Source organism: Berghia stephanieae, chromosome 7 (genome assembly GCF_034508935.2).
Source record: "Berghia stephanieae isolate SIO BIC M18660-M18661 chromosome 7, UCSD_Bste_1.3, whole genome shotgun sequence".
Taxonomy (NCBI): domain Eukaryota; kingdom Metazoa; phylum Mollusca; class Gastropoda; order Nudibranchia; family Aeolidiidae; genus Berghia; species Berghia stephanieae.
Window position 1 is genome coordinate 36,161,029 of NC_088366.1, and position 112,500 is coordinate 36,273,528.

The 112,500-nt window shown below is 37.5% G+C and overlaps 2 protein-coding genes across 3 annotated transcripts in view; one reads left to right on the forward strand and one right to left on the reverse strand.

Moving 5' to 3' along the window:
* Positions 1-5,996: 5,996 nt before the first annotated feature.
* LOC144977165 (uncharacterized) lies at positions 5,997-84,119 on the forward strand. Of its 2 annotated transcripts, none has more exons than XM_078922040.1 (3): positions 5,997-6,156; positions 70,037-75,507; positions 82,736-84,119. In XM_078922040.1, exon 2 carries the CDS (start codon positions 70,052-70,054, stop codon positions 75,497-75,499), a length of 5,448 nt encoding a protein of 1,815 aa, XP_078778166.1. In that variant the 5' UTR covers positions 5,997-6,156; positions 70,037-70,051; the 3' UTR covers positions 75,500-75,507; positions 82,736-84,119. The 2 variants fall into 2 exon arrangements, with proteins under 2 accessions (XP_078778166.1, XP_078778167.1); XM_078922041.1 differs by having other exon boundaries at positions 82,740-84,119.
* A 17,958-nt stretch (positions 84,120-102,077) lies between these two features.
* LOC144977166 (acid phosphatase type 7-like) overlaps positions 102,078-112,500 on the reverse strand; it is a 35,154-nt gene continuing 24,731 nt past the window's right edge. Inside the window, exons 2-9 of the mRNA XM_078922042.1 lie at positions 109,556-109,767; positions 108,569-108,661; positions 107,886-108,038; positions 107,297-107,493; positions 106,850-107,047; positions 105,624-105,811; positions 104,281-104,511; positions 102,078-102,879 (exon numbers count right to left, since the gene is read on the reverse strand). Of these exons, the coding sequence (XP_078778168.1) occupies positions 102,539-102,879; positions 104,281-104,511; positions 105,624-105,811; positions 106,850-107,047; positions 107,297-107,493; positions 107,886-108,038; positions 108,569-108,661; positions 109,556-109,767 (1,613 nt within the window). The 3' untranslated portion in view covers positions 102,078-102,538. The remainder of the gene's footprint in view (positions 102,880-104,280; positions 104,512-105,623; positions 105,812-106,849; positions 107,048-107,296; positions 107,494-107,885; positions 108,039-108,568; positions 108,662-109,555; positions 109,768-112,500) is intronic.

Genomic DNA, 112,500 nt, shown 5'->3' on the forward strand with positions numbered 1-112,500 from the left:
GAAACTAATTAAAATGCTTAGGAATTAAATGATCCAAGCAATGAACAATTCGAATATAAACCCTTCGTCCGCATAGAAATTGTCTAAACATACAGAATGTCGCGTGTGCGCCTTGTTGGACGGAGTCGGAATGACACGAAAGCCGAGAGTTGTTCGTGTATTGGGAGAGAAACCGAGAGTGCTAGAATTTGCGAAGTTTGTTTTGTTTTTTTTGGTTGTTTTTTTTTTTAAATAGACAAAATTTGTAGAAAACAACAAACTAAGATTAAGACTCACTTTTCAGTGTGCCGAATTATCTGGTGATAATAAACACCCAAGTTTCAGGTGTCGAATTATCTGGTGACAAAATACACCCGAACTTAGGGTGTCGAATTACGCTCCCTAATTTTTATTCTGAGACAATACACTATAAATCAAATGGTGGAATTTTTGGCAGATTTTGGGCAAATGTCGCAGGTGAAGTAGGATAAAGTTAGCGGATTTCAGTAGTGTTGGGTTGTTCGATCGCTTTTACCCGATCGACGTTCGAGCGCCAAGCTAAGATTAAACGTCCGATCAAAATGCCTGAAGAGCGAGCGGGTAAGACGAGCTGTGACGAGACGAGCGAGCGGAGTCGAAACGAGTGTTTCGAATCAGTTCAAACGATCACAGTTTGCCGTCCGATACCAATCGCCAACGTTTACACACTGATTCGAGCAATGCTGTGTTCTTCACAGCCCTCACTCCTTGATTGTCAGATGTTAGTGTGTCTGGGTGGCAGGGAAATTCGTGTAGGCGTATCACGCGTGTGACTTAACATAATAAAAATAAAAATGTTTAAAAACAACAACATTAAAAATCACAACAGTACATGATACATAATAAGCATGCATACAAAAAACAAAATCAAAGCAACATCTATTTTATGAAAAATAAGCCTCGCGGAATAACTCAGTCTTCAGACATTTCCTGAAAAATGAGGACTAAGTGCGTTCCATCGTGGAGCTATGAATGAAAAGGCTTTTTCACCGAAAGTGGATTTTGAGGTGGTAACTTTTAGAAGTTGGGACTGAGACAGTGCCATCTATTATTATGAAGTCCTAGGACTGAGATGATCTTAAATTTCGAGTGGGTTCATATTTTTTAATCAGTTCCTGCAAATATTCAGGTGCCAATCCATCCAGACATCTAAAAACATAGCACAATATTTTAAATTCTATCCTATACTTCACAGGAAGCCAGCAGAATTCCTGGAGAACTGGTGTTATATGATCTCTTTTTTTTTGGGTTAATTTTATAAGTCTAGCCGCTTTATTTAGAATTTTTTGCAGTTGATGAATTAATCTTCTTTGACAGCCAATGAAAAGGGAATTGCAATAATCTAATCTGCTAGTAATAAACGAATTAACAAGCATCTTTGTACTTCACAGGAAGCCAGCAGAATTCCTGGAGAACTGGTGTTATATGATCTTTCTTTTTTTTTTGTTAATTTTATAAGTCTAGCCGCTTTATTTAGAATTTTTTGCAGTTGATGAATTAATCTTCTTTGACAGCCAATGAAAAGGGAATTGCAATAATCTAATCTGCTAGTAATAAACGAATTAACAAGCATCTTTGTAATATCTTCATCAATATAATGTCTTATTCTTCCAATGTTTCTAATGTGATAGTTACAACATTGGCATATTTTTTTAACATGATCTTCTATGGATAACCCTTGATCTAAATACACCCCAAGATTTCTCACACAAGAACCAGGTTTAATAGCATTTTCACCCACTAGTATCTCATTTGTAGATATTTTTGAGAGTTGATGCCTATTTCCAAAAATTATCATTTCCGTCTTGTCATCATTAAATTTAAGTTTGTTTAGTTTCATCCAATCCTTTATGTTAGCAATGCAATTTTCCATAACAGATACTGATGACAGCTCTGAATCATTATTGAGTTTTGTATACAGCTGAGTGTCATCAGCATAAAAATGAAAATCAATGGGAAAAGTGGATAACATATGAGAAAGGGGAGCAGTATGCATTGTAAAAAGGAGGGGGACGAGAATAGATCCCTGAGGCACTCGTTAATATGGATGGAGTTGATACATGGTTTTCTATAATTACTGACTGAGTTCTTTCAAACAAATATTCATTTAACCAGTCCAAAGCTGTGCCACTGATATAAAATTGATCACGTAGTCTAGTCAAAAGTAAATGTTGATCGATAATGTCGAATGCAGCACTTAAATCTAGTAAAACAAGTATCGCAGCACTTTTATTATCTATATCATTTACAATATCATTAAAAACTTTAAGTAATGCCGTTTCCGTGCTATGGGAGGCTTTGTAGGCAGATTGAAATTTAACATTTAAGGCATTCGTCTCTAGATGGTTAATAATACGAGCAACAACGACTCTTTCGATTAATTTTGAAATGAAATTTAAATTTGACACAGGTCGAAAATTATTTAACTCATTGCAGTCAAGATTTGCTTTTTTCTTCAGGGGTCTTCTTCAGAGGCATGTATCAGCATATTTGGAAAATCGGGCAACGTTAGACTTTCATTTACGATAGATGCAATTGCTGGAACAAGATACTTTGAACATGATTTTATGAGCCAAGTTGGTGTTTTATCTAGCGGGCATGATTTATTAGGCATATCTGAGAAAATATTTTTAACTTCCTCTATTGTTACGGGTTCAAACGACGTTAACATTTTATAACGGGTGTTCATAGATTTAGTTGGTCGTGTCGTGCAGGTAAGTGTTGTGTCCTTCTGTAGTGTCTCTTCCGTTGATGTTGATCTTCCAGGCGATGTCACGTGCCTTGTCATTGTTGTTGTGTTCATTGGTGAAGTCATGCTTGTTGTTTCAACTCGTGATGTCGTGCTGGGATGTAGATTTGTGGGGCTGTCGTTGTCTAGTTCCTGTCGGATGTTGGAAATTTTCTCAATGAAAAAGGTGTTGAATTTGTCACAGAGTTCTTTTGGAGATGTATTTGTAGGTAGATTGTTTGTATTCGATCGTGTGATCATTTCTTTGACAGTATTATAAAGCTTTTTCGAGTCAAGTTTGCTTTTTATCAGAGTGTCCTTCACATATTGCCGCTTGGTACTGACTGTTAGTTGATTGGTATAATTTTTGGCTTTTTAAAATAAATTTTCTTGTGAATTTCAAGTCCAGACTTAGGCCAAAAACCTTCCTTATGACGTCTGTCATGTTTGGCCTTTCAGATTTCAGCAGTAAACCATTTGGAATTTGGTCTTAGGACGATCGTTCTGGACTTGAGGGGCGCGTGATTTTCCAGACAATTATTTAGTGATGTGTAGAGGAGATCTAATTTCTCTGTGACGCCGTGTGTATTCATAACGTTATTATTTATGTCCAACTCCCGAATTTGGTCCAGTAATTTGGTATGGTTTATGTCTTTCGTTTTTCTATAGCGGACTGTACGCCGATTTGAAATTGGGACAGGGACATTGATCTTAAAAAATATTGGGTGGTGGTCTGAAATGTCTGGGCTTCCGATCCTGATCTCACGAGTGGAAGTATCAATGGACCGTGTGATAACGAGATCGGGGGTGTGTCCTTAGAACAGACCCTAGAGACAATGGGATGAATAAAGGGAATTATATATATATATATATATATATATATATATATATATATATATATATATATATATATATATATATATATATATATATAGTGTGTGTGTGTGTGTGTGTGCGTGTGTGTGTGTGTGTGTGTGACGAACGGTCATAATCAAGGCTGCCAGATTTCTTCTTCGCCAAGTAGTCAAATAGAATCTCACATAGTCAAACACCACAAGCATTCTGACTCCCTTGAAAAACTCATTGGTTTTGATTTACATAACAATCGACCACAGTTGGAGAAAACTTTGCTTTTCATTTTTTTTAAAATGAAGAATAATAGAAAAGCGTTTCTTAGTGACCAATTTTGAATATGGCCATCTGGCAGCCCCAATCATAACCTGCTGCAGTCTAGTCAGTCACAGAGGAGTCTGTGAAATTTCCTGTGGCAAACGAGATGCTCGTTTTGTTTTGTTTTGTTTTCAAACGAATCACTGCTTGGTAACGTCACCGACTCGAAACCCGCTCGATTTTAGAGGATTCGATCGAGCACTTGATCGATCAGCTCGTTTCGGGCTCGACCCAAGACTAGATTTCAGGCATAGGCTAAAGTTTGCGGAATTTTTCTAAAGATACCTGGCAACACTTCTATAACTCTTAGACTAAGGTTGCCATTTTGGCCCATTTTAGGGCCAAATCCGAGATTTTTGGCCCTTTTCAAACACAGTTGGTCCCCCATATATCATTTGGCCCTTTGGCCCTTTTTTTTTGGCCCCTTTTGGAGAGTGATTGCCCCAAACGAACCCAACTACATAGCCTTTAGTTCAATATGAATTTTGTTCAATTTATCCACATCAAGAAAACTGATATGTGCATGCACACATCGATATTCGTAGTATTACTGATTCGAGTGTTTGAGACATTGATCTGGCACCAAAACTCTCCTCGACCTGTCTCTGCAAGGAGCTTGCATGTGCTGAGTGCTGATTAATTACACGAGGCAAGGAATCTGACAACGGACGGCGATGACTTGGAGTTCGGAAATTGAGAGGGGGGTTGCGTCCGGTCGGCACTTAACACCGCGCCCTCCCACTACCCAAATGCCTGTATGATTGAAAAACAATGGAACTGCCTTGTTTGTGGAATTTGGGTACAAGTTCACAAATGAATGTAGTAAATATGTACTGGAATTTGTAGCCAATGAACAGCAACGCCAAAGTGTGGAGGAAAGGGTGCGTCACACCAAAGAAAGATGCCTGTCCATGTTAGAGGTTGCTTGTGAGCAAGTCAAACTAAGACTTCCATCGACAAAGGACATGTTCAAAGGACTCAGTCAGCTTAGTCCAACAAAAGTCCTTAACCAAGTGGACAAACCTGCATTCAGCAGCCTACCGTTCCTTCATTTGGTTAAATCAGATTTCGTAGAGGATCAATACAGACGTCTCACTTTTATTGACTGGTCAGATGTGGAAGCTTTCAAAACCACAGGACTCAAAAGTGACACCCATAAATTTTGGTTTGGAGTTATGAAAACACCTGGATTTGAAGAGCTAGGTCAATATGCGACGAATTGCCTCATTGTTCCGAGCAGCGCAGTCATCGAGCGTGTCTTCTCATTGGTAACATCCACAAAAACAAAGCCCCGCAACCGAATGGGAGTACTTTGTCTTGATGCAATAATCAGGATCAAATCTCATCTTCAGCAACGATCCAAATGCTGTAAAGATTTTGTGGCCACAAGCAAGATGATTGCACTCCATAACACAAAGGTGTTGTACACCAAATCAGATGAGAAGGATGAGGAACAGCAGGAAGTGTGCATTCAGCAATTCCTGTAGATTGGATAACGAATATGTAAGTTAAATGTAAATACTTTATTTCCTTTTCCACTTTGAATGCATTTAAACGTAAATAGAACTTTATTTCAGAATTATTCGTTCGTTCATATAAGTTGTGATTAATTGGAATGACATGCGGTGAAAATATACAAAATTAGTATCAGGAGCTACGGAAACCCACAATGTCGTCGAAAAGTACAGGATCACTCAGGTCTGTAATAAGGAAAATGTGTCCCAAGTTGAAACACTGGAAGAAATCACTTAAAAATTTTGTTGGAGTTAGGTGGGCAAAACTGTACACTTTGTGGACCAAGGCCACCCACCCACCAACCATCCTTCACCAAGAGCAGTTATGGCAACCCTTTGGATATGTACAATCTGAGTCTGACAACATGCATACGACCCCCCCCCCCCTCCCCTTTGCACGTAAGCTCACTCCTCTTTATTGTTCACACATGTTTGTATGATTATCTGTATTCGGATATACATTCTGTAACGTTTAGTGAACATTTTCCGTATTTTGGCCCCAAACCGTCTCATTTGGTCCTTTTCTTGTCAAAATCTGGCTCCACGACAAAAAATTACCTGGCATTCCTGCTCTTTAGTTGATGGCTGATGGCCGCCATATTTGTTATATATCAAAAAGACCCCGCAGGACTGAGTCTGAAACAGTATGTTTAATGCTTAACTTCATTTGATCGTTTTACTATCAAGAAATCAAGAATAGCGGACAGAACTTTCTAGTACATTCAGGTAGATGATTTAATAGTTGAAAATATTACTTTGTTTATACTGGGTGCGACACTGCTTTATTTTTATTGATGCATTGACATTGATAGAAATCAACAGTCAGTTTCCGTGTACGGCTCTGGCTCTGGCTCATTCTGAATTCTGTGAACTATCTGCAGTGCTTATAGTTTTATGTAAAGATAAATTATGACAATATGGCATATCATACAAATTAGAAAGAAACCGCATCACTTTTTGTACTTTTAGATTTTAGAGCCGGCGACACTTTTTTTTTCTTCTTCCTTTTGGATGTACTTTACTTTAACTTTAACTTTAATAATAAGAGAAAATCAAATTGGATTGGGCTCAATACTCAATAAAACCTATATCATTATAAAACCCCGTTCAACACGTTTCTCTAATGATACCAACATTTTAAAAATCTATCAGAAGGCAGCAGAAGAAAAGTTTGATCAGGCTAGAGATACTCCTATTCCTCTTGGCCTTTGTTCATTGTTATATTTATAGGATTACTGACGACCTGAAACTTATATTTCCAGTAGTGACCACTATTTGGATTTTTAAATGGCCGCTGACATTTGACGCATTTTTCTGGGATGATTTCAATTTCAAGTTAAAACGTTGCCCTGAATTAAATGGCTGGTGCTATTCGGACTCGAGTCTGAATATCCTAGTTTTCCGTGGCATTATAGGTGTTTTGGGTTTGTTTTTAAAGTTTCAATTTATTTGACAATTCCATATAAATTGCTGTAAATGAAAATAACAATGCTGTGATTAAGAGAATAAGAAAATTGATTTTGGCAGACGCTGCCAATAACGATGGATGGTTATAAACAGAAGCTTTTTTTAAACTCTGCTCTTTTAAACATTTATCCACATTCCAGAATATATGGAAAGTTTCGAAATGCACATAGAAATAAGTAAAGTTAATAAAATATCAATAAGAACATAAAATTAATTAACAATAAATCAGTCGATGGATAGTAGGTGACTGTCTATACACAATATGCATCGACATTCATGTGGGTGTCATGGCTGAACGGTTAAGTTGTCTGCCTTAGAAGGCTTGTCGGAATCAACGCTGTGTTCAGATCCTGGTGATTTCCCGTCAAGCACTCCTTTTTCTTTTTAACAAACGTTCACTTATAAATGTTCTCCATCCACTCCTCACCCCCTTCTTCTTTCTAAAAAAATGTTTTCTCTCTCTCTCTCTCTCTCTCTCTCTCTCTCTCTCTCCTCTCTCTCTCTCCTCTCTCTTCGCTCTTCTCTTCTCTTCTCTCTTTTGTTCCTATCAAAAGACCTGTAAATTCTCAGTCAATTAACTGAAATCAGTCAATTTGTCAAATTCAAATATTTTTTCAAAAGGAAAGAAAGAAAGAAGTGAAGAAAGAAGGAATTCACAAATCGTAGTCGAATGACCGTTAAGTAATTAGGAGTGTTCCATAACGCTACGCATAGCTCATGGGAGCCGTTTATATTAACGATGGATTTATTGCCAAAGCTAAGCGGTGCTTTTTAGAATTGGCATGACTGAACACATCCCAGTGTAATTTCACACAGCCTTCGTTAAAAAAAAATTTCACTTTCCAACCTGTCGTGATCCCAACGGTAGCCAAATTCTAGCAAATTGTCATATTTGTCCCCATTCCGATCTCAAGAATAAATAATTAAAAAGCAAACAGACAAAATATATTCAGAGAGGAAAATAAAGTTATTTAAAAACAAAGACAACTTCAAGAAAATCATACTCAGAAACGGAACAAGGCGAAACAAAAAAAGGAGAAAAGAATAGACTCGCTCAAAAAGAAACAAAATTGAGCGATCAGAATTGAACCTGTGCAGCTAAAAAGAACAAAATGAGGTAATAATGATAATGATTATAAAAACAACAGTAGGCTCCCAAAACTTTATCACTTAATTATATTCATTTCATAAAACCAAAAATAGGGGGTGAGAAAGATATAATATAAAATCGGTTTTAAAAAATTCAGATTATATTTTTATTAAACACCAAGATATTTTACAAACTTTTATTATTACTGAACCATTTCACATATCAAACTTTTATTCGGCTGTATTTATTTTAGAGAGTTAAACAATTATAAGCCTTTGTATGGAATACTACTACATGGCATTTTTTAAAGAACAAATATAGTCAAATCTACCCTATCACCACATCTACATGTTTTTTTCTTTATTTTACTTCTACATAGCGATCACCTGCCCAACGTGACCATTACCAAATATCTGTGACTAGCAACTTGACAAAAGAAAACCCCAAAATTTTGAGCTTTGATATAGGGCAATATCCACTATTTAGTGCGCAAAGCACTTACAAGGCTTCAACCGATGACCGTATGATTTCATAGCTGTGTCAATAACTATGATAATAATAGCAATAACAATGATTATGATTTACAATAATAATAATATGGTGGCGTTTTTATGCACCTCCGTTGGCGGTGATGGTATATTAATGAAAATCTTGCTGCATACGTCCATGGGGTTTGAATAGTTTTAGATTGTAGTTTAGCACGCTGCTTAGTGATTACCGATGTACGTTTATACAATGACAAGAAAATAAAGAATTATAACAATAATTTTAAAATTCAAAAGTAAAAAGAAACATGGCACACAAATACTGATCTCAATTTAAATTAAATAATTTTAGAAAATTAAAATCGAAGTTTTTTTTTAAAAAATGAAAAAAAATTTTTGAAAAAAAGTAAGAGAGAAAAAAAGAAAACAAAAATCCTTTCTTAAAAAAATATAGCATTGTGCTTATTTAAGTCAATTAAAAAAGTGATACGGCCAACAACTCTACTGAAAGATTTGAAAATAAGAAATGTATTTTTTATAGATAGATAAACAGATAACTTGATTTCCTTTTATAATTTAAAGTCAGTTTGAAAGTTCGTTGAGTCAAATAGATATCATAAAATTCGTACCGACGACACTAACACTCTCAGAAACAACCAATCTGGACACTGTAAAAGGTTGTCAGTTTGGCGTTTTTACGCAAATCGTTGCATTCGAAATAATGTATTCACTTGATTACTTACGGAATTAAGATCAACACTAAGTTTTCAACAGTTTTCATCTATTTATGACATCAAGTATTATTATTGCCCCTATGATGGTTTCGAGTGGATAATACCCAGGTTTAATTTTTTAACTTTGGTAATAAATTAAAAAATGATAATAATAATCTAAAAAATCGAAATTTAAAACCAGAAAATAGAAGTTGCATTAAAGGTAAAATATAAGGTTTTAGAAAGACCTTATCAAATATTATGAACAGTCAGGTGGCTCCGTAGCGCAGTGGATAAGCTGTCACACTCTAACCTTGAAAGTACTGGGTTCAATCCCATTATGGACATTTTTAAAAAAAAGTTTACTTTATTGAGAAAGACATTATTTTTTTTTTTTTGTTATAGTTACTGGACATATATTTAAAACCTTAAATTAATCTATTATTATTATTATTATTATTATCATTATTGTTATTATTATTATTATTATTATTATTATTATTTTTCTAAAAAAAAATTTTTTTAAACAACATCGGTACCATTCAATGTGTTATCGTCGTGCATTTATATTTATATGTAAAAGTCGATTGTTATCATTTTATAATATTTTATCATTATCATCAGTTTATTCGTTTACCGCGTCTTTGTCATTTTATTGGGTTCTTTTTCTTCTTCTTTTGTTGTTGTTTTTCAAAAACTTTCTGTCCCATCATTGTTTATAATAATAATAATACATGACATTTATAACGCGCATTTTCATCACTGGGTGATGCTCAATGCGCGAAACAATAATACAGTGACATTATTATGCAAATGAAACATTATACAAACTACATCAACATAATATTATCATTATACAACAATGTAATAACTAAACATAAAGTCATTAATACAAGATATGTTATAATACATCCACATGCTATGTCAAATACGGAAATAATATAAAATAATGATATAATACTTACTTACTTAATCCTCTTCGGGCCTTGAGGCACATAGGGCATCCACCAGACATCTCCATTTTTTGCAATCGGCTGCTTTTGCGGTGGCTGTATTCCAGGACAGGCCTGCTTCCTTTAATTCTTTCTCCATGGTCCTTCGCCAGGTTTCTTTAGGTCTTCCCCGCTTTCTCTTCCCATCTGCTGTCCAGTACAAGGCTGTCTTGGGTAGTGACCCTTTTTCCATTCTGGCCACATGACCCAGCCAACGCCATCTTCTTCTTTTTATTTGGCTATCAATGCTAGTGCAGTCAGCTTTCTTTAATAGATCCACTGTTCTTATTTTTGTAGGCCAAAATAAATTAAAAATTCTTTTTAAACACTTGTTCTGAAAGGCTTCTAGTTTCTGTATTAAGGAGGATGTCATTTTCCAGCTTTCACTTCCATAAAGCAGTACACTTAAAACATTGCTCTTGTATATTTTCAGCTTTGTCTTTCTCATTATTTGCTTTGATTTCCAAAAGTTTTTCAGCATGCCGAAAGCCTGGTTTGCCTTTTGAATTCTGTGCTTGATATCATGTTCTGCATTTCCGTCGTCTGTTATTTTGGATCCGAGGTAGGAGAACTCTGTTACCTCTTCAATTATATGTTCATCTATCCTAATTTCACTGTCATGTTTTGGATTCACCCTAATGTACACAGTCTTATCGAAATTTATTTTCAGTCCAATTTTCGAGGCGTTCTTGTGTAGTACATTTAGTTTCTCTGAGGCGTCTCTGTGTGTACTGGAAACTAACGCGATATCATCTGCGTAGTCTATATCTTCCAGAAAAGATGTCAGTGTCCAGCGAATGCCTCTCTTCTTACCATCAATTGTATTTTTCATGAGCCAGTCTAGAGCCAGGATAAACAGAAGCGGGGAGAGTATGCAGCCTTGTTTTACACCAGTTGTTACATTAAAGCTGTCTGTTAAATTGTTACCACAGATCACTTGGCATTGGTAGTTGCTGTACATTGCTTTGATTAGGTTGACTATCTTCATCGGTATACCATAATGGCGGAGTATTTTCCACAGGGACTCTCTGTGTAAGCTGTCAAAGGCTTTTTCAAAATCGACAAAAATGGTGTAGAGGGGGCTGTTCCATTCAATGCTTTGCTCCAGGATTTGTCTCAGGGTAAATATGTGGTCACTACATGACTTCCCTTTTCTGAACCCTGCCTGCTCTTTTCTAAGAATGTTTTCAATGTGAGGTGAGATTCTTTTCAGAAGGATTCTATTAAAAATTTTGCTCGTTACGGACAGGAGTGTGATTCCACGCCAGTTAGCACAATTTCCTAGGTCTCCTTTCTTGGCTATTTTATGGATGATGCCTTTCTGCCAATCCTCTGGTATTTCTTCCTTTTCCCAAATGTTGGTGAACAATTTACTGAGAATTTTGGACATTTCTTGCGAGTTCGCTTTAAGCATTTCCGCAGTGATTTTGTCAATACCTGGGGCCTTGCCATTTTTTGTTGTTGTATTGCCTCGTGCACCTCATGCTCAGTGATTGGACCAAGATTAACCTCTACGTCCATTTCTGCTTCTGGGATATCTGTGTAAGAAGATGGGTCTGGTCTGTTCAGAAGGTTTGCGAAATATTCTCTCCATCTTTCAATTTTCTCCTTTTCATCTGTGATGACACTACCATCTTGGGATTTTAATGGTTTCTCTTGACCATAACTTCTGTTTCCCGAGAGCTTTTTTGTGATTTTGTATAGTGTTTGTGTGTCTTGTCTTACAGCTGCATTTTCTGCTCCAGTTGCTAAATTTTCTGCAAAATCTCTTTTGTCTTTCCTTGTGGATTTTTTCACTTCTTTATCCTTCAATGAGTATTCACTGGATAGCCTTTCTTTCAGTCGGGGGGGATTTAGCGTTCAGGAGATTTAGTTTGATTGATTTTCTTTGGTTAATGAGCTCCCATGACCTTGCTGATATCCAATTCTCTGTATTGGATTTATTGTGTCCTAAGTGTTCAGTGGCACTTTCCTGCATGACGTGGTTGAAATCTTGGATTGTCATGTTTGTAATATCTTGTATTGCACTGAATTTGTTTCTTACTGAGATATTGAAATTGTTTTGGATATCTGGGATTTTCAATTTATCTGTGTTGAAACGTTTCTCCTTCTGTTTTGCTATTTTTGTTTTCATCAATTTAGTAGAGATTTTGGCTGTGACAAGATGGTGGTCACTTCCAATGTCTGCCAATCGTCTGACTCTGACATCGTTTAAGCTGCTCTTCCATTTTCTGTTGATAATTATATGGTCTATCTGACTTTCTGTTTTCCCATCTGGTGATTTCCATGTTAATTTGTGGATGTTTTTGTGTGGGAAGAAAGTTCCACCAATAATGAAGTTGTGTTCTTCACAAAATTCTGCCAGTCTGCTTCCATTGTTGTTCATTACCCCTATGCCCTCCTTTCCAACGGACTGATTTGTTTGTGTATTGCCAACTCTAGCATTAAGGTCTCCGATGATCATGAGCATATCGTGTCTTGGAATGTTTTCAACGGCCATTCTTAGAATATCGTAAAATTCTTCTTTGTTTTCTTCATCTGAATCCTCTGTAGGTGTGTAGCATGTGAGGATTGATAGCTTGGTGTATTTTGAGTTGTGTCTTGTGTATAAAAGTCTTTCACTTATCGGTTTCCATTCCAATAGTGACTTGTTGTTTTGCCTGGCTATCAAGAGGGCAACACCTTCTCTGTGTTGGTCATCCTTTCGTCCTGACCAAATGATCAGGTCGCCATTTGGGAGTTGGCGCTTCCAGCTCCTGTCCATCTTGCCTCTGATATGCCTAGCAAATCGATCTTGTAGTTCAACATCTCGCGCTGGGCTTGTGCCAGTTTTCCTGTTTGATATAGGGTCCTAACATTCCAGCACGAGACATTGAGCTTGCGTTTTGGTGACAACAGATCTGCAATCTGGTCGGGGGCGTCCTTTCGGCTTTGACCTCCTACCGTCATGAAGTCAGTATTCTGGTCCGCTTCTCTGCTGCCGCCGGTTGTGGATTTACGTCTGGTTTCTGTTTCTGTAACAGTTTGCTTTTTATGAGGTGGGTTGTTAACCCTACGCTCAACCCCCATTCCTGGAGGGCCGGTGGATTACTCTTCGTCTGATCTCTCTCCTTTTTTCTCTTATTAGAGGTCCGAGGTTCGAGATACGCAAGCCCTCCCACCACGACAAGGTGATAATCCGTCATATATAATGATATAATAACATAAACTAAATTAACATTCATATTATGTCTATTTACCTTATCTACCCCATTCACACTACTCTTATCCGTCCTGTTTTGTTGATAAAGGGGAAATCAGAAACGCCCACAGTATGTCTTCGTCTATTAAATTGAGGCTTACAATTCAATACGTATCGTTATTTTTTCCTTCGAGCTTGAAAGCAGCATTTTCATTAATCAACCAGCACCGCCAATGGAGGCGCATAAAAACGCCACCAAACATGATCACCAGAGTACTGTAATGTAAGGTAAGTTCTCGATCCCAGGATCTTCTTTCAACTGTGCTCACGTCTGCTACTCCAGGTTTATTTTAGCAGTTGATTTTCTTACCACAACCTGTTGTCACACACGGACAACTGTATGCTGTTGTGTCACGGGCCAGAGGCTATAGTGGCTTACACTTAATGTTGGGCCACACAGAAAAATCAACAGAGGATGTACCAAGTTACACATACAACGTTGTTTACCAATCTGCCCTCATTATATAATGGTGGGTACAATATCGAATGAAAATAGTTCTTTCCCCGCGAAATTGCGGGCTTCTTACTAGTAAAGTAAATTTTAAAATGAAAAAGTCTACAATGGGAATCGAACCCGGTACTTTCAATGTTAGAGTCTGACAGCTTGTCTGCTGCGCTACGGAGCCACCTGACTGTTCATAATATTTAATGTCTTTCTAAAACATTTTACCGTCAATGCCACTTCTTTTTTCTGGTTTTATTGTTCAATTTAAAAAATTATTATTGTTATTATATAAATTTATTAACTAAAACATCCTACAGATGTCACAATATAACTTTCGCCATGTCCAAATACAGAAACACAATATCGCTGATGAAATTGGGTGGGATGCGCATGCGTGACGGAGGTGTATAAAAACGATCCCTTAAGATACACCGTCATAATAACACTACGTAATAATATTAATAATAGTGATGATGAGAATGCTGATAATAATAATTATTATTATTATACAGATTGACCAAGAATGGCCATTCTCCCCTGTGCCCCGTAGATTAAGGTCACTTGTGTATTACAACCTCTTTGGCTGTTCATAGTCAATATAGACAGGTTGACTGTTCCTACTTTCCTCTGAACACAAACCAATACGAGTAGTTCAATTTTAGATTTGTCAAAATAGGAAGTGTCAAGGATGCCTAGCTCAAGATCATGTTGCACCATGCTAAATGGGTTGTGTTTTTATTGTGGCACAACCAACTATTGCTTTTGTATTGGATGTCGACTTAAATAACACAGATATGCCATAAATGAGAAAGGAGAGAATGGAACACTTCCAGCTTTTGGGAAAGGAAAAAGAAAGAAGCGACTATTTTCAAGATTTGAAAGTGTTGAATGTTTGTTTTTTTTTGTTGTTTAATTTATTTTTTTTTTACGTTGCGTTTTCTCATCAATTTGTCATGTGTATTTAACTTTTCATTTCATGGTCATGCAATTCATTGTTCCATCCCCTCCTTATCATTCATACTGTCAATTTTCATGAGAGACAAAATTCACATAGCAGCCAACTGTTTTGGCAATCTGAGAAAAATTTATAAACAAAAGATGGACTGTTTATAATGGAAATGGCCCTTGCATGTCCAGGGATTATGCTCTTTTGACTACCAAGTTATAACATGAAACAGGAAAAAACTCTAAATTAGATTTTTGTTTAATAATAGTCCAAACGTACTTTTTTTTGGGGGGAGGGGGGGGGGGGGGTTCATAAAAGTTCTGTTTGTTACGGTGTCCTGTTTTAGCTCTTTGTGCAGTTGTGCTGCTATGCATGGGACCTGGTTATAAGATGTTTTTAAATCCCCGTTTTTTTTTGTTTTTTTTTGGGGGGGGGGGGGGGGGGGGTTGTTCCCCATTTTGCCTTTAGTAAAATTTTCTGGTCATGGCGGGACTTTTATGAGCCTAATCGATTATAACAGGGGATGCGGTAACCCAATCATTATCTCCTCCAATTACAATGTATTAGCCTACATTATGCTCTGGTGAGCTTACAGCTCAAGGTAACCGGGAACTTGGCTAGGCCTAGTTTGTGAATCTCTCTCTCTCTCTCTCTCTCTCTCTCTCTCTCTCTCTCTCTCTCTCTCTCTCCTCTCTCTTCTCTCTCTCTCTCTCTCTCCTTCTCTCTCTCTCTCTCTCTCTCTCTTCTCTCTTCTCTCTCTTCTCTCTCTCTCTTCTCTCTCCTCTCTCTCTCTCTCCTCTCCTCTCTCTCTCTCTCTCTCTCTCTTCTCTCTCTCTCTCTCTCTCTCTCTCTCTCTCTCTCTCTCTCTCTCTCTCTCTCTCTCTCTCTCTCTCTCGTGTGTGTGGGAGAGAAAAAGAAATTATTATTTAGGTTGTTTTCTTGATATTGGGCTACAACAGGGCTCGATTTTATGCTGGTACCACCAACAGTTATACTGAGGTTCCATTGTACTTATATTTTGTAGTATATATATATTAAGTGATAACATTGCCAACACTTTTCTCTAACAGTTATTTTTTAAAAAGAACTTTAGCATTTGTACTGCGCAAAATCCACTAAATGTGCTCAAAGTGCTTGACAAAGTGTCTCTAACCGACAGCAACACTGAACGTATAGGACGAGACATGGTGATGTTACAATTTGTTTGACATAGACAATGCTGTTAATGGCCAGGTAGTCTTTGACCCCTGAATAAGGTGAGAGAATGCAAGTCATGAGCCTTTTCCAAGGACTCAACTTTGTGCTGCTCAAAGTGGGACTCAAACCCTGGACCTTCTGATATTTTTTTCCCTCGATTTGTTTATACATATTTATAACATGGGTATTAGTTGCATCTCAGTCACAGTTGTGAGTTGTAAATTAATCAATCAATTTGTACATAGAGTGGAGAAAATTGAAATTATAATAATAAGATCTTGTGTTGACACAATTAGTATACTTTAAACATCGATGGATTGAAAGGTTATTACTTTCACAATCACCACATTAAACTCATCATTGTCACCTCCACTGCGACGGCTGTACAATCTTTATTATTATTACGTTGATCATGTATGAAGTAGAACAGTAATGTAAATAATTGTTGTTTGTGAGTAACAACTTAAATTCCAAAATATGTCGAACTTTCATATAGGTCCTTCATCCAGCTGAGTAATACTTATACAAGGCATATGATAGAATTGGACGCATTATGACATTGAAATTCCGTTGTTTTGTTGTTGTCTCAAACCACTAAGTAGATAGAAACCAAATTTTTGAAGACATCTGTGTGTAGAAGAGTATGTTTAGGACCCATAATGTTCAATTTTACTAAATTTAACATTTGTTTTTTGTTTTTTACATATCTGTAAACTGTTGTTTTTTTTTTGGAAGGGGGGGGGGGGGGGGTGTTTTTTTTTTTTTTTTGTTTTTGGTATAAAGTATTCACACACTTCTTGAAATCAAATCATTGCATGGGAAAATTTCTTGTTATCAAGACAATCCTCTGTTAGGTATGGTTTTTTTTTTTTTCAATCAAGATTTACCTAACATTTCATGAACCAGTAAGATGGGTCATATCGTCTCACATCACGTAAACTTTAGATGCTACAGACTACTAGCCAAACGAGCTGGTTGATTATTGTTTGTTGTAATTCATATCGCGCAGACACCCTACTGGGTATCAGTTCATATTCCATGCCGTTTGGTTGATTTGATCGTTTGTTATGGAATCTTTCTCTACAAATTTGATAGGTCGTTCGTTGGGGTGTTTGTATGTTCAAGATGTCTGGTTTGATTACACGGGGACTTCAGTTATATATTTTCTTTTTGAAATCATACTTTAGATATGATTCCCACCTCGGAAGTCATATATCGAGTACCATTCATATGTCAAATGAGAATGTCATACATAATATGCAACAGAAAAGTTGGAACAGTGTAGCCCTTCCTAGATTGTCATAAAAGCATGGGGGAATGTTGGGTACTATCAATGGTGTAATGTTTTGCAATATGTTATATGATGCATACAAGAAAAAAATCATGTTGCTGAAATAGTTTTGATCTCCTTTATGGATCTATTGCCTACTTCATGATTAGATAACTTTTATAACAAAGACAATTTAAAGGCTACAGGTTACAGCAATATAGACTACGAACCACACTGGAAAACATCATAGACTCAACCCCTCCCTCTCCCGTTCTTTTCAGAACATCAGTAGAAAGCAGAGGAAGAAGCACACAATCTGAGGATGATGCGAAATTTAGATATAACTTTAAGCTAGTTTAAGACTGATATGAAGATGCAGGCAGAAGGCAATGTTCTTGATAGGTAAATATGGACGGGATAATGACTAGTTTAACTATACTCGGACTTACTTTTGTACTAAAAGGGCAATTGTATATTAGTTAGGTAATTCTCAACTCGATCATCTTAAGAATTTTACTGTATGTAGATACAAACCCAATTTCAATATTAAAATTTACCTAAATGTAGCGGCACATGTAATCTCTGATTGAAATATTTATAATTGGAGATTTGTTTGGAATGATAATTCCAAGGATAATATAATAATAGTATATAATGATAAAGAAGGTAATTATGATAATAACATGCAAATTTATGATGCGCATGGCAGTGATAGTATTTAAAATGTCAATGTTGAAAGTGATGATAACAGCACATAAAAATATTAATAATGATAAAAACAATTGATGATGATGCAGATGGCAGTAATAATGCTCTTGGGGTTGACTGCGAAACAAAGGATTTCCAAAGCAAGTCTTACAGGGCATGGGAATTTTCAGATAAGCTTTGGAAGTGTCAAATTGTTGAAAATGAAATATGATTTGCATGAGCATATTGGAATTTAATTTTTGTTTTATTTTCATTGAAAAAGCACTGATATTTAACAGTTGATAATTTTATGTCAATAAAAATACAAACTGGAAAACAAAGGCTGCACGACTTGACAGTGTGTGGCACTAAATAATAATGGATATAATAATAATAATAATAATAATAATAATAATAATAATGATTATAACAACAACATAGCTACTTCCAATCATCCCGATTTGACAGTCTTTAGGAAAAAGAGTGACAAAAAGTAAGTCATAGGGTAGAGAAGATCGTCACAAGGTCAAGGAGAGGCTTTGAGGTTGAATTCAAATTTTGAAAAATTTGTAGAATTCCTTCACTCTCCACCATTGATGGTTCGAGCGCTACCACTACCAAGCAAATCAGAATATATTTCCTGCCATTTGCAATATAGTCCGCTCCGTCCCATTGACTTTATTTCTAGTCAACTGGCAAAAATTTCTTAATTCCTTAGTTACCAATAATACATGCCAAACATCTTTATTATTATTACGTTGATCATGTATGAAGTAGAACAGTAATGTAAATAATTGTTGTTTGTGAGTAACAACTTAAATTCCAAAATATGTCGAAAATACAAGGCATATGATAGAATTGGACGCATTATGACATTGAAATTCCGTTTGGATAGGGTCTCAAACCACTAAATAGATAGAAACCATTTTTTTGAAGACATCTGTGTGTAGAAGAGTATGTTTAGGACCCATAATGTTTTGGCACTTTACTTCATTTAAAATAAGGAAACTTTGGGATTGTATTTGGCAATGTGTTTATGCATCATAGTATAATTCTAATCAGTTATCTATTTAGAGCTATACAATATGTAAACACAATGCCAAATACCATTCCAATTCCTTTATCTTTTGTGCGGAAATTCCTCTTTCGGCATTCCTACGAGTGGTGTCTGAAATTCCTGTGAGCCAAATTTAAGGTTTATAATTCAAAATTTTCGGGTACAAATATCAAACCACTGAAATATTTATTAGTATTAGGGGTTCCCACAAGGTCGGGGATTTGATCATTTTCGTCCCGTGACGCGTTGGGAAAAGGGTAAGGAATTCACTCATATTGATATATACGGGTCTGGAAATTGACAGGGATTTCTTCAGGTCTACATCATCACTGCCACCACCACCACATAATCACCACGGTCACTACTGCAACTACCACTACCAGCACATTATCACATTACTACCACTACTACAATCACCACCGCCACATCTTTATATCTCTTTCACCACTTCAGCTAAGCAACTTCTTATCTGAAATCCATTTTTGAATTTGATAGTCGTTCCTCCTTTTGTTCTGCTGAAGTTGTGGGGACCCTATGGTAGTTTTAATCAAATATAGTATACCATAACCGGCGTGATTTTTAATAGTGTAAGCAAAGTCACGTTGGCTGGATTGCCCGAAACTAGTACTGTAATATAATAGTTAGAAAGGCATACATGTCAATAGCTTGCATGCTTAGCAACGAGAGGTCACGGAGGGGGAACCGTCATCAATTAAGCAAAGGTTCTTACTAAACAAAAGCGTCGACTCTTGGTGTAGAGAAGTATGGGGGCCTTATTTTATGTTTGGGCTCCTTGTCATTCCAATTGTGAATCCGAAAAGGTTTGCAGTCAATTGAGAAATAAACGGACTGGTTTTGGGGGACCTGTGCACAGAAATTTAGGCAGGCTTGCTTATCAAGAAGCCGGATTTTACTTTCTGCTATGGAATAGCATCAAGAGGGCAAAAGTAGCAGTGAAACAGCAATAGAAGATGCAACAGTAGACAGTTTACTGTGTGTGGGAATGGTCATTGCAGTCACAGGGGCAGCGAATTTAAGCAAGGAACAGACAAGTAGAGAGAATATTAAAGTTTTGCAGTCTCAATCTATTTTATGGTAGTCGAAACATACCACAGTTCACTCAGCTTAATCGCACATCGGTTAATCGTACACTCCGCTTATACGCGATTTTTTTCTATGTAATTGCTCCGCAATCGCACATCTTCTCCGATTAATCGCTACATCTTGATTTGAGAAAAACATATTTTTAAATACAATTAAAAAGGTAATGAAAATGCTTTTCTCATTGAACCAGTTCGGCACGTTAATATCGTATCACGCGTGAAAAAAAAGCTTTCCCGTCAACGCAATTCCACTGTCCCTCTGACCCCGACTTGGTCAGACGCGCAATGCTTGTTTACTGACTCAAAGGATTACCAGACGACGGGCGAATTGAATTGACTCAGAACTCGCTGTCAGCATCACATGGTGTGAAACGTGATCGCAGTCCACCCAATGTCGTTTGTTTACATTGTCTGACCACTTGATTGCAATTCTCTCTACCTGTGCATTGTTTTTCTCTACTGAGCAGTGAACAATAAGAAAGGATTATAGGGAGGACTAACGTTTCATCTTTTGATCTATACGGTCCATGTCCACATCGATACACTCAAAAGACGACTGAACTGGCATAAACTTAAGACAAGTCTTTATCCCCATTAGAAAGCTGGCTCTCGAGGTGGAAAGGTCGACAGAATGTCTTGCTTGAAAAAGAACATGATGTCTCTCCTGCCAGCCAATGGAGTGATGAAGTTTTGAAACAACTTCTCCAGCAGTAGGTACGACTCTAATGACATTTACAATACAGACGAGACACGGCTTTACTACAATCAACGCTTCACGATTACCATTCTTCCAAACAATATTGTCACACTGTTGTCGATGAAACACGAATAAAAAGAGAAAGTTTTAAAGAAAAAATAGCCCCCCCCCCCCCCCCTACCAAAAAAGGTAAATAGATTTTTTTTTAAATTAAAAAAATAGCCCGCTTTTGCATTTAATGAAAAGTTGGCAGCAATGTTAATTAATGTTAATGTTATAAGGGTGCCATTATTCCAGGAAAAGCCGGAGTACTGCCTTTTTAAAATTTCCCGCCTAACTTTATCTGGTATTGGTGAGTCTTTTTTTTCTGAAAGAAAGTAAGCATTTTTAATTTAAAGGCAACTGTTACTGTTAGGGAAGCGAGATGGTGTATCCTTTTCTATGATGGGCGATACCATTATATGAAGGGAAGCTTTGCCCGAAATTTTTTCATGCTCTTTACTAGAAAAACTGTCTGGCTTTATTTTAATTTTAGTAAAGTGCATCCCTTGACTAATAATATGTAGTTATTAGTGATAATGATGATGATGATAATAATAATAATATTGATGATGTTGGTAATGACAATAGCAATAGTGATACCATAATAATAATACGACTAATATGTAATACTGTAATTATGATAATCAATTCTTTACAACAAAATCAGGGGGGGGGGGGGGGGGTATAATTGTTCCGTACAATGCCCAATTTTATGTAAGCGGACTAGATGTAGTCATTTATTTACCAGTCTAGTAAATGTCTTGCTAGTGCCGCCGAAACGGAGCGAGTAACTGTAGAAAATCGGATTTTATGAACGTTTCCTCTGACTAGCTCGGCTCTTGCCTGGCAGTGGGCGTTGTAATGACAGTGACTAATTCGGCTATTTTGTGTTGGTAACATCATCAAGCTCTCTTTTACTTGATGGCATGTTAGTTATCCGCCTTCATATTCATACATTCAACGCAAGGGGCCGTTTTCATGAACGTGGACTAGCGCTTAGTCTCTGACTTTAGTCAAGGACTTGAAATAATCGGATTTCATGTGATCAGACTAAGCAAGTCTCAGACTAATATTAAATCACGGCACTTTCGGACTAAGTTTGGCCAAGTTTTAGTCATTTGCTGAGGCAGGGCCCGTTTTCATGAACGAGGACTAGATTTAGTCTAGTAAATGACTAGCTAGTTTGAAGCCCAAGCGAAGCAAGTGTCTAAAGAAAATCGGATTTCATGGACTCCTTCTAGTCTCGGACAAGATTTTCACTTGCCTAGAAGTGGGCGTTGTAAGGTTGGTGACTAATTCGGCTGTTTTGTGCGGGTAGCATCACCTCTCTACTACACGAAGGCAGGACAGATACACACGCTTTCATACTTACAACGCAAAAGATCTCCAAAGAGGAAATTAGCAGCACACTTGATATTGACTGTCGACTGTTATAGACTGCAATGATGTCCATCGTCGGCTGTCAATTCTATATTTAGGCCAATGGCAGTTTCATTGAGCCAACGAACACCACACCGAGATTGAAACTCAAAGAATGTGACCCCCCCCCCCCCCCCCCCCCCACCAAAAAAAAAAAAACAAAAAACAAAAAAAAAATTAATTACACAAAAGAGAGAGAAGGTGTTCTGATTAATCGCATAATTTCAGTCAATTGCAATGTCAACAGAATAACCTTGGCTCCACTATAGGTACTTTCTAATCTTTTTTTTTTTCCTGGTTGACGCAAACCCTTCGTTTTCGGAGTCTCTCGTTCACTCAAACTCCACTCCAAGCCGATAGATTCAGTTGGGTTTTTTTTTGTTCTAGTTTGTTGGGGGTTTTTTTTTGGTTTTTTTTTTACTCACAATAACGTGTATTTTCAACGACCTGCACTTATCTTATAGTTTATTAAGGCCAACGTCAATGGCAACAGGACACTTTTTACCTCTGTCATTCATAGCCGACGTATTTTCTTTTCCGAATCGAAGTGCCCTCAATCTAAAAATAGCTGCTATCTTGTTGACGCTATGACGTTTCCTAGTAACTAGTCTCAGACTATATCATGAAGTCTTTCCTCAGCAAATGACTACAATTTGGCCAAACTTACGAAGGTGTCGTGATGTTAGGCCCAGACTAGCTTAGCTCAAATGAAATCCGATTTTTCAAGTCAGAGACTAAGCGCTAGTCCGCGTTCATGAAAACGGCCTCATAAGTTCACAAGCTAGGACTGAGACTAGTTATTAGGTTGCGTCATAGCGCCAACAAGATAGATATTTTTAGATGATAGAGATTTCATTCGGAAGGAAAATACGTCGGTTACGAATGGCAGTAATGACAGGCAAAAAAAGAGTCCTGTCGCTATTGACACTGGCTTTTTAACAAAATATGAGATAAGTGCAGATCGTTGAAAGTACACATTTTTGTGAGCAAAAACTATATTAAAAAAGACGGAATCAAGTGACTGAATCTAGTCGGCTCGTGAGTTGGGAGTGAGGGAAGGATTCGCGTCAAAGACACCCCCCCCCCCCCCACACACACACACACACACACACAAGATTAGAAAGTAGAGTGGAGACAAAAGTTATTCTGTTGGCTTTCTATTTCTAATTCTGACTGAGCTTGTGCTGGCCAACTAACTTCCCGGCGTTTGTGTGTGTTGAACCCGTGGCCTCAATAAGTCGGGGAGAGAAGGCTCTAGTTAGACTATGGTTTGAAGCGACTTTTTGGGGGGTCGTGGATAGCTCATACGGTAGAGTCAGGCTGAGTTGTACCACTAAGGTCGCGGGTTCGAGCCTCCATCACCGCCGCCAAGTTTTTATTCTCTGTTGTCTTCTGGCACTTTCCTACTCACTCCATTTCTTGTTATTAATAACGGTCCAAAGTCATTATCACGTGATTTGGTTCATCTTGACAAAAGTGGGTTAAAATATGAAAAAGAACGAAATATCTATACCGTTCATGACATCCGATTTTTTGTTAATCACTTGCTAGCAAGTCTTTTATTAGACTTGTGAGTAACTATACTACGGGCCCAGGTCATGTTATATTTTTGTCAACGAGCACAGAAATTATACTGCATACCTGCCGAATCTTACGATTTTAGACAAATTTCATGGCCAATTACGAAAGTACGAAATTGTTTGGAAAATTACGAATTTTAATTCTCGATAATACTTAAATGATCATAATAATAATAATAAATAATAATAACAACAATAATAATAATAATAATAATATAATAATAATAATAATAATAATATAATAAAATAATTAAATAATAAATAATAATAATAACAATAATAATAATAATAATAATGGTGAAAAGAAAAACTACTACTGTTACTACTACTACCATATGGGAGCGTTCACATATTACGTCATCAAAAATTTGCCCTTTTTAGACCCCCCCCCCCCCCCCTCCAAGTCATCACTTGTCATCATTGACCTGACCCCCCCCCCCCCCCAACAGATGATGACGTCATCTAATTTGATAAAAACTAAAGAAACTTTAATTTCACAATATTTATTATCGTTTTTCAAACCATAAACATTGATTATCAACGTTTGATAAAACACATTCAGACATTTTATTAATTTCAGAAACTGTTGATAATTTATGTTTTACGATACAATGGGGACATAAAATTTAAATTTGCAAAGATAAAATCTAACAAACATTATTTAAATTAGGCTACTTGGTGCAGGTGCTATTAAAAAATTTCAGAAAGTGTCATTTAAAATAGTATAGGAGGCAAATTATTTTATAGCATATTAGTCTTTTAGTGGAATGAATTTCTGTTCAATTTCCAAACATAAAATTAATAGATTCAAAAATGTTTCTGCCTTGGACCTCTGGCAATGTACTATAAATAGTATCATCAATTTCATCTTCATCGTCATCATTTTCTCCCATTTGCTGTTCTTCATGTATGCCGCATTTTCGTGAATGGTCTTTCATTGCTGTGATCGAGGAGTGATACAATGAACATTTAGGGCAAGTTCGCCTTTTGAGAAGTGATACCCCTTTCCCATTTTGTTTCTTGAGAGATGGGCAATACTCATCATAGCAATTTATCTTTAGCTGTTTTGAAAGGAACAAACTTTGAATAGGCTTAATTTGCCTATGTTTTGATGACATCATCTTGGGTCTGACCCCCCCCCCCCCCCATGTCAACACATGTCAACATTTGGTAGACCCCCCCTCCCCCCCTAGCTGATGACGTAATATGTGAACGCTCCCATATGTTGATGATAATAATGACTATGATTCTGATAATGATAATAATAACAATAATAATGCATTTTCACAGCGCATAAATAATCATGACGATGTAATGTTGAAGTGATCATCAATGTCAAAGTGTGGTTGTTCTTATCCGATTTTGGAAATTACTAATTCCCCAGTCCTTACTAAAAATTGACATATAAATTACTAAATTAAATTTGAAGTTTTCAATTTGGCAGGTCTCTTACCGGCAAATCACAATTAAAAATTTATTTTTAAGGATTGGTATTAATACGAGTAGGTAACTTGCAAACCTTTAAAAAGAAAACGGAATCGGGTAAGGTAATCCTGTCGCCAGTGGAATATTATTTTTCAAATGATGTTTTAGTTTTAGATGCCTGGGCATAATGATCGGTCTTGCATTTTGTTATTTTTACATTGACCTTAGGAATCGCCAGGTGGTCGCCCTGACGCTAGAATTATCTGCACGCACCTACAGACTTTATTACCGGACCGATTTTATCGTTGATGGATTAAAAAGATTCGTCTTCATCTATGTTAATTTCCACAATGCAGTTTATACGGTTGTAAAATAATTGTATTATACAGTGCCTATTTGTAAATATTAGCCTTTATTTCTCCGTAAATATTGCAGGTTATATAATAATAATAATAATACAGTGCACTCTGGATACGTCGATTTTTACCGAAGTCAAATTTTGTTTTCTTGGTCCCTCTCCTTCTTCCTATATATATAATATTATTAGTAAAAAAAAAACAAACCCGCTCCATATAAGTCGATGTTCTTGTCACTCATGACCACAATAAAATCACAATTAAGCAATTATTTTCATTGATTAAAAAAGCTACCACTACCAGGAAGAATTTCCATTGGTTGGGTTAATAATATCCGCGAACGATTGGCCCACATCGATGTATCGTAGTCGTAGGTGCTTTGCCTGGCATCCGCACTCAATGTAGGTAGGCCACATAAGCAGCATTGAATAGCTTTGATTTATCCAGATCACATTTTACATCGTCGCAACTTCAGTCATGATTTTTTATTTTAATTTATTTTATTTATTTTTTCTAATCCCTGGCCATCCTATCTTATGACCCTCTTAATTGGTATCAATTTTATCAAGAAGTAAGTCTACAAACAACTACAATTGCAAACAGACGGTTGACAACTTTATCGCTGAACAGAAAGATCGAGCTGATCGATGCAGTTAAAAATTCTGGCATGCGACAGAAAATCATCACAGAGGAAATTGTCACATCAGCCATTTCAGTTCCAGTTCCAGTCTAAACGATTTACAAGAAGCGTGACCACTACTTCTCTGGTCAATTCGATACGATCAAGTTACGTAGCGGAAACCGCGTCGTGAAGGGTCATACTTAATGAAATGTCGATTGGCTTGCTTTGTTCACACGCATTTTTGCTCATTTCAACTCCGGTTAAGTTGGTTTGCTGTACTGTTAAGTCATTCTATTTTCTCTTCCCCTGGGCATCGTCTAATCCGGAGTCTTCTGTAATAATAATAAATAATGAATAGTAACAATAAATAAATATATAATTAATAATACGTAATAATAATAAATAAATAATTCATAATAATAATAAATAAATAATTCATAACAATAATAAATAAATAATACCGTAATAATAAATAAATAAATAATACCGTAATAATAATAAATAAATAAATAATACCGTAATAATATAAATAAATAATACCGTAATAATATAAATAAATAATACCGTAATAATAATTTTAAAAAAATAAATAATACCGTTATTATAATAATAACAATAAATAAATGTGTAAATCAATAATACCGTAATTGTAATAATAATAATAAATAAATAAATAATACCGTAATAATTATAATAACAATAAATAATACCGTAATTATATTAATAATATAATAAATTAATTAGTTAATTAGTAAATAATAATACCGCAATGATAATAAATAAATAAATGAATAATACCGTAATAATAATAAATAATACCGTAATAATGATAAATAAGTAAATAATACCGTGATAATATTAATAAATAAATAAACAATACCGTGATGATAATAACAATAAATAAATAATACCGTGATAATAATATTAATATAAATAAATAATACCTTAATAATAATAATAGTAATAAATAAGTAATACCGTAATAATAATATTAATATAAATAAATAATAACTTAATGATAATAATCATAATAGTAATAAATAAGTAATACCGTAATAATAATAATAATAGAGTCGTCCTGTCCCCTACATTCCGCTTAGAATAAGAAGAGCCTTGTCACGCCTTACGAGAAAAAGGGAAATGCTCTGTCCAAAACAAGCACCATAAATAATACTAATACTAATACCCTTTTTAAAGAGCAATGTCGCAAAATCTTAAGACATGGTGATGGGTTTGGGTTGTCAACTCACTTTTCCCCGGCAAGAAATATCAATCCATGTTCTAGTGGTGTTAAAGTTAAATATAATATATGATATATTTTTACCCTACCGACCACATTCTTTTCCATCGTTCCCCCACCGCCCACCCGATTTACCACTAACATTGCAGACCATTTTTATGATGCACTACCATTTGATATAAATATAATATATCTCAAATGAATAACAAGAAAGGCTGTACTGTAAATATAATCGTGAGTATACAATACAGTAAGACTATCATGTACTGTAAATATAATCGTGAGTATACAATACAGTAAGACTATCATTTATTCATTTTAAAAAATAAGCTTAAAATTCTCACTCGAAACTCTTTACAGGGTCTACAACTACAACAAGGAAACATTACCTAATATTATATAGTAGGCCTACGATGATGAGGTCTAGGAAATTAAGAAAACAACACAAAACGTTTTAAGGTTTTTGGTATGGTTTTTTAAAGACCCATTTAAAGTGTTTGGTCGGTAGGGGACGGGACATGCGAAAATGCCCTTCCATCATCGACCAACCTGTTTGCAGGGCACTGGAAATTCAAATTCAACACCGATTTGACAATCGGAATGCCTAAATAAAAATATAGATCACAGGAGGCAGTTTTAAGCCACTCAATATATTTTTAGTTTTAGTTACATTCGACTTATTTATTGTCAGTCAGTCAGTAGGTACAGACGGTCAAGTGCAACCATAGACAGAAAATTTTCATCTTATCTGAACAAAATTTGTCAATTTGGGTGAGTTGTCGCTACAACTTGCTATTTTGACAGTACAGTTTGTAGTGGCGGAAGCAGTCTTCGTAAAGGATGTAATCGGGTTATTACTATTACAACTAAAGTCATTCAATTAAAGTCGTAACAAAACAAAAACACTGTTTGGTCGGTTAAGGGAAGGGACGACTCTAATGGTTATTATTTTTATTATTTTAATGACGATAATAAATTAATTAGTTAATAACATGTAATAATAAATTGATATATAATAATAGAAGGTCTAATGAATAATAATAATAGTAATAATATAGATGACGATGATTATAAAAAAAAATTAAAAAGTGATATTTATATATATATATAATTAATATAAATATATAATATATATATATATATATATATATATATGTGTGTGTGTGTGTGTGTGTGTTTTAATGTTAGTGTAAGGGCAATATCCAGTAACCGACGTGTACATATAATGAAGGTCTGACATCCGAACATCCTTATGGGTCTAGTTCAAAATTCTTGTAATGGGCAATAGGAATTGGGTTATCAGACCTGCAAATAAGTGCACGTCACCAGTAACCCTTAGAGTAAGAGTCTATGCTTTACAAGTGGCCCCTCGCCAACGGGAACACACAGCAAAACTAGTGACTAGTTATGAGACTGGTAGGTACGGGATTTATTTTTTATTTTTTTCGACATAATCATAGACTACGCTGTCTCTCCGGTCGGGTACTTATTTTAATTTTATGTCTGAGTCTGGAGTGTGGTGAGAGAATATGAGTAAAGAGCATTTCCCAAGTAATCACTTTTTGGTGTTGGGGGTGGACCAGTTAAATCATCAATCTTTATTTTAAGTAAAATTAACTACCACTACCATTGACAGTGACTCAGTGACATTTAATTTATTATAGCAGTAGCAGAGCCGAAGATCGACCCAAATGTCCCGCCATCGGATATCGTAACAGTACAAGCTGTTTGACATAGAAACTCCCGTACGGTAGGCTACTTGACGGCAGATTTCTTCGTCATCATCATCTTGTCCACGTCATCATCATCTTGTCCACTTTGACGAGAATCTGCAACTTACACTTACACTCATCAATGGTCAACGATTTTCTATACTTCAACTTGGTAGGGGTAGAAATTGACTGATTCACTTTGTATTCGGGAGCGTAGACAGAGAATGATGTCGGGAGCCAACCCCATCGGGGGGTCATGCTCTGTGTTGATCTTGTGTGTCAGTTTTTTAATATTCTGAACGGACCTAGGAGTAGGAGTCGACATCGAATATCGCAAGATGAGAAGAAAAAACCCCCCCGATTTTACAGAGGATTGATTTTGAGCTAGTGTTAGTGAGGTGTTCGGGTCATTTACACACACGAACGAGCTCGTGAACAAACTTGCATACGTACGCGTAAAGAGGGAGAGTGGGGTTGGGAGTGTCGGTACATTGAAACAAAACCGAAGTTACTTTAGCAGGACCCCTTTCTTATGGAGAATGACTAAATTTAGTCCTTTACTAACCTTTAGCCTATAGGTGGGGTTCCTGACCTCCCATAGTGGGCTAGGAGGTACTTACTTACTGTGTCTTCCATCTGTTTTTCAACATGCTTTCTGTCTATGTCTTGGAATGTGATTAACTTGGTTTTGTCCTGGCCCTGGCTGGGAGGGAAACAGTCTAATGTTTGGTTAGAGTTTTGGGAGATATTTTTTTCTTGTAAATTATCTCTCAGTTATGCGTTGTATTATTTTTGTTTTGCATAGTAGAAGGATGTGAACATTTGATTGTATTCCTCTTAGTAAGTCTTAGTGCTTGTGTTAGGATGAGACATTAAGGTGATCTCACTAAGTACACTGACTGGTAGTGTGCTCTTGGAATCTACATCTATTCCCTATTTTAATTTGTTGAACTAATTTCCCTTAGTCTTCCCTTTTCTAGGGCTACTACTACTATAATTGTAATTTTAGAACGGTTTACCATCTCATTTCTTCCTTTTACTGGCGCTGACATGGCCTTAATGAGTTGCAAGCGCCTTAAAACTGAAACCCTTAAAAACAAAACTATAGCGTTTCGCCTTAGCTAAGCCTGTCATCTGCATTTTTTGGGACCTAAAATTTGCCAAAGTTTGCCCAAAAAATTCCCAAAATTTGCGGAGCCTCCCGGTAAAAATTAACACGCTATATGGAAAACCAAATATAAAAGACATTCTATTGCAATTAAAGGAGGATGCATTATTATTTTCCTCACTGTAACGCAATTTATTCGCCAAACTTTCAGACAATCATACTCACACACAAAAGGCACACAGACACATACTGTGGAATAGAAAAGTTGCACTGGCGAACATTAAACTCAGTCACATAATATAGGGCCTACTCCATACCTGCCGAATCTTAAGAATTTTTCGTAATTTTACGAATTTTAGACAAATTTCATGGCCAATTACGAAAATACGAAATTTTATTGAAAATTACGAATTTTTAATTCTCAGTAATATTTAAATAATGATAATAATAATAAGCAGAAGAAGAATAATGATAAGAACTACCACTACTGCTATTACTACTACACTAATGATAATAATAATAATAATAACTACAACTACAATAATAATAATAATAACGCATTTCTACAGTGCTCCTACTCATAAGCAAGACGATGTAATGTTGAAGTGATGATCAATGTCAAATTGTGGTTGTTCGTTTTTAGAGTTTAGGTCCAGGCAAAGCTGCAACAGTTCTCAGTTTCGCATCTTTTTTTCGTAATTTTTTTATTTTTTTATTTTTTTACAAAAAATTGCCAAATTTGGTCAATTTTGGGAAAATTGCCAAATTTGCGGATCACCCTAATACAGTGGAACCTCCCGATTACGACACCTCCGAATAACGACAACCTCCTGATAACGACATTGACCCGTGGTCCCGATTTTTTTTCTATTTAAGATCAGTAAAAATAACCTCCAAATAACGACGCACTTTTTGATAAAACCTCCGAATAACGACATCATTTTGGCGATTTTCGGCAGTTTTCGTAGATATCTGATACTAAAAATACCGAGTATGAGTACTCAAAAGTTTATAAAAACGATTCCTGCTTGAACCAATGAGAACGCAGCTTTTTTTTTGACGAATCTTGGCTGATATGCATTAATAAAAACCAAGGTATATATGTAAGTGTAAGCAAGTAAATACAAAATCTTGGAAAATGTGATATTATGTGGTGATAGAAGTAGTAGTAGTAGTAGTAGTAGTAGTAGTAGTAGAAGTAGTAATAATAATGATAATAATAATAGTAATAGCAGTAGTAGTAGCAGTAGTAGTAGTAGTAGTAGTAGTAGTAGTAATAGCAGTAGTAGTAGTAGTGTTTTTGTGGGAGGAGGAGGAGGAATTTTGTTTGTTTTAAAGGGTTTTACAACGCCTGTGACACATCTATGTGCCAGTAAAAAAAGAAGAAAATTGGATAGTAAAAACATTCTAGATTTACAATTGAAATGACATAAGAAAAGGTAAGACAAAGGGGAATGGTTTAAATAGGGAAAAGATGTAGATTCCAGGAGCACACTATCAGTTTACTCAGTTCAGATCACCTAAAATACTCATCCAGACACACGCACAAGAACCCTCTAAGAGGAATACACTACAATGTTTTTGTTTTGTTTTGTCAATGTTAATAAAAACTGGTCCCGCGGGCCTTACCACGCCCACTTTGTCCGCCATCTTGGAAACCTCTAAATAACGACACCTCCGGATAACGACATAAAAACTCGGTCCCGTGGCATGTCGTTATCGGGAGGTTCCACTGTAATATTTGCGGCCGCAAAAAAATGAGGTTGACAGTATTGACAGCTAAGCTGGTGGCTAAAATTAAAATATCGCTTCTTTTGAATGTTTTCTATTTGGGCTCCAGAGGCATTAACCCAGAACTGGGCGGAAGGGACTTTAACTACTACGACTAATCCAGTTATTTTGTACAGTAAGTTGAGTAAGATATGTATCAGTCTTCAAACTTTTCCATCGCAAAAGGTTTCCAATACTCGCTTGATTCAAGCACTTAGCACCCGAATACCAGCACATTCAGCTCTTGGACGTTCTGGTTCCGGGTCACCGAATGTGTTGGTTGCCATCGATGAGCATCGGATATCGGCACGCTTTTCGGCTTCTCCCAACAATGTGCTTGAACTTGAATCCGACGAGTACTTTACTCAGCAGAAAATCCGGTTTAGATTTTGTTACGTTTCGTTTTCTATTTGACCTTTAAACCTTACTTATCCCGCCATAGTCGGTCGAACGATGAATCAAGTCACGTGACCACCTCCCTTTGATAGTTAACACATGCACGAATTAAATACCTACATAATAAAATCAACCCAAAATAGCGTGTTTTTACAATTTTCACATTATTTCAGTCATTTACAATGTCAGCAGAGTACCGTACCTTTCGTCTCCATAATACTTCTATCTAATTTTAAAAGGGAATCTGCTTTGACCTTGAGTCTCGGGCGAAATTCTTACTCGCAACTCCTGAGCCCGCTCTGATCTTTTAAATCATTTTTTAAAAGTTTCAACTCACAAGAATGTGTAGGGGAAGGCGTAGTACTACTAGTAGTACCTACTTTCGACGGTCTGTATTTTTCTAACATGTTTCTTTAAGCGGTGTTAAGAGATTTACTTTCTCGAGTGTTTTGGGGGAATTTCAACAGACTGGAGTTAGGAATAAAATTGTGTCTGGTTCAAACCTTGTTGACTTTTATTTATCTAGTCAAATATATTTCACAAGTATGATCAATCTTTTTGGTGCTTTTAGTTACATGATGTAATGTCAAAGTTAGAACATTTTATTTCATCAATACGCAAGCAAAAAAAATGCTGAGTTTTTGAAAAATGAATTGGCTCATATTTTCTTATTTATGTATGGATTTTTAAAAGTAAAAGCGTTTTCCATGACTATCAGCATGCTTTATGAATATAGATAGAATGCGCTTGGCCAAGGAGTTCACAAACATTGCCATCCGGAAGTATAACGAACCAACACACAAACTCTGTGTAACCATGAACTTTTATAGTCTGGTTAATACAGTTTAGTGAGAACAACTCACAAACGCGAATGGCAAAAACAATAACAAAGGCCTGAGTGACGTCATCTGCATACTATCTATAGTAAGAAAAATAAATTTTAAATATTCACAAATTATGGTCTCTTGTGGTACATATGTGTGCATCTATATTTGAGCCAAGGTCAAAAAGTGCCAATTTTTTTGGGTAAAAATAAATGTGATAGAATAGTCCATTCATGTGTCCAAATGTGTACGTAGCAAAAACCCTGTACTTCATTAACCAAATGCCCTTTAGATACCATTAAGGTCTAACGCATCACAATAACGTCAACAATACCTTCTCCTTCTATAGGTTTCTGGTGACACCAAAACGAGACAAAAAGCTCTAACTCTAAATGGTTTTGTCGAGCATCAAACTTTATTTATAGTATAGTGAGGTTTTAACGAAAAGACACAATCAACAACTTTTACAAAACAAGAACTTCAAATTCAATACATGAGCGATATATTTAAGAAATTTCACAGCATTCTAAATCATCTCCAAAGACTAAATACACGTCTTTAGATCATATTATTCATATTATTTTTGTAATCATAGTAGTAGTGCCTCATTGTTATTGTTAACAACCTGTTCAGATCTAGTTGGTCATCATCTTGTTTTTGTTGCAATATCTTGTACCCTGCATTTCAACCCCATTCTATTTCATCAGAAAAGAGTAATTTTAATTTTAGTTGCAATGAACGATATCCTTCATTTATCAGGTCAACACAAACTGATCGAGAGTCAGTCAGCAAACTGAGGATAGTGTGGACAGTGGGCGTTGACAATCTAAATGGTGCAGTGATATGAATTCACTGTCAAAATATTTTTAATGAATAGAAAAACGGAAACGCTTTCAAGCCATTTTCTTATTATTTGTTATTTTCTAGAAAAGTATGTCAAATATTGACTTTTTTCTTCTTTAGCTTCAAATTTTATGACTTTAAACAAGTCCTTAAATATTATGAACTATATTCATGTCACTGACAGTGATGCTTACGCCAACGCGAAGTTGGTCACATTATTCCCATTCACCGGTAATTATATAATCTATAATCCAAGATCTTTGAAAGAAGATATAGTCTAAATAAGACGGGGAAAAGAGGAAATCAAAACAAACAAAAACAATTTTTTTTAATAAAAAAAAAAATTAAAAATTAAAAATGAAACAACAATGTTTTGTTAAAACTAAAAACAAAATAGAGTGGAGTTGGAAATGTGGCCAAATTTAGTCACATTTTTGGCACATTTCGGCACCCCTAAATTCTAGTCATACTTGAGGTACTTAAGTTAACAGTAATAATAATAATTTTGTAAAAACAAACAATAATTCTGCATAAACCAATATAGTGAAAATCTCACAGCTGATTTTGCGCCAGTAGAAAAAAAGGATAGTTGAAGTCAAAATATTAAGTCGAAAAAAAAACAAACTACAGAGCAACCAGCGCTCACACTCACAACTGACCAATAGACGGCGGGGCTATTACTATTAGTATTAGTACCTACTGTCCAACAGGCGCAGCGCATGGGGGTCAGTACTGACCAATAGCCACTTTGGGGTTTATTTCCACAAACATAAATCAAGTACTGTCTTAGCCAGTCTAATTTTGATGTAATTAAATAGAATAACAGCTGAGAACATTATTTTTGGTGGCACTTGTAATATCTTGTAATATGTTGCTTGTGACAATGTAAAATAGCGATGACACCAAAGTTCAACTCACTTTTTCTGCCTGGAGCCACGCTGGAAAGGCAATTGAAAGTGAATGTGCTGCACTTCAAAGACTGGTAAGAAGGGTGGATTAAAATTGCGAATCACCATTTAACGAAACAAACTTCCGTGTGTTCACGCATGCTGTGTTGCTTGTGATAAGTGACACCAAAACAAACCTCAATATCAATATCAGCAAAAGGGTATCTATTTAATCCAAGATTTGAGTTCAGAAGGAAAATCTCTGCTTTTTTCTCATAACAAAACATTTTGTAGGAGCTTTAAAAAGTTTCGTGTCATGTCTTAGTATTGTGCTGTGTTTGGTGACACCAAAGGTCACAAACAACACCAACTTTTTAAGAACTGTATATATGAAACTTACTGGGTGGGGTTCCTGACCTCCCATAGTGGGCAGGGAGGTGCACACTGTGTCTTCTATCCCCCTATGCCTGTTTTCCAACATGCTTTCTGCCTTTGTCTTGGAATGAGATAACTTGGTTTTGTCCTGGCCCTGCCTGGGAGGGAAACGGTCAAATGTTAGTTTTGGGAGTTGATATTTTTTTCATTGTAAATTAAATCATCTTTCTGTTATGCACTGTATTATGTTTTGTTTATGTATTATATATGATTTGTAAACATTTGAGTGTATTCCTCTAAGTGGGGACCTGTGCTTGTGTCTGGATGAGAATTTAGGTGATCTCAAATTAAGTTGGCTGATACTGATAGTGTGCTCTTGGAATCTACATCTGTTCCCTATTTGAACCAATTCCCCTTTGTCTGCCTTATTCTTGGGTGATTTAATTGTTGTTATTCTAGAACTTTTTACTATCCCATTTTCTTCCTGTTTACTGGCGCTGACATACCTTAATGTGTTGCAAGCGCGTAAAACCCTTAAAAAGAAAAACAAAAACATATAACTTAATCGTAATAGGAATATACTGCAATTGCATTTAAAAGTAAATTTTGACTTTATACTATTAGTATTAGTCAAATTAAAATCACGCGTGCTGAAACATCACATTTAATTTCTACCACTTTCTAAAAAGGTGATGCGCTGACCTCGTTTTAAGCGCATGCCAAACTGCATTCAAATTTCATTATATTCTGTCCAACTTAACATTTTATCTCTTCTTCATATTATTAATAGTAATAGATTACAGCATTAGCCCAATTAAAACAGCCCATAATTAAGTAAAAATTAAATTAAATTTAACACTGGTATCAAGCGGGCACCTTTTGACCGTAGCTCATTTAGGCTGCATTTGTGTGTAAGCAGTTATTAATATTAATATAAACCCGATCATTGGAGCCAAGTCTAAATGTACAAGTAAAAGTTTAGTTTAATATTTCTAATTTGGTTTATCATCATAAACCTGGCCTTTTTTTCTATTTTCCGTCCACAAATCAAGGTTAATCGAGCTCAGTCAAAGACATTCATATAGAGATTAAATCGCACAGCGTCCCTGGTTTCATATAAAAGAAAATGGCGGCGCTCGACGTCGCACTAGCCACTTTTGATGCCGTTTTCCTACCTGTTGTCCCCTCTAGTCCTGTATTCTCTATGGGAGCGTTCACATATTACGTCATCAAAAATTTGCCCTTTTTAGACCCCCCCCCCCCCCCCCCAAGTCATCACTTGTCATCATTGACCTGACCCCCCCCCCCCCCTCCCCCAACAGATGATGACGTCATCTAATTTAATAAAAACTAAAAGATAACTTTAATTTCACAATATTTATTATTCATTTTTCAAACCATAAACATTGATTATCAACGTTTGATAAAACACATTCAGACATTTTATTAATTTCAGAAACTGTTGATAATTTATATTTTACGATACAATGGGGACATAAAATTTAAATTTGCAAAGATAAAATCTAACAAACATTATTTAAATTAGGCTACTTGGTGCAGGTGCTATCAAAAAAAATACAGAAAGTGTAATTTAAAATAGTATAGGAGGCAAATTATTTTATAGCATATTAGTCTTTTAGTGGAATGAATTTCTGTTTCAATTTCCAAACATGAAATTAATTGATTCAAAAATGTTTCTGCCTTGGACCTCTGGCAATGTACTATAAATAGTATCATCAATTTCATCTTCATCGTCATCACTTTCTCCCATTTGCTGTTCTTCTGGTATGCCGCATTTTGGTGAATGGTCTTTCATTGCTGTGATCGAGGAGTGATACAATGAACATTTAGGGCAAGTTCGCCTTTTGAGAAGTGATACCCCTTTCCCATCTTGTTTCTTGAGAGATGGGCAATACTCATCATAGTCATAGCAATTTATCTTTAGCTGTTTTGAAAGGAACAAACTTTGAAATAGGCTTCCAAATCTTCCATTATTGCCTATCTCCAAACCATCATCACATGAAGCAAGTGGTACAGGTGGTGGCAGAAAACGCTCTGGAAAAAAAAGATGAATAGTTAGTACGCCAAGGTTTGCAGCATGAGTTGTCACTGCATTTCACTATTTGCAGCAGATATTGGGATTGACGAATGTGTTTTATCTTCCAATCATCTGTTTCTTGAAATTGAAGTTTGGGTCTTGGATTTTCAGGTGGAGGGATGAATTTTCCAACTACTGGGTATCCATCTATTACTATTATCGACTCGGACCAAATATTGGCTAATATTTTTCCAGCAGCTTCAAAGTTCCTTTTTTCCAGATCAACATAATTTTTCACCTTTTTGCTAATTTATTTGGAATGCCATTTTTGAAGCTCTTGCATTTAATAAAATAGGCCTAATTTGCCTATGTTTTGATGACATCATCTTGGGTCTGACCCCCCCCCCCCCCCTCCCCCATGTCAACACATGTCAACATTTGGTAGACCCCTCCCCCTCCCCCCCTAGCTGATGACGTAATATGTGAACGCTCCCTATGGTGTTGACAGCCACAAAGCACGGTGGACCATACTGCTGAGCCCAATGCCTCCTCCCATCTGACGTCATGGCATTGTACGGTTTCCTTGAATATTGGACTTTTAACGAAATCGTCCCCATCGAGGCACCGAACGAATGAACGAGAAAAAAGATACCCGGATGTAGCCTTCTTACATCACATTTCGACGCCATGAACGAGATCTCGGTAGTAGTAGTAGTAGTAGTAGTAGCCTACCGATGCTGCATATCTTTGAGAGCATTCATAAATGCGGCATACCTTCAAAGGATACGGTTGACGGAAAGTGACGAGTGGTTGTGTAACACCAGAGCCATGTGGCTTGGACCACGTGGTTTTGTATGTCATGTTTACGTCACTGTCTCAACGCTCATGAATTAATTAGTAAGACTGGACTCTCAATCTAAAAACGAAACTTGTGTTTAACTCTTTTGAATCATACGTACGAGTACATCAACGTGTTCGTCTCATTGAGATGTGAACAATGATATAAAAATCAAGAAAATCGGCCGATAAATAAAGTTGTTTAAAAAAGCTAATTTAAAGAAAAACAATTTTTAAAATCAAATTTATTCGTAAAACAGTTGGTTTTCAACCGATTTTTCAGAAATAAAAACCAATGTTCTTCTAGTTTCAAGCTGATTTCAGCAATATGACTTTCGAATTCCTCAGAACTATATTTTTTACTTTTAGATTTTAGCTTAAGCTTACTCAAAAAGGTGTTACTTTTTGCATAACAATAAACAATAACGTAATACATGGAAGGCGAGTAGATTATTTGTTTCAGCCGGCCGGTTATAGAGGACGCTCTACCAGCGGCGTGGCGTATTGACGGCGTATGGTGGTGCCATGATTAGAAGAAGAAAAAAAATTCTAAAACAGTGAACACGGTTAAGAGAAGAGAGCACATGTTAAAAACTCTCTTTTTTGGAAGGGTGGGGGGAGGGTCGATGGTTTCTACGAGTGGACAAAACTCACAAAAACAAATAATTCATGAAAACAACAAGCCACAACACTGAGATACAAGTCCCGTATGAAAAGGTCTTTTTAATTATTCTTTGTCCACCATTAAAAGGATTCGTTTTGGTCGATAATGCAATCAATATGTGATAAATGTAAATCAAAAGAGAAAAAAAAAACCTATGACAGAAATTAATTACTTTTAGTACTTGTAATTGTAAAGAAAATCTGCACGGCGATGTTTCATCTCTGCAAATCTTTTTATAATGTGTTTATTGAAATTTGGAATGGCATCTATTTCAGCTTTGTGAATTGACAGAATCATTAACGAATTTAACCGCTCTGTGTTTCATTGAATTTCGCAAGAAATTTTTCACTCTTTTAAGTAAGGGTGCTAAAACAACGTTCAGGAGGTTAAGAAATACGATGGAAGTGGTTAAGGTCACTATAACCTATAGATGTCCATGATCTGTCAGTGTTTGTTGTATCTGTAAAAAGTAGACAATAAAAACAAAAGAAACGGTTTTTTTTCTAAACTATCTAACTGTGAGCCATTCATGCATGTCATTGTCATACCATGTCACTGTCACTGAAAAAGAGCGTTTTCGAGATTTCCACACCTGTGTTAATTCAAAATCAGTTGGTTGGTGAGGAACTAGTCTTTTCATTTCTAATTTGTCATCTAGTGTCAATCTCCCAAACGGTCGGTGAAGTAAAGAGTCAACTTGATTCATTGCAATTCATTGTTTAAAAAAACAAAACTTCAAAGTATATCTCAAATAATGGAAATCAGTGGACTACGATTAATGATTGCACAAATAAAAGGTAGATTCAGATCTTAAAGCATCACAAAGAAAAAATCACTCCTCTTAAGTACTTAAAAAATCTAAAAACACACCAAAAGTATAACTGTTAACAATCTTCGCTTTCTTTCTCTGACTCACACAAATACACACGCACAAACAAACACACACATACACACACACACACACACACACAAATAAACACTCATACACACGTAACCATCAACTCGGCACTACAAGCAAAAAAAATTGTTGTTATATTCGTCCACAATGCTTCGTTGCAAAGAATTACTTTATTCAATAATCGTGAAAAAGAGTTGGGGGGGGGGGGGGGGGGGATTTTGATATGTCATATTTTTAAGTTTTATGTTGTCTTTCTTTGCTGCTTACAAATAAAAACTTGACAATGATCAGCAGTGTTTTTGGCAGTTAATGTAAAATTTTGGATGGCCGAAGTTACCCTAATTTGGCGCATCCCCCCGTCCAACGGTGGAGCTCTCAGATCCTGGCACAAGTCGAGGGTTTTCCGCTATTTGAAGATAGTATAATTCGACCCAGTTTCTCGCTCAATCAGCTGTAGCGATACTAATGGATAAGAGCATTAACTGGAGCTTGGATTGCTTTGCACCACGGTGTTGATTCTCTCACTACTTCGCGCAATGATGTCACCAACACACGAGTCGGCACAGTGCGTGATTCGGAATCTTGAATAGAGTGGAGACTAAAAAGGCAGTATGTTATTGGCGAGTTGGCGAAAGACAGTGGAGTTAAAATTTCTCAGTTTTATTTTTAATTAAATTATGCTGTTAATGATTTTTAAAAGATTGGTACGGTGCCTGGCACCATTCGATCCAATGACCCCACGCCACTGCCGCTCTACTCACACTCATAATTCTAACTACAAGGATAAAGACGATGGCGGTAGACCAAAGAAGGTAGCATTTTTGTTTACCAACCATTATTCTTGGTAGGTACTAAATTATACAAAGTAATAATTTCGCATCAGAAAAAATAAATCGAAAGTTCCTATCTCTCTATTACAATTAAATTGATACAAAAAATGACAAAATCGGCCCACAAATAAGGGAGTTATAAATTATTCATAAGTTACAATAATTGTCATCAAAGTCATTTTTTATCACCAAAGTCGTAATTTTTGTCCGATTTTTACCAAAGTGCAATGTCAACGATTTACACCCGCGAATAAAAAATGATCAAATCACAATTTCTACATAGCTATATATTTTATTGTCGCAAAATGCACAAAAGCACAATTGTTATTCCTAACCGTTTCCATCTTCTAACTTCTGACGTGAATGTAAGTGGTGAAAATTCAAAATCAGATAAGACTGGTGTTGATGGTTGATGGCATGAACACAATGGCCCACATGTTTTCATCAAAACGGAAGTAAACAAAATGATGGCCGAGGGTCTTTTACCAACATCATTGATGTCAAGATGCACTACAGCATTCATTGTTTTTAGTAACCACTTCATCTTAGAAATTGAGTGGAAATAATGCAAGATCTGACATCTTTATGTTGCATTGCGCCTGGCTAAAATCAGCTTATGGGGCGTACCAGTACCACCATTCCTATTCCAACTTTTTCCCATTTCAGTTTCAACAGAAACTTCTGGGAGCTTCAAAGTTTCCCTTAGCCATTGGTGGAAATCTTTGGGTAATGTCTATTCGTACACGGGCACGCTTTGGTTTTAAATTTAAACACGCCTAAACCACCTCCGGATGGCCGTGCTCAAAAGCGGCATGGACTGTAATACAGTTGACTCCGGATAAGACGATGCCCAGGGGAACCGAGAAAAAAATCGACTTATCCGAAAATCAACTTAACCGGAGTGTAACCAAATGAGCAAAAAACGCACGTGAACAAAGCAAACCAATCTAGTTCTAGAATAAGTATGTCCCTTCATGTGGCGCGGTCTCTGTAGTGGTCATCAATAGCCCCATAGAGGAATCGGAATACATCAAAATCGGAATTTGAGATAAAAAGCGGAATCAACTTACTGTTATTGACTATGACATGCTTTGCAGCAGAAAATGTAATAGACAATCCAAAAGTACTCAAATGATAAAATTTAAAATGTGTAAAAATGTACAGATTGTGTAAAGACTAAGAATGGGGTCAAATAATAAAGAACACACAGGTCCTGGCCGTCTGAGAGCAAAGCATTGAATGGATGGATATAACCTTGTCAGGACCCTCCTCCCCCCCCCCCCACACACACACACACACAAACACACACACACACCTCATCAAACAAACGCGCGTGCCGCTACACACACACACACACACACAGGGCTAAAATTAAATAGGGAAAGAAGCTGACCGTACTCAATAATATTATTACCGATTGAAGCCAACATATATTACCAAGGTCATTGACCTCAAAAATTGGAGTCGACATAATAATAATAATAATAATAATACTTTGGTCAACCCCCCTCCCAAACGTATAATATTATCCGACATCATCAGAACACAATTTGAAGGGACTAATCAGACACACAAAATGTGTGTTGATTGACCATAGGAGATGCTGACGAAATAAGCCATAGCTCACTTTTTTTTCCACTAGAGATTTTTTTTTTTTAATTGTCCTGGATTGGAAAGATGAAAAGCGGAATTTTTGCCTTGAATGTGGAATGTATACCAATTAAGCGAAATTATTCCGCGAAAAGCGGAAGGGTAGGAGCCTCTAGGTCAAGGCCATGCTTCTTGTAAATCGAGACAGAAATAGCTGGTATGCCAATTTCCTATGCGATGATTTTCTGTCGCATGCCAGACTTTCCAAATGCATCGAATCTTCCTTTTCCGCGATAGGTTTGCCATTGTAGTTGTAGACTTGACTTGAATTCTTGATAAAATTGATACTAATTAAGAGGGCCATTACATAGGACTATCATCTGCATTTTTGCGGCCGCAAATATCAGGGTGATCCGCAAATTTCGGCAAATTTCCCAAAATTGGCAAATCGTGGCGAATTTTGGGGAAAAAAAAAGAAGCGAAAACAAAATAACGAAAAAAAAGTGCGGAACTTGAGAAATGTTGTAGCTTTGCCTGGGCCCAAACCAAGGGAAGCTACAGTAGAACTCGGAAATAGCGAGTTCGACGGGTCCACTCCTGATTACTCGCTATTTCCGAGTTCTCGCTATTCCCGAGTTGCCAGGAAAGGTTATAATATTGCTGGTTATTCCACTCAGTGTGTAATTCGAGTAAAAGCCGTCGCCCCTATTTCAATTTCTTCACAGAAGTGGCTTGGTTTTTTTTTTTTATTTTTTTTTTTTTTTGTGTTTTTTTTTTTTTTTTCAAGTAAAATCATGACTAGAAAAAAAACAAGAACATAGATGTGTGTGTGTGTGTGTGTGTGTGTGTGTGTGTGTGTGTGTGTGTGCGCGCGAGTGTTTGTTTGCACTCGGCATGTTTGATGAGGTAGGCAAGAGCATCACTCAATCACTGACCCATTGAAATAATGGTTCCACACTCCCCTCTCTCGCTGATCGTGTCGTTCGTTAACGATGCTACTCGCTGACCGATGCTGCGAAGTGAGGCATGTTGACATGTGCTTACCTCGCGCGTCGCGTGGCACCACATTGGGTTAATAATTGACCCCCACCCCCAATACACACACGCACACAAACCAGCGACATCTATAGAAGTCCTAGACACAAACCCAACCCCCACCCAAATTTGTTTCTCCTATGTACTACTACAGACAAGGCTACTATGTAATATTACTCGTAACGAAAAATAAGAAAAGAAAAGAGGCTAGGCTAAAAATATTTAAATTGCCATTGTCTCTTGTTTTGCTTTACTTCGTTCGCAGTCCTAGGCTGGGGCAGGAAATGCTCGTTATTTCCGAGTTGACCTCTTTTTCATACTCGCTACTTTCATGCTAATTTTATTGACTCAAATAAGGGAAAAAAACGGGGATTTCGATTTTACTCGCTATTTCCGAGTTCTCGCTATTTCCGAGTACGTTACTTTCATGTTCTACTGTACTATTGCTCGTAACAAAAATAAGAAAAGGAAAGAAGCTAGGCTAAAATATTTAAATCGCCCTTGTCTGTTGTTTTGTTTTACTTCGTTCAAAGTCCTAGGCTGGGGCAGGAAATGCTCGTTATTTCCGAGTTGACCCCTTTTTCCTACTCGCTACTTTCATGCTAATTTTATTGACTCAAATAAGAGGAAAAAACGGGGATTTAGATTTTACTCGCTATTTCCGAGTTCTCGCTATTTCCGAGTACGTTACTTTCATGTTCTACTGTACTCTCTACGGATAATGATCCTTTAAAATCTTTGTAACAACCATAGAATTAAACGAATGAGAATACCTACGAGGCCTAAAAAGTGTCCACCAATGAAAGCATTCAGCGCCATTTTATTGTTGGCTGAGAATGTAGTCATTACCATTCATTCGGTCTCTATGTCAACATAACGACGCAAGAAAAACAACAAACAATATCTAAATCCACAATAAAATGTTTCAGAACTGTTGCGTATATTTATGGCACAATGAAGCTGTCAAAAAATGAAGTTAGAGAATGTGTGTAATCATGTATTATAATAAACTGTATTGTGTTTTCCAACCACCACATCATCTACTACTACAACCACCACCACAATATCATCACTAACACTACTACTACAACCACCAGCCCCACATCATTATCACTACCACTACTACTACACCACCACCAGCACATCATCATCACTACCACTACTACTACAATCACCACAACCACATCGTCATCACTACCACCACCACCATATCATCATCATTACCACTACTACCACAACCACCACCACCACTACTACTACAACCACCACCACATCATCACTACCTCAACTACTACAACCACCACCACAATAGCATCACTACCACTACTACCACAACCACCAGCACCACATCATTATCACTACCACTACTGCACCACCACCAGCACATAATCATCACTACCACTACTACTACAACCACCACAACCACATCGTCATCACGACCACTACTACTACAACCACCACCATATCATTACCATTACCACCCTACTACAACCACCACTACCACCATATCATTACCATTACCACTACAACCACCACAACCACATCGTCATCACTACCACTACTACTGCAACCACCACTACCACCATATCATCACCATTACAACTACTACTACAACCACATCATTATCACTACCACTACTACTACAACCACCACCACATCATCATCACTATCACTCCTACTACAACTACAACCACCACCACATTATCGTCAATACCACTACTACTACTGCAACCACCACCACCATATCATCATCATTGAAATATTTTTTTTTTAATTGAGCTTTATATAGTGCAATATCTACTAAATGTGCTCAAAGCGCTTTACAAGGGTCCCTGGTCAACATTTAACATGTAGGACGGGACATGACGCCTGTTAGGCGATATTACAATTTTTCGGACAAAGACAACTCTGTTAACGGCCAGGTACTCATTTTACACCTGAGTACGGTGAGAGAATGTGAGTAAAGAGCCTTTTCCAAGGACTCAACTATGCGCTGAGCGCGAGGCTCGAACCCAGGACCTTCCGATCCGAAAGCGAATGTCATACTACTAGACCACATAGCCGCATCATTACCACTACTACTACAAACACCACCACCACATCATCATCACGACCACTACTACTACAACCACCACCACCACCACCATATCATTACCACTACTACTACAACTACAACCACCACCACATCATCATCACTACCACTACTACTACAACTACACTCATCACCACCACCACATCATCATCACTATTACTACTACAACTACAACCACCACCAACACCACATCACCTCACTAACACCAGTACTATAATCACTACCATTAGGTTTTGGAGCTTTACTTCATTTGAAATAAGGAAACTTCGGAATTGTATTTGGCATTGTGTTTATATATCATAATATAATTCTAATCAGTTATCTATTTAGAACTAGATACTATACAATATGTATGCCAAATACCACCCCAATTCCCCTTTCTTGTGTGCGGGAATTCCTCTTTCGGCATTGAAATTGAGTGTGAGAGAGTCATCACTACACACATAAACAACAGAAACAATTTAAAAACATGACTATGACACCCAACCGCTCACACACGAGGCTATACTATTTATCCCTTTCTTTATATAGAATAGGACCAGACAAACAATAGCTTGACTCTCGCTACACTTCGCATTGATGTTTGTCGTCTCACGAGTTCAACTCTCGGTCGACCTGTCAATATTCCTTTTTGCCTCGGACGTAATCATTAATAGAATGTTGTGTGGTTTTGACCGTGAAGAAAACCTTAAGAAGTCACATTTATATCATTTTAGAGAGATCGTTTTGAATAATTTTGAGTTAAACGAGCGAGCAGCAACTTGTTTTCATGAACGGCCGATCAGCGCTTGTTTACTCGATTCCCAGCCAACGTCTCAATGGCGGATATTTTTCTCATCGAGGCCCAGGGTTGCCAGATTATTTTTCAACAAAATGCCAGGGGAAGACTCAAAAAATGCCAAAACACTCAAAAAAATGCCAAAGTCTGTTGACTCCCACCCCCACTAAGAAAACTACTCACTTTTGATAGACAATTTACTATCATATCCTGTGGCTTGCGTGTTTTCTTTTCTTTCTTTCTTTTTTTTTTTTTTTTTTTTTTTTTTTTTTTTTTTTTTTTTTTTTTGAATTATACTAAATTTCCTGTTGGGGTAATTTTTTACCTACTGACTACTAAGTGGAGTGCTAAACCACTACACCACGGTTGGATTTTAAGAATGAAAAAGAAATACATTAACATGAAAGGTAAATACGTAAACAGTTAAATAATTATTGACAATTAAGAAAACTTACTGTTTCGTGTTTCTTATTATGTTTTTTATTGAATCTGGTTCAAGTGCAGAGTCCAAAGTTTAGAAATAATTAAGAAAAGGTGTCATTTGAAGTATAATATACAAGAAAAGAAAATGCCAGATGAAAATGCCAAATGCCAAATGATTTTTCTAATGCCAAACGGTTTTCAAAAATGCCAGATTTTTGGAATCTGGCATTTAAAATGCCAAACTGGCAACCCTGTCGAGGCCGCTGGTTGGTTAGCCAATAAGAGCACCGTACGGTTTCCATTGGGTAAATTCCTTGGTAACAACGCTATTGTGTAAATTAATAAACGTAGCCTCCTTAAATGTAATAAATTGTCTTTTATATGTATATCTTTGTTTCTGTATCGCGTGTTAATTTTTTACTGAAACGCTTAGTTCTCCTCGGCAAATTTTGGTCTTTTTGGCAAATTTCTTGGCAAATTTTGGGGGTTTGTTGGGCAAATTTTAGGTCCCAGTTTGGCAAAAAATGCAGATGACAGATAGGATGGCCTGGGATAGAACCAAAAAAAAAAAATCTTGAACTTGCGACAATGTAAAATTTGAGATGGAGAAATTAAAGTTATTCAATACTGCCCGTGTACATTGAACACGGACGTCAGGCAAAGCACCTACATCTACATCACATCGATGTGCGCCAATCGTTCGCGGATATACTTAACCACTGGAAATTCTAACTGGTAGCTTTTTTAACCAATGGAAATACTTGTTTATTTGTGATTTTATTGTAGTAACTCTAAAAACAAATTTCCGATTAACTGAAACGTAGCGTGAATTGTGTGATTGTTGGATTTAAAAAAATTAATGCATTTTAAATCAACCCTCCCCCCACCCACCCCCACATGCAATTGCAATGCAGGGTCTCGATGGCTCAGTTACTCAGTTGGCAGAGCGCTTGCTTCACCCCCAAAGGGATTGAGATTGATCCCGGGTTAAGTTGGGGTTTTTCGGTACCCCTGCCCATCAGTAGTGATTGGGTAGTTGGATCGGTTAGATCTGATGGAAAGCACTTTAGGATAGACTATCGTCCCGTACAATGGGTAGCAAACAATTGCTATTCCCCGTTGCAGTTTCACGCTGTCGAAACACGGATAAACTCCGGCCTCATGGGTCTAATGTTTCTGAAATCTGGCATGGCGGGGGTTTTTTTTTTTTTTTTTTCATCGCTTGCGGCCGCAATATAACAAAAAATAACGCAAAGAAAAAAATCCATGATTTGCATTGCGACCGCAGAATCTGCATCTTTTCCCAAATGTTTGCAAATTTTCGTAATTTTATGTGTATGGGAGTACTTCCGTCAGTTGTGAAGGCCTGATTGATTTTGGAAGGGATTTATTTTCACTGTAACTGTAACGAGAGAAATAATTGCACAGCAATTCTTTCGCAGAACCATCATTAGGTAGGTACCAAAAAAGAGCTCCACGAACACCATATATATAATAATAATATATATAGCCTATATGCGGTTTCCAACAGCTCTGCACTGTCTTAATGGATTGCTTATTTTCTAATCAGCCGATAAAGAGGCAGAGCCCTCGTGTTATTTCAATAATTAATAATAAAACAAATCGAAGTTAAGTACCTACGAATTGACCCAGGGCTCTGGTGAGCACCAGTGGGGATTGAACCAGGGACCAATTGAGATGGTGATCCGTGGATATAAAACCCAGGATAATGGGTGAGCAATATTAGAGTTAGAGGGAAGGAAACCTTGTGACTCTGGGTTGTAGTGGGTTATGAGTATGAACTCGAGAACAAGATGGCGTGTAGACAAGTGAGAAGTGAACCTGGGTACACTCTGGACCATGGATATATACATAACTGAACTGGGCCCATTTTCATGAGCGCGGACTAGCGCTCAGTCTCTACTACTACTACTTTAGTCAAGGGCTTGAAATATTCGGATTTCGTGTGAGCTAAGCAAGTCCCAGACTCCTGGGTGGGGCTCCTTGCCTTCCATTGTGGGCAGGGAGGCACTTACCGTGTCTTCCATCCCCCTAAATATATCTGTTTTCCAACATGCTTTCTGCCTTTGTCTTGGAATCTGGAATGGGATTACTTGGTTCTGTCCAGGCCCTGGCCGGATACCTACCCTAGCTGGGGGGTAAACAGTCAAAATTATACAGTTTTGGGAGATATTGTTTCTTCTTTGTAAATCATCTCTATTACTATTGTGCACTGTATTATGTTTTGTTTACGTATTATATATGATTAGTAAACATTTGAGTGTATTCCTCTCAGCGGCGACCTGTGCTTGTGTCTGGATGAGGCTTTTACTTTTAAGTGATCTCAAACTAAGTACAAGTACAATGCAACCTCTGGATAACGACATCGGAAAACTAACTACATGGCGTTATTCTGGGGTTTTCAAGATGGCGGAAAAGTAGGCGTGGTGAGACACTTGAATAAATAAAAGTGCGATGCGCGGACCAGTGTATTAAAATATAGTCACACACACACAAAAAACAAAAACAACACACAACTGGTTATTAATATTAACCACAATAATAAGATCGAATTTGGACTGATGTTTAGAGGAGCAACTGATTTTTCAAATGAAATTAATAACGTGAAAGAGGCTGTTATTGTTTCCCCCGCTATTCCAACATATCCATAATTGCCCCCTGATTTGATATCATTTAACCTCCTCTGACCTTAGACATGTAGCTAAGATGGAAGGATCCTTGAGAGTTCTATCCACTACATATGTGTACTCAACTTCCGTATGAACAAGCGCTAATTCCACGCAGTGTATTAAAGATATGTTCTGATTGGTCGGTAAAAAGGCGTTTTTTTATTGGTAAGAGTACGAGATGACGATGGTCGGGTATCAAGCATCAACTGCCAATTATACTTATACATATATATAACTTATAACGATTTCACTATTTCACTAAACAGGGGTATGTCGCTATTTGTTTTGTTGGGGTTTTTTGGGCCACCTGTGATTTTCTCTATTCGATGTAGTAGTAGTAGTAGTAGTAGTAGTAGTAGTAGTAGTAGTAGTAGTAGTAGATGACGCTTGCTGAGAATTGTGTGATTCAGTCATGGTCGATGAGTATAGATGCTCCTCTCCATCCATGCTGTGTTTCCATTGGTCACGATGTTGCGAATAGTGATTTCCTATTCGCAGAAGTACTGCAACCAGTAGATATCAATATCATTCATTTTTGTTATTTGCAGTAGTAGTAGCCTTCGAGTTCGAGGCTAGAGCTTTATTGTATAGAGGATTGGGCGCAAAATATAGATAAGGTTATTATTTTACTATTATTATTATTTATTTAACAATTATTATTATTTTGCGTTTCGTTGACGATGACGATGTGTCTGTTGTTGTGCGATGATGGTGGTGTTGATGTTATGGTTGTGATTGTAGTGGTGGTGTTGATGATGTAGTAATGGTAGTGTTGAATGATGATGATGTAGTGGCGGTTGCTGTAGTTTTGATAACGATGTGGCAGTGGTAGTAATGATGTGATGGTTGTGGTTGTAGTTGTAGTGTCGGTTTAGGGATGATAACGAGGAGGAGGATGGTGATATTATTAAGGTGGTGGTGGTTGCTATAGTTTTGATAACGATGTGGGGGTTGCTGTGGTAGTAGTAGTAATGATGATGCAGTGGTGGCTGTAGCAGTAGAGAATTAGTTTATTGATGGTAATGGTAACTTCTATTATGTATTTGCATGAGCACAGATACGAGTCGAGCAACGAAGAGAGAAAGAGAGAGAGAGAGAGAGAGAGAGAGAGAGAGAGAGAGAGAGAGAGAGAGAGAGAGAGAGAGAGAGATTCCTGGAACTTTATAAAATATATTTAACTATTAACTAACTGTAAATAATGCAATAAACGGGGACGGACTATTCTCATAAAGTAATCTGACAGATAAGCTGCTACTGCTAGATTTCAAGATATGAACGAATGATCAAGTTGAAGTAGGGACGGGGAAATTTTCATGGATTGGATTGGGGTAACAAAGTTTCAGAAGGAAAAGTTGAAACGTTCAAAATCTCAATTCTAAGTCACACATCACAAAATGTTTCAATCATCCCTCTTCTTTCCTTCTCAAACTAACACACTCTCATTCAACTTCAAGACATTCAACAACACGCCATTTTGAACAGAAAATATAGTGTTGTGTTCAGTGAGGGGACAATGACTAATTTTCAGAAACGGGAGCGCGCTTCTACTTCTACTACTACTACCTACTGCGAATAGTGATTCCGCCGTGGACTCACCTTTCGGAGTGCTACTGTGGAATAAGCACTTCGTTTTTTTAAAAATTACTCCTATTAATAATATATGTAGCAAAACAATTTTTTTTTTGTAATCGGGACCAAAGATCAATGTTCTCCAGGGAATGTCGTTATTTCAGGGGCGTCGTTATCCAGATGTTGCCTGTACGTCGGTTACGAATGACAGAGGCAAAAGTAAAAGTTTTCTATTGATACTGGCTTTAAGAAAGTATAAGTATATATAAGATAAGTGCAGATCGTCGAAAGTACACATTTTTTGTGAGTATAGACTATTTTTTAAAAACCCAAACAATCTAATCGGCTCGCGAGTTGCGAGTGTGCGGAGACTCGAAGCGAAGTCCAATACGATTTTAAAAATACGATTAGAAAGTATAGATAGTTCGAAGATGACGTCACTCAAGCCTTTGTTATTGTATTTTGCCATCCGCGTTTGTGAGTGATACTCACTAAACTGTGTTATCCCGACTATAAAAGTTCATGGATACACACAGTTATGTGTGTTGGTCAGTTATACTTCCGGATGGCAATGTTATGAGCTTCTTAGCCAAGCGCATACTATCTATAGTGGAGACAACAGCTATTTTGCTGGCATTGTAACTGACTGGAATAATGTGATTCATCAGAACACACTTTCTGTGTTTTTAAACTCTTATTTTATTGGGGTTTTTTTTTTTTTCAATTTCTTTGAGTTTCATGAAATATTTATAAATGACAGTCGACCATGGACATCTTTGTAGTCTATCAGTATCAGTCGACAGTCAATATCATGTGATTTGATTCATCATGGCAAAAGTAAGTTCAAATATAAAACGGAGCTAAATATTACAGTGCAACCCCTGGATATCGACATTGCCAGGGACCGGAAATCCGGGTTTTTCAAGATGGCGTATAAAGGTGGCGTGGTGAGACCCATGAATACATACAGTGCAATGCGCGGACCAGTGCCTGAGAGGCTGAGAGTGGACACGTCCTAACGTCTCAAGATTGTTATTTTCTCAATTTCTCCTGTTTACAAAGGGCATACCAGTTACTACGCTTTCATTCTCCAATGAGTATTGACATTGTTTTCATAGTAAACAGTGCTCCAACGCAATTTAACAAGACGGGATAAACCAAGTGCCAATATGATAATATCGCACAAGAACACAGATGCTCACATCTACTTTTAATACGTATTAATTAAAATCTATGCGATGCTGGTGATGAGATTTGAATACCGATTTTTTAAAGTGCACCAACATTTACAATTACAATTTACAACTGGGTATTAACCACAATATCACATTTGGACTAATGTTAAGAAAAATAATTGATTTTAAAAAAATGAAAACAATAAAGTGAAAGAGGCAGTCATTGTTTTCCCGGCTATTCCAACGTGTATTAGTATTATAATATAAAACAATAAATATATTTTTTTAAATGTCCCCATTGGACACAACATTGCTTGATGTCAGTTAACCTCCATCACTGACAAGGGGCGGGGGATATTGGTTAAGATTACGAGTACGAGGTGACGAAGGTAGGGGTTTTACACTGAAATGTAGGTCGCTATGGGGGGGGGGGGGGGGGGGGGTTACGTAACTTATAGAGCAAAAAATTCGGAACCAGAGGTCAATGACAATGCCACAATCCTAGAGTTGTCGTTAATCAAGGGTTTCGTTATCCAGAGGTTCAACTATCTATATCGGATATGTTGCTAATTTCCTCTTTGGAAATCTTATACGTTGGAAGTATGAAGGCTGGTATCTTTCCTGCCATCGTGTACTAGAGAGCGTGATGTTACCAGCATGACAAAATAGCCGAATTAGTCACCGTCCTTGCAACGCCCACTACTTCTACTTCTAGGCAAGAGACGAGAAGACGTTCATGATTTTTTTAGTCGCTTAGGATTAGGCTTAAGACTAGCAAGTCATTTACTAGACTAGTAAATAACTATGTAAATATAGGGCGAGTTCATGAAAACGGTCTCGGGATTTCGGTGAAATAAATAACGGTTTTCAACGTTGATTCCAGATTCAGTTAGAGCCTTGTCAAGGTGGAGTAAATTGAAAGCACTGACGTTATATATCCACAACACAATATAGTTCATTACACCACAATAAAAATCTTCCTGTTTCATCCGTGACCACATACATTTTGAGTCCATTTTGTGCAATCTTGCCCCCTTGTGCAAAGTATCCCCATTCTAATAGTACGGTGGTTACTAACTAAAAGTAAAGAAACCATAATTTGTCTGTGTGCTGTGGTTGTGGCCATATGATTAAGTGAGGTGACATATCTCTGCGCACTGCGAGTGGCTGGTGAGATTGTGTCATCATATGTGCTGGTACTGGGAGAAAAAGGGGAGGTCGTTTCGTGTATAAAAATTGCTCCCTATAAAACATAGTCCCTAGTTTAAATTAAATCAGGTTAAGTACCCGAGTCCCTATGGGGCCATTTACACGTTACAGCAGCTTCTAATGGTGCTCACACTACTATGTTATTCGGATCGACCCAATCAGCAAATTCATTACCGCACTCATGCACCGTCGCAATCCCACCTGGAAGGGAAGCGTCGTCACAACACACCGTTCAACTAGATGCTTTTCGGTTTCGGGTTTGTTACCACAACGGGTACATGTTGGATAGGTGGAAAGCCCCTATGATGAAGCGACGGCAAAATCGTATGCTCAACGGGCCGTACGCCTATGTCGAGGGAGAATCGCGCGGGACAGCCGATGTACCACGCAATAATGTCTCTACCAAAAAAAATAAAAAAAGACTCGAGTAATTGGCGGCCGCTAAAAACATTCTAGAGTCTTCTCGCGGCCTCCAGATCGGCTCTGTCAACGCGAAAATGACTCTAGTCCAAGGGCGGATAACTGCAAACAGAATAAAAGTAATTTTTAGAGTTATTGTTCTGAGGGAACAGTGGGGGTACACGGTACAGACCAGAGAGAGGGGCTGTGTATGTATGTTTGTGCGCGTGTGTGTTCTCAGTTCATGGTTAGTTAATCTGGCCTTTGAGGTTGATCGTGCAGCCGTATGTGACCCCTACCAATAATAGTAAAGTGTAGTAGTAACCCTCTGTCGCTCCGGGCCGATCCCGGCTATGGAGCATTGCTTGATTTCTTGCGGGCTAACTCTTTTCACCTGCTATCATCGAGGTCGGATGATTGACATTTCCGGTATTCGTGGCTCAGGAGAAATTCCTTAACATAAATAAAATGTTGCGACTATTAATATTTCTGACATGGCGGTTTTTTGCCCAAAAAAAATCCCAAATTTTGCAAGCTAAATACAGCAAAACTTGCAAAACTTTTGCAAAAAGTTGCGATTAATTTTCCTAAAAACCCATAATTATTTCATGAAAGAGAAAGGTATTTGTTTGTTTTTAAGGCTTTCACTTTCAGGGTGCTTGCAACAAATGTAAGCTTATATCAGCGCCAGTAAAAAGGAAGAGAATGGGATCTAGTAAAAAGTTCTAGAATTACAATTAAAGTACCCAAGAAAAAGGAAGAACACGCTATCAGTGTACTTATTTTGAGAGTATCTGTCTCATCCTGACACAAGCACAGGTCCCCCAGTGATGATAATGACAATTTGTCAAAAAGGAGGAAAATCTACCGGCCCGTCAGCCAAACCCAAATCTAATGCAAATATACCGATATAACATAGCTATTCATAGTTATTTAATAAATTATTAGATTAAAGCACTTCTGATCATTAGACACATCCTGACCTTTTGCAAATATAATTTAATGAATTGTCATTTCCAATTAAAACATTTTAGAGGCCTATAATGTCGCCCACTATAACACGTGATTATGATAAACTTTTGGCCAAAAGACCAGGAGGTATTTGTTTTTACATAACAAACCCGGTTAGTGTCTGTATTATTGCAACCTTGTGATGATGCAGCTTATAAATAAGAATCTTTAATTAATTGCAAAACATATTCCGTCAACAAATCAAATTTAAATGAGCCTTTACTTTAAACAATCATTTCTTAAATCGATCAGCCTAACTTATCTCTCTATTACCAAATGATATATATAAACATAATATGAAGATAGAAGGGTGGCTGAGAGAGAGAGAGAGAGAGAGAGAGAGAGAGAGAGAGAGAGAGAGAGAGAGAGAGAGAGAGAGAGAGAGAGAGAGAGAGAGAGAGAGAGAGAGGAGAGGAGAATTGATGAATTTTTAAAAAATTAGACACAAGTTGCATTGAATACTATTAACAAATTCAGAACAATCAAACAAAAAAGTAAAAAGAAAGAAAAAGAAGACAGGCTTATAAAACTTATAAAATCGCCAAATGTACTATCATGCTACTGCTAAAAGGTACATAAATATTTACACCCATTTGCTCCATCCCCTTCCCTTTCGATCTTCTAATCCATGGTCACCATGTGTCTTGTGCTACTTTTGACATTTGGCGCCAGTGTGTCTAGACTAACGCCATAAATAAAGGAGTGTCACCAAAATTCATGCAACTGAGCAGAGGTGTCAAAAAATGATAGAAGGCATAATTTTTTTTTTCATGAACTACCACTTAGCATAAAATGTTTGACATGACAAAAACAACGGAACATTGATGAAAAAATCCGCGGAAGATTATCATTACTGGTCCCCACTAAAAATTTTTATACATTTTTTTGTTGTTGGCAAAATCTCGAAATTTTGCAAAAAATTGCAAATTTTGCGCCGCAATGCAAATCAGCGATTTTTTGCCATTTTTTGCGGCCGCAAGCGATGAAAAAAAAAAAACAAACTGCCATTTAATTTTTAAGATCTTTACTCGTGGACTTCCGGTATGACATAGTATTAACAGCTGATCGACCCAGGGGAATTTCCTCTTCTTTGACTTTGACTATCTAGTTATTCTATGATAGTGACTCAAATAACAATCAAATCATCTCTCTACACCTTAACAATACAACTTTTTAAGAAGAATAAGATAACAAAGAAAATAAAAGATATATGAAAACAAAATGGGTAGCCCTATTCGTCCGGAAGGACAAATATCATCAGCCGTAGTTGTAAGAAAATAAAAGATATGAAAACAAAATGAGTAGCCCTATTCATCCGGAAGGACGAATATCATCAGCCGTCGTTGCCGTCCGTAAGGACAAATAGTATAGTGTCACTTTCACTATTCGTACTTCAAACTAAAGCTGGGCGTTATTCAAGATTGTTTTCACTGTGCAAGATACGATTCTGCATAGGTATATTGATATAGATATCCGTGAGATAGGTTATAACTTATAGTTTATATGACCCCCCCCCCCCCCCCACACACACACACACACACACACACACGAACTTCTGTCTGTGCGTGAATTAATTGGTCGCGCGCGCGTGTTCGTGTGTGCGGGTTTTATTTGCTTGTTTTGGGAGTGTTTTAGTTTTTGTAAGCGATATACAATTAATCATCTCTCTGGGTGATCGGTTTCGTATCATGAATCACCTGGGTGTTTTCCAATTGGAAGTACCCCATACCATTGCATGTTTGAGAAACAAAATATGTATCAGATGTGAAAGGAAATATTTTACAATATTTTGTAATACATAAGGACGGATAGTGTCATATTAACAATCTGTACTTCACACGAAAGCTGGTCAATATACCGTGTATTGTTTAGCTTTACAAGATTCGATTCTCCAAGAGTGACATGCACTTGTGATTTTATCATATGATAAAGCTGCGTTAACAGGCATATATATTTGTATCATAAAGTTTTGCCTTGGAACAATGCATTATTACTGTATCTGAATGAATGGGTTTTAACTCTACACAGAACAAATTCCAAAAGTCGTGTATTTCATAACAATTCGAAATACGAGGCTTTATAAAAACGTTAAGAGGGGCATTTTAAGATTTTTCAATTTCCAAGCGTGATAATAATAATAATAATAATAATAATAATAATAATAATAATAATAATAATAATAATAATAATAATAATAATAATAATAATAATAAAAATAATAATAATAATAGATCTTTATTGTCCATAAATATGGCAATTTATCATTTTTTAGTTCCACTTGTTATAACGTTAAATGATAACTGTAGCATTGAACAGATATTTCACTCCTCCTACTAATCTCTCTCTCTCTCTCTCTCTCTCTCTCTCTCTCTCTCTCTCTCTCTCTCTCTCTCTCTCTCTCTCTCTCTCTCTCTCTCTCTCTTCCTCTCTTTCTTTCACACGTGTGATATGCACAACATAAACATATTCATTTCGTTTTCAATTTGTTACAATTGTGGCAATTCGACACCAAAAATTATCATCATTATCAATTGGTCAGTTAATCTAACATTAAATAAATTAATCAGTTAATAAGTCAACTTATCAATCCTTGGTTTTTCTGTACCATATGAAATATTCAAAATCTTTATTGCTGATGGAACGAACGTTGATTTATACTTGTTAGTTCTACTTTTAATCTGACAAAACCTTCTCCCAGATGGTAATAGACTAAATTCATGGTATAAAATATGTTTTTTATTGTTGGTAATTGAGAATGCTTTCCTTTCTATTGCTTTTCCATGAATTCTTTCTACTCCCTGAAGAGGATGGTTTATTATTTTTGATGCCTCTTTGATAGATTTTGAAATTTTTGATTTATCTTTAAGTCGGCATCCCCCAAACCATATGGTGCAGCCAAACGCAATTACAATGTTAATCAATGAGTCATAAACTCTTAACATAGTTTTCTTCCTTACTTGAAATGTTCTCTATTTCCTTAGGATGTATAATCTTTGGGCAACTTTCTTAGATATTATAATAATATGTTGAGAGAAATTGAGGGAACTATCAATGGTTATTCCTAAATATTTAAAATAGTCAACTATCTCAACATCATCTTTCCCGATCGTCACACATTTTAAGTCGTCTTTATTTTTACACCAAACACCTGTTCTTTCGTTTCTTCAACATTTAATCCAAGCTGATTTTGTTTACACCAATCGGTGAATATATTTATTTGTTTGAAATAATTATTTTCGGTAACTTTATCTTTTAATAAGCCAAGAATAGCAGTATGATCTGCATATTTCACTATAAAACAATTTTCAAAGGATGGTCTGCAGTCGTTGGTGTATAAGATGTACAGGATTGGGGAACTCACGCAGCCTTGGGGACATCCGTTCGACAACGTTCTTTTGTTGGAGATATGTTCACTCAATTTTACACATTGCGGTCTATGGGTCAGAAACTCTTTATACCATTTAATAAGGTAGTTTGGAATATCCATGTTGCACAACTTTTGAAGCAAAATATCTGTGTTCATGGCATTAAAAGCTGACGAAAAGTCGACAAACAGGATTCTGGCGTAATTCGAGGGCGTTTGGTCAAGGTGTTTTGAGATCGAATTTGTGGCGGTTAATAGTGCGTCTTCTACACTGAGATGTTGCTGGTATGCAAATTGGTACGGATCTAGCAATTTCAGGTCATAACATTTTTGTAGGAGCTCAGATTTTAAAATTTTTTCTAAACATTTCATTACAAGCGATGTAAGCGCCACTGGAGGGAAGTCGTTCAATACGATCGGACAACGATTTTTTGGAACTGGAACGACAATCGGTGTTTTCCAAAGTACTGGCACTGATTGTTCATCGATTGACCTTTGAAATAGTTTTGTATAAGGTATAGCCAGTTGTTGGTGACAGTTTTTCAAAATAGTTCCGGTAATGTTGTCTGGTTCTGGTGCTTTATGTTCTTTACATCGCCGGAAGAGGGAGCTTACAGTTTCTTCTTCAACATCTGGAGGTGGCTCATTGTTATTTGACAAACCGTTGTGCACAGATGGGAGCCTGTCAAAACGACAGTAAAAATCATTTAATTTGTTGACATCAGTTTTCATTTTTCCTTGTGGGAATGTTCGTTTCTTTTGGTCTACGCCTCCCATTTGCTTTTTCATCTCCCATGCTTTCCTTGCGCAGCCCGATCTCAGTTGTCGCTCCATTTTGTTTTTGTATTCAACCTTTTCTTCTTTTATTGTATTTCTGATCTCCTTTCCCTTTTCAAATTCTAGTTTAATGTCACCACTCATATAGGCAATTTTCTTTTCATTGAGTAAATATTTAAGTCGCTTTGTAACCCATGGCTTATTGTTAGGAAATATCTTAATTAATTTTTTATCCACGCATAAATCCACACAAAATGCAATATAACATGTCACAGTTTCGGTCCATTCATCAAGACAACAATTTTTATAAACACCCTTAAATAACTGGTATGCAAACGTTTTGAGTGCATGTTGATTCATTTACATAAAGTATTGATGTGGCCGATTGGTTAAAGCATTGCACCGGGACCTGGAAGTGGAAGGTCCCGGGTTCGAGCCCCGTTTCAGGCACTTTTCCATGGGCAAGATTATTAGCTCCCAATTTGCTCACGTGGACAAGATGGGTGATTCCTGTTGATATCAGACATCTTGTTTGATGACTTACGTAGGATGTCGTGGAGGAAGGGCAACATAAAAAAATATATATATTGATTGGCACTTGTATTTATCTTCTAAATTATTGATTACTTAATCCGTTAAGTACTAGATTCATTGAATCCATTGTTACCCCTCTGAGAAGTTAGAATGTCGTCGGGCCTTAAGACCCAATGAGGCCTACGACAAGGACTCTTTTTTTTAAATTAAAAGAAGCCGAGGTAGGTAGCCAGTTAGGCTTTATAATTCCATCTTTTTAAAAATGAGAAGCCTTTGGGTATCCTATTAAGTCGACCATTATACATTTTTGTTTGGATGTTTGAAAAAAAAGTATATTATATGTTGCAGCTTTTACAATGTCAACATATTACTCTATAAAGAAAACAGAAGATTTTTTTTTAAAAAAACATCTTTTGTGTACATGTTTGTATTGTGCAAAAGAAAATTTAGCATTTTATCACATTTGGCATTTTCTTAGACTTATTTGGCATTCTTTGCAATAAACGGTCTTGGCAACCATACTTTTAACCCCACAATGGCGAGACGGACTGTCTTTTAAATCATGGATTGAGCTTTGAGCGTTTTTTTGTTTTGTTTTTTGTTTGTTTTTTTTTTTTTTTTGTGTGTGTATTCTTGAGTTGTTTGTTTGTTGGGTTTTTGTTTTGTTTTTTTGTTTTTTTGTTTTTTGCTGGACATATAGGACATATAATTTATTCGGACAGAGCTGTTAAAGGCCAGGTACTCATTTTACACCTGAGTAGTGTGAGAATGTGAGTAAAGAGCCTTCCCCAAGGACTCAACTATGCGCCGAACGAGGCTCGAACCCAGGACATTCCGATCCGAAAGCGTGTTTCATACCATTTGACCACATAGCCGCACTATGGATCTCTTATGTATATCGTGTAATATATTATATCGCTGCTTATTATAGGAGACCTGACCGTTTCGTGTGATATATAGCCATGCGAATCGGTATTCAATAAATCCCAAATCGCATTGTTGACTTTGCTCTGCTAGTCCTAGTAAAAAATTTAAATTCTATAGGAGGTTGGATTCCAATCGAACTCCGAAGAGATATGGTTAATCTTTTGTGAACTATTCAGGACATAGTTATCGTCGTTGACTTCAGTGATTTCGTTCCACAGCATCCCGTATAAATTATAAAATGTATGTTAAATCTCGTTTAACCGAGCCTTCATTAAGACATGTTCATGAATACATTATACAGACGCGGAATACGTACACAGTTTATCTTCTTCCATGAATCGGGCTATAATTTTGAGCAAGAAAATTTTGTATGTTATTGAAGTGATAAGACTAAGGTTATTTTCCTGTTAATGAATTCAGCTCGAGCATATTGCGAATTATCCTATGAAACCTGATATTTTCAAAGGTTCCCTTTATTATCATGACTGATGCACCAATTGCATCTGTCACTGTCAGTATGTTGGCGATTCCTCTAATTATGCAAGGTGTTCATCACTTTCTCGCCAATATTCTCCAATATTATCCCAATGTCCGATCCTGTAGGCTAAAATACTAAATAAAAGGAGAAAATGGAAGGGCTTCGAATGAAAACAGCACAGTACTGTTTCCATCCGAAGACTTTCCGTTTTCACCTTTTTATTAGTATTTTTACGGTCCTATGGTTCAGGCAACCCCCATCACTCTATACTTATCCTGTAGGTTCCGAAGGCTGAGAGTCTCTATAGAATAGATCAAATTTACTAGTTACCCTCTGTTGTGAACCAGAAATAGAAAATTGAATTTTAACTCAAAACGATGACATATTTTTAAACAAGATGAATACAGATAATTTATCGAATTAAGAACACGCAGATTTTGTAATTCTCATTATGTATTTAAAGTTGACTTTCTACGTCTCGTTTGGTGGGACACGAGGCCATACTGACGTGATGAGCTAAAAATCTACACTAGATAGAATTTCCGTGTTTAAAAATAAAAAATTGAATTTTATTGCCGTGATTTGATCAATGTCTCAATTATCCGATGACCAGTTAATCGTTTTTGTAAGGGTATCGTATCAGTGGTCGTTGTTCTTATGGGGATGTTGGTGATTGTTATTGTTATGGCGGTGTGAGGTCGTAGAAATTTAGTTGTAACATGACACTTGACACCGGAAATATCCGAGGATAGACATATTAACTCATCAACAGGGGGAGGGTGGGGGTAAAGAAATAAAATTGATTGCACCAAGCAGAAAAGAGGAATATAAAGAGTTGATTGAGGTTATTGACGAAGAAGAAAAAGGAGGAGGCGGAGGAGGAGAAGAATGACGAATACACTCGGGTGAAGGACGAATATCATCAGTTGTCGTTGCCGTCCGTAAGGACAAATAGTGTCAATTTCACTATTCGTACTTCAAACATTATTCAAGGCTGGGCATTATTCAAGATTGTTTTCACTGTGCAAGATACGATTCTGCATAGGTACATTGCTATAGGTATCCGTGAGATAGGTTATAACTTATAGTTTATATGAACCCCCCCCCCCCCCCCCCACCACCACCACCACACACACACACACACACAGAGAGAGAGGGAGGAAGAGAGAGAGAGAGAGAGAGAGAGAGAGAGAGAGAGAGAGAGAGAGAGAGAGAGAGAGAGAGAGAGAGAGAGAGAGATTGGATTCGACCTGCTTCAGTGAATTTATACTGCAGTGATGCCAAAACTCCGATTTCACCGGGGGAAAAACTGGAGCAAAAAATTCCGGGTTACAGTTACAGTTACAGGCAACTTCCGTCAAATTCCTGTGAGGTCAATTTGTTCCAAGGATACCCTCCCCCCTTTCCAACCATCACATCATCACTACTACAACCACTACCGCTACTTCATCATCACTACCACTACTACTACAACCACCAACACCACATCATTATCACTACCACTCCAGCACCACCACATCCTCCCTCATCACTACCTACCACCACCACTCCATCATTATCAATTCCACTTCTAATTCAACCATCACTACGGACTACCACCACTATTACAACCACCATCACCACATCATCATCACTACCTCTACTACTTCAACCACTACCACCACATCATCACTACCACTACTACTACGACCAGCTGCACCACATCAATATCACTTCCACTACTACTACATCACCACCACATCACTACCACTACTACTATAACCACCACTACCACATTATCACTAACAACCACCACCACATAATCATCACAACCACTACTACTACTACTACTACTACTACTACTACTACTACTACTACTACTACTACTACTACTACTACTACTACTATTACTACTCCTACTATACTACACTCCTACTACTACTACTACTACTACTACTACTATACTACTACACTAACTACTACTACTACTACTACTTACTACTACTACTAATAATAATAATAATAATAATAATAATAATAAATAATAATAATAATCATAATAATAATAATTATTATTATTATTATAATAATGATAATAATAATAATAGTAATAATAATATAATAATAATAATAATAATAATAATAATAATAATAATAATAATAATAATAATAACAATAAATAATAATAATAATAATAATAATAATAATAATAATAATAATAATAATAATAATAATGATAATATTAATAATAATAATAAATAATAATAAAATATATAATAAATAATAATAATAATAATAATAATAATAATAATATAATATATAATAATAATAAATAATAATAATGTACTTCATTCATCCAAAAAGGAAATTTTTGCCTGCCTTTATTTTCTGCATCCTACTACTACTACTACTACTACTACTACTACTACTACTTACTACTACTACTACTACTACTACTACTACTACTACTACTACTACTACTACTACTACACTACTACACACTAACTACTACTACTACTACTACTACTACTACTACTACTACTACTACTACTACTACTACTACTTCTACTACTACTACTACTACATCTAATACTACCAAATCATCTGAACTAACACTACTACAAGCACAACCACCACCAGCACATCATCATCACTACCGCTACTACTACAAGCACCACAATCACATCGTCATCACTACCACTTCTGCAACCTCATCACCACATCATCATCATCACTCTGTCCCCGAAGTTTTTCGCGGCCGCAAATTTTTATTTGGCCACAAAAAGCCGCATTTTTCGCCGTTTTTAGGCTAAATTGACGATTTTTTGTTTTAAGAAAAGCAACAAAAGCTATGAAAAATTGTGAAAAGACGGCGACTTTCAATGGTAGCATCCAAAATTGGCGCTAAATATCGGACAAACATGTCTAGGCATAGCCTCCCACCTCTATGGCCTAGCCTAGGCTATTGGAGATCTCAAGACTTGTTTTTTCGCCTTTTCCCCCCATGTTTTTCATTCAAAAACCCATTAGGCCTATATTGAAATATAAAGCAATAATAATAATGCACAAAATTGGATTTAGTAAATAGAGAATACAAATTTAATGTGCTCCCATTGGAAAATGGATTTTGCTTCTCTTTCCTTGTGAATAGTTATTTTTTTTCTCTCCTTAATTAGTTTTTCAAATTATGAATTTTTTATGCGATTATTCACTTTGATTTCCCAAATTTTAACAAGCTAAACAGTTAATAAAATATTTTGATTACTTCCTTCTTTTTTTTTTTTACTGACTTCTATTATTATTTTATTATTATTATTATTATTATTATTAATTATTATTATTATTATTATTATTATTATTATTATTATTATTATTATTATTATTATTATTATTATTATATTATTATTATATTATTATTTATTATTATTATTATTATATTATATATTATTATTATTATTTTTATTATTATTATTATTAATATTATTATATTATTTCAAACCATTCAAAATATAAATAAATTCATGTTGACATGTTGTGACATCAATATTCTACAAAATGCCCTATTTGTGTCAATTTTTTACCGTAATTGTTTGATTTTTGTAAAACTGGCGGGAAATTTTGGGCAAATTTTGCGATTTTGATGGCAAATTTTACCATTTTTATGGCAAATTTTGGCGTTTGAAATGGCAAAAAACCGCGGGGACAGATCACTACTACTACTACCACCACTACTACTACAACCACCACTGCTACATCATCACTACCACTACTACTACAACCACCACCACCACATCCTCACAACCACTACTACTCTACTACAGCCACCACATCATCACCTCCACCACTACATTCATCATCATCACTACAACCACCACCACCACATTATCATTACCACCACTACTACTATTACAACCACCACCACATCATCATCATTACCATTTCTACTACAACCACCACCACTACATCATCATCACTACCATTTCTACTACAATCACCACATCATCACTACCACCACTACTACAACACATCATCATCATCATCATCATCATCATCATCATCATCATCATCACTACCACTACTTGTACTACAAGCACCATCACCACCTCATCATTACTACCACAACGACTACTACAATCACCACCATCATTAAAACTACTACTACAACCACCACCGCCACATCATCATCACGACCACTACTACAACCACCACCACCATATCATCATCACTACCACTACTACTACAACAACCACTATCACATCATTATCATCACTACTACTACAACCACCAACGCCACACCATCGTCACTACCACCAGTACTACAATCACTACCATTGATTAGGTTTTGGAGCTTTACTTCATTTGAAATAAGGAAACTTTGGGATTGTATTTGGCATTGTGTTTATATATCATAATATAGTTCTAATCAGTATCTATTTAGAACTATATAATATATAAACACAATGCCAAATACCATCCTAATACTAATTCCCTTTTCTTGTGTGCGGAAATTCCTTTTTCGGCCTTAAAATTCCTACGAGTGGTGTCTGAAATTCCTGTGAGTCAAATTTAATGTTGGCGTCTCTGTATTCTATTAGTCCCAAAGTAAAAAAGGGTCATATAATATGTTAAGATGTTCAAATCTCGAATATAATCATGTGTTAGTATGACTAAGTGGTGGTTGTAGGAATATTAGTGAAATTGATACGTAGTTGTCATGGCCATACAGTTGAATATTTGTGTCCTTAAACTTAAACACATCATTCCAGTGATACTATTTATACTTTGGAATGTCACAGCCATATTAGATAAATGGAATTGAGAGGGAATATCTCTACTATTTAAGTTTAGCTTGAGTGTCATTTTTATTTGGAATAATATATTGCCTATGGATGATTGTCATTGGTCTGTCTAATTGACTAATTGCTTCACTTTTGGGGTTTGCGGAAAAACCTCCCTCCAAAATGTTGGATCTCCCTATATTTTTTCCCACTCAAATCTGCCAACGGTTTTGATTTTTGAATGGTGACAAGTCAGCCATAAAGATTCAAGACTTTATTACTGTAACTTCAATTGAACACTAATTTTACTTTATGTCATTTTAAATGTTGGTCAACATGCTTCAGAATATCACCATGTTAAGTGTTCCTTACTAATGTCTAGTGCCGCGCTGAGGACCGGTCCCAAGAACCGGTCCCACGGTTCCTTAGCTGGGACCGGAGGACCGGTCCCAAGGTGAAGAACCGTTGGCGGTCCTCACGTTGGCGGTCCTCACTTCTTATCTTTCTGTTTGAACGGTCCCAGCGATTCTAGTTTCTTTACTGCCTTTTCTCGGTTCTTTTGCCTAGGTCGTTCGCCTAACCACCCAGCCCACTTAATTAATCGCACCAACCCCCTCTTGCACATACGCCCTCTTGTGTGTGTGGTGGGGTAAGAGGGGCCGAGGTAAAAATAACTCGACTCCGGATCGGACATACTGCCCTCACTCACCGTTTCCTTCTCGAGAGGGATGAAAAACCCCTCTGCAGAACATGTAACTGTGACCTCACAGTTCAACACATTTTAATTGAATGTACAGAATTAGAACAGATAAGGTCACGACATTATGATAACAGAGACTTGAAGTCTTGAAGTCTCTGTTCCAGTCGGTCGATCCGCTTACAATTTTAAAGTATCTGCAGGAATGTGAACTCCTGCAGAAATTGTAAATAGATATTTTTACTTAACAAACATGTAACTATTATGATTTTATATAGATTTTATTACAACAGTACACGTTTTGATCAGCTATGGCCCCTCAGGGCCGATAAAAGATTGATAAAAGACAGAAACAGGCGCTTAAATGACCTAAATAGTGTCGAAAGCGCCGTTAAACACCTAAAAACAAACAAACATAAGAGGGGCCGTGAGACGCCTTGGACGATTCCATTACTCGGGGTAAATTTCCTAATTTACTACACACTAATGATCGCAATGACAATGGTCTATTTTGACGACATCACCCCTCTTCTCTAATGGGTTATTCTTTGAAATGAATGTGACTACTATAGATAGTATGCAGATGACGTCACTCAGGCCTTTGTTATTGTTTTTGCCATCCGCGTTTGTGAGTTGTTCTCACTAAACTATGTTAACCAGACTATAAAAGTTCATGGTTACACAGAGTTTGTGTGTTGGTCCATTATACTTCCGGATGGCAATGTTGTGAACTCCTTGGCCAAGCGCATTCTATCTATAAGATGTGTGTTTGTGTGTATGTGTGTGTTTCGAACCTAGCTGGTCCGATTTTTTTCTTTAGGCTATCTGTTGTCACCACTCCTTTCTATCGCATTGTTGTCATTTGATGATATAATAATATTTTTATTTCGTTTGGTGTTTTAACTAATCAAATGATACAAGTTTCACATACTATAGCTTTCTTCAAAAATAACAATTATAACGTCTGTATTTTTAAAAACCACCATTAGATTATTTGGGGGGCCCGATAGCTCAGTTGATAGAGTACTCTCTTTACACGCAAGGGGCCAGAGATTGATCCCGGGTGCAGTCGAGCTATTTTTTCTTCTGATCTCTGTCTATTCAGCAGTGAATGGGTAGCTGGGTTTGTTAGATCTGGCGAAAAGTACTTTGGGATAGACAGCGTCCTATCCAAAGATAGAATTATTTTTTTATTAAAAAAGAAACAAAAAACGTGAGCTTTTATATAGCGCAATATCCACTAAATGTGCTCAAAGCGCTTTACAACGGGTCCCTGACTAATAGCAACACGTAACATGTAGAACGAGACATGACGCCTGTTAGGCGATGTTACAATTTTTTCCGACAGAGACAACAATGTTGACGACCAGGTACTCATTTTACACCTGAGTACGGTGATAGGATGTGAGTAAAGAGTCTTTTAAGGACTAAACTATGCGCCGAGCGAGGCTCGAACCCAAGACCTTCCGATCCGAAAGCGAGTGTCATACCACAAGACCACATAGCCGCACGAAAAGAGAAAAAAGGAATGGTGACAACAACCCCCCCCCCCCCCCAAATAATTTAAAAAATCAAAACAAACTCTTCCCACTTCCCATAATTTTGGTCCAGCATGTCACAGACACAAAATATTAACAATCCCTTTTCCTTTCACTCCCTAACATTGACCTGACCCGCTCCATCAATCTTCGCAGACACACACACGCACACGCACAAACACATGCTTAATGGATAGTGTTATAGCACTATTTTCATGTTTTGAGGCAACACGCCTTCTCCGCTCTCACTTACACTTAGCGGTTCGACAGCCATCTACTGCAGGACCGGTTCCTATCGTTTGACGGTCCCAAGGACGCCTTGTGATTGGCCAATGTCGAAAAAGAGCCGGTTCATTGACGGTCCCACGAGCCTTGTGAATGGCCAATGTCGAAAAAGAACCGGTACGAACCGGTCCTTGCGGTTCTCATTTCCCAGGGACCATAGAACCGGCGGTCCTAAACATGCTTGGGACCGCTCCGCACTACTAATGTCCACCTGACATAGTTCGGGTTCACTCCCTGCTGCAATCCACCTCACGCTGTTCTGAGTGTCTTATCTCAAAAAGTGGGTACATTTTTCTCTTGTTCATACTCCACTTGTGTCTACAGTTTACAGTCCTCAATTCACTCCTCACCGGTGTCCCAGCCCATAGTCCCAGGTTTACTCCCCACTGATATTCACATCCCAAAGTCCTGAGTTTACTCTCTATTGGCTATTATATCCCATAGTCCAGGGTGCACCCAGGTTCACTCCCAACTTGTCTACACCCGTCTTGTCCTCGAGGTCTTCCTCACTACTATTTACTAACACAGGATTACAAGGTTTACTTCCCTCTAATATAGACTACCCATTATCCTGTGTTTTATCTCCACGGATGTCTATCTCAAATGGTCCCTGGTTCAATCCTTATTTAACTTCGATTTGTTTTATTGAAATTCACGAGGGCCCCACCTCTGTATCGCCTGATCAGAAAATAAGCAATCCATTAGCCCTATAGTACATCAGTTGGATACAGCCTATGGTGATTATGGAGCTCTTTTTGGTAATGATGTTCCTGTAGAAAAATGGATGTGCAATTATTTCCCTTCTTACTCTGAAAAAAAATCCCGTCCAAAACCAAATAAACAAACGAGAAACCGCACAGCTGACGGAAGCTACTCCTAATTAATAATATTTTCTGTTCAAGTCTGGAAAAGACAATTTTTTATGGTGCACGCACATACAAAATCCCGAAAATTTGCAGATTTTGAAGCCGGAATGCAAATCGAGGATTTTTTGCGGCCGCAAGCTCTGCAAAAAAAAAAAAAAAAAAGAACCCCGCCATGCCAAGGGCCCGTAAACGCTGTTATTCGCTTGATCTAGGATCTTGTATACATTGATTGTGAATGAATTAGAGTCTCATTTTTGAGGCCTTTTTATACCCATGGTGAACATTACTAAACAACAAATCTTTGTTCAGTTCACAGCAACCGATCAATTTGCATTGGCTACATGCCATGTTTGAGCTTTTGCACCTCGAACGCCCACTTTCCATCAGAGTCTCTATTCGTACTTACTTACAGTGCCAGTTTATTAGACCGAAGCCATCAATATCTCCAACCCCGTTTAAGGTCAACTTACTAACTGTATTACTGTATATAATGAAATTATTTGCTATACTGCCAAATTTGCCAGCTCCCCAAAAGGGTATTATAATAGTATAGCAAAATTTACTGTGTAGACCTTCTTCTTCTTCTTCTTCTTCTTCTTCTTCTTCTTCTTCTTCTTCTTCTTCTTCTTCTTCTTCTTCTTCTTCTTCTTCTTCTTCTTCTTCTTCTTCTTCTTCTTCTTCTTCTTCTTCTTCTTCTTCCTCCTCCTCCTCCTCCTCCTCCTCCTTCTTCTTCTTCTACTACTACTACTACTACTACTACTACTACTACTACTACTACTACTACTACTACTACTACTACTACTACTACTACTACTACTACTACTACTACTACTACTACTACTACTACTACTACTACTACTACTACTACTACTACTACTACTACTACTACTACTACTACTACTACTGCTACTACTACTACTTCTTCTTCTTCCTCCTCTCCTCCTCTTCTTTTGTTTATTACTTTAATATTCATAGTGTGTAATAACAGACAGACACACACTATGGCAGATGCTGTTGCTATTTCTATTGATGGCCAAGGAAATCATCAAACTTGTAATAAGTAAGGTTTGATTGGGTGTGGTATGAGGGTGGGTTGTTTGTACAGATGTGTACTTTCATGACTTTTAAAAAGTTTCTTGTTTTATATATTTTACAGATCCTGCAGTAAAGGATGTCGGTGATCATTAGACTGCAGGGGTTGCCATGGACGGCTAGTGCGATGAACATCAGACATTTCTTCACAGGTCTCAACATTCCTGCTGGAGGTGTCCACATTATAGGAGGAGAAGGCGGAGATGCTTTCATTGCTTTTAGCTCAGATGAAGATGCTCGGATGGCTATGAAAATGAATATGTCTCCTTTGAACGGCGTACCAGTGCAATTATTCCTTAGCAGCAAGTCAGAAATGCAGAGTGTCATTGAGGCAGCAAGATCAGGTCCCAGCACCACAGTTGCTGTTCCAACAGCTCAGCAAAATAATATGGGTTCTGTAGCAACTAACACGCCAGGTATTGGCCAGGCTGCAGGTATGAATATGGGAGTGAGCCAGATGGGGATGCAGCAACAACAGATGGCTGTAAACCCAGGCATGCCTAATCAGAACCAGCAACAGAATAACATGTCAGGCTACCCTGGAATGGTACAAGATCAAGGACAGGTAGGGCAACCGTCAAATTCCATGATGGGTCAAAAAGGAGGCAACTTCCAGATGATGCAGCCCCACCAACAGCAGCAGTATCCTCAAGCACAGGGCGATGCTAGTAACTCTGCAATGGGGAACAATTACCCTGGAGGCATGAATAATATGGGAAACCAATGGCAAGGGTACCCTGGTATTGGAGGCCAGGGAGAAAATCAAAATCCAAACATGAACATGTCTCAATTTCAATATCAAAATCAAAGCATGATGGGAGGATATGAAAACGATCAATACTCTAGATTCCAAAACCTGCACCAGCAACAGCAACAGCAGCAGCAACTATCCCAAGGTAGGGATAGGCCTTACTCTGGAGGACAAGGTGCTGCAATTGGTAAGCCTGGACATGTTGGACAGGAAATGATGATGGGTGAAGGGAAGATGAATTTGTCTCAAGGTCCAACAGAAAGCATGATGGGAATGGGGCACAATCAGAATAGATATGGTGATGGTGCAGGTGGAGTGGGTAATAGTGGTCAGGTTCAATACCCTGGATCAAAAGATACTTCTATGAATCAAGCATTTGTGCCAGGTAGTCAAAGAGCTGGATCGATGGGCAAGGATAAAGATGGCATGGCAACAATGCCCGGACAGTCAACAAGCCTTGGTGTATTTTCAGATAGCAATATTGGTGGGACTGGATTTTCCAAAGACAATTATGATGCAGATCAGCTTGGGAATCCTCCAGCAAGAATGAGTCGTTGGGGAGCAGAGAAAAAAACAGAAGATAGTTTTCCTGAACAAAATCAATATTACCGAAATATGCACAGAGATCCAATGTTTCGTCAAGGCATGGGGAAAGATGAAGGGAGGAAATGGCCAAATCAATTTCCAGAAGATAATCAAGAGCCTAATGATCTTTTTAGTAGAAGAGGGCTGAACCACCCTGAACCTGTGTCAGTATTTGGAGAAAGGGATTCTAGAATGCAAGGACAATATCATGGAAATTTCAGAAACAGACAAGAAAATTTTCCTGGACGATTTCCACCCGACAGAGCACAAGGACTTATGGGTATAGGAGGAAGTGACAGAGGAAGCCTGAAAGATGAAAATGGTGGTGATGGAATGCCAAGCACCAGATACCCACCAGATGATGATGAACCAATGGGAGAAAGTGGAAGAGTAATGGGTACTGGTGCTGGTGGTCCATTGAATGAACCTAGAAATGTGCCAGAGGGAAGACCCATGCCCCCAGGAAATTTGAAAGAAGATGTTGAAAATAAAAGTCAGATACCCTTACCAGATATAAGTAGAGATGGCCCTATTCCTTCAGAACGGAGGCCTAGACAAAGAGTGAGCAGGTTTGATAGAGATGAAAAGGGGATGCCAGTAGACCAAAGCAAACCTGTTCCACCTACGGATGAAAAACGTATTCCTCCTGAAGACAGAGTGTTTCCTCCTGGCAATCAACCTAGATTTCCTCAAGATGATCGTTATGGTGAATTCTCTGGTGGTGGCAGATTTCCAGGAAGATCTTTTCCAGATCAGGATGCAAGAGGAATGGGCGATGATGACCGAAAATTTTCTGGAATTGGAAGACCAGAAGGCAGGCCATTGCCTGAAGACAGATTTGGAAGAACTGCTGGAGAAGATAGGGATAAAATGGGTCGGCCATATCCAGAAGACGGAATGGGGAGACCAGGGCCTGATGGTAGAATTGGTGGACCTATTCCTGAGGATAGAGATCGAATGGGTCGACCAACATCTGAAGATAGAATGGGTAGAAATAATCCTGAGGACAGATTTGGAAGATTTGCTCAAGAGGAAAGAGCAGGTAGAGTTTTACCAGATGACAGAGATAGAATGGGCAGAACTATGCCCGCTGATCGCATGTGGCCTGGTGATAGAATGAGATCTGAGGAAATGATGAGAAGGAGACCTGGCGATAACATGATTGCCCCAGATGATCCAAGATACACAGAAAGGGAGGAAGAATTTCGTAGAGAAGGTTTTGATTTTGAAGACAGATTCAGGCGTGGACCGGGCCCAATGAGAGGAATGGGAAGGCAAAGTGGTGATCATCACGGAATGAGGCATCCACCTGAGTGGAGAGAGAGAGAAGGTGACTTCCCCCGGGAGAGATATGGGGGATTCAGAGGTGAAGAAGAGAGAAGTTATCCTTATGGACCTGATGATAGATACTCTGATGGCCAAGATAGATGGAACCGATTGAACAGGAACACTGACAGTGATCAGAGACCAGGTCTTTTAGAAACACCTAATAGCAATATGGGATCAAAGAAACAAGAAAGAGGTTTTGACAATACTGAGAATGTAGATGGCAGTGGTCCCTTTGATATGGATCAGAGATTTGACAGGGAGAGGAGACCAGTGCCTGGAAGGTGGCCAGGTGGAATGCATCGAGAAGATGAAGGATTTGATCATGGACATGGTGGGCCAGCCATGGAGCATGGATATGGCAGAGGTGGGGGCCCCAGAGACTTTGACAGCAGAGCTGGTAGAGGAAGAGGAGCCATGATGGACAGAGGTACTAGAGGAAGAGGTGAACCATTTGGTAGAGGGAGAGGGGGAGGTATGCCACCATTTGGAAGAGGTAGAGGAGATCAAACTTTTGATGAACATGGGTCTATGGGACAAGATGTGGATAACAGAAAAATAGATGATCAGTTTTCACATCATTCAAATCAACCAGCTGCTCAAGAGAGACCACATCTTGGTGGGCGTGGACTCCTAGGGGATGCTCCAACTCTGCCTCCTAAGCCCCCAACTGCTGCGCCTGCTGATCATGGCAATGCCAGTATTAAGAAAGAAGATCCTAAAGGAGATACGGGTGATAAAAGAGATATTGATAATCGTCCCTCCCCTCGTAGAAGTGATGATCGTGACCGGGGAAGAGACCGTGATCGTGACCGTGATCGTGAACGAGACAGACGGAGTTATGATGACAGGAGAGGAGGCAGGGACAGGGATGACAGGGATCGCTCCTCTTATCGTGACCGGTTTGGCAGGGACAGAGACCTACGTGAACGTGATAGGAGGCGATCTCGCTCTCGGTCCAGAGAACGAGTTGACAGGGACAGGGACAATAGCCGTTACAGACTTGACAATAGAGATAGATTAAGTAGAGATAAGTCATCCAAATCTGATTCAGAAAATTCTAAAACTAATACCAGCACACGTCCAACAAGGTTTCTCCTCATTAAAGATATGCCAAAGAGTCTGAGCTTTAGAGATGTTCGACGTTTCTTTCATCCAATGGAGATTCCATTTGATGGCATTAAACTTATTAATGACAATGAAGGAAATAGAATTGGAGAAGCCTATGTTTATTTTCACAGACTGGATGATGCTGTGAAATCTCAGAAGCGGCACGGTGAACGAGTGGAAGGACGCTCCATCTCTATCCAGTTTACAACAGAGGATGACTTCCAAAAGGCTGTTGATTCATTTGTACCAAAGAAGCTTGATAAAACTAGTGCTCCTGTTAAAGCCCCTGCTCCCACATCTTCCTCTGCAAGCAAACCAGAATCAACCACAAAGCCACAATCTGACAAACGCTTCATAGTACATCTGAAGAATCTTCCCCTTAGTATCACACGACAAGACATCAGTAATTTTTTCAAAAACTTGAACATTGACAATAATGGCGAGGCTGCATACATTGAATATGACCAAAGTGGTGTTGCTACTGGCATTGGCTTTGTGGAGTTCAAATCAGAGAGTGATTACAAAAAGGCATTGACTCAGGATGGCGGCATGGTTAACAACAAAAAGATCAGCATTTCCATAGGAAATTCAGTTGATTGTGACAAGCTGAAATCAGTACAAGGAGAAATGTTCCAGAGGGCAGCTTTGAGGAGCATTGCCAACAAAGTGGGATTAAATAATACTGGTCCAAATGTTGGGCAACAACCTCCTAATCAACAACAACCATCCAAAACAGCCCTGGAAGTTGTTAAACCTCCGTCTTCAGACAACAGTAATAATGATAATTGCATCTGTGTTCATATCCAGGGTTTGCCTTTGTTAGCCACACATCACGATATTCGGGATTTCTTTTCAGACTGTAATATTGCCCCAAGAGGTATCAATATTGCCCATGATGGAAATGGGAAGCCACTGGGAGAAGGATTTGTTGAGTTTATGTTGAAATCTGACATGGAAAAGGCTTTGAAGAAGGATAAAACATCTTTAGGCAGACATATTGTTGCTGTCAAACCCATTGGAAAGAAAGAGATGACAGATCGCTTGGGAAATGCAAAACAGCGGGGTATTGTTCCACCAAAACTGCCAATTTCATCTCCTACTTCTTTGGCCCAGGGTCCGACTCTCAATGCCCCACAAATACCAAACATCCCTAGCATACCTTTTCCTAAGCCACCGTTACCTATGAATCAACAAAAAATGCTGCCTCAAAACCAATGTGAACCAACCCCTCTGAAACAAGAACATCAGCAGCCGTCACAACCATCAAGTCAAATTCTTCAAAATCAACCACCACCTGATACTCAGGATTCAAAATGCAGCTTGGGACCAGGTTCACGTCCTCAACATCCTCAACCGCCTTCACAAGACATGGCCAACAAAGGCCCAATGCATAACCAACATCTACCAACGCCACATCAACCATCAGCTCCATTACTTCAAATTCCAGGCCAAGGTCCTCCTCTCGTTGTCGCTCCAGGGGGTGGCAAATCCTTCCCGCCAGGAGTTCTCAACGCCAACTGGTTCTATGTGCGGTGCCAGAACTTTCCCCCAGACATTTCAATCGGAGAAATCATGCAATTCTTTCATGGATTCCGCCCAATTGGTGAGTCGATCCGTCTACACTACTCCAGTGAAGGGCAACCCACTGGAAATGCTGTTGTTGGTTTCGGTGCATCTGAAGATGCGAACAGAGCCTTGCAAAGACTTCATATGACGTTTTGTCGTCATAACCCAGTTAGTCTCCATCCTGCTTAAGTCTCATGGTAAGTTTCATTATCATTTACATCATCATCATCATCATCATAAGTACACTACTACTACCTGGGTGGGGTTCCTGACCCCCCATAGTGGGCAGGGAGGTACATACTGTGTCTTCTATCCCCTTATATCTGTTTTCCAACATGCTTTCTGTCTTTGTCTTGGAATGAGATTACTTGGTTTTGTCCTGGCCCTTGCCGGAGTCCTAGCTGGGAGGGAAACAGTCAAATGCATAGTTATTGTTTTGGGAGATGATATTTTTTTTCCTTGTAAATCATCTCTCTGTAATGTATTCAGGGTGTCCAGGGAAGTCGGAAAGTTGGAAATTGGTCGGAAATTTCATACTTGGTCGGAAATGTTGGAAATAATGGGATTGAGTGTGAAATTTCCTCTAAAATTAAAAAAATCAGGAATTTCTTGCTTAAAATGTGATATAAAAAATGTACAAAGGACAACTGCTGTGCACACAATATTATTAGTTTACTACAACTTTCACCACATCATCATCCGTGTCACCATCACTATTACAAACTACTACATCATCATCCCTACCACCAACACCACTCACAAAAGCAACCACCACCACATCATCATCCCCATCACCACCACTACCACATCCCATACAATCACTACAACTACTACCACATCATCATACCCACCACCACAAGTACTCCAACCACCACTACATCATCATCCTTATCACCACTGTTACTGCAACTGCTACCACATCATCATCACTACCACCACTACTGCAACCACTACCACCACATCATCATCACCATCACCACCACTACCACATCCCATACAATCACTACAACTACTACCACATCATCATACCCACCACCACAAGTACTCCAACCACCACTACATCATCATCCTTATCACCACTGTTACTGCAACTGCTACCACATCATCATCACTACCACCACTACTGCAACCACTACCACATCATCATCACTACTGCAACCACTACCACATCATCATCACTACCACCACTATCACATCATCATCACTACCACCACTACTGCAACCACTACATCATCATCACTACTGCAACCACTACATCATCATCACTACCACCACTACTGCAACCACTATCACATCATCATCACTACCACCACTACTGCAACCACTACATCATCATTACTACCACCACTACTGCAACCACTACCACCACATCATCATCCCCATCACCACCACTACCACATCCCATACAATCACTACAACTACTACCACATCATCATACCCACCACCACAAGTACTCCAACCACCACTACATCATCATCCTTATCACCACTGCTACTGCAACTGCTACCACATCATCATCACTACCACCACTACTGCAACCACTACCACAACATCATCATCACCATCACCACCACTACCACATCCCATACAATCACTACAACTACTACCACATCATCATACCCACCACCACAAGTACTCCAACCACCACTACATCATCATCCTTATCACCACTGCTACTGCAACTACTACCACATCATCATCACTTCCACCACTACTGCAACCACTACCACATCATCATCACTACCACCACTACTGCAACCACTATCACATCATCATCACTACCACCACTACTGCAACCACTACATCATCATTACTACCACCACTACTGCAACCACTACCACCACATCATCATCCCCATCACCACCACTACCACATCCCATACAATCACTACAACTACTACCACATCATCATACCCACCACCACAAGTACACTAACCACCACTACATCATCATCCTTATCACCACTGCTACTGCAACTGCTACCACATCATCATCACTACCACCACTACTGCAACCACTACCACAACATCATCATCACCATCACCACCACTACCACATCCCATACAATCACTACAACTACTACCACATCATCATACCCACCACCACAAGTACTCCAACCACCACTACATCATCATCCTTATCACCACTGCTACTGCAACTACTACCACATCATCATCACTACCACCACTACTGCAACCACTACCACATCATCATCACTACCACCACTACTGCAACCACTACCACATCATCATCACTACCACCACTATCACATCATCATCACTACCACCACTACTGCAACCACTACCACATCATCATCACTACCACCACTACTGCAACCACTATCACATCATCATCACTACCACCACTACTGCAACCACTACATCATCATTACTACCACCACTACTGCAACCACTACCGCATCATCACTACCACCACTACTGCAACCACTACCGCATCATCACTACCACCACTACTGCAACCACTACATCATCATCACTACCACCACTACTGCAACCACTACCACATCATCATCACTACCACCACTACTGCAACCACTACCACATCATCATCACTACCACCACTACTGCAACCACTACCACATCATCACTACCACCACTACTGCAACCACTACATCATCATCACTACCATCACTACTGCAACCACTACCACATCATCATCACTACCACCACTACTGCAACCACTACCACATCATCATCACTACCACCACTACTGCAACCACTACCACATCATCATCACTACCACCACTACTGCAACCACTACCACATCATCATCACTACCACCACTACTGCAACCACTACCACATCACCATCACTACCACCACTACTGCATCCACTACATCATCATCACTACCACCACTACTGCAACCACTACCACATCATCATTACCACCACTACTGCAACCACTACATCATAATCATCACTACCACCACTACTGCAACCACTACCACATCATCATCACTACCACCACTATTGCAACCACTACATCATCATCACTACCACCACTACTGCAACCACTACCGCTGCATTATCATCATCCCTACCACCACCACACCGCCATTGCTACAACTACTACTACATCACCATCTATACCACCCTCATCATTACTACAACCACCACTATATCATCATCCCTATCACCTCCACGACTATAACCACCACCACATTCATCACCATGCCTACCACTACTACAACCACCACATCACTATCCCTAACACCGCCACTATTACTACAACCAACATATCATCATCACGACTACAATCGCTGCCATATCATTATCCCTACCATCATTACTACAACCATTATAAACAACTACCACTGCACTATCATCTCTACCACTAGTACCAGTACTTACTGCCACATCATACCTGCAAACAAATCATATGAGTATTTTTAAAAGTGAAAATGGGGATGGGTGGTGGCTTTTGACATTGTATAATCACATGGTACCATTCTCTAAGTAGATAAGATTTTATACGTTGCTATCAGTTTTAAACTTTTGAAATTCCTCCGAATGTTGTCAAAAATTGCTGCGAGACACATTTTGGGTTGCATCTCAGTAAATTTTAATGAAATTCAAATTTATAGATTATAGTCGCATGGATGGGTCTGTGCTCTGAGAAATTTCCTCCTTTTTTGACCAGTCATTTTCACCTTTGCTCTTACTTTAAAATATGGATTGTGTTGAGTTAAAACCTATTTTAAGTAGGATTGTCTTTTTTAAGCATATAGAACACTGTGGGGATGGCAAGAATTGGTAAAATACCTGGTAGGAAATTTCACTTCCAGGTAGGAAATTTTAAGGTTGAATTTCCCTGGACACCCTGGTATTATTAATTATGTTTGTTATTTTGAATGTATAATGTAAGCATTTGAGTGTATTAGTATTCCTCTTTGTTGGATTTTGTTCTTGTGTCCGGATGAGACTTATAGTTATAGTTTATATCAAACTAAGTTCATTGGTGGTATGCTCTTGGAATCTACATCTGATCTCTATTTGTTCCCAGTTCCCCTATGTCTTACTTTTTCTTGGGTGCTCTAATTGTAATTCTAGAACTTTTTACTATCCCATTTTCTTCCTTTTTACTGGCGCTGATATAACTATAACCTAATTGTGTTGCAAGCGCCGTAAACCCCTAAAAAAACAAAAACAAACTACATGTACTATTACTACTACTACTACTACTACTACTACTACTACTACTACTACTACTACTACTACTACTACTACTACTACTACTACTACTACTACTACTATTACTACTTCTGCTGCTACTACTTATACTACTCCTTATATTAAGTACTACTTACTACTACATATTATTATTATTATTATATTATTATTATTATTATTATTATTATTATTATTATTATTATTATTATTATTATTATTATTATTATTATTATTATTATTATTATTATTATTATTATTATTATTATTATTATTATTATTATTAACCGTATTATGGAAAGATGCGCTTTGAAAAAAAATGGCTAGATAACTCGTCTTTCAATATCGATCGATTTAAATTACCCTCATCTTGGCAAAAACTCTCAAATCTGGGACTTTGGGAGGTGAGAATTTTACTAAATTTGAGGATCACTTATCGGTATTTGAAGGATCATTTTTATGATCAGATTTTTCAATACGCACCTTTCCATCTTATGGCAGTTAACTGGTTGTTGTCTTTGCTGTTATGTATTTACATATATGTTGTTATTTTTATCACCTACTGCTGCTGCTACTACTACCGCTTTATTATTATTATTATTATTATTATTATTATTATTATTATTATTATTATTATTATTATTATTATTATTATTATTATTATTACACTCCAGCACGGTTTCCTTGGTCTAGTGGTATGACACTCGCTTTCGGATCCCAAGGTCCTGGGTTCGAGCCTCGCTCAGCGCATAGTTGAGTCCTTGGAGAAGGCTTTTTACTCACATTCTCTCACCGTACTCAGGTGTAAAATGAGTACCTGGCCGTAAACAGCGTTGTCTCTGTCCCAAAAAAAAATTGTAATATCGCCTGACAGGCGTCATATCTCGTCCTACATATTATGTGTTGCTGTTGGCCAGGGACCCCTTGTAAAGCGCTTTGAGCACGTTTAGTGGATATTGCTCTATATAAAAGCTCAATTTTTTTTTTTTTAATTTTAATTTTTTATTTTTTTTATTTATTTTTTTTACTGCTACAGGGTTCCCACTCGGTCGGGAAGTCGGGAAATGATCTTGAATTTTTAAATTTCCTCAAGATCGGGAAAAAACGGTCTTGATTTTTCTTGTCTGCGTCGAGAACTTTCAAATCGGGTGTGGTCATAAACGTGAAGTTCGGTGTCTTATTATTTACTTATTAAAGCAGTGATGGTAATCTTCCGCGGAATTCCGGGATTTTGGAAATATCTCAGAAATTTTCTGCTGAATTTGCCGTGTCAAACATTTGCCTCAAGGCCACAAAATCACCATTTTGTCTTATGTCATATTTTGACAAATGTGCTCAGTCTCGTGAAATTTGGTGACGGTTAGCCCTATGTTTTTATGACGTCGGGCCAGACAGAATGGCGCCAGATGTCACAGTTGATACAGAAGACCAGTGGTGTTCTTTGATTAGTTGATGGTTGAAGGGGAGGGATAAATTAATGGGTCTTGATTTTTTTTTCTCTGATGTTGGTGTCTCTTGCCTTTTTAATTTCTCTCTCTCTCTCTCTCTCTCTCTCTCTCTCTCTCTCTCTCTCTCTCTCTCTCTCTCCTCTCTCTCTGACTCTGTAATCTCTCTCTCTCTCTCTCTCTCTCTCTCTCTCTCTCTCTCTCTCTCTCTCTCTCTCTCTCTCTCTCTCTCTCTCTGAGCTTTTTTGAGCCTTTTTTTATATAGCACTAAAATGTGCTCAAAGCGCTTTACAAGGGGTCCCTGGTCAACAGCAACATTTAACATGTAGGACGGGACATGACGCCTGTCAGGCGATATTACAATTTTTCGGACAAAGACAACGCTGTTAACGGCCAGGTACTCATTTTACACCTGAGTATGGTGAGAGAATGTGAGTAAAGAGCCTTTTCCAAGGACTCAACTATGCGCCGAGCGAGGCTCGAACCCAGGACCTTCCGATCCGAAAGCGAGTGTCATACCACTAGACCACATAGCCGCTCTCTCTCTCTCTCTCTCTATTTCTTAGCAAACCATCCATTTAATAACCTGGTTATACAGATATACAATAAAGCAACGGTGATTGGCTTAGTATACTCCTCTTTTTTTTCCTTTGGACTATGGTTTGAAATTTGAGAGATTCTTTGGTTGTTGTATTGATAAGCTGCATAACCACTAGGTTTCCGCAACAAAGATATTATGGCCTGATTTATAAAGTAAAAATCAAAAGAAAACACTTTCTGGCCTTCTATTTGAATATTATTGTAGGCCTTTAAAATGTTATGTGAAAAGGACAATTCATAAAATGTTTACAAAAAGTAAATTTATGTCTAATGATAAGAATGGATTTACACGAGTAGTAATATATTACATAATACAAAACGTATTTTTACATTTTTTCTTGGTGTTTGAGAGACCGAGAAATTTTCCTCTTTTTTGATAAATTGCTATTATCATCACTGATTAAGCTATGTTAAGTTAACTGCTAATCATCATGCCTGGTGGAACATTCCAGGAGTTCTGGTGACTGTAAAACCTCTTTTTGCCATCTGATTTACCACGGCATAAACCGTTTTGAGGCGATGGGTGGTGCATATCAAAATTGATTAGAATTAAGAATTTGTCCATGTGCATTGTGACGTAAGATTTTGGGTAGTGTTAGGCTATAAGTATACGTTTACAAAGGCAACACTAATAACCAGGGAATGTTGTCATACCAGAGGCAGTTTAGTTAAAGTTGACCATTGTTTAATGTATTATATATTTTGAAATACTCGTAATTTGACATGTATTAATTGCTCTTAGCAGTTTAGTTTTCACATTACATGTAGTTTGCTTACTTGCACCAAAAACAAACAAAAAACCAAAACGATCCGATGTTAAGTTCCTTTCTTTGGTAGACTTAGGGTGAAAAAAAAAAAGAATGGCACATTAACTTTTATTAAAACACCCCCGTTCGTCTTTGTTCCTATTCCTATTAAAACACAGGTCAGATACATAGTGATAAGCTGATTAATTAATGATGTGGTGCGTAAACAATTTATGGTGTTATAATCCATTCATTTTGACCGTTTTGTATTTCCTAAAATTTATTAATCAGATATAATGAGACTAAGATATGAATGAGACTAATTTAATGTTTACCTCAGAAAACATTTGGTTTCATTTGTTTTGTCTTTTTTTATCCGATGATATTTTTGTATAATTTTAACTTTAATTAATTTTTTTTTTCTGTTTATTTTTTTCTCTCCGTTCAGATAGGATCCTATATGAAGACTAATTAAGGAAGAACAGATATGGATGCTTTATTAAAGTTGATTAAAGATAAGAGGAACAGAAAAATCCGTGATGAAGATTGATTGAAGAGGAAGGAAGATCATCAAACATAAAAAAAGTCTACTTAAGGCCATGATATTATGAATTGGACATTGATGTTGATGTTGACGTTTTTACTGAATCGGCGTCAATTTTGAATTTATCAAAGAAGTGCTTATTATCAACGTGTTAGTACTGTGTTAAACTGGTTTTCCTAAGATGTTCCGTTTTGCAAGTTGATATTTTATATTAGGCAAGGTTAAGTTTATGTGTGCATAAGATTGCAAATGTTTTCTTTGTTGGATGTTTTCCATTCCTTTATATTTAAAGTTAATCATGTGTGGCAAGAAAAATGTTTGTCTATTTTATTACTACGTATCATCATCATCATCATCATCATCATCATCATCATCATCATCATCATTATCATCATCCTTATCATCATCCTTATCATTATCATCATCATCACCATCATTATCATTATCATCATCATTATCATCAATTTGCTAATGTTTCCTCTTCGGATTTTATAAATGAAAGTGAAGAGATAATGTAAATATGTTTATCATGTTTTAAGAAATCAGAAATGAGCCAATTTTTAGCATTATGTTATAATTACATGTTTATTAAGGTTGTTTTATGCTAGAATTATTGTGGTTAATTATTTAACGCGTTCTAATCTTTTACCCTTCTCTTTGTAAATGTACAATACTATTGTTTTATTCTATTTTAAAATTTCTCAAAAATCCATTTCTTCAGGATAAGGACAAATTTGTCATAATAATATTATGATATGGGCACATGATAAAAAAAAAAGACATTCTTTTCTAATACAAAACACGTTGAGAGAAGCATAAGAATAAATTTACATAAGTTACACGAGTATACGCCGGACAATAGTGTGGGTACTGTTGTTGCCACTTGTATTTACTTGTATGTAAAGTCTCTGCATTCTGCTGTCCTGGACTTGGGCATTTTTCATCATTTAATTATCTTTATATTTTATATTCAAGCCCCTAAATTCGGTATTAATGATACTGCATAGGACGTCTGTATGGTGTTATTTTATAATATATTTTGTTTGTTTTTCTCATGAGTCAACAATTGAGCACTGTAGAATTATATAAATTAATTTGGACAGTTAGTTCATCATAATGTATGTTATGTTATTGATTGTAATCTATTGAATTCGTAAAATGCATAAGGCATATTGCCCAAGCCCTAAGGTGTACTCTTTTATGTTGTTATTTTGTGTGTGTAAGTACGGCATCATGTCATTTTTGTTGTTTTTTTTTTTTTAATTAAAAAAAATGTTTCTGTATGTTAGATATAAGTTCTTGTTTCATATTAATATTATATACAATGATATCTATGATATCTCTGGGGGTTACAGATGCATTCAAATTAATCTCTGCACATGTGTAATGCTAATTACAAGATATGAAGTGAGTAGAAAAGTGCCAGAAGACAATAGAGAATAAAAATTTTTCGCGGCGGTGGTGGGGTTTGAACCTGCGACCTTATTGGTACGACAACTCCGCCTGGCAGGTGAGAGCGTGGCTCTACCGTGTGAGCTATCCACGAACACAAAAATATTCGTTTCAAACCCAAGTCATTTTTGATCCCTGTCTCACCCACTTCTGGGACCGCCGATTCGTTCGCCCACCACCATCGCGAAGTGTTTTGACCAGCAGTTAAGCTTAATAGCCAATATTCTCAACACAAACATATAACATAGAAACGATTGAGACATTGAGTATGCTCCGGTGTATGGGGTGAATTTTTAATTCAGAAAAGTGAGTGGAGCAGGCACTTATGTTGGTAACAACAAGATATGAAGTGAGTAGAAAAGTGCCAGAAGACAATAGAGAATAAAAATTTTTCGCGGCGGTGGTGGGGTTTGAACCTGCGACCTTATTGGTACGACAACTCCGCCTGGCAGGTGAGAGCGTGGCTCTACCGTGTGAGCTATCCACGAACACAAAAATATTCGTTTCAAACCCAAGTCATTTTTGATCCCTCTCTCACCCACTTCTGGGACCGCCGATTCGTTCGCCCACCACCATCGCGAAGTGTTTTGACCAGCAGTTAAGCTTAATAGCCAATATTCTCAACACAAACATATAACATAGAAACGATTGAGACATTGAGTATGCTCCGGTGTATGGGGTGAATTTTTAATTCAGAAAAGTGAGTGGAGCAGGCACTTATGTTGGTAACAACAAGATATGAAGTGAGTAGAAAAGTGCCAGAAGACAATAGAGAATAAAAATTTTTATTCTCTATTGTCTTCTGGCACTTTTCTACTCACTTCATATCTTGTTGTTACCAACATAAGTGCCTACTCCACTCACTTTTCTGAATTAAAAATTCACCCCATACACCGGAGCATACTCAATGTCTCAATCGTTTCTATGTTATATGTTTGTGTTGAGAATATTGGCTATTAAGCTTAACTGCTGGTCAAAACACTTCGCGATGGTGGTGGGCGAACGAATCGGCGGTCCCAGAAGTGGGTGAGAGAGGGATCAAAAATGACTTGGGTTTGAAACGAATATTTTTGTGTTCGTGGATAGCTCACACGGTAGAGCCACGCTCTCACCTGCCAGGCGGAGTTGTCGTACCAATAAGGTCGCAGGTTCAAACCCCACAACCGCCGCGAAAAAAAAAAAAAAAATTATTCTCTATTGTCTTCTGGCACTTTTCTACTCACTTCATATCTTGTTGTTACCAACATAAGTGCCTGCTCCACTCACTTTTCTGAATGTGTAATGCTAATTGTAGCTTTTCGTTTCCCTTCTTTCCTTTCCTTTTTTTTTTCCAAATAAACTTTGCACTCCTTGTTTGTGGATGTAGCATGGATAATAAATTGTTCTTTTCTCTTTTTGTGTGTGTGTGTGTGTTTTTTTTTTTGTTTGTTTGTTTGTTTGTTTGTTTGTAATTGATACTTACTTACTTAGGCCGCCCCATGGGGCGTCCAACATGAGCCACAAGTCTTCGCCATTCTGTCCTGTCCTCCATAAGCGTGCGCAGCTCCCGGGTGTTGTCCATTCCTGTGTCGTCTAGCAGACAGTCAATGTAGGTTTTATTCTGCCTGCCTCTGCTTCTGGTTCGCTCAGGTGGTTCCCATAGAACAAGACTGCTTGCAATTTCCTCCTTGTGTCTCCAGCAGTGCCCCGCAAGTCTCAGTCTTCTATTTTGAATCTTCGAGGTCACTGGGGGGGAGGTCACTGTAGAGCTCTTCATTTGATATGTGCTCTTTCCAGCTTACATCGAGGGCCTTCCACAGCATACGGGTGTAGCAGCCGTCCGGTAGCTTCTCAAGGGCTTTAGTAAGAGTCCATGTCGCTGCTCCATATAGAAGCACCGACTCTACCGTTGCCAGGAACAGTCTCTTCTTTATTTCCCTCTGTAGGTTTGAAATCCAGATTTTCCTGAGTTTGTGACAGGCACTCCAAGCCAATGCTTTTCTGACAGATATATCCGAGGAACTGCTTTGGGTCCAACCTCCTAGGTCAACGTCCTTCAGCCATTCTCCATTCTTTGCCTGTATTGCTAATTGGCCTTTCTTGGTTGTGGTTGTAGGTTTGGAAAACTGTCTTCTTAGCATTACAGCACAGTCCTACTCGTTCAGCCTCAGTTTCAAGTAATTGATAACATCCTGTATTTATCCAATCAATTCGATTTTAATCTTATTAGGATAGTTGTAGTCCTTCAGAGGCTCGTGAGACAGAGTTTATCCCGATTTCTATAGTGTGAAATGAACAACAGCAATTGCTCGCTACCCTTTGTATAGGACGCTTTCCACCAGATCTATCAGACCCTGCTACCCAATCACTGCTGGATGGAAGGGGGAGTAAGGAGCGGACATGATCCCTTCCCATGTGAAGCGAATGCTCCACCAACTGAACTATGGGGGGGGGGGGGGGGCGGGCGCCAACCCCCCCCCCCCCCTTACCATAAGATTAAGACAGGTCCCTTTATTTATCCACAATGGGGATTTTGTCGTTTGCTTCTATTCCAAGAGAAGAATGGAATAACCCAGGCGTCCGCCGCAGGAGAGTCGAATTCGGTATCTTCTGGGTAGACGCAAAGACAACAGTGCCCCTGTATTTTGTTTTCTATTCTTAACGAAAGTAATTTTGCTTGAAATGACAAAAATGGAAGGTGTCAAAACCAGTAAAATGTACTGTTTAACCACCAACCCTGCATACCAACCAATACCACCATATTTGCTCAGAATCAGTGTGGTGTAATCTGAGTATACCCAAATGGTTTTGATAACTAGCCTCCTCTTGATGGGGTAAAAGAATACACAATTAATTACCTCTGACAGAGACCACAGCAAGTCATTCAACACTTGGCGTTTGAAGTTTGAAGACGATTAGGAGTAAGACGAAAGCAGTTAGGACCACGATTCGGATTGTTTGTTTAGAAGCTTCAACTTTAACAACTCTGCTCACTTGTCACTGTGACATCCGAAAAGCTATCGTCGTCTTGACATAACACTTTATAATTTATAGAGATCTAATACCATAATAAAAGTTATGTCCAATGAGGGGTGGTGGATATCGCCTCTCCAAAACGAATGTCCTTATCTGAGATTGAGATTCTTGACCAATCAACGATAGTTCGTTCTGAGTGGGACCCCCCCCCCCCCCCCCCCCCCCAATGTGGACAGGAGATCACTTGCTGCTGCATCTTCTATCCTCGTATATCCTTTTCAATTTGCCTTCTGTCTTTGTCTTAGAATGGAATTACTTGGTTTTGTCTTGGCCCCTGCAGGAGTCATTAGCTGAGGGAGAAAAAATACAGTTTTTAGTATTAGTTTAGGGAGATGATTTTTTTCCCTTGTAAACCATATCTCTGTTACTGTTATAAATTGTTTGTTCCATTTTGGATATCATGTTGATGTTTGAGTGTATTCATCTTGGTGGGATCCTGTGCGGGGGTCTGAATGAGAACTAAGTACACTGGTGGTATGCTCTTGGAATCTGCACATGTTCCCTATTTAAACAATTCCCCTTTGTCGTACTTTTTCTTTTGTATGCTTTCAACTGTAATTCTATAATTTTTGACTATCCTATTTTCTTCCTTTTTACTGGCGCTGAAATGACCTAAATGTATTGCAAGCGCCATAAAACTCTTAAAAACGTCACTTGTCAACAACAGTTATCAGATCATCCCTTGATCTTGATTTATGAACAGGCAGACCTTGCACATAGGCGCTGGTGCTTGGAACATCACGTAACATCAAAGAGCACAATTGACCGGTTAAAACTAGAGCTGTAACTGTAACGGAACACTGGAACAGCTCGGTATCCGCGATACCTTTGCTGCAAAACGATACATGGAGTATTGAATCGAAACGTATCGCTTTCAAACCAATTCACATGACTTGGTGGGGTTCTTAACCTCCTTCTTCCAACTACTACTACCACCACCACCACAACTACTACTACTACTACTAGCACCACAACTACTACTACTACCTCCCATAGTGGGCAGGGAGGTACTTACTGTGTCTTCTATCCCCCGATATGTTTTCCAACTGTCTTACTGTTTTTGCCTTGGAATGATATTAATTTGGTGTTGTCCTGGCCCTGGCCGGATACCATGACTAAGAGGGAAACAGTCAAATGTATAGTTAGTTTTAGGAGATGATATTTTTTTACTTGTAAATCATCTCTCTGTTATGCGCTGTATTATGTTTTGTTTATGTATTATAGATTTGTAAACATTTGAGTGTATTCCTCTTCGTGGAGACCTGTGCTTGTGTCTGAATGAGACTTTTAGGTGATCTCAAACTAAGTGCTTTGATAGTGTGCTCTTGGAATCTGCATCTTTTTCCTATTTGAACTAATTCCCCTTTGTCTTCCCTTTTTTGGGTGCTTTAATTGTAATTCTACAACTTTTAACTATCCCATTTTCTTCCTTTTTACTGGCGTTGATATGACCCAGATGTGTTGTAAACGCCGTAAAACCCTTAAAAATAAAACAAACAACAATAAATACTACTACTACTACTACTACTACTACTACTACTACTACTACTACTACTACTACTACTACTACTACTACTACTACTACCACTGCTGCTGCTGCTACTACTACTACTCCTACTACTACTACTACTACAATCTTCAGCCTGAAGCGTTGGCCATAATGGAAGAAGAAGAAGAGTTTGCCTTCCGCGCACACACACACACATACACACACACACACACACACACACACACACACACAAAACCCCAACAAACTGGTCGTTCATTGGTTGTTTCCGTGGCGGTGATCGCGGCCTTACAGGTGCTTGCTGCGCAAGTGTTCTAATCCCATAACAGCGACGCTGATTTTTTTTTCTTTTTCTGTCCTTTTACCACACAGTTCATGCGACCTTTAAGCATAGTCATCGAGAGGAGGCTTAGGGCTAACCCACACCGGAGACTGACTCCGACGACCCGGCACTGAGGATGTTGTTTTCTTTCAGGTGCATATAATGTTCTCTAAAGTTTTCTGGCATCGTTTTGTCTCATTTCTTGAATATTGGGACGATGTCAGCCTGCTTTCAATCATTTGGCACAACTCCTTGGTATAGTGAGGATTGGAATATAAGGGATAGTACCGGGGAAATCTCATCGCACAGGTTTTGAGAAGTCGTGATGGAATTCCATCTGGTCCAGTTGCTTTTTAGGTATTTAAGCCTTTGAGTAATTTTGTTACGCCTTTTACGTTCATGTGGATGTCAGCCTTTTTTTTTTTCATGTCATTTGTTGTTTATTGTAGTTAGGTAAGTCGTCATGTGAATCTCGCTAAAAAAAAGTTCCGTGCGTGTGTGTTGGTACGTTATATCCGTCTGATGGATGTTGTGAGTATTTTATCTAAATGCATAGCATCAATTCAGTGCTTATTTAATTCTATTTAAAGGATACAAAGTAACCATGCAGGGAGAGTGGACTTCATCCTTGTGTTGATTTTGGATAGAACAATAATACGTTTTGCTTTGTTTTGAGGGTGACAATGTATTTTCCTGATTCACAATATAAAACTCAATTTCCATAGTGTTTAGGTGGTCTATCATTTTATACGCCAAATGTGCAGTAATCGCGTTGGTCAACATAACTGAATATGCTGTGAGATGTTCAACTTCTTTGTAACGATTATAATTTTTTTACAGCAACCTGGAACAGAGTTTCTCCTCTTATTTATTGTCAAAGACACTTTCTAAGTGCGACGTCAAAACTGAGACACCCGCACATTGATCCACATTCTTGAAATCCATATAAGGATTGGAGAAAGAAGGAGTGGTTTGTTTTGTATGATTGTTTAGCGGTGTTTTCGACACTTTTAGAACATTTCAGCGGAGTCAATTGAAGAAGATTAGATGGTTAAAATAATGATAGATATTTGATTAAAAGAACCAAGAAAAATGAAGGTAGAAGAGGCGGGTTGATATATAGGGAACAAGAGCTAACCATCAATGTACTTCGTTTGAGATGGTTATTAAGACTTGCCGAAACTGAGCTGAGGAAATACCGAAATCTACCAAGGAAATAGTGAAACCGGTTTTGTTACTTGATGAAGTCCCTTTCTTTGTCATCGAAACCCGAAGTGTTAATTTTGAGTTTTCTCTTTGGCCTTTTTTATGGTAAGCCATGTATTTTATTTTCGAAGAGTTGATTCGTTACATCAACATAATATCTGTATTTTGTCAGTAAATTGTCAACGCAATCGGCAATCACCAGCAAGTTGTTTAATGTAATTTTTTAAATTTGTTGGTGAGTTTGTTGATGGCAGACATTTCATTTTCATGAAGCATTGGAATTGGTATAATAACTTCTTCAGTTGGGTGGTTGGACGGTCTGGTTGTTTGGACTTACGTTTGAGACGTATGATACAGACTTTCTCACAATTTTGTATTTTCAGGTGGAGTTGTTAGAGGGTTACATTCAAACTCAAACGGTTACGAAACATTGAATCAAAACAATTGGATACAACTATATAATAGAGAGATGAATCATAAAGAAAAACAATAATAACATCTCACAAAACTAATACTACACATAATATGACCGGCAGCAACTCTTCCACCATGGGAGGTCAACTGCTCCACCTTAGGAAAGGGGGAAGGGGAAAAGAGCTTCTCTATGATATGTCTAATCAATCTTAGAATACACGCAAACCTTCTTGCCAATTTTAAACCCCATGCAAATTTTTGTTGAAGATTGGTCTACAACGTTGTTATCGAGCGTTGCTCTCACCAGGAAGTGGAAGTGAAAGTGTAGATTGTTGTGTTTTCGTATTTTTATAGATTCGTTTTTATGGAGGTTCGTAATTACATAAAAGGTGTTTGTTTCTATGTCTGCATGAGGAAGTTAGTTCGTATCTTCTGTTGAGTGTTGCTATATTCGGTTTAGTGATGATGAAGAATTTTATGATGAAGAATACATATTATCCTGCACTCGAAGAATACATCACTTTACAATAATGGAATAGCATGGACAAAAAAATCAACAAACTTTGATGTCACCATGGGAAGCTACGATGGAGCAGAAACATGCGAGCTCGTCGGACTATATCTACTTTCTCAAATGCAAAATCTTGATATAAACATTGGACTATACAGGGACGACGGACTCGCATTGTGCAATAAAACACCGAGACAGACAGAATTAATAAAGAAAAAAATATGCAAAATCTTCCAGGACAACAATCTGAAAATTACAATCGAAGCCAACAAAAAAAAACTTCGACTTCCTGGACATAACCATCAACCTAAACGACGGAACCTATCAACCATTTTCAAAACCCAACAACATCCCATTGTACGTTCATAGACACAGCAATCATCCGCCATCTATAATAAAAAACATTCCCGAGAGCATTAACAAACGACTATCTAAAAACTCTACAAACAACAACATATTCAACGATGCAATCCCACCGTACACAAACGCACTACAAAAAAGTGGATATAACTACAAACTAAAATATAAGGAAGAGACCATTACCACCCCAACAAAAGAAAACGACACATAACATGGTTCAACCCACCCTAGAGCAAGAATGTGACAACTTCTATCGGTAACAAATTCTTCAATCTACTACAAAAATGCTTCCCTTCCGGTCACGTTCTACACCTGTAGTATGATGGTTTCATACTTCTTGTATTTTTTTAAATAGCACTTTCTGTTATGGTCTCCTTCTATTCGTCTTGCGGTATGCTGCGCGCCGTCGCACTTAAGTGGGGAGAAAGGATAAAACCATGGCGCACCTCGCTTCAACGTCATTCGCCTCCCGACTCACGTCGGGGCAATCCTAATTGAAATAAAACTATAGATAGTAAGATTAATAGTGTGTTATTTCTGTTTCTTTATTTGACAGGTATGTTGAACTTTTATTATTAACATTGTCATAAGCATTATTAATTATTATTATTATTATTATTATTATATATTATTATATTATTATTATTATTATATTATTATATTATTAATTATTATTAATTATTGCTGTTGCATTTATTGTTTTAATTATTGACATCGTGATTTCTTATTTATTCATATCATTTCCATGGATTGTTAATGCCTTTGTTAATGACAGTAATCGAATACGTGCCAGTATAACTTGTATCTGTCATGAGGAAAATACTTAGTCTAATTAATTGATTACATGATGCTAGCAATAATCTGTTTATCACGATTACAAAATTACCACGATCTTTATTACTGGTGATTTGTAAATAATATCGCCTACTCTAATGTTGTTGGTATAGTTATCCTGTCACTGTCACATCCCTTCCATCTATCCATCTATATCTCTCTGTATCTATCTATCTATCTACTATCTATCTATCTATCTATCTATCTATCCATCCATCCATCTACCGACCGACCTACGGACCTATCTATCTGTATACTTACTAATCTGTCTGCCTATGCACATATGTACCCATCTTTATATATTACCTTTCAATTACTTAGTATGAATTACAGTTGGCTACAAAATCAATCTACCTAAATAATCTATTCAACTATCTATATGCCTGTCACCTGATACACATATAGCATAAGTACCTATTGTCTGACTAGCTGTATGCTCAGTTATCGGTCTGTCTGTCAAGCTTTCTTGGTCATTAATCGTTATAGCTGTATAATGTCCTGATGATGTCCTGCATCATAGAATTATACCAAACTTCTGAATTGTTGGTATGATTTAAATCTATGCTTTTATGCTTAATGATGTTGGCATATTCGATGCCATTATCTTACTTGGTAAATATTCATGTTTTATTGATACATTCGATTATCATTATATTACTAATTTTGGCCGTATCGCCACTCGACTTACGTTGAGGGCTGAGTGCCAATCTTCATTTCTATTCCATTATAAACATGCATTGCCGTATCGCCACTCGACTTACGTTGAGGGCTGAGTGCCAATCTTCATTTTCTATTCCATTATATAACATGCATTGGCCGTATCGCCACTCGACTTACGTTGAGGGCTGAGTGCCAATCTCATTTTCTATTCATTATATAACATGCATTGGTCATTCGCCTCCCGACTCACGTTGAGGGCAATCCTAATTGAAATAAAACTATTAGATAGTAAGATTTAATAGTGTGTTATTTCTATTCTTTATTTGACAGTGTCGCCCCTTCCTTAGAACCAATCACGACCCTGAGCATTGCGCGAGAGAAAAAACTCAGCATATCTCTTGCGCAAAATAAGATCTTGTTTTGTTCTATCACTCCCTCTTCATTCATCCCAAGCCTCAAGAACCCTGCCTCGCTGCCTGCCAAAATAGCGGCACTGGCAACTACATCTCATTCTCAACAACAAAAACTACACCTCATTATCAAGAAATATCTCGCCACCAAACCTCTCAGAACAACTCCATACATCCTCCCTATCAAATCTCTCTCATTTACTCCATCGACTATATTACACCTTCCTCATTAAAAACTACACGTAACTTGAAGAAAACTACAAAGAGGCTTCATTATTGTACCCCCTGCAACCCAAATAACAAGATACCACAATAACAATATTATTACACACCCAATCATGAACAAAAACACCATCAAAATAGGATACATCTGCATGCCAAACATACAAAACATTATTTCCTCCAACAATAACCGAAAACTATCACAGCCAGATCAGCCCAGCAACAACCTAGAGAAAAAATGCAACTGTAGGACCCAGACAACATGCCCACTAAACGGCAATTGCCTGACTCAAAACGTAATTTATCAAGCCACAGTAACACGACCAGACACACCAAAACAAGAAACATACATTGGCCTCACCGAGTGTTCATTCAAAACCAGATACAACCTGCATACATCTTCCTTCAGAAACATACACAAACGACATTCTACTACACTAAGCGAACACATTTGGAACCTCAAAGAAAGAAACATACAACACAGCATCACATGGAAAATCATCTCCAGGGCACAGTCGTACTCCCACTCTTCTAAGATTTGCAACCTCTGCTTGGAAGAAAAATTCTTCATCATCACTAAACCGAATATATAGCAACACTCAACAGAAGAAACGAACTAACTTCCTCATGCAGACATAGAAACAAACACCTTCTATGTAATTACGAACCTCCATAAACACGAATCTATAAAAATACGAAAACACAACAATCTACACTTTCACTTCCACTTCCTGATAGTGGCGGGCATCCGAGTCACCAAAAGGTCACCGATGCTTTAGGTTTTGAGAAGTCAGGTCATCGAGTATTGAGAAGGTACCGACCTCGACTTAGGTCTCGATGCTTTTCTCGTCTCGAGAATCTTGGTCATCGATGCTTCACGAGTCCCGAGTCTCGAGACTATACTGCGCGAGCGACGCACACGTTACTATTACAATGTGTACTGTCTGCATTGTTCACCCCTCTCTCGCACACAATCCATCCATTGCCTTCGTCGGCGATGAGTGGCGATGACTTGAAAAGACTCAAAAAAGTCTCGAGCATCGCTCAAGTCATCGGTGCTTTCATTCAATACCTAGTCATTGGTATTGGGTATTGACGTTATATCATATTTTAAACAGCTAACAAAACACAAACGTCGTAAATAGATCAAAATGGTTATAGGTATCAATGTTTTATTATTATACAAAGTGAATTTATTTAATCTATTTAAAGTTTTAATACAAAAAAGCCACCCAAAGCTCAGTTGAAGTGCTTTTTCTCGGGAATTCCCGACTTTTCCTTGGTCATCAAGTTCGGGAAGTTTTTAGTGTTGGTGGCCGATGACTTGAGGTATCATCGAGACTTCCGCTCGACACTACTTCCTGATGAGAGCAACGCTCGATAACAACGTTGTAGAAGTCAAACAATCTTAATATCTTTCAAATGTTTATAAATAGCTCCTTATAGACTAAAGTTGAGCACTATTATTTCATGGTTTTGTTTTTATAATTTATACATTTGCTCCAGTTCTACTGTCCTGTTGAGCACTTTATTTTAACCAGAAACGAACCTCGTAAGTACTAATTTTGATTATTCGACAAAGAACATCCCGATCCCGACAAGCAAACAATACCTAAAATCTCTAATCAACAAAACCGAAAAAATTATAAGAAACACCAGATGGCGAGCTTTTTTCTACATAAACCCTGACCAAACGGTTAAAAATAAAGAAACTTTTGGATTAAGATCTACCAGACCAGCCCCATCCATACCTGAACTACGAGAATTCGAGGATGGAATGACAGACATCATCCGAAACATAAAATTCAGACAAATCAACGACACCTTCCAAAACAAACTACAACAAGACATACGATTAATACATCAAGACTCCAATGTTTACGCGCCGCTGACAAAACCACAAATTTCTACAAGCTCACCCCTAAAGAATACATATATTTACTTGACAAAAATAAACAAGCAGAGTACAAGAAACAAACACCATCTACAACACCTGACATTACAGCAGAAGACAAAAGCATCACCGAAAACCTACAGCTAAATGACAGAATAGACACCACAGCAAAATCTAACGCCTTCATCACTATCAAAGACCATAAACCAAACTTTCGTAACAACGTACAATGCCGTCTCATAAACCCATGTAAATCACAAATCGGAAAAATAAGTAAACAGATTTTAGACAGAATCAACACCAAAATCGTCAAGGAAACCGAATTCAACCAATGGAGAAACACCGCTGAAGTTATCAACTGGTACAGAAACACAGAAAACAAACAACGACAAAACGCAATCATCTTTGACACCTGTAATTTCTACCCTTCAATCACCAAAACCCTACTCCTCAAAGCACTACAGTTCGTGAAAACCTTCGACAACACCACCGAAGAAGAAATACATATTATCCTGCACTCGAAGAATACATCACTTTACAATAATGGAATAGCATGGCAAAAAAATCAACAAACTTTGATGTCACCATGGGAAGCTACGATGGAGCAGAAACATGCGAGCTCGTCGGACTATATCTACTTTCTCAAATGCAAAATCTTGATATAAACATTGGACTTATACAGGGACGACGGACTCGCATTGTGCAATAAAACACCGAGACAGACAGAATTAATAAAGAAAAAAATATGCAAAATCTTCCAGGACAACAATCTGAAAATTACAATCGAAGCCAACAAAAAAACATTCGACTTCCTGGACATAACCATCAACCTAAACGACGGCACCTATCAACCATTTTCAAAACCCAACAACATCCCATTGTACGTTCATAGACACAGCAATCATCCGCCATCTATAATAAAAACATTCCCGAGAACATTAACAAACGACTATCTAAAAACTCTACAAACAACAACATATTCAACGATGCAATCCCACCGTACACAAACGCACTACAAAAAAGTGGATATAACTACAAACTAAAATATGAGGAAGAGACCATTACCACCCCAACAAAAAAAAACGACAAAGAAAACGACACATAACATGGTTCAACCCACCCTACAGCAAGAATGTGACAACTTCTATCGGTAACAAATTCTTCAATCTACTACAAAAATGCTTCCCTCCCGGTCACGTTCTACACCCAATCATGAACAAAAACACCATCAAAATAAGATACATCTGCATGCCAAATATACAAAACATTATTTCCTCCAACAATAACCGAAAACTATCACAGCCAAATCAGCCCAGCAACAACCTAGAGAAAAAATGTAACTGTAGGACTCAGACAACATGCCCACTAAACGGCAATTGCCTGACTCAAAACGTAATTTATCAAGCCACAGTAACACGACCAGACACATCAAAACAAGAAACATACATTGGCCTCACCGAGTGTTCATTCAAAACCAGATACAACCTGCATACATCTTCCTTCAGAAACATACACAAACGACATTCTACTACACTAAGCGAACACATTTGGAACCTCAAAGAAAAAAATATACAACACAGCATCACATGGAAAATCATCTCCAGAGCACAGTCGTACTCCCCCTCTTCTAAGATTTGCAACCTCTGCTTGGAAGAGAAATTCTTCATCATCACTAAACTGAATATTGCAACACTCAACAGAAGAAACGAACTAACTTCCTCATGTAGACATAGAAACAAACACCTTTTATGTAATTACGAACCTGCATAAAAACGAATCTATAAAAATACGAAAACACAACAATCTACACTTTCACTTCCACTTCCTGATGAGAGCAACGCTCGATAACAACGTTGTAGAAGTCAAACAATCTTAATATCTTTCAAATGTTTATATATATGATGGCTCTCAACTTGTCGAGGTATTAAACCTTAGACTTCTCTATCGATATACATGTATTAGGAATGGGAGATGTCATGGCCACTTTTCTTTAAAAGGTGGCATGTCACTGTGCATCAGAGTTATTTGTTTGTTTTTGGAGATTTTTGGCGCTTGCGACACATTTAGGTCATTTCAGCGTCAGTAAAAAGGAAGATGATGAGGGAAAGGTTTTAGATCTGACGTTAAAAGCGTCAAAGTAAAGTAAGAAAAAAAAACAAAAAAAAAAACAGCAGATTCATCCTTCAAATATCGATCAATTTAAATGACCCTCGTCTCGGCAAAAACTCTCAAACCTGGGACTTCGTGAAGTGTTTTTTCAGAGTACGCAATTAACTGGTTAAGAATACACTCAACTGTTTACAAGGTACAATATATTCACAACTAGATACAATAGTATACACAGAGAGATGATTTACAAGGAATGAATTACCATCTCTCAAAACAAAAAGGAACTATACACTCAAATACCACCATCCCAGTTAAGGATCCCTGCCAATACCAGGAAGAACCAAACAATATAAATCTAGAACCTTTGGAAAACAGATAAGGAGGGAGAGAAGACACAGCGATAGTGGCCTCTCCGTCCACCTTGTGAGGTCAATAGGCTCCACTCCATGTGTGTGCAGAAAAATGGCAAAGAAGATAAACATAATCAACTCCGGAAAAATTAGTAAAAATCAAGTTTTTATTATATAAAAAGGAAACATGATTTATCTCTCTTTTAATGCGCCTATCTCTCTCTCTCTCTCTCTCTCTCTCTCTCTCTCTCTCCTCTCCTCTCTCTCCTTCTCTCTCTCTCTCCTCTCTCTCTCTCCTCTCCCCTCTCCCCCCCCCCCCCCCCCCCCCCCTCTCTCTCTCTCTCTCTCTCTCTCTTCTCTCTCTCTCTCTCATCCTCATCTCTTTGCATTTCTATCCTTTCACCACTCCCCCCCCCCCCAGTCTCTTTCTCTCCTTCTACCTCTACATCTCTCTTGTACATACAAAACACCAATCCACTTCACCCCCACCACACTCCCACATACGCACACACGCACAACCTGACCATCAATATTTTCTTTCTCTTTCCAATACACCACCATATCAGTTTTCTTTTACATCTGTATTTCATAGAAGGGTCTTAGTTGTGATAAATCCATTTTTCAAAATGAATGAATTGGTATGGTTATATTTTAATTATTCTTTACATGACTAGTATATAACTTATAATTCAATCGTCATCAATTTGATAAAAGGAATAATTGAACAAATGAATAAATAAATATATATAGCTAAAGAAATAACAGACAAATAAAGAAATAAATGGATAAATAAATTGATAGATTTAACAAATAATTAAATTTTAAAAATATTAATAAATAAGCATGTAAGGAATATTGCTGAATAATAATTATACATTATCTAATTGAATTTTAAAATGTGAAATGAAATCAAATTACATCTTTTTTTTTTTAAACCGTATTAGTTACCACGTTCCTTGGGACCGGAAAATCAAATAGGAATGAATGTGACATTCCGTGACAAATACATTTTGTATCTTCATACTTTGTTACAAACAAGTTTGTACCTTTTAAAAGTAATCCATAAAAGTCACACTCCACTGCGAGACCAAAGAAAACTCAATTTAAAAAAAAAAAATTTAATTACGACAAACATTTTGAATTTTGAAGGTATTTTTTTTTCTTGATGTTCAAGCGCTGTTGCATGCTAGTTGATCTACATGGGAAAAGGTGTCCATATTCATGTACTTTTCATAGGAGTAAAATATTTTGGGCAACATAGCTCTTTATTACTCATAGTTTAAAAAGTTACAATAAAGGCCTACTTTATATTGCGTTAATATATACCGACGTGCACTTATGTACAGGTCTGATAACCCGGTTCCTTATGGGCTTATTGTTGTAATGGGGAAAAAATGAAACAAAATATTGTCCATTACAACATTGTGAAACTAGGCCCATAAGTGGGTTCGGATGTCAGACCTGCATATATGTACACGTCGATATCTACTAAATAAGTCACTTTTTGGGAAGGCAAATAACTTAACGGTTGGTGATTTATAGTAAATTATCGGTAATTAATGTTTGAAGATAGGAGGCATATCTTGTTTATCTGAACAATGTTAAAAATGGCTAAATTTGTAATCATTTAATCTATTGCTACATCAATAACCTGTCATTCCAGAACTAATAGGAGATCCCGATAGCTCAGTTGGTAGAGTACTCGCTTCTCACTCAAACGGACCAAGATCGATCACGGATGATGTCGAGATCTTTCGTGATTCCCCCTGTCCACCCAGCAGTGATTGGGTAGCTGAGTCAGTTAGATCTGCCGAAAATTACTTTTGCGATAGACTAGCGTTCTTTCCTTAGGGTAGCGAGCAATTACTATTGTCCATTTCTCCCCTATCGAAACCGGGCTAAACTCCGGCTCCATGGCTCTGAAAAATTACTTAAAAACAGACCTTATCAAAGTTGAGATAAAAATTATCTCGTAATATTTGTCAATTTTCGATACTTTGACAGAACACATTCCGCCACATTAGTATTAGATGTGTTTTATAATAGTTATTTTTAATCATTCATATTTTTAAAAAAAAAATTTATTGAGCATTTATATAGCGCAATATCCACTAACCCAACAACACTTACATGTAGGACGAGACATGACGCCTGTTAGACGATATTACAATTTTTCGGACAGAGACAACGCTGATAACAACCATGTACTCATTTTACACCTGAGTACGGTGAGAGAATGTGAGTAAAGAGTCTTTTCCAAGGACTCAACTATGCGCCGAGCGTGGCTCGAATCCAGGACCTTCCGATCCGAAAGCGAGTGTCATACCACTAGAGCACATAGCCGCACTATATTTTTGATAATTAGGACAGTCCGTATTTATCACCTTACCAAGCTGACCTGCAGTATGAGTTTTAGGACCTTAAATTATGAAAATTTTAATCAAACACATTATCTACTGAAGTCAAAGTAAATCTTTTAATACACGAACGTTATTGATAAAAAACTAGATAGTAGTCTGTAATAGCAAAACGATTACGTAATCTTTACAATTGTATATTTTTTTAAGACGTGTGAAAAATGTATTTGCTGTAAGAGTATAGAATTAATCTGAGATCATATTAAAATGGAAAGTTAAAACATTGATATAATTAGTAAGAGTAATTAAATCATATAGCCAAAAATGTCTGTTCGTCAACTATAGTAATTCAAAATAGATATCATCTAGCCCCCCCCCCCCCCCCCCCCCCCCAAAAAAAAAAAAAACCCCAAAAACAAAAACAAAAACGAACAAAACAAAAACAAAACAAAAAAAACCCAAGACCTTTCAGCATCCAATCAACATTTTGATGAGTCCTATGACATATGTAACACATTGCCTCTGAGAGAGAACCAGACCCAAAAACTAGCTTTGGAAACTTCGTCTTTTTTAATTAAGGAAAACACGTCGTTTTCATATCGATATCGTAATTACACAAGACATACAGTTTCTATTTTTTGGTTCAGCCAACAATGTCACCAGCTTGTGGCGGTAAGGCATAATTAGTGATGTCTCATTCTCTTAAGAATGAGAATCTAACTTGAGTACAACATCATTCAATTATGAATTCAATATTGGTATGGTTAAACATTTTCAGGTGAAAAAAAAATCAAAGAGAAAAATATTAAATAAACTCAACTATTTAAAAAATTGCAAAGACAAATCATCTCCAGATTAACAATCACAACGACAATAACAATGACTTTTCCCTTTTATTCGATATATTTGATAACGCTTTGTGCACACAACTTTCAGGATTGATAACCGAGCACAATTGTGGTCTTGATTTAACATTGCTACAGTAGACAATAGGTTGTATTGGTTTGAGAGTATTTCAATTACAACAACGAAACTACAACAAATTGAGTTATCAGGCCTACAAATGTGTATACGTCGGAATTATCTCAAAAAGATTTTAATTTCTTTGAAGTCTTAGGTTAAAGACTATTTGACAAGTTTGGGATCATCGTATTCTATACATAGGCTGATGATATATAAAATGATAGTTTTCAGACAAAATAGGGAAAAAAGCTTTATGTCAGAGTAAGCCATGATGCAATTAGAAAAAAAGAAAGAGAAGAAGTATGTGTGTTTGGGGGGGGGGGGGGGGGTCTTAAGACTTGATGACAAAGTGACGCTAATTTTAATCTACTATTATTTCACGTAATAGCTTTTCTGGCCAATTTGAATATACAAGTGTGTTTTGACAAAGTACGCCAGTTTGTATCCCCCAACCCACCCCACCCCACCCCCTTAAAAATACAACAAACAAACAAACAACTCAAATGAACTACTATTGCATTACCGGCCACCACTCTAACTCTAGCAACACTGCAAGAACTGGACTGGCGATTTAGAAGAAAAGATAATGATACAGGGAAAACATAGAGATGTTTGTTGGGTGGTTGTTTGTTTTTTCAGATTACATTATTGAACCGTTCTCTTTTCTTTTCTTTTTTTTTTTCTTTTTTTGTTTAGAAAACCACATTTCAATCTTGCTCTCTTGCATATCATTAATCATATCGATTATGCCTCTATACATTTAAATCCGCATTCTTTCACATGCAATATGCAATATAATACTCATCTCTCACACATCAGTTTACCTCGCACCCTCGATTCATACAGATGACAACGGATGATTCGATGTACATCAATTTAGTAGGGGAAAAACACACACACAAAAAAAAGAAAAGAAAAAAAGAATACAAAAGCAAAAAAGAAAAAAGAAAAGAGTAATTTTTTAAAAATCGACTTATCCCAAGCAATTGAGGGATTGGCCGTCTGTTTTCAATAAGGATTTGATTCAAAATGGCTGAATAAAAAGAATTTGCCAATCCATTGAAGAAGAATATGTCACGACTAAAATGTCAATTCATCCGAAGTCTTCTGTATTTCCAATTCTAGTCGTCAGATAAAAGTTTTCTGGAAGGTGCCGTTGTTTCAGTCATGTCAATTTCAAAATCGTTTTCCATATCGTCCTTGTCCGGGGCTTTGTTGTAATATCGTTTTCCGTAATTAATATCCATGTTCTCCCACCTGCGAGAAGATTGTCTTCTTCTGCCTCGCAAGGCACGCCGACCAACCAATAAGCCAATAAGCAGGACGAGGACAACTCCTCCTACACTTACTCCGATGATGAATTTATTGCGGTTCTCTCCCTTGAATATTTCGTTGATCTTCTTGGTAATCGTGCTTTCTGGTTTGGAATTTGAAGTGGTGGTTTCCTCGATGTTTATAACATCTGTAAAGATGAAAATTTTGCAATGAATGAAAGGATAAGAAATGACAAATATCTGTAGGGACTTTTAGTTAAAACTTCTTAATGATTTATATTTACAAAAACTATAAGAAACAAAATAAAAACATGGTATTTTTTACAAGTCAGAGTCGAATACGTTGTTATTTTTGTAATGGAGAAAATCATTGTCGATTAGTGATTTTTTTTCATGAAAACAATGCGACCATCACAATTGAGCTTTGAGACTCATAATAGGTGGACTTAGAAATAAACAACTGGCTTTGAAGAGAATTACTGAAATAATACTCAAAACTACTACTCACAAAAAGTAGCTCTTCAGACCAATATATTATATGAGTAACTATTTACTTACTATCAGAAGAAGTTTCCATTATTTAATTATTATGTTGACTTTCTTTATTCATATACTAAATAATTAGATGACAACATTGGGATCAGTTCACAACTCCTTCTATCTGTCAGGTGCAAAACCTGACGCCATGGGGGAAAATGGTTGAAATGAAATATTACCTCCGAAGTCAAAACCGTATAAAGATTCCTTTTAAGAGAGCTCACAGCTCATACATAAATATTTTAACTCCGAATGGTGGTGAAACAAATGTCATCTTTTATAATCTTTATAATGAAACAGTAAGGAAAAAAAGACGTCCGACATGAGCTGAGAAAATTGGCTGCAATATTCTAGGAACGATATTGTATAGGAACACGTGATCTCGTTAGGTTCTACTCCAAGAATTCTCAAAGCAAAAATAACTTTGGATTAGCAGCTTTAATTTCGTTTTAAAAATTAAGACGCCATATGAGAAAAGTCAAGGACTTAAAGCTACTTTTGCCAAAACACATAACAAGAAATCCGAGTATTGTATTAAAAAAATATCAAGGCTGGTTATGTTTGTGGAATATCATATATAAAAATGGTCATAAGATCCACGAAGCCAAAGTTAAACCCGGTTTCTCTAGCGTAAATTGGACTGTAGCAATTACTTACTAACCTTCAGATATGACGCTAGTTAATTGCCAAGCACCTTCTGTCAGATCCAACTGAACCAGATGTCTAACTACTACTGGATTGGCAAGGAGGCTCAACTGCACCCGGGATCGATGCCGGATATGAAACGAGTGGTCTACCATTTAACCATCGGTCAGCCCCCCCCCCCCCAACCCCCCATTTTATTATATCATTACATCTCCACATACAAGACAATAACATTATTTGCTACCAACTACCACCGAGTATGCAATGTAGATAGGGAAAAAAAGACTTAAACTTTGGCGCAGACTTATGACCGCGGTGGCTCTACTACTACAATGTTCGTGTTTTAACGAGCTCATATGGCCTGATAATACACAAACATTTCATTGTATAGAATCTATTTGGATTACCAGGATCTCCACCAGCCACTTCTATCTCCTTGTCAATCTTGGCAGAAATATTGGCGGGCAAATCTTCTTTCGAAAATAATCCATGGTGATTCTGTGTGATCTCCACGGAGTTCAACACTTTGTAGCCTTCAAAAGAGATAATCTCAAACCGCAGCAAGCTGGCATTGACCACTCGAAGACGACCAAAATTGATTGGTGTATTTCGATCATCCGAATAGTGTAGCCATTCCTCTGAAATCATAAGATTACATTAGTCGCAAATTATTATTATTGTTATTATTATTATTATTATTATTATTATTATTATTATTATTATTATTATTATTATTATTATTATTATTATTATCATTATTATTTTTATCATAATAATAAATGACAATGATGAAAGATGATGATGATGATGATGATGATGATGATGATGATGATGATGATGATGATGATGATGATGATGATAACCGCTAGTTAACTGTGCTCACTTAACTGGCGTGTGAAACAGTGCTTGGCTATGAAAGTACGACGAGTATTGTAAGGGCTAGTGTCAGTGCCCTCATAATACTAATACCAGTTTCTAGTTTGCTGAGCCTAGTGTATAAAAGGGTCCCAAACATGCGATATCACACTATGAAGGCTCAAATCATTGCGAGTGAAATATCCCACAGTTCAGGAGTTAAGATTGTTTTCTTCTTAAAATAGCTGTATTGTGTGAATCAATTCATATAAATATTATGGCGAAGCAATATTAAGTACAAACTCTTCTCCCTGTGAGCTTCAACAATTCGCCGTGGTTTAAACGTCCTATATTAATTGTGTGAAAATGAAATCGAGTTTTCTATTTGAAGCGAACTGGGGAAAGTGTAGATTTTAAATGTTTTGAAAATTTTTGTTTTGTATTGTATTGCTTTGTTCGTTGGGTTTTTTTAAAAATTCATTTATTTATTTTTTGTTTTGCTTTTTGGTTTTGGTTTGTTTTTGTTGTTTTTTTTTGTGTTTTTTTTATGTTGTTGTTGTTTTGTTTTTTTTTGTTTTTTTGTTTTTTTGTTTTTTGTTTTTTAGTCTGTTTTGTTTTGTTTTCTGTTGTTTTTGATATTTTATTTTGTGTTCGTTTCCCGTTTGTTTGTTTTGATTTGGGTTTTTTTAAAATGTTGTTTATTTCGATATAGTTTGGTTTTGTTTTCACTTTCTCAGCAGAATGAAACCATGAGAAATCTGTACTAATGTGCAGATCAATCCATGCAATAATGTCTGTTTGGGCGTCATATTACTAGTTGGTTAGTTCAACCCAGCGACATCTAGAGAGAATAAAGATGTCGATTGTTCTATCCTATTCGTGCCTAAAAACTTACCTTGAGACGAGTTATAATTTGTTTTCCAGGGAGTAGCGGGTGCCACACTGATGTGAACAGGTGCCAGGGGATTGCTGAAGTCTGCCCCTACTTTGATTCCTTTGTACATTGGGTAAGAAATTTCGTTTCCCTGACGTGATGACGTTATGATGACGTCAACACCGTAATGGTACATGACATCTTCCATTCTGATTTTTGGTAAATGAAAAATAGATGACAAAAGATAAATAACTAGATGGATAAACATAAATCAATGGATGAATGGCTATCTTATCAATTAATTCTATCTTACAAATCCAACACTGTTCCTATGGTGTAGAGATACAAATACGATCTTGACAGAAAAAAAAGAAATACTAATGACTATTATTTTTCGAAACCTATTGTAATATTTTTATATCTTCTTATATTATATAATTTCGCGTTACTGATTCAAAACTTCAACATAAAGGTAAGTGACCGTAAACTTTCTGACCCGGTGGTACAAACTCCTTATGAAAAATCCCTAAGCAATCAAAGAAAGCTATCAGCTTCATACTACTCTTCCTTTGTTTAAAAAGTTTTGGACACCCGAATTATTTTGTTGCGCGGTTTCAGGATTGTCACAGTAGATTCACATCTCATCCAAAACAGCGGTTTTCTCAACAAAGAATCTGTCTTCCCCACTTTTTTGGATTACCTTATCTGAAATGACTACTCTTTCCGTCCTTTGATATTCATTCAAGTATCGTCGTTCCGCATCTCTCGACAGTTTTTTCACATTGGAATATCCCAAATCCGTTACAGATATTATTATGATTTTTTTTTTGCAACGATATCTATGAAATAAGTATGAAAAAACCGGAAAGGTTTTGTCCGTGAAATAATTTCTAGGGCGACACACTCTTGGCATTGGCATATTATTATATTTCACCAGGCTTTTTATCTTATTAACCACTCAACTCACGGATTCCTAGACATCCAATACGCGATTTCAACCTTATGGATTGACTCAAGAGCATGGAAACAAAAATCGCTGCTTATTTGTTACACAATATGATGTGCTCACTGAAAATCAAATTTGTTTCAACTACAAAGATCGGATGAGATTTTATGAAACGATCCACAAATGATGAGTTTAGAATATATTGAGAAAAGTACTAAATCTAGATTGATTTAGTTGAAATTTGTTTCATAAATGACGAAAGGTGAAGTGTGGTATTATAGGGATGTAAATTACGACTTACTTCTGGGCCATCTTAGATTTTTGTTTCTTACAGCTCCCCGTTGGGTCATCATTGGAGCAGTACATGGGGCAATGACCGAATGCCACGATCCAGGGCGTTCTGGCTCTATTCTCGTTGGTGACCTTCAAGTCCTTGATCAACCAGTTGTTTTGGAATGGAGCGTACTTCCCGTCTCCTTTAAATACCTCCGTGGAAAAACTGTTGATGGGAGAAATAATATAATTTGATGACAACGACGACGACGACGACGACGACGACGACGACGACGACGACAATGACGACCATGACGATGATGATGATGATGATGATGATGAGGATGAGGATAGCGGTGGTGGTGGTTGCGATGGAGCTGCTGGTATTTGGTAGTTTTAAGCTTTCTAATTTTACCTTGATGTTCTCTCTTTGAAAATCGACTTCGCATAAGAAAATAATAGGAGATCGCTTTACCTGATTAAATGGATTGGTCCAATATCAAGGCTGTACCACATCCGGTCAAGGGTCATGGGCCATTCTGTAAAAGGCATTGAGAATCGATGGCGATAATGGGCATAGGTGGTATTGTCCGATTCCGATGGGCCTGGGGTCGTCATGTATGGTACTGTCTTTACACTGGACTCCAAGACTTTCATATATAGGTCTCCGTTCTGGAAGTGATCAGGAATTTTTTTTTAATGTAGTAAGAGGTACATACATTCAGACAGCCTCCAAATGATAGGCCTTCTGAGTGTCAAAATTAATGATGATGATAATGATGATGATGATGAGGATGATGATGATGGTGGTGATGATGATGGTGATGATGATGATGATGATGATGATGATGATGATGATGATGATGATGATGATTATTATATATTTTATTATTGTTATTATTATTTTTATTATTATTATTATTATTATTATTATTAATTATTATTATTATTATTATTATTATTATTATATTATTATTATATTATTATTATTAATTATTATTATTATTATATTATTATTATTATTATTATTATTATTATCATTATTATTATTATTATTACATTACCTTTCCTGCATCACCACTTAGGTTCATAGCTATGTTGCCAGGATGAATAATTGCAGCGTACTTCCCTTTGGCCACATCAGTGCTGAGACTGGCAAAGACGGGGGAAGAACTTTTCAAATCTCCCAGGGTAAGGAACTCAATGGCTGCGGTCTCCTGATTCGACGAGAGAGCAAAAAATAAGAGACACTTTATGTGCTAAGAGAATAATATAAGAGGTTGTCAAATAAATTATATTTTATTTTTGAAAACAAATTAGAAAAATAAATGTCAAAAGTTATTTTTAAAAAAATGAATATAACAGATTTTTTTAAAAAACGAAATACCAGACACGGAAAGTTTCGGGCTCAAAATCCTTCTTCAGCCAAAAACAATTTTTAAAAAACAAAACAAAAACAAACAAACAAACAATGAAAACATAAATACAGTACTAAAAAAAACAGATCGACGGCAGAGAAATATTCACAGGTTTGAGAGTTTTTGCCAAGATCAAGCTCATTTAAATCGACCGATATTTGAAGGACGATTTTATTGGCTAAATTTTTTAATACATGATTGTCCAGAGAATGGCCGTTAACTGGTTAAACAAAAGAAAGAAAAATAATGAAGGAGGAAATCGAGTTTCCATCTTCTCCCCATGAATGTGTTTTCAAAAAAATCATTGAATCGTCTAATGCTTAGCTTACCGTGCTTCTGGCAGGAGTTTTAAAGAAGAAAGGACCAACGGCCACGTCGTTGCTGGATGGTTGGTAGTAAATGACTTTGTCAGAGGGAAGGCTCTGGAACAGGAATGTAGGAGAACATGAAATAGAAACACTAGAGTGGACGTTTGACTTTTGTAATATGTAATATTTACATCCTGAAAAAGCTGTCATCAACACAATTTCCTTCCTCAACTAACTGTCATTGTGAACGGTTTTATCTATGTATTTATTCATTTACCTATTTACTGATTGATTTACTTTTCTATTTATCTATCTTGATTGATTGATGTTTTTTTTAATGTTTATTTATTTTAATTGATATTTATTTATTTATTTATTTATTTATTTATTTTTGAGTGTTAAGGAACTCAATACAAGCGCATCAAAAAAAGAAGATTGGTGGTAGATAATAGAAGATGGTTTAAATGGTAGAGCCCTTGACTTAAGGAAAGAACCCGATATTAAGCCCAAGAACATTCGAGGCTTTTTCTGATTCCTATCCTCCCAACAATTTTGAAATCATTGACACCCATCTGGCCACTAACCACGCTCAATACGGTTGAATTCGTTACACGTGGACATTAGGCCTAATATGTAAACAGGCCGGAGAGAATTCTGCAGGTATGACACTTTGTTTGTGACTTGTCGGTCAAAATTGAGTAATTTCCAAAAGGCCCTTAATTCACATTATTTAATTATACTCAGGTGTAAAATGAGTAAACGAACGATGATTGCGCCTGACAGGCGTCATTCTCGTCCTACCTGTTAAATCTGCTGCTGTCGTGGAGTTCCTTGTAAAGCGTTTGAATACATTTAGAGGATGTTGCGTTATATAAGCCCATGCTTTAAGATATGCATAATGTTGGAAATCTTTTTCTTCCTCCCTACTTCACCGCGTTCTGTCTATACATTCAGATTTGGTCATCACTACAGTACATTACAAAAAATGAGAGACCTTTCCACACTTACTCTCAACTTGACTCGATGAATATAGTGAGCGCCGTGTTTGTTCCACGGTTCCAGGAATAGGCGACTCTCCCCTGGGGTGATGTCTGTGAGGCCAAACGGCTCCGTGCCATAGTTGACACGGCTGGAACACTGGCCCGTCGTGGACCACATGACAATGATTTCCGCCGTGGACTCTCCATAGCTAAGGTGGACCTGTTGTGGCCTGCAAGTATCTGTAAAGTAAGACAAATTCATTCAATAAAATACAATGTATAAACAAATACGAATACTTAATATATTTCCTACTTCTATTATGTTCAGAAGAAGACCAAAGTTATTTATTCCCCCAGCAGGCAACACGAAACCAAATTTCCACTTGATACAACCAACGCAGTTTGATTGTACCGTCACTGCCTATAGCAATGTGCAGGGTTAAACGATCGTGTCACCTATCCGGTCTTTTACCACACCCATCGCTCAAGCATGGTACATACTATAAGTCCCTAAGGAAAGTCATCTCCGAGCGATGAGCTGAGTTGTCGCAAGAATCCGTGTGAGCTATCTAAGTCGGCGGGTGGAATTTAAACAGGACACTTTTTGGTTCCAAGGCAAAGACTATACGATGACCCAAACTGTTCCCCTTGTTGTAGACCAAAACAGCATTACCGAGCCACCAAGGCCACAAGACATAAGACAATAATTATAATGTCCTCCCTCCTAAGATTTGGTAGTCTTGTGGTATGACCTTCAGATTTTAACCTGTAGGTCTCTGGTTCGAGTCCCGCTGTAGAGGTGAAAAGTTGAGTTCTTGGAAAAAGATCTCCAGTCTCATATTCTCCCCATCCATAGAGGAGGGGGGGGGGTGGCGACGAGGTAGCTGTGTGGTTAAGACATTGCACTGTGACCCGGGAGGTCCCGGGCTCGAGATCCGCTTCAGGCACTTTCGTAATTTAAAAAAAAAAGAAGATTATTAACCTCTATTTATTGCTGAGATGACTATATATATCACTGCAACGTCTATGATTGCCAAAATTGTAAAGCTTTCCAATGTTTAATTTTTTTTTAACAATAGAGGATAAAGAGATGAAGGTAAACACCAGAGACTTAGACCTAACGCTCCTTATAAGACGGATGGCTCTCCGCACGACACTTTTTCAAACAGAAAGGGCTGCAACGCCCATCAAGGACAATTTTTATGAAGGCAGACGTGCGCTTAGTCCTTGAATTTAGTCAATGACTTGGAGAAAAAAAATCGCTTTTTATGTGAGCTGACCAAGCAAGTTCCAGACTAAAATCACGGCACCTTCGGACCAAGTTAAGTTTTAGTCGGTTGCTGAGGTCAGACTTCACGTTTAGTCTTAGACCGACTTGCATATAGACGTCTAGATATTTGCTGGTCTGATAACCCAATTCAATTTTGGAAAAATGGAAATCTCAACAACAAAAAAAGACGCAAAATATTGTCCATGACAACAATGTTAAACTCGGACCATAATTGGGTTCGGATGTCAGACCTGCATATATGTACACGAGGATCGTCACGTTGTCGTCGTGCAGGAGCTTGAGTACCTTAATGATCCTGAAGGTGATGCCAGCCCAGATACCATCATGCTGGGACAGCTGATGTTGAAATGTCAGACTAAGAACTATTCAACCCGGCGTTCAGACAAGGCATGCCTTCTCCTGGACCACATCTCCACAATGAAGAACACGAACAGCCATACGCTACTACTACTATCATAGCGTAGACGGGATAGCAGCTGTTATGAGATTGAGAGAGCTTTGATTCGGAAGGAAAATATGTCGGTTACTAATGTCAGAAGCAAAAGTTTCCTCTTGCTGGTAAAAGACTTACTAGTCTTAAGCTTGAGCGAATGAAGTGACTCTTATAAGCGTTATCTAGTTTCTGACTAGGTAGGTTTTTGCCTAGGCCTTACCAACCTAATTCGGTTATTTTGTACTGGTAACATCAAGCTCTCTTGTACACGATTACAGGTAGGATACCAGTCTTTATGCTTTTCCAACGCAAAAGGTTTCCAAAGAGGAAGCTAGTAACTCATCTGTTATAGATATTTCGTTTCGTTTCATATTTGAATTTAATTTTGCCATAGCCACATGATGAGCAAGTCACGTGATTTTGACTGTCAATTGGATCGATAGTCTGATGTCACGTCGCCCATCAACGGCGGCCATTGTGGTTCTAAACAAAGAAGATCGGTACTTTTTATTCTTCATTCTGGCTAGAACTTTTCATATGTCTTCTGATCAGAATGTGTAAAAGTCAAAACATGATTAGATTTATAATGTTTTTCCCCCTCTGGATACGCTCGTCGGAGAAATATTTCATAAGGGCATCCGCCATTGTTCGGATAGTTTAGAGCCAGTTACTAAGTTACTATGCGTCATTGGCACAAGACAATTCCATGTTATCCTGGGGGGAGACAAAAGCAAAACAAGAAAGATAAAAAATGGAGTCCCACAAGGCTCAGTATTAGCACCAACACTTTTCAACGTATATATCAGCGACATGCCAAGCAGCCAATCACTAAAACTTGGCTATGCGGATGACTGGGCGTTGGCCTACCAATCAAACAACTGGAAAGAAATTGAAAAAGCTCTCAATGAAGACACGACACAACTAAAACTAAAAATCTTTTTTGACAAATGGTATCTCAGAATGAATACCTCCAAATCAGTATCTACCACATTTCATCTCAACAACAGAGAGGCCAAAAAAGAAATCAACATCATAGCTGGAAATGCCAGACTGCCCTCAGACCACAACCCAAAATACCTAGGTGTCACGCTGGACAGACAATTAAACTACCGCAAACATCTTGAAGGAAATGCAAACAAGATCTCAAAAAGAAACTGTATCCTGGGGAAACTGACAAGTACTAATTGGGGAGCCTCACAACAAGTACTTAGAACATCTGCTTTGGCACTTTGCTATAGCATGGGAGAAT

Bases quoted from the DNA above. Each gene is read 5' to 3' on its own strand.
- LOC144977165 (XM_078922040.1), top strand. From the start codon at position 70,052: ATGTCGGTGATCATTAGACTGCAGGGGTTGCCATGGACGGCTAGTGCG.